The sequence below is a fragment of the Pristiophorus japonicus genome, chromosome 8, assembly GCF_044704955.1.
Source record: "Pristiophorus japonicus isolate sPriJap1 chromosome 8, sPriJap1.hap1, whole genome shotgun sequence".
NCBI lineage: Eukaryota > Metazoa > Chordata > Chondrichthyes > Pristiophoridae > Pristiophorus > Pristiophorus japonicus.
The window spans coordinates 115,590,823-115,735,001 of NC_091984.1; the positions used below are offsets into that span (position 1 = coordinate 115,590,823).

The window sequence follows — 144,179 nt, forward strand, 5'->3', positions numbered from 1 at the left end:
TTTAATTAATCTATCTCGAACCACCCATCTCTACAGTTTTGGTTAAAAATCTTGTTGGAATTGATGATTCTGGAATAGAAACAAGTTCCCTGAATTAACAACATGAATTAAATTGCATGCTCTAATCATTGTTCCCTGTTATTATGTCACCATGTTCCCCATTGTTAAGATTTTCAACAAAAAAAATGTAATTGGTTAGTTAGGCAACACTATGGAACACATGGATGCTATTCTTTTGTACTTGGGATACAATTGACTCCCAGGGGAATGGCAACACTCCAAGACATTCGCAAACAGATGTCCTCCCATTACAAGATTCCTAAAACATCCGATACTTTTGGATTCCAGATAGAATGAACTAAGTAAGCTGGTTCTAAACTGAACACACACCCTTTTTCCTCCTATTTTTTTATTGGTAGTTGTTCCTGTGTTGTAGGATACATTCAACATGGCTCAATAAGTAGCACTCTTGCATCTAAATGAGGAAACTGTATGTTCCCATCCATACCAAGACTTGGGCACATATTCTGCAGGAGCGTCAGTCTAGATCACTGCATTGTCGGCAGTGCGGTTCTTCAGATAAGACACTAAACTGAAGTCCCATCTACCTGTACTCGTGTTTCAAATGGGTACAAAAGATCCATGGCACAATTAAAAGGGCTGAGAGCTTTCTTCGTGCCCTAGCCAACATTACCAGGAACATAGGAGTACGCCAGTCAACCCGTTGTTCTATTAAAAAAAAGATTAATTGCTCATTCCTCTCACTATTGAAGGGAGGTTGCTGGCACAGAATGTCTTGGTCTGTTTCCTACCATTCGCTGCAGTCCAAAAAAGTAATATACAATACACTTTGCAACGTTTTAATCTGATAAATCCCTTGCGACTTGATCGCTCTATTACAATTAAGTTTTTTAAATACAGTTTACACTTTCCTTGGTTTTCATGATCGCTGCCATTTTCGGATTTGAATCACAAGGAGTTAGCAACTCCATCGATATAAAGCCGGAAAATATAAATATTCAGGGAGATCATCTCCACCTTTTTTCTTTTAATTTTTTCTGTTCGGCACCTTGGGACCGCTATATAAAAGCAAGATTCTGTTGATTTTGCATTGTCATTAATTACTTTTTCTTTTGGCGCCAGCACTTGTGCCTTCCCGGGGAGTGTTGCTGCCTTTATATCTGCCGGGCTCTCCCACGTGGTTGAGGTAGCAGCTTCAGACTGCAATTGACACACTGGCATCTCATTGTGATGTCGCGGTGTCGGGGAACCGGGTAGCAGCGTGCACTCGATGTGCAGTGGACCGCCCAGCTGCCCACCTTGCCTGCCTGGGGCGGTGGCATGCTTCCGGTAAAACAAAACAGTTTCAAACTCCATCTCCACATTTACTAGGTTATCTAACTTGTGCTTTAGCCGCTCGTGTTTGGTCTCCTGCGATTGCTATAAAAACACACGGTAAACGTAACACGCTGCTTTCTTTTGACCCTCCCCTTGACGTTCATCTATCAATGTAAACCATTTCTGAACAACAACCTTTCGGCTTGCGTAACTAATCGAACCAGCATTCCCAGTGGTGCAGATCCTGCCTGAAGAGCCCAACTAATCTGACAGAAGTCACCCATAACCAGAAGGGTTGTGAAGGCGTAATCATTAAAAAAAAATCTTTTATGATGTTGGTATTTGTTTAAGTACAGATATTTTTATGCTGTTTGACTTATTCTGTTCCTATTATGCCGGAATAACCTGTTTCATTAGTTCCAGCATACATATCGGAGTACCGCTATGCTTTTTCCTTTTGCGAGGATGGGGCAGTTATTTACCAAATTACCGGAAGCACACAATGAGGCTGCTTTGCAGTTTATTCGCGTAAGTTGCCTTCACTTCAGGTGTAATGTGATCCCAATGATTTTGTCCTCCGCACTCTCCATTAACTGTTGTTGAACTAGCAACTGCCGATCAGATCTAGGATTCGACCTGCAGCATTTACTCAAATTCAAAATAACCGTAATAGCGGCACTTCATTTGAAAAGTGTTTGGCGAATTGTTTCTTTTTGAGACAGTTGTGTGCTCTTTTCATTGGAGCCACTGGTGACGTGATGACGCTGCTCTTTTAACACATTTTAGAAAGGTTTCTTTAACACCGTACGGAATCGAACACTCCCCGAACGTGATAGCCCTTTCAAAGACCTGCCGTGTCATTTTCCATTTGAACTATAAAGCAATTACATGATTCTGATTTTCAAGTCACATTAGCACATGACCACGAAGAGGTATAGCAAATCAACAAGTTGCATTTTATGTAGTGCTTTTGACGCAGATAATGTTTGTGTTCCGACGAAACATCATGGATCTGAAACGTCAACTCTGTTTCTCTCTCCACAGATGCTGCCTGACCTGCTGAGTATTTCCAGCATTTTCTGTTTTTATGTCTTAGGACTGCTCACACATAAATTTAACTAAAAATGGATGCCAAGCCTGAAAGGGAGAATATTAGGACTCGTGACCAAGAGCTTGATCGAATAAATGGGTTTTGATGGCTCTTTTTTAAAGGGAGAGGGAAATGAAAAGACCGAGGGATTAGAGAGACAATGTCAGAGAGTTGGTTTTAGATGGCTGAAGGCAATGTTTTGAGGGTCAGGGAGGAAGGGATGTCCAAAAGGCTGGAGTCTGCGGAATAGCATGTTTGGGGTGGGGTGGGGCTATAAGGCTGGAGATGCTTGCAGAGATATGTGATTCGGATTTTTAATTTAATGCACTGCAGGAAAGAAACCGATCTAGGTTAATGGGGACAGGGATGATGAGCATCCCAAATTTTGGTTCTGCACTAACTATTCTCTTGGGTTCACCGTCCCTGGGATTTCCTATAAGTGGGTCTCACATGTTCTACGATAAGTTTATAACCTCTGTCCGAGTCATATAATGGTGTGACTTGGGGATTGTAACAATGAAATAAATAATTACATGTACTGTATACTGTAATCTTGATAGGTTCTCCTATCTTCTGGAAGGCAGACTGATAACCAATCCAATGAGATAACAATCATAAAACAACATGCTGCTTTATCTTACATGTAATATATAAACGATCAGAATATGGTTTTTATTGCATATTGCAACACTCATAAGAGAAAATAACAAAGCATGTCACACTACTAATACTAACCCTGTTAACAGTCTATTTGGACCTTATCAAATGCGGTAGAGAGGTTGAAGGAGGAGATGAAGCACAATCACAGGAGCAAAAATTCACAATAAATTCTGAAATAAATGACAGTGATAATTCATAGCATAAAACAATAGTAGAAGTATTCTATAAAGAATAATCAATACCTCACCTGCTTCACTATCACCTGAACCTCGAAACTCCGAACTAGAACACTGTCTTGAATGGTTCTATTGTATATGCTATTTGTTTATATGTTATACCCTGTATACTGTTTTAATTTTCTGTGAGGGCTTTAATTTTATGACCATTTTTACACAACGTCAGCTTTCACTGCAGATTGCAAGTGCCTATACACTTCATATTACTGAGATACGCATCCAACAGGACTACTGAATGATGGGTTATTACTTTGTACTTATCAAGAAATGACTCGCAGTTCTGTACTGAGGTCTAGCCAGAATGAGGAACTGCAAGAAATTAGTATTAGTTTTTTTTAAAGTACTGGAGAAATTAATGGGATTGAAAGCTGATAAATCCCCTGAACCTGATGGCCTGCATCCTAAGGTTTTGAAAGAGGTGGCTATAGAGATAGTGGATGCATCGGTTGTCTTCTTCCAAAATTCCATGGATTCTAGAATGGTTCCCATGGATTGGAAGGTATCAAATATAACCCCACTATTTAAGATGGGAGGGAGAGAGAAAACTGGGAACTACGGACCAGTTAGCCTGAGATCAGTAGTAGGGAAAATGCTAGAAGCTATTATTAAGGACGTGGTAACAGGGCACTTAGAAAATAATAATAGGATTGAGCAGAGTTAACATGGATTTATGAAAGGGAAATCATGTTTAACAAATCTGTTAGGGTTTTTTGAGGTTGTAACTAGCAGAATAGATAAGGGGGGGAACCAGTAGATGTGGTGTATTTGGATTTTCAGAAGGCATTCGATAAGGTGCCACATAAGAGGTTATTAAACAAAATTAGGGCTCAGGGGATTGGGGGTAATATACTGTCATGGATTGAGGATTGGTTAACGGACAGAGAATAGGAATAAATGGGTAATTTTTAACTTGGCAGGCTAACTGGAGGGGTACCGCAAGGATCGGTATTTGGGCTCAGCTATTCACAATCTGTATCAATGATTTGGATGATGGGACCAAATGTAATATATCTAAGTTTGTTGATGATACAAAGCTAGGTGGGAATTAAGTTGTGAGGAGAATGCAAAGAGGCTTCAAGGGGATATAGACAGGCTAAATGTGTGGGCAAGGACATGGCAAATGCAATATAATGTGGACAAATGTGGTTATCCACTTTGTCAGGAAAAATAGAAAAGCAGGGCATTTTTTAAATGGTGAGAGATTAGAACATGTTGGTATTCCTTGCTGGGTGCCTTTGTGCACAAATCACTGAAAGTTAACATGCAGGTACAGCAAGCAATTAAGAAAGCAAATGGTATGTTGGCTTTTATTACAAGAGGATTTGAGTATAAAAGTAAAGATGTCTTACTGCAATTATGTAGTGCCCTGGTGAGACCACACCTGGAGTATTGTTTACAGTTTTGGTCTCCTTGCCTAAGGAAGGATATACTTGCCATAGAGGGAGTGCAGCGAATGTTCACCAAACTTATTCCTGGGATGGGGAGCTGGGGGGATTGTCCTCTGAGGAGAGATTGCGTAGACTAGGCCTCATTAAAACCTACACATTTCTTACAGGGCTTGACACGGTAGATGCAGAGAGGATGTTTCCCATGGCTAGGGTGTTTAGAACCAGGTGTCACAGTCTCATAATAAGGGTTTGGCCACTTAGGACTGAGGTGAGGAGAAATTACTTGACCCAGTGTGGAGCATCTTTGGAATGCTGTACCCTGGAGGGCTGTGGATGCTCAGTCATTGAGTACATTCAAGACAGAGATCGTTTGATTTTTGGATACTAAGGGATATGGGGATAGTGCAGGAAAGTGGAGTTGAGGTAGAAGATCAGCCATGACCTTACTGAGCAGGCTTGAGGGGCCGAATGGCCTACTGCTCCTATTTCTTATTTTCTAGTGTTTTTAAGTAGCTGATTTTTGATGGATGCTTCAATTGGCCTCAATATCCCTGGGTGAGGGAAGGACAAAACTCTTTCAGCTTTTCCAACACCTGATCATTGTTCAGTGATCTCTGCTGAATAGTCCTCAAGTATGGACATCAGGCGAGAACAGGACAGGGCTTAGCTGTGATAGCACCCACAGTCAAGTACCAGGCAACATTCATTTTATCGTCTTAGATATAAAGAATGGCTATTTGGTTGAGGTACCAATGGACTTATTGCTGTCTACAAAACAATACCTCAGCATGAATTAGTACTTTGAAAGGAGGAGAAAATGAAAAATTGCAGTTGCTGACTTAGAATATGTTAAGACCAATAAATGTAGCATATAGCAGTAAACAAGAAGTTACTTGCCTGACTGTTTTTCCATTAGTTACATTTTCTTATATTGTTTCATCCAAGTATGTGAATTCACTCATACAACCTTAGTATCTCAGGGCTTTATTTTCTATCCTCTCTTGCGTTGTTCTTCAAAAGACATGAGCCTAAAATATTCCAATGCAGTGTTATCTGTTCCTTATCAATCTAATCAATGGAAAATGCTGCCATGGTTGCCTACAAAACCACAGTACATAAACGTAAAAAAAAGTAATTCATTGGCTGTGAAGCACATATTAGGGCTTCCTGATGATGTGAAAGGTGCTACTTAAATGCAGGTTCTTAAAAGTAATTGCAACAATGGTTTTGGGAAAAAATGGCCTGGACTTAAAAAAATCACATCATGAAATAGGAGATGAACAAAATTAAGTAGTTATTTAGTTGTAATTTTCTTTTTCAGAACCAAGTTGTACAAAACTGTGTAGTTATATTTTCCAAAACCTACTGCCCTTACTGTAGTAAAGCAAAGAACCTTTTCGAAGAACTAGGAGTCAATTTTGTGGCGATTGAGCTGGATAAGCGCAAGGATGGCAACTACATACAAAAAGTTCTTCATGAATTGACTGGCGTTAATACAGTAAGTTACCAATGTTTGTACTTTCTCCACCTTCCCAAGTTAAATGAGGTCCCAATTTATGGTTCTCCAGGGAATCAAAAATAAGATACAAGGATCAAGGTAAACAAATCCTCACTGGAAAACACATTTCAATGTATTTCTTTTTTATTAGTTCATGGGATATGGGCATCGCTGGCAAGGCCAGCATTTATTGACCATCCCTAATTGCCCTTCAGAAGATGGTGGTGAGCTGCCATTTTGAACCTCTGCAGTCCATGTGGTGAAGGTATTCCCACAGTGCTGTTGGGGAGGGAGTTCCAGGATTTAGACCCAGCAATGATGAAGGAACGGTGATATACCTCCAAGTCAGGATGGTGTGTGACTTGGAGGGGAACGTGGAGGTGGTGATGTTCCCATGCACCTGCTGCCCTTGTCCTTCTAGCTGGTAGAGGTTACAGGTTTGGGAGGTGCTGCCAAAGAATCCGTGGCAAATTGCTGCAGTGCATCTTGTAAATGGTACACACTGCAGCCACAGTATGACGGTGGTGGAGGGAGTCAATGTTTAAGGTGGTGGATCGGGTGCCAATTAAGCGGGCTGCTCTGTCCTGGATGGTGTTAAGCTTCTCGAGTGTTGTTAGAGCTGCACTCATCCAGGCAAGTGGAGAGTATTCCATCACACTCCTGACTTGTGCCTTGTAGATGGTGGAAAGGCTTTGGGGAATCAGGAGGTGAGACAGTCGCTGCAGAATACTCAGCCTTTGACCTGCTCTTGTTGCTACAATATTTATGTAGCTGGTCCAGTTAAGTCTCTGGTCAATGGTGCGCCCCCCCCCCCCCCCAACCACAGGATGTTGATGGTGGGGGATTCGGCAATGGTAATGCCGTTGAATGTCAAGGGGTGGTGGTTAGACTCTCACTTGTTGGCATGAATGTTACTTGCCACTTATTAGCCCAAGCCTGAATGTCGTCCAGGTCTTGCTGCCAGCGGGCATGGACTGTTCCATTATCTGAGGAGTTGCGAATTGCACTGAACACTGTGCAGTCATCAGCGAACATGCCCACTTCTGACCTCGTGATGGAGGGAAGGTGTTGATGAAGCAGTTGAAGATGGTTGGGCCTATGATACTGCCCTGAGGAACTCCTGCAGCGATGTCTTGGGGCTGTGATGATTGACCTCCAACCACCACAACCATCTTCCTTTGTGCTAGGTATGACTCTAGCCTGTGGTGAGTTTTCCCCCGATTCCCATTGACTTCAGTTTTACTAGGGCTCCTTGATGCCACACTCTGTTAAATGCTGCCTTGATGTCACAACCTCTTTTGCCCATGTTTGGACCAAGGCTGTAATGAGGTCTGGAGCCGAGTGATCCTGGTGGAACCAAAACTGTGCATCGGTAAGCAGGTTATTGATGCGTAAGTACCGCTTGATAGCATTGTCATTTTGCTGATGATTGACAGTGCACTGATTGGCTGGTTTGGAATTGACCTTTTTGTGGACAGAACATACCTGGGCAGTTTTCCACATTGTCGGATAGATGCCAGTGTTATAGCTGTACTGGACCAGCTTGACTAGAGGCATGGCTAGTTCTGGAGCACAAGTCTTCAGCATGACAGCCGAGATGTTGTCGGGGTTCATAGCCTTTGCTGTATCCAGTGCACTCAGCCATTTCTTGATATCACGTAGAGTGAATCGAATTGGCTGAAGACTGGCTTCTGTGATGGTGGGGACTTCAGAAGGATGCCGATAAGGATCATCCACTCAGCTCTTCTGGCTGAAGATGGTTGCAAACACTTTAACTTTGTCTTCTGCACTCAGGTGCTGGGCTCCGCCATCATTGAGGTTCCTCTTCCCGTTAGTTGTTTAATGGTCCACCACCATTCACGACTGGATGTGGCAGGACTGCAGAGCTTTGATCTGATCCATTGATTGTGGGATTGCTTATCACTGTCTATGGCATGCTGCTTCCACTTTTTAAGCATGCGTGTGGTCCTGTGTTGCAGCTTCCTCAGATTGGCATCTCATTTTTAGGTACACCTGGTGCTGATCCTGGCATACTCTTCTAGACTCCTTATTGAAACAGGGTTGGTCCCCTACTTGATGGTAATGGTGGAGTGAGGGATATGCCGGGCCAAGAGGTTACAGATTGTGGTGCAATGCAATTCTGCTGCTGCTAGATCTGTTCTGAAGCTATCCTATTTAGCACAGTGGTAGTGCCACACAACACGATGGAGCGTGTCCTCAGTGCGAAGACGGGACTTCGTCTCCCTAATGACTGTAGTAGTCACTGCTACCAATGCTGTCATGCATCTTCGACAGGTAGATTGGTGAGGACAAGGTGTAGTAGGTCTTTCCCTCATGTTGGTTTTCTCACCAGCTGCCGCAGGCCCAGTCTGGCAACTGTCCTTCAGGACTCGGCCAGCTCAGTCAGCAGTGGTGCTACCAAGCCACCCTTGTTGATGGACATGAAAGTTCCTCACCCAGAGTACATTCTGTGCCCTTGCTACTCTCAGTGCTTCTTCCAGACTTTAGGGCACTGTATTAAAACATATATCCACAATAGAGTTAAATAGAAAAAAAAGTTAACTGAGCTCAGCCAGGATAAGGAGTGGGTGCTACAGTTGGCATTAACACCTCTGGGTTAAAAGAGGGGAATTGGCTTGGAGCTCCCCTTCCTGTTTGCTGTCTGGTGACCCATTTGGACATGAATGGATGTTGGATGTAGTTAGGTCTGGCTCAGCAATAATGTGTCACCCAATCTAATGGCTTACTGGCATTCATTAGCAAATCTCACATATTAAGTCACGTGTAGCCATTTGGTGGAGGTATTGGAAGACAACCAAAGTTGTACCCCATTAGGGACTCCGGTTCTGGAAAGCAAGGGAAGGAGAGAAAGTTTGTAGGAAAAAAAAAATTAGAACGGATGAGTCATCAGGGGACAAAACTTTCATGGAAGGCCTTTGGGTGATGTGAAGAAGTATATTGAAAAAGTATGAAAACTTAGGATGTACTACATCAAGTGTTTATTGCTATTTTGTAAATATCAGAACCCTGCAAATACTCTAGTATGCTAATACAGGTAGTAAAATATTAGAGGTAACAGGGGAAACCAAATTGAACTTATAAGAGCTTTCTGTTTCTTTATTTTGCACAGGTTCCAAGAGTATATGTGAATGGAAAATGCATTGGTGGTGCTGCAGACACATACAAGCTCCACTCAAATGGTAAACTACTGCCTTTAGTGTTACGGTGTTCTCCACCTTGCGAATTGGACGAAAGCCATTACTGTCGTCCTTCTGAGTAATATTGAATGCATGCATTCTTTTAACTGCCTGTTACTTTTGAAATAAATCATGTAGTTTCAGTGTTTGAGTTGTGCAGGATTTCATGTTCAACTTCATTCCTTTCCTATATTTAATACGTTGTTTTTGCACAGTGTTCATTCCACTTAGCCATCTCCTGTATCATGTGAACCTCTCTCCAACAGAGCAGTTGGACAGACAACTTGGTTTGGCCTTAGTCAGCACCATCTCCTGTATCATGTACATCTATCTCCAACAGAGCAGTTGGATAGACAACTTGGTCAGGCCTTTGTCAGTACCATCTTGAACTGGCCATTGGGAATGTGCACAAGAACAACTGGGGTTGACTCTTTCCATACTTTGGGGAGACTCCTTATCCTACTCAGTCTGGCTGTGGTTAGGAAACCACCATCTTGTTAATCATATCAAAGAACTCCTGCTCTGCAGCACCATGCTGCAGTGTGTTAATGAATCAAAGTACTGTATAACAGAGATGGACATTATTTTAATTCTACAGTCTCTGACTTGTCTAGCTGTTTGACCGACATCCAGTCCTGAATGAGCAGAAGTTTCCTCCAACTAAATATTGGGAAGAGCAAAGCCATTGTCTTCAATCCTCGCCACAAACCCTGTTCCCTAGCCACCGACTCCAACCCTCTCCCTGGTCACTGTCTGAGGCTGAACCAGACTGTTTGCAACCTTGGCATCCTATGACCCTGAGATAAGCTTCCAACCACGTATCTGCTCAATCACCAAGATTGCCTAGTACTACCATCTCCATAACATGACCCGTCTCCGTCCTTGCCTCAGCTCATCTGCTGCTGAAATCCTCATCCATGCCTTTGTTACTTCTAGACTTGACTATTCCAATGCTCTCTTGGCCAGTCTCCCATCTCCCACCTTCCATCTTCCATAAACGTGAACGCATCCAAAATCCTGCTGCCCATCTCTTACCTCGCACGAAGTCCCATTCACCCATCACCATTATGCTCACTGACCTACATTGACTTCCGGTGCAGCAACGCTTCTATTTTAAAATTCTCGGCCTTGTTTTCAAATCCCTCCATGTCCTCACCCCTCCCTCTTTTTTTAACCTCCTTCAGCCCTACAACACTTTGAGATGTCCGCCTCTTGCGCATCCCCAATTTGAATTGCTCTACCATTGGTGGCTGTGCATTCAGCTGCATGGGCCCTAAGCTCTGGAATTTCCTTCCTAAACCTCTGCACCTTGCTACCTCTCTCTCCTTTAAGACTCTTCTTAAACCCTACCTCTTTGACCAAGTTTTCGGTCACCTGTCCTAATATCCTTATGTGGCTCGATACGCCTTGGGATGTTTTACGAAGTTAAAGCTGCCATGTAAATTTAGGAGCAGAATGAAAAGGTCAAATACTAATACGGTTACTGCTGCAGATCAAGCTCAGTTTTTTCTATTACCCTGCTCTGATTATTCTTATCTTACCTCTCCTCTTTGGAATAATATGCCCCAAACACTAAGAGGTGTATTGGAAAGCAAATACTGCGGTGCTAATCCATGTTACACATGCCACAGGAATGAAGCCACAATTCACCTATTGTGTCCATCCCATCCATAGAGTGCATGGGCAAAGCAATTCTCTTCAGGTCTGTATCCCTCTACAAATAAACCTTAGTGCTTGTTTTTTTTTAATGACCTTATTAACCTGTATCATTACTTTTAGTGACTTGTGTATTTGTTCTCTGAGATCCCTTTGCTCCTCGACACGATTTAGATTCTATGGAAATTGCCCCTCCCCTTAAGGCCTATTACCCCCGCAAATCGGCGGCCACACTATGGAGTGGACTGGCCACTGACTTTTCGTGGAATGGCCGCTGCTAGCTCAATTGCCCTCCTGAGTTTTCCCAATGGTGTCCTGATCCGATTTAACCCCCACCGCTCCACTGCTGCCGATCCATGGTAAGCATGTCATCACCATATGCACCGCCGACCTAAGCCCCCCGACGGCAACAATCCCCTCTGAAAATCTTTGGTCTGCCTGGTGGTACAAAAACAAGTTTTCACCCAGTGGTCCAGTGAGGCTATGGCATTCTACAGCAGCGGTGTAGCTTCCGTTAAAGGGGAGGACGCACTGCCGCCGCCACCATGTTTTGTCGGCCAACTGCCAGGTCGGCTCGACAATTATGCCCCCGGGTTCGGCCAGGCAACCTGGCACCCCCTCTTGGGTGCCAGGCCACTGGCCCAGCCAAAACCCTCCCTGGTGTCCTAGTGGGCCGAAGTTTAAAAATCGCGGAGGCTCTCCCCTTTTAAGTGAAGGAGAGAGCCGTGGTGACGTGGCATCGCGATGACATCTTTGCGGCGGTTACTCAGCAGCGCCCCCAACTTCCGCCCTTCAGTTCTGTCACCGCCGTGTTTTTGCCCCTCAGGTGTTGTCACCGCTCCCATTATGACCGACTTCCGGATCAAACCAAAAATAACAAAGAACCGAATGTCGTGTAAGAGGCGACCTGGTAGCTGTGGTAGGAAACATCGAAACTGGGTGCGTGCGCCCCGTTTCGGGCGGGGGGCAATTTCAACCCTTTAATTTCCAAGTACCACCCCAAGTGGAGATGCTTCATATGTGAATTATACAGTGATTGTTGATAAGCTGTTCAATCAGCCATCATAGCCAATTGTAGTCCTCCGCATACCCAGTGTCCATGTGCAATTTCAGCAGGGGCTGCTGGACAGCAACAAGGATCAGGAAGTCTGGTTGATAGTTCTTCCCTGACCCTCCTTATTCTGGAGACATTAAATTAACTTAATGACTTGGATAAAGGGACAGAGTGTCAAATTGTAGCCAAGTTTGCTGACGATACAAAGATAGGTGGGAAAGCAAGTTGTGAGGTCACAAAGGGCTAGACTTTTGGCACATCATTGCCCATTTAGCACCCATATAAGAGCTGAGATGCAGGCTATCGTCCATATTTGATAAAAAGTGGAAACTAGCGCCCAATTATAGCCCATTTATCACCGTGCCATGCAAGGCTGAGAATAGTGCTTATAATGGAAACTTGCGCCCGATTATGGCCCAGATTATTGCCGAGGGCTACTTTCGGCATTTCTCCCACAATTCGTCCAAATGATCGCCGGCCCAAAAATATGCTGAAGAAAAGCTGCAGTAACTCGGCACTACGGTGAAGGTCTGAAGTAAAAGGCTGTCAGGAGAATTAATCTGTGAGTGATGTTAAGGGCATTTTTGACTCTTTCCAATCATCTAATCATTTTGTGTTTGTTGAGGACAAATTAAGGGCATTCATAGTGATTTATAATGATGGAAGGGCCTGTAATTTCTCAATCAGTATTGATCACTAATCACATGCTGCAGAATAGAGATGGGAGAATAAAATGAGAAAAGTTACATACAAGTGCATTGTTGTAATGTCAGGGTTAATATTAATCATGGATTTTTTTTCTCCCTCTGGTCCACAGTACAAGTAAAAGCAGAACTAGGGTATGTCATCCCATGAGGAAGGAAATGGAGTTCAACTCAGCTGCCTGATAGATTTTATTTTATGAAGCAACAGGGACTAGAATAAAAGAAAGGTTCTATTATGTTATTGATGGGGACCAGGTCCCCTGTTCTCTCTGTCAACCTCCGTGGGACAAGTTCTTTGGCTGGAAAAAAAAATGCGCAAGCGCAGAATGACCGTTGCTATGGATGCCAGCCTTGCATGACTGAATACATCGCTAGGCCCATTTCACATCGCTAAGGCTATCGCCCAAATTAAAAAGGCGAAACTAGCGGTTTTTAAAATGGGCGATATTCCAGTGATCCTGAAAAATAAAAAATACATTAAGGCCAGAAATATTGCCCATTTTTGGGCGATAGTGACCATAGTGGAAGTCGAGCCAAAGTCTGCAAAGGGATACAGATAGGTTAAGTGAGTGGGAAAAAATTTGGCAGGTGGAGTATAATGTGGAAAAATGTGAGGTTTTGGTAGGAAAAATAATAAAACAAAATATTTAAATGGAGAGAGACTACAGAATGCTGCGGTACAGAGGGCTCTGGGTGTCCTCGTACATGAAACACAAAATGTTAGCATGCAGGTACAGCAAGTAATGAGGAAGGCAAATGGAATGTTGACGTTTATTGCAAGGGTGATGGAGTATAAAAGAAGGGAAGTCTTACTACAACTATACAGGGTGTTGGTGAGATCACACCTAGCGTACTGCGTACATCTTGGTCTCCTTATTTAAGGAGGGATATACTTGCATAGGAGGCAGTTCAGAGAAGGTTCACTAGGTTGATTCCTGGGATGGAGGGGTTGTCTTATGAGGAAAGATTGAGCAGGTTGGGTCTGTACTCATTGGAGTTTAGAAGCATGGGAGGTGATCTTATTGAAACATAAGATTCTGAGAGGGCTTGACAGGGTAGATGCAGAGAGGATGATTCCTCTCATGGGGGAATCTAGAACTAGGGGGTATAGTTTCAGAATAAGGGGTCGCCCATTTAAGACCGAGATGAAGAGGAATTTCTTCTTTGAGGGTCATGAATCTTTGGAGTTCTCTAGCCCAGAGAGCTGTGGAAGCTGAATCATGGAATGTATTCAAGGCTGAGATAGACTGATTCTTGAACTATAGGGGAGTCAAGGGTTATGGGGAACAGGCAGGGAAGTGGAGTTGAAGACAAGATCTGATCGGCCATGATCTTATTGAATGGTGGAGCAGGCTTGAAGGGCTGTGTGGCCTACTCCTGCTCCTATTTCTTATGTTCTTATTAACTTGTACTGGCCCTACTCATGTGATTGGCCAGCTTGACACAGCAGGAATTAAACTGGAAATGTTTGGATTTTACAAGGTTACACCCTGCAGTGCAGTGCATTAACCCATGAGGGGAGGGGGAATGATCAAATACAGGTCTCTTAAATCAAATTACAACTTGCATGGTAAAATGATTGTGTTACATTTGTGAAGTAATACTGTGCAAGGACTTTCACTTTTGCCATTTTATCATTTTAACAATACAACCATGCTGAGAAAAGGCTGAGTACTTGATAAGAAGTGGTCACCTGGTCCTCCCAGTCCACTCATCATATGCATTCTAATCATGACACTAAAGTCCATGTCATCCCTTGACATAAAAGAGCTTGTAAATAGACCTGTAAGGTATTTGCCTTTATAAGCCTGGTTTCACAATATTTGATAGCTACATAGCTCCAAAACTTGTAATCAGAATTATTGAAAGATTTGTGCACTATCATTTACATCTGGAAAAATATTTTAAATAAACAGATGAGAAAAAAATTAGAATGCCTTTAACATCCATCGCAGTTTAAGGTGACATGTATGCATGAGACTGAGATGTGTAGATAATCTTTCATAGATTACATTGGTGACAAGTTAACACACTGCCACTTTGTACAATTATATATTGTTTGTATTAAGTATATGAAGGCTTTAATTTCATGCTTTTGTGTTTGCCAAATAAACAAGACTGGCACATCTTGAGCAATGGGAACCAGATCACTATCTGAGAATGTCACGTAGGCTCAGGAATTTTGAAGATCAAAGGGGGAGAAATTCGGTTGAATAGCGCCTCGGCGTCCTGGAGGAGCAGTAATGCGTCTCGAATTGCTTGAGCGCCCCGCCAGGAAATTTGCTTCCGGTTTACGGGCGGCGCAAATCGCTACCGCCTTGCCGCTTACTTTCAGTCAGAGCATGACAACAGTCCTCGTGCAACAACTTGCTAGCGCCCCGCTCACAAAATTAAGTGTGGCCGCCTCATTTAGCGTCCGCCAGTACCATGCCGGAGAAACCAGGTGGTTCCACCTGCACTCGATAAATGCAGGTTATTTAAAGGGAGGGGGAAGAACATCGCAGGTCACATTGAGTGCAAGGTTTTGACAGGATGGTGCATGAACCTCTTGGCTTTGGAGCGGCAGATTTATCTGACATTACAGGATCGTTTCAACTTGAGTTGAACAATTTAATGGGTGGATTACTAGCTCACCAGCGTCGCCTTCCAAATGTTCTTGTTCGGCAGAAGGGCTGCTGGCCACGAATGAGGAGAGCCTGTAGATGTACGGGTAGGAGACCTTACCCCCACCCCCATGGGTTTACCGGCAGCAACACTCATACCTCAACCTGTCGGAGGCAGTGTGACAGAAGGCTGCGCTTCCGAAAGGAGGTGCTGACAGAGATATGCCATCTCCTATAGGCAGACCTGCAGCCTCGGCACCAAGACTGCGCTGCCCATCGCACTGGCCTTCTATGCCTCCGGCTCCTTCCAGGCTACATCAGGGGACACATACAGCGTCTCTCAATTTGCTGCTCATCGCTACATCCTTGACGTCACCCAGGCTCTCTACACCTGCTGAATGGACTTCATAATGTTCCCAATGAGCAGGGAGAAACAAAGTGAGCGGGCCTGTGGCTTTGCCAGGTTTGTGGGCTTCCCGAGTGTTCAACGAGCCATTGACTGCACACACGTGGCATTGCGAACATCATTCGAGAACGCCAAGGTATTCAGAAACCAAAAGGGATACCATTCCCTGAATGTGCAGCTGGTGTTCGACCACACACAGCACATCCTCGCAGTGAATGTCCGCTATCCTGGGAGCACAGATGATGCGTTCATCCTGCATGAGAGCACTGTGCAAGGATTGTTTCAGCCACCAGGGGAAGGGTGTGGCTGGCTGCTTGGGGCAAAGGATATGGCCTAGCCACTCCCTCGACAACCCCACCTGCAACATCATCGAGCACACAATAGGGGTGTTGAAGCAGCATTTCCAATGCCTGGACCATTCTGGAGGTAGCCTTCAATACTCCCCTCACCAGGTGTCGCTATTCATTATGGCGTGCTGCATACTGCACAACTTGGCCATAATGAGGGCCCAGGCATTGCCAGTGGGATTGCAGCCCCATCTCAGAAGGAGTAGTAAGTGGAGCAAGAGCCTGCTGAGGCGCGGAATGGGCAGCCAGACGAGGAGAGGAGCAGCATGCACGGAGAAGGCAGCACGGCAATGCTGTTGGTGCAAGGGCTACATCGCTTCTCTTGAATGGAGGAAGCTGAGGGATGCAGCTAATAATGACGGCACTATGTGCTATGAGACTGACACATCTCCATGCAATAGTGGAAGGCCGAGTAAACAAAGGCAAGAAACAAAAAGGGCCACACGACATCATAATTCTAAAAGGACAAAGGGTGTTAAAAAAAAAGCAAGCCTGAAGGCTTTGTGTCTTAATGCAAGCAGTATCCGTAATAAAGTGGATGAATTAACTGTGCAAATAGATGTTAACGGATATGATGTGATTGGGATTACAGAGACGTGGCTCCAGGATGATCAGGGCTGGGAACTCAACATCCATGGGTATTCAACATTCAGGAAGGATAGAATAAAAGGAAAAGGAGGTGGGGTAGCATTGCTGGTTAAAGAGGAGATTAATGCAATCGTTAGGAAGGACATTAGCTTGGATGATGTGGAATCTATATGGGTAGAGCTGCAGAACACCAAAGGGCAAAAAACGTTAGTGGGAGTTGTGTACAGACCTCCAAACAGTAGTAGTGATGTTGGGGAGGGCATCAAACAGGAAATTAGGGGTGCATGCAATAAAGGTGCAGCAGTTATCATGGGTGACTTTAATATGCATATAGATTGGGCTAACCAAACTGGAAGCAATACGGTGGAGGAGGATTTCCTGGAGTGCATAAGGGATGGTTTTCGAGACCAATATGTCGAGGAACCAACTAGGGGGAGGACATCTTTGACTGGGTGTTGTGTAATGAGAGAGGATTAATTAGCAATCTCGTTGTGCGAGGCCCTTTGGGGAAGAGTGACCATAATATGGTGGAATTCTACATTAGGATGGAGAATGAAACAGTTAATTCAGAGACCATGGTCCAGAACTTAAAGAAGTGTAACTTTGAAGGTATGAGGCGTGAATTGGCTAGGATAGATTGGCAAATGATACTTAAGGGGTTGACTGTGGCTAGGCAATGGCAGACATTTAGAGACCGCATGGGTGAACTACAACAATTGTACATCCCTGTCTGGCGTAAAAATAAAAAAGGGAAGGTGGCTCAACCATGGCTATCAAGGGAAATCAGGGATAGTATTAAAGCCAAGGAAGTGGCATACAAATTGGCCAGAAATAGCAGTGAACCTGGGGACTGGGAGAAATTTAGAACTCAGCAGAGGAGGACAAAGGGTTTGATTAGGGCAGGGAAAATAGAGTACGAGAGGAAGCTTGCAGGGAACATTAAGACGGACTGCAAAAGTTTCTATAGATATGTAAAGAGAAAAAGGTTAGTAAAGACAAACATAGGTCCCCTGCTGTCAGAATCAGGGGAAGTCATAACGGGGAACAAAGAAATGGCAGACCAATTGAACAAGTACTTTGGTTCAGTATTCACTAAGGAGGACACAAACAACCTTCCGGATATAAAAGGGGTCAGAGGGTCTAGTAAGAAGGAGGAACTGAGGAAAATCCTTAATAGTCGGTAAATTGTGTTGGGGAAATTGATGGGATTGAAGGCCGATAAATGCCCAGGGCCTGATGGACTGCATTCCAGAGTACTTAAGGAGGTGGCCTTGGAAATAGCGGATGAATTGACAGTCATTTTCCAACATTCCATTGACTCTGGATCAGTTCCTATCGAGTGGAGGGTAGCCAGTGCAACCCCACTTTTTAAAAAAGGAGGAAGAGAGAAAACAGGAAATTATAGACTGGTCAGCCTGACATCAGTAGTGGGTAAAATTATGGAATCAATTATTAAGGATGTCATAGCAGCGCATTTGGAAAGAGGTGACATGATCAGTCCAAGTCAGCATGGATTTGTGAAAGGGAAGTCATGCTTGACAAATCTTCTGGAATTTTTTGAGGATGTTTCCAGTAGAGTGGACAAGGGAGAACCAGTTAATGTGGTATATTTGGACTTTCAGAAGGCTTTCGACAAGGTCCCACACAAGAGATTAATGTGCAAAGTTAAAGCACATGGGATTGGGGGTAGTGTGCTGACATGGATTGAGAACTAGTTGTCAGACAGGAAGCAAAGAGTAGGAGTAAATGGGTACTTTTCAGAATGGCAGGCAGTGACTAGTGGGGTACCGCAAGGTTCTGTGCTGGGGCCCCAGCTGTTTACATTGTACATTAACGATTTAGACGAGGGGATTAAATGTAGTATCTCCAAATTTGCGGATGACACTAAGTTGGGTGGCAGTGTGAGCTGTGAGGAGGATGCTATGAGGCTGCAGAGTGACTTGGATAGGTTAGGTGAGTGGGCAAATGCATAGCAGATGAAGTGGATAAATGTGAGGTTATCCACTTTGGTGATAAAAAGAGAGACAGACTATTATCTGAATGGTGACAGATTAGGAAAAGGGGAGGTGCAATGAGACCTGGGTGTCGTGGTACATCAGTCATTGAAGGTAGGCATGCAGGTACAGCAGGCGGTTAAGAAAGCAAATGGCATGTTGGCCTTCATAGCGAGGGGATTTGAGTACAGGGGCAGGGAGGTGTTGCTACAGTTGTACAGGGCCTTGGTGAGGCCACACCTGGAGTATTGTGTACAGTTTTGGTCTCCTAACTTGAGGAAGGACATTCTTGCTATTGAGGGAGTGCAGCGAAGGTTCACCAGACTGATTCCCGGGATGGCGGGACTGACATATCAAGAAAGACTGGATCAACTGGGCTTGTATTCACTGGAGTTCAGAAGAATGAGAGGGGATCTCATAGAAACGTTTAAAATTCTGACGGGTTTCGACAGGTTAGATGCAGGAAGAATGTTTCCAATGTTGGGGAAGTCCAGAACCAGGGGTCACAGTCTAAGGCTAAGGGGTAAGCCATTTAGGACCGAGATGAGGAGAAACTTCTTCACCCAGAGAGTGGTGAACCTGTGGAATTCTCTACCACAGAAAGTTGTTGAGGCCAATTCACTAAGTATATTCAAAAAGGAGTTAGATGTAGTCCTTACTACTCGGGGGATCAAGGGGTATGGCGAGAAAGCAGGAATGGGGTACTGAAGTTGCATGTTCAGCCATGAACTCATTGAATGGCGGTGCAGGCTCGAAGGGCTGAATGGCCTACTCCTGCGCCTATTTTCTATGTTTCTACACATTAATACACAAGACGGGAATGCAACCAGGTTAAATGAACATTTTATTAACTGCATCAAAAGTCTCGCATCAAACATCACACCAACAAATCCTCACCAGCAATGAATAAAAAATGTAACAAATGCCGCTTGAAACAGCATAACATACAATCAACTTCAGTAATTTGGGTAAAACGCCCCGGCCATTTGTAATTCCACACCATGTGCCATATTAGGACCAGACCCATCCACCAATAGCAGGCGTCAACCAACAGCAACGAGATATTTACAGGATGAGGACACCTGCCCATGGTGGGCAAAGTCTTTTATTCAGACTTGGTCTCGGATTTGCCACCCTTTTATCCCCCCTCCCACTTCTACTGCTCCTCAATGTGGGCTCAGTGCCTGTAGCAAGGCTGCTTGAGGGCTGCTGTATGAGTAAGTGAGACAGTAGAGACAGCCTAGCAGGACGCCCTGGATCAGCTCTGGGCTTGGAAGGCCCGGCTGCAGATTGCATCACCTCAGCATCGGCGACAGCAGTCTCGGATGGCTGATGTGTAGACCACGGCAGTTGCGAAGGTGGGGTAACAGTGGTGAGAGCTGGAATATTGTCATCTTGAGCAAGGACAACGCCTTCCATTTCCAGCGGCCCGCTGACACTCACCTGGGACAGAGCCTCAGCATCCGGAGCAATCTGTGGGAGCACAGATTGCTGGCCTGCTTCGGCACCGTCACTTCCCTTTGGACAGTGGGGAACATTGAGAGGATGGCAGCAGTCAGTGTTTGCATTGGCAGCGTGAGCCTGAAACGCAGCAGTCTGAGACTTGATGCTAGCAACTATTGACAGCATCATATCACGAAGTCCTTGCATGGCTTGGGCCTATGCTGTGATAGCTGCTGCCATGTCAAACATGGCACACGCCATCACCTCTGGCACTCCACAGTTGCTGGTTGAGTCCATCTCCCTCTGTAAGAGGGCAAGGATGGGCTCGTTCGATTGCTGAGAGGCACAGGCAATGCTTGAGGCAGCCTCTCCCCAACCTCAGAACAAGTGCATCCATGCTCTGCGGGACCTTCTCCAATGCACCCATATGCTCGCGGTATATTTGCATGGACTCTCTGAACAGAGCCTCCAAGTCCAGGTCCACATCTGACTATCTCTGAGCAGGACTCATGGGCCAACACCCTCCAGGGAGATGACCGCTGAGCTTCAACTCACGCTGGGCGTTGCTGCAGGCCACTGGGGTCAGGAGCTTCAGGCTTTTCAAAACCCAGGAATGTTGACTCTTCCACCGAGGTGGTGTCCCCACTTGGTGCAACTGATGGAGCGTCCCGCTCCATCACCACACTTTCATCACCTTCTTCACCATCTCTCTCATCGGTCGAAGTGCACAGCTCATGGGCAGGCTGCCGTGCTTCTGGCTCCTCATCAGTAAGCACAAAGCAACAGAAGTGTGGTTAGCAGCAGGGGAGGGGGCATGAAGGGAAGAAGAAGGTGGCATTGGACATTAATATGTAAAGGGGGTGCGGCATTTGCTATCAAGGGTCAAAGATACCTCACAAATCCCAAAGGGCATTTACATACCGTCACTGTCCACAGGGGGCTCTGCTTCACCGGCCACTACTGCACCAACTGGTGTGCCCATGAATGGGTGCACGCCACCTCAGTGAGGTCTTGTATGTCAGGCTCCCCTCCTCCGGTGCGCAGCTGCTCTCTCCTCTTGTGAGCCAGTTTCGACTACAAAAGGAAACACTAGGTGTGAAAGAGTGTCCAGCTCATCGTGTGCCACATGCACCTTCCATAGTTGAATAGTTGCTAGTGCCGGACACTGTGCAGATGTCCATATTAATCTGTGTGGCTGTGCAGAGTGGTTGTGTGAATGGTGAGATTAGATGATAACCACCTAAGACTAGTGATGAGGCTGAAGTAATGGGGCTAAAATTCAGGTCGGAGGCTTCCTTCGGACGAACGCCTCCGACCCAAAAAATTTTTGTGAAAGTACCTGGTGGTCCCTGAGGCGCCCTCAGTTGTGGTCAGAGGCCTTCATTCCATGCGTAGCGTACAAGGAGAGGACTTCCCCGTATGTACGGAAAAGCTGGAGTCACGTGGGCCTGGACCACCAATCACTCTGCAGTATTCACATTGATAATAATGAGAACTCCGTTTTTACGAATTCCCATTATTATCAATGAGAATAACCCCCTAAAACAAGAAACACAACATAATAAATAAATAAAACACCTCACATATTTAAAATTAATTGAAATTAAAGTTAATTAAATGTTTTAGAAAAAATATATTTTTTGATTTTTTTTTAAATGTGTTTTAATACAGTTTAAGATAAGCTTACCTTAATGGACGGAGTTTTTAATATAAAAATGTGTTTTTAAATTTAATTTTTATATGTTTTAAAACTCTTACACTGGTAAAAGTAGGCTATGCGCTGCTTTCACCAGGCGTAAGAGTTTGAAGGACATTTGCTGGGCATAAGTTGGGCAAATAGCCCAATCTCACCCGCACAAATGTCCTTCTCCAGGGGAAGCGGAGGATCTGTCAAAACAAATCTTGACAGATCGGAAAAGCCGGTTTTCGGCGCATGTGCATTGCGCCCCAAAATCCGGCTTTTGCGAGGCCCCGCTAGGTCCGTCCACACTTCGTACGCACCCAGCGAGGCAAGAAGTTTAGCCCCATTATGAACACATCAATGGTGAAACGGTAGTGTGAGGAGGGGTGAGGCTGAGTAGGGAACAAGACGGTGAGCAATGCTTGGATGGGCATGGCATGGCTGGTCAACTGAGCCTGAACTCTTATGGTGGCTTCACCAACGAAGACCATGGCCTGGTACACATAGAGAAGGAGCAGGTACTGGAAATACTTTACATTGTGTGAGACAGTGAGGTTTGCATTATGGCATTGCAACGTTAAGGGAAAGGGCACTCACCCTGACGATCCTAATGAGGTCATTGAACTTCTTGCGACATTGTGTCACTATTCTGACCACCGTGTTCCTCGCAGAAACATGCTGGGCCACCTCCCTCCAAAGCCTTCGGAACACTTATGGAACGGGCCTTCTTTTACATGGAGGCTGCAGCACAGTCCACCTCCTCTCAATTGCCTCTATTAAGGTGTCAACGGCCGTGGCTGAGAAGCGATGGGCATGCTGGCACCCTTTCTGCTCCTCCATTTTCCCGCTCTACTAAGAGTGAATAGTTGAAACTGCGCATGCGCATATTTATCTGACCACACCTTTAAGAATCGGCTTTCCCCAGGATATATAGCAGAGTTCAGAGCATGCGCAACTCTTCTTCAAATTTAGCGCTGCGATTTTCGGTTCCACCACCAAAGGAGAAGTGTGGAATGTCTGAGTTGGCACTCCCTTTCCCTCTTGCTGCATTTCAACCTAATTTCCCAGTAGGCGGTGCAAACTTTTTGTGGGCACTATAGTTACCACCCCGGCAGGATTACTGCCTCAAAATCAGCGTTACCGAATTTCCAGACCAAAGTGTTTAAAGACAACAGCAATGTACAATTATTATAGTGCATTTAACATGGAAAACAAAATGTTATCCCAAAATGTAATCACAAACATGACACCAATCTAAAGAAGGAGATTTTAGGAGGGATGACCAAAAGCTTTGTCAAAGAAATCTGTTTTAAAAATGGTCTTCAAGGAGTTTAGGGAGGGAATTCCAGAGCCTGAGGCCTAAACAGCTGAAGGTAAGGTAATGGCAATGGCCAATGATAGGGAAAGAGGAAGGAGAGGAATGGACAGGAGCCCAGAGTCAGCAGAACGGAGAGGTCAGGGGAGGAAGTTATACAACTGGAGGAAATTATCGAGATAGGGTTGGGAGAGGGTAGGGTGCATGAAAGGATTTAAACATAAGACGAGAATTTTAAATTGAGGAGTTGGGGAAGCAGGACCCAATGTGGATCAGTGAGGACAGAAACAATGGGTGAGCAGGACTTGGTGAAAGATAGAACATGGGCACCAGAGCTAAAAAGTTTAGAGGGTGAAGATGACAAACATTTAATATTTACAATTAAATTTGAAGGACCTTATACTGGTGTTTGATCCATGTGCACTGAGCATTCATTGTGGGGTTTTCATGCTGTGCATATTCTGGAGTCCACTGGTGCATTTTTGTGTTTTCTTGTAAAACAAATCTTGATCCATTATTTAATGTCTAATATATGGAAAATCTGTCCTGAGTAAAATATGTTAATGTTGTGATATTCTGCATGACAGTTCGTAAGGCATTACTTTAAGGGTACATTTACACAAGTTTAGTGATTTCAGCTTCACACCAACGCTAAAATTGTGGAGTGTATATCAGATATTAAAGCCTGATTTGACTCCAGGGTAAAGTGGATTGACACTGCCGTCTCCAGAATTGCAAGTCAGGCCCCAACTCTAGCTTCAGACATTTATTCTATAACAGCACTGCTGGTGTAGAATAAAACCACTCCTCACCAATGCTATAATTATAGTCCAAGTTCAAATCTGGTGGAGTAGAATAACCATTTGTAGCATTACGGAAAAGTTAGTACAAATAAACCTGTTTTTATTTTACTTGGGGCTAAACTTTGTTCTGTGAGTCAAGCTTAAAGAAAGACGTTCACTGAATGGGAGAAGAATATTTCTTTAACTTTACACATAGAGGAAAGTATTCTGGATCGCTGAAAATTCATGAAAATGAAACAAAGTTATGGTAATCTATAAAACTAAACAAAATTACTCAGACGATGTATAAACCATCCATAATTCTAATCATGAAAATCTGCTGCTTGGAACTGAACAGTCCACATTTACTTCATAATGTCTTTGTAGTTGCCATCAATGACCAGCTGCACAGGAATGTGTGAAGAAACTGAATCAGTTTTCCTGATTGGTGTTGTTGTTACATCTTAATAATAGCAGCACAAGAACTGTTCTGTTAATTCAGTACACCTATTTTAATAAAAGTACGTTTCCATTTCATGTGTTTTTCTTTTACTTATACAAACCTTAATAAAATAAACTAAAAATAATACGCTAAAATAGTGCTTGAAAATCATAGAATCATTGAAATTTACAGCATGGAAGGAGGCCATTTCAGCCCACCGTGTCTGTGTCAGCCGAACAAGAGCTATCCAGCCTAATCCCACTTTCCAGCTCTTGGTCCGTAGCCCTGTAGGTTACGGCACTTTAAGTGCACATCCAAGTATTTTTTAAATGTGGTGAAGTTTTCTGCCTCTACCACTCTTTCAGGCAGTGAGTTCCAGACACCCACCACCCTCTCGGTAAAGAAATTTCCCCTCATATCTCCTCTATACCTAAATCATTATCATCATCATAGGCAGTCCCTCGAAATTGAGGAAGACTTGCTTCCACTCCAAAAATGAGTTCTCAGGCAACTGTACAGTCCCATACGGGAATTACAGTCTCTGTCACAGGTGGAACAAACAGTCATTGAAGGAAAGGCTGGTTGGGGGGTCTGGTTTGCCACATGCTCCTTCCGCTCTCTGCGCTTGGTTTCTGCATGCTCTCGGCAACGAGACTCGTGGTGCTCTACGCCCTCCCGGATGCTCTTCCTCCAATTAGGGTAGTCTTGGGCCAGGGACTCGCAGGTGCCAATGGGGATGTTGCACTTTATCAAGGAGGGTGTGTTTGAAACGTTTCCTCTGCCCACCTGGGACTCACCTGCCGTGTAGGAGTTCTGAATAGAGCTCTTGCTTTGGGAGTCTCGTGTCGGGCATATGGACAGAGTTGGTTGAGTGTGGTCAGTGCTTCGAAGCTGGGGATGTTGGCCTAATCGAGAACACTGACGTTGGTGCGTCTGTCCTCCCAGTGGATTTGCAGGATCTTGCGGAAGCAGCGCTGGTAGTATTTCTTCAGCGCTTTGAGGTGTCTGCTGTATATGGTCCATATCTCAGCCATATAGGAGGGCGGGTATCACTACAGCCATGTAGACCATAAGCTTGGTGCCAGATTTGAGCTCCTGGTCTTCGAGCACTCTCTTCCTCAGGCGAATGTTAACTATGACAACACTAAGAAGCAGAAAGTGTTGACCTTGAAATGAGCTTTCGACCACATATCCACAGCATATCTAAGACTGCTTATTTCCACCTCCGTAACATTGCCCGTCTCCAGCCTTGCCTCAGCTCATCCGCTGCTGAAGCCCTCATCCATGCCTTTATTACCTCTAGACTTGACTATTCCAACACACTCCTGGCTGGCCTCCCACATTCTACCCTATGAAAACTAGAAGTGATCCAAAACTCGGCTGCCCATGTCCTAACTCGTACCAAGTCCCGGTCACCCATCACCCCTGTGCTCGCTGACCGACATTGGCTTCCGGTTAAGCAACGCCTTGATTTCAAAATTCTCAACCTTATTTTCAAATCTCTCCATGGCCTCACCCCTCCCTATCTCTGTAATCTCCTCCAGCCCCACAACCCCCCCAAGATGTCTGCATTCATCTAATTCTGCCCTCTTGAGCATCCCTGATTATAATCGCTCAACCATTGGTGGCCGTGCCTTCTGTTGCCTCGGCCCCAAGCTCTGGAATTCCCTGCCTAAACCTCTCCATCTCTCTACCTCTCTTGCCTCCTTCAAGACACTCCTTAAAACATACCTCTTTGTCCAAGCTTTTGGTCACCTGCGCTAATTTCTACTTATGCGGCTTGGTGTTAAATTTTTTATCATGATACTCCTGTGAAGCGCCTTGGGACGTTCCACTATGTTACAGGCACTATATAAATACAAGTTGTTGTTATTGTTTTAATGACCTTTCACATTTGAAGGCATTTGAATATATCTAACGACTGTTAAGGCAGCTAATAGTTCTGTTCATATTTGTACAGTATTATTGTTGCATTTAGTTTGAAAAGTAATGTTAGCGACTAATTGCCTTGTTGAGATACAACATCCAACTTGCATAGAAAAAGCAGCTTTAGAAATTAACCTTTGTTTTAAATTGCTAGGAATCCACCATTGGATAGTCAAATACAAATCCAAAACATTATATGTGAAACACCTTTGTATTACCTTTGGGTTTCGTCAAATGTGTAAAATTGAAGAAAAGCAATGTTTGACTTTGTTCAGCATTTTACAAGAGCCAGTATTTGTCAGCGTGCATGCAATGGCCTTTAATATTAGATCCGAAATGCAGTCAGTTTTGTTGTCAGCATGAGCTATGTATTAAAAAAATTATTATATTTAAAATGTTTTGAAAATAATGAATACCTAGAGATGTAGGGCCCAATGCAATTTTTCTGGTGCTGAAGCTTAGTTTAAATATTCCACAATGTTGGGGCACCGGTGTCGACTACCAGCGCCAGAATGTTTGGCGCCATACATTCTGGTGCTGGTGTATGTTGAAAAGTACCATATGCACCATTTCGGGACATAAGGCCAAGTTTCCTCATTAGCGATATTTTTGAAATCGGCACACAGATACTAGAAACACAGTAAGAAAAAACCTTACCTGCAGTTAAAGAAAGCCGCACTGGCCTGCTCCTATCCCTGGCCGAAGGGACTCCCTGGCTATTTTGGATAAACTTTATGGAACTTTAAAAATAAAACAGCAACTTTATGAACTTTAAAAATAAAACAGATAAAAGAAAACTTACCATTAATGCTACTCCTTTCGATGATAGAACTGTAAACATTCAAATAAAAAATAAATTTTCACCACCTTTTCCATTGATGTCCAAGTGACCCAAAATGTTTTAAGAAGTTCCTGAAGTCCTGGGAAGCCGTCTAAATCCACACTGCAGGCAAAATCATCAGATAAATAGAAGTCTTCAACCGAAAAACATCAAGGGCAGCCTTCTCCCAATCCTCCACGCAGCCGACTTGACCCGCTGCTATCCCCGGCAGGTTCCTATACGCAAGCAACGCACATGCGCAGTGCTTTTTTTTTTCTTCTGTGCATACGTGTTGCCCATGCGCAATGAGTTGGTCGATTTTTGGGTGGGTTTTTAAGCGCATGCACTGTGCGTTTTAGATGCACACTCTTAAGCACCGCCCCCCCCAAGATCGACTCGGGTAGCGCCGGCACAACAGGGTGCGTATGTTTGCAGAAAACTTGCAATTTTTTTTTTCCAATGCAGACAGTCCACATCTGTCGAAGCATGCATACAAGTCAATGTACACCTTTATTTTTTCTTGGGGAAAATTTGGGCCCTATTCTGTACATTTTATTTTAATCTAATTGAATATAGCATAGGCAAATCAATTAAAAAATATATATTCAGTACTGGACTTGCAAATATTAAAGTCATCATACAATTTCATAGAGCCTTATTTTCTGAGTCAGGAATCAGGTATAATGAAACACAAATTCAAGTTTGCAAGTGGAGTCCTGCCATTTCTTGTTCTTATTTTGCACATTTATTACCATGAATGTACCAAGTAATGTATTTTGCGGAGATTACGTGATTCATTTGCATGGCCAAACATGTTAAAATTGTACAATATCAATTGATATATCTGATTATATGGCTTAAATCTCTAATGACACTATAATAAATGGGATGTGATCAGTTTGGTGCAAGCTGAATGGAGTTATCACTGGAAAATTGTCTCTAATGCATCTTTACAGCTGACAGATAGATGAGCTGAACCACGGGTTAGAAGTATGCAGGTTTGCACCCATGATTTACCAAACAGTAGGTTTCCAGTCTGAGCTGTGCCATCAAGGGGAGAAAATGGGCAGATTAGTCAGCTTGTCATTTCCATTCAGCATCTGAACAGAACATAGGTATATATAGCGCTAAAGAATGTGTTCCAGGCCCTGAACTGTATGTTTTACTGACTGCACAGATTCAACTCAAGGCATTGTACCAACATCAATCCAAAATGTAGCAAAATATATTTAGAGGTTTACATTTTCACACAGGAAAGAAAGACTTGATCAGAGCAAAGGACATACAAAGAATGACATGGGGGAAATGATCTGGTCCACTAAGACTATCCCATCCAAACATGGTGCAGCCTACTTCACCCCTCCCCCACCACACAGTCGCAATCTCCTGGGAGAGGCAGGGGAAAAAACTTGTCCCATTTTTTAAAGAGAATTTCTAAAGGTAGAGAAACAATTGAAACCCCACGACATGAACTCCAGTTCATTGAGAACTTTACGGCTCGCTTCTAATCCCGCACAAAGTCTGCTCACGGATCACCCTTGTCCTCATCACTCATCATTGGCTCACCATCACTCAGTGTATCTACTTCACAGTTTTCATCCTCCTCTGCATAATCTCTTGACAACCTGGCGCCTCCACCGCTCCACCCTCCACTCTTCCAACTCTGCTCCAATGTGTTCGTCCTCATTACCTTCAACCTGCCGTGTCAGAACCTTCAGCCACCTCATCCCAGCCTCTCCAACTCCCTCTAACCTTTAGTAACCTCCCCTAATTCATCTCCTCATGCTTAGATCTCACCCTGAAGCACCTTAGGATGTTTTGCTACTTTAAATGCGATAAATAAATGTAAATTATTAAATATTACTGAAGAATGGTAAATGCACGCATGACTAGAAGTTCATGAAGGAGTTCAGCTGAGGCCATAAATTGTGAGATCGCATCTGAACATTGAGATTAGATTATGATTTTGAAGTCATCCAAAGGCTAATTATTTCCCCCACAATATCTGCTATGAACTTTACAGGTTGGTTTTGTCAAGTGCGGACATTGATTCACTGCATGACTTTAATGACTGCGGAGTTTGCCAAAATAATGTACGGTTTATGACTGGGAAACGTGGTCATTAAAGTGCCAATCAGCTCAGTTTTGATTTATTATTGGGGTAATATTGACTGAGTGGCCACTTTTGATTTTTTTAAATTCACTGTTAAACAGTACTTTACCATCCCCCGCGGGGTGAGCCGTCTGATCCCCACATCACAAAGGCAGAGCTACGTGATGTCAGTGTCCGCGGGTTTACAACACCTTATTGGTATTGGACCGGGATCAAGACGCAACGTTTGAGATCGATCTTCAAGAGTCTGCACCGTCCCTGCGAGCCTGTGATGTTCGCGCTGGAAGAGTCTTTACCCCTGTTCAACGTCTATTCAACAGGTGAGATAACAGTTTACCACTGAAAAACGAGACAAAAAAAACAGCAGTTCTATTTCATGCTCATCATCATAGGCAGTCCTTCGAAATCGAGGAAGACTTGTTTCCACTCTAAAAATGAGTTATTAGGTGGCGGAACAGTCCAATACGGGACTTACAATCTCTGTCACAGGTGGGACAGATAGTCATTGAAGGAAAGGGTGAGTGGGACTGGTTTGCCGCACGCTCCTTCCGTTGCCTGCGCCTGGTTTCTGCATGCTCTCGGCGACAAGACTTGAGGAGCTCAGCGCCCTCCCAGATGCTCTTCCTCCACTTAGGGCACTCTTTGGCCAGGGACTCCCAGGTGTCTGTGGGATGTTGCACTTTATCAAGGAGGCTTTGAGGGTGTCCTTGAAATGTATCCTTGGCCCACCTTGGGTTCACCTGCCGTGTAGGAGTTCCGAGTAGAGCGCTTGCTTTGGGAGTCACGTGTCAGGCATGCGAACAATGTGGCCTGCCCAATGGAGCTGATCAAGTGTGGTCAGTGCTTCAAAGCTGGGGATGTTGGCCTGGTCAAGGATGCTAACATTAGTGCGTCTGTCCTCCCAGGGGATTTGCAGGATCTTGCGGAGACATTGTTGGTATTTCTCCAGTGATTTTGAGGTGTCTGCTATATATGGTCCACGTCTCTGAGCCATACAGGAGGGCGGGTATTAAAACAGCTACATGCTATAAACTTAACGACATTGTAATTGAGATTAATTACATTTTAAAGAGACTTTTGTTTGTTAATTCCAGTACTTAGACAGAACTAACAAGGATGGGGGGTGCATTTTCTGGACCATACACATGCCAGTCATACACTACTGCCACCGCTTTCCAGATAATTCACGTGAGTTCCAGACATTGCAAATGTATTATTATTATGTATGCTTTCTTGCCATCATCAGTAATTTCTCATTTGTGACTAAGGAACGATAAGAGGGAGGAGTGTGCTAATGAAATCAATTCAAACGCCTGAGCCACATTTGTTCCGATGGAATATCCAACCAAATTGTGAAACGCTAATGCTCCCTGTTTACGATCAGTTCTTGAGTTATTACCTGCAAGGTTGTGATAATGTCATCATGGCGGCGCCGATAAATTAAAATGCACCAAGAAAAAAATTGGACAAATGAAATTGCTTGGTATTTAAAACATTTTGTTCTGGGGATATGGTGGCATGGTCACCCGAGTTGCTCTTAGAAGGTGGTGATGAGGCCTTGAATTTTCTGAGTACTTGTGGTAAAGGTGCTCCCACAATAATGTTGACTCAGCAGGAACGGTGATGTATGTCCAAGTAACAACAACAATTTGCATTTATATAGTGCCTCTAAAATAGTGTGATTTTGGCACGCACCTCAAAGAAGCATTGCGAGACATCTTCGTTATGGGAATTGGCCACGAGGGCCTCCTTCACAAGCTATTATCTGCCGACACCACAGTCAACCTGCTGAAGGCTATCAGCATCAGTCAGGCGTTCATGATCTCGACCTGCAGCACCAAGCAAATCATTCATCCTGTGGACTCAAACCCAGCAAGTACTGTACACAGACTGGTGCCTTTCACAGGCAAGACTGTAGAACATGGCTCTGCCCAGGGCAGGGAGCACAAACCTCAGGGTTCCAGAACTCAGAGTCTGCCGAGGAGTACTAATCGAGTAGCACCATGCTGGCGTTGCAGAGGAAACCATAGGGCTCACCAGTATCGGTTTGCTGAGTACGTATGCAAAGCCTGTAACACAAAGGGCCACCTCCAGTGTATGTATAAAAGAAATACGACTCACCGTCTAGCAGAGGAGTTGGTAGATGACTTTGATTCCAGTGGGGAGTATGATGATTTGGCCAGAGAGGCAGCTCAGCCCCAAGAAGAAGTGTATGGGGTGTATAACTGCACCACCGATTGTCCTCCAGTGAAGATGGAAGGCAAGATAAACGGCGTTCCAGTCTTCATGGAAATAGACATGGGAGCAAGCCGGTCAGTGATGAGCCAGGATGCCTTCAAGATGCTATGGAATGAAAAACGACCCGAGCTGGTTCCAGTACAGGAAAAGTTGCGCACCTACACCAAGGAGCCGATCCCAGTACTTGGTAGTGCGGATGTAAGTGTAATCCATAATGGCGTGGTGCACAAGTTATTTATGTGGATTGTTGCAGGTGATGGTCCAAAGCAACTCGGAAGAAGGTGGATGGGGAAGATCCAGTGGAAATGGGAAGAACTCTTCACTCCAGCAATCTATGTCCCCCGTGCTCAGAGGCAGAGCAAAACCTCACCTTCGCTTGGGCCAGGCACCAGAGAACAGACCAGCGCAGCACCTGAGGCACAGTCTGTCCATCACGACTACGTGGCAATTATCCGACTGGAACGACCTAAAAGTACCTTCCCGGCTCCAGTGGCAAGACTCCTGGGGAGGAAGATTGAATTCACAGGCACTCTTCCAGCTTTTGTGGCAGAATCGCGGGAGAGAAGGATCAAGGCAGTCGACCTCGAGGACAGAGGCAAGATGGCACCCCTGCTGCAGCGAGGGGCAACGTGGCTGAAAAAAAAGATGGCCATGGCCATATCACGAGGTGCAACGCTGAGGGACCAACATGTGGTGTCTAACAAAGGATTTGACTGGGGTAAAGCCAGCAGGGTTCTCTTAAAGGAGACCTACAACCAACTGAACTTAAAGAGATATTGTATGTATTGAACTCCGGCAAATTTGTCAAACATGATTTCCCTTTCATAAAACCATGCTGACTCTGCTTGATTGAATCATGCTTTTCCAAATGTCCCGCAACTGCTTCCTCAATAATGGGCTCCAGCATTTTCCCAACGACAGATATTAGGCTACCTGGTTTATAGTTTCCTGCTTTTTTGTTTGCCTCCTTTTTTAAATAGGGGCATTACATTTGCGGTTTTCCAATCCACTGAGACCAATCCCCAGAATCCAGCGAATTTTGGTAGATTACAACCAATGCATTCACTATCTCTGCTGCCACTTCTGTTAAGACCCTAGGATATAAGTCATCAGGTCCTTTAGCAGCGCTGAGCTTGAATAATACCCACAGAGAGTAAACACACATGATCAGTTCCCTGTGTTTACAATACTGAAACCAGCTTCCTTATCCCAATTGCAAAAGTGTCAACCCATGTTTTAGTGGGATCAGGACGGGGAGGCCCAGGTGTTTAGAAGCCATTGAACTCCAATAACATAAAAGTGCCTGTAACATTAACAACAATGCACCTTGCCTGTGGTGTATGTAGCACACAAATCACTGACTCCACACGGTCCGGTGTAAGTCTAACTGCTGTGACCTTCGTCCTTTATTGTTCAGCTCCAGAGTGCCTCCCAGGTCTGGTGGTCACCCTTATATAGTCCTTGTTACAGGTACTACCAGGGTTTCCCACCACAGCGCCCTCTGTGGTGTGGCATAGTACTTACATTACATTTAAGGTACTGGGACGATACACGCATCATTACATAACATCACCTTCCCCCCCCCCCCCCCACCTGGACGCAGGATAACGATACACACATCATTACATAACATCACACTTGTCCAACGGAAGGCAGGTGGGCATAGACAGTGCGTTAGTATGGTACATATTATCTGGTACATTAACTGGTTATTGACTGGTAGCGGAACCTTGATTTCCTTGTTAACCGTTATCATTAATTGTACTTCATCCATTATTTTATACAAATACAGTGGCCATTCAGCATAAAAAAAGTAATTCTTATTATAAATTCACTATCTCACATTAACATAGCTCATTTTAGACTCGCTCTGCCAAACAGAAGTCCTTTGTGGGGACCACCTCTTTGTAAGGCCCTTTTAAGACTCCCGGGTGCATTTCCTCTTTAAGGCGCCATCTTTGATGCAGGAGGATTCCACGAGGCTTCTCCTTGGGCGCCGCCATCTTTGATGCTCTGCAGCTCCGACACGATGCCGCCGCCATCTTCTTCTCCGCCACTCCGAATGCCCTCCGCCGTCGCAGCCTCTGCTCCCCTCCGCTGCCACCTGACTTGCCGCCTCTCCTGCGGCCGTCATGGCCTCTCCAGCGGCCGCACTTGCCGTGTCCCCCGCGGCCTCCGTAGCGGCCTCCCCTGCGGCTGCCATGGCCGGCGACCGATGCTACCAGCTCCTCTGCGGGGTCCGCCCAACGGCCTCTTCCTCTGTGAGGCCCTTCCGAACCGCCGGCTCCTGGATCCCTCAGCACCCCTCCCGCAGCGCCCTGCCAGCTCAACCCCCACCCCCCCTTGGGCCCCTCTGTGCAGGGCTGCTTGCCTGTGGGGGCTGGGGCTGCAGGGTCTCTGTGTGAGGTCAGGGCCTGGGACTTGCCTGTGGGGGCTGGGGCTGCAGGGTCTCTGTGTGAGGTCAGGGCCTGGGACTTGCCTGTGAGGGCTGGGGCTGCAGGGTCTCTGTGTGAGATCCGGGCCTGGGACTTGCCTGTGGGGGCTGGGGCTGCAGGATTTCTGTGTGAGATCCGGGCCTGGGGCTTGCCTGTGGGGATTAAGGCTGCAGGGTCTCTGTGTGAGGTCCGGGGCTGGGACTTGCCTGTGGGTGGATTGAGGCTGCAGCTCCAGCTCGGTCGGCGCTGCTCTCTGGGGACCCGGGGCACGGCAGCACCCCGGGGAGCAGCAGCCTGTGGTGTGATGAAGTCTGCCCAGCTCCCACGGACCTTCCCCATCCACCTCCGGCCGAGGAGTGTCGGCCCATCGCCTGCAACGACCCACAAAGGTAAAGCGTGCGTCTCGTCCCGGTGGGATACCTGCACCATCGCTCTGCCGAGAACAGGTATTAGTTCCCTGGTGTAGGTACGCAGCTTCGCCGTGACCGGGACCAGCTTGGGTCGTGCAGCTGGGTTAATCCACAGTTTATCAAAAGTTCTCCGACTCATCAATGACGGACCTGAGCCCGTGTCCACTTCCATACTCACTGGGACTCCGTTGATTTTTACTTCCCTTATCACTGGGGGCGAATCGTCGGTGCACGTATACAGTCCAAGCACCTCATCTTCTTCTACCTGCTCCTCGTTGAACAGTGGATCATCCCCCATCTCCTCAGCCACATGGTGAGTCTGATTTCTTTTACACATACGCTGAAGGTGGCCTTTAACGTGGCAGGTATTGCACGTATACTCAGCAAACCTGCACCGGTGAGCCCCATGGCTTCCTCCACAGCGCCAGCATGGTGCTGCTTGATTGGTCCCCCTCGGTGGACTCTGAGCTCCAGGATCCCGAGGTCCGTGCTCTCTGCCCCGGGCAGAGCCACGTTCTGCAGTTTTGTCCGTGGTGGGCACTATCCTGTGAACAGTGCCTGCTGGGTTCGAGATGTGTGGATTATTTGCTTGGTGCTGCAAGTCGAGGTCATATATGCCCGGCTGATGGTGATGGCCTTTGTCAGAGTGACTGTGGGTTCCGTGGCCGACAGCTTGTGAAGGAGGCCCTCGTGGCCAATCCCCATAACGAAAACGTCCCGCAAAGCCTCGTCAAGGTGTGCCCGAAAATCACACGGCGCCGCGAGTCTCCTGAGGTCTGCAGCATATTGGTGACATCCTGGCCCTCGGGTCTGCAGTGATGGTAAAATTTGTATCTGGCCGTGAGGATGCTCTCCCTCGGTTTCAACTGGTCACGAATGAGTTCAGTCAGCTCCTCGTATGACTTGTCCCTGGCGCTCCCAGGTGCCAGCAAATCCCTGACGAGACAGTAAACCTCATCTCCACAACTGGAGAGCAATATCGCCTTACGCTTCTCTCTCATTGCGTATGTGTCCTCCGTCAGGTCATTTGCTGTGAAGTAGTACTCGAGCCTTTCCGTAAAGGCCTCCCAATCATTGCCCACGGTAAAATCCTTTAGCGAGCCCAGAGTAGCCATGGTTGCGTGGAGTTCGTCCGCTTCCTCATTGCCAAGGTGGTGTATGTAGTACACAAATCACTGACTCCACACGGTCTGGTGTAAATCTAACTGCTGTGACCTTCATCCTTTATTGTTCAGCTCCAGAGTGCCTCCCAGGTCTGGTGGTCACCCTTATATAGTCCTTGTTACAGGTACTACCAGGGTTTCCCACCGCAGCGCCCTCTGTGGTGTAGCATAGTACTTATATTACATTTAAGGTACTGGGACGATACACGCATCATTACATAACATTTCTCAGCTGTTTCCTCCCCCAAAATGTGATTAATTCACACATCTCTAGCACCATTACATGCCTTGGAAATGTGAGGCAGACATTTCACAAACAAAGTAGTGAGCCCCTAAGTCCTGCTGATTGGGTGGGTTTACCAATTTCCTATATTCAACTCATGACCATATGCAGAGTCCCAGCGGTCATTTTCATCTTCATCAATGAGCAGATCATCCATGGTTCTCGAACCTGCCCAATTTTCATTCCCTTTGAAATCAGTGGGAATGGAACCCGGTTGAGTTGTACAATGGACGTTTGATCCATCCCACCAGCTCACCACCCAAGTGGTGAAGGTGAAAATGACCTCCCCTGTAATTATGGTATTTCTTTAAGACATGTTTTTAACAATTTTTATTTTAAATCACAGTAAATTTTGTGTTCTGATGATTTGAATGACAAAAATACGAAATAAAAAACAGCATTAAAGGATGCGTGAAGTCAGTACAAATCCTAAAATATAACACATTCATAGTCTAATGACTGAAAGCACATCAAAGCATTCTAAATGGATCTTATACTGAGACCTCCATTATCACCTCCTTTTGCCTTGCACTATGATCACTTGTCATTTAATCACTCCGGCCTTCTCCTTTGATCTTTTCATGCCAACTTCCCCTGCTTGATCAGGTATCTACCACAGATGCTGCCAGCTCTGCTGAGTAGTTCCAGAAGTTTTTGTTTTATACCCCTTTTCCCTGGCATTGTACTTGCTTAAAAGCTGTTTAACATGTTTTTATGAAAGGGAAATCATGTTTATTCGAGTTTTTTGAGGATGTAAATAGCAGGGTAGATAAAGGGGATCCAGAGGATGTAGTAATATTTGGATTTCCAAAAGGCATTCGATAAGGTGCCACATAAAAGATTATTATACCAGATAAGGGCTCATGAGATTGGAGGAAATTAGCATGGATAGGGAACATAAGAACATAAGAAATAGGAGCAGGAGTAAGCTGTTAGGCCCCTCGAACCTGCTCCGCCATTTAATAAGATCATGGCTGATCGGTTCATGGATTAGTTCCACATCCCTGCCCGCTCCCCATAACCCTTTATTCCCTTATCACTCAAAAATCTATCTACGCCTTAAATATATTCAATGACCCAGCCGCCATAGCTCTCTGGGCCCAAGTTTCCCAAATAAAGAATAATGGCGCTCACTTACCTGGACGCCCGTTTTTATTTGGCCCCTCGGCGCTGAAAATAAAAAAACAAAGTTTTTGTCCCACCATGCACACCTTCTGCCGCTGGCGCTACCCGAGCTGCACTCGCAGGGCGCGGCTTCCAGTTTGCGCCAGAACCGCACAGCGCATGTGCTCCAGAAAAAACAAAACGGGCAAGTAATTGCGCATTCGCATAGAATTTTAAAAAAACGCACTGTGCATGGGGCTAGCAGCGACTGCAGTCAAAGAGGAGAAACGGCAGAAGGCTGCCCTTGCTGGTCACAGAAGAAAACTTCATTTTTCCAGCTTCTTTGAAAAACCTGGTGGATTATCTTTGAAGATGTTTTAAAGATTTTGGATGATTTTGGGACCCAGAAACATTGATGGAAAAAGTTTTTCAAAAAAATTTATTTTATGGCCTGAATGCAGTTTAACATCGCAGGAGCAGCATTATTGGTAAGTTTTCATTTCATACTTTTATTTTTATACTTACTTACAGGTAATGTAGTATTTTTAATTGTGCTAAAAGTTAAAGTATTAGCGAGGGAGCCCATTTAGCTGGGGATAGGAGCGGGCCAGCACGGATTTCTCCAACTGAAGGTAAGGCTTTTTCCTACAGTGATTCTAGAGTCTGTGCAGCGGTTTAAAAATTTTTGCTCAGGAGGAAACTTGGCCTTCAGCCCAGAAATGGCACAGGAACCTTTTTTACAGGTTCACCAGCGCCAGAATGTATGGCGCCAAACATTCTGGCACTGGAGTAGACGCGGCATCCCAACACTGGGGAATCTTTGAACTGGGCTATGGTGCCAAAAAACTCACTGAATGGCGCCCAGTGCTGGGGAGAATTTGGGCCTATGTCCCCTAATTTTAGTTTCCCCTATGAGTGGAAATATCCTCTCAGCATCCACCTTGTCGAGCACCCTCATTATCTTTTACGTTTCTATAAGATCACCTCATTCTTCTGAATTCCAATGAGTATAGGCCCAACCTACTCAACCTATCTTCATAAGTCAACCCCCTCATCTCCGGAATCAACCTAGAGAACTTTCTTTGAACAGCCTCCAATGCAAATATATCCCTCCTTAAATAGAGGATTGGTTAACGGACAGAAAACAGAGAGTAGGGATAAACAGGTCTTTTTCAGGTTGGCAGGCTGTAACTAGTGGGGTGCCGCAAGGATCAGTGCTGGGGCCTCAGCTATTTACAATCTATATTAATGACCTAGATGAAGGGACCGAGTGTAATGTAACCACGTTTGCTGATGATACAAAGCTAGGTGGGACATAAGTTGTGAGGAGAACACAAAGAGTTTGCAAAGGAATATAGATAGATGAAGTGATTGGGCAGTAAGGCGGCAGACGGAGTATAATATAGGGAAATGTGAGGTTATTCACTGAGGAAGAATAGAAAAACAGAGTATTTTTCAAATGTGAGAAACTTTTAAATGTTGGTGTTCAGAGAGATTTGCATGTCCTTGTGCAAAAAACACAGAAAGCTAGCATGCAGGTACAGCAAGCAATGGGGAAGGTAAATGGCATGTTGTCTGTTGCAAGAGGGTTGGAGTATAAGAGTAAGGAAGTCTTGCTACAATTGTACAGGGTCTTGGTGAAATCACACCTAGAGTACTGTGCACAGTTTTGTTCTCCTTATCTAAGGAAGGATATACTTGCCTTGGAGGCAGTGCAATAAAGGTTCACTAGATTGATTCCTGGGGTGAGAGGGCTGTCTTATGATGAGTGATTGTGCAGAATGGGCCTATATTCTGGAGTTTAGAAGAATGAGAGGTGATCTCATTGAAACATACAAGATTCTGAAGGGGATTGAGAGGGTAGATACTGAGAGTTTACCCTGGTTGGAGTGTCTAGAACTAGGAGCACCGTGTCAGGATAAGGGGTAGGCCATTTAAGACAGAGATGAAGAGGAATTTCTTCACTCAGAGCATTGTGAATCTTTTAAATTCTCTGCCCCAGAGGGCTGTGGATGCTGAGTCTCTGAAAATATTCAAGGCTGAGATTTTGAGAGTCTAGGGGAATCAAGGGATATGGAGATCAGGCGATGATCAGCCATGATCTTATTGAATGGTGGAGCAGGCTTGAGGGGCCATATGGCCTACTCCTGCTCCTATTTCTTATGTTCTTATGTTCTTAAAAATGTCATATAAAATTTATGGCGTGTTCAGGAGAACTTTCTTGATCAATACATTTCCGGCCCAACTAGGAAGGAGGCATTGTTGGATCTGGTTCTGGGGAATGAGGTGGGTCAAGTGGAGCAAGTGTCAGTAGGGGAACATTTAAGGAACAATGATCATAATATCATAAGGTTTAGATTAGCTATGCAGAAGGACAGGGAGCAATCTAGAGTAAAAATAGTTAATTGGATGAAGGCCAAATTTCAGAGGATTGAGAACGGATCTGGCCCTAGTAAATTGGAATCAAAGAATGCAGCCAAAGTTGTAATTGAACAATGGGCTGCCATTAAAGAAGAGATGGTTCGGGTACAGTTGAGGTACATTCCAACAAGGGAAAAATGTAGGACAACTAAAGCTAGAGCTCCCTGGATGATGCAAGAGATAGGGAGTAAGATGAAGTGGAAAAAGAGCGTGTATGACAGATATAAAGTTGAGAATACAAGTGACAATGAGGCTGAATATAGAAAGTTCAGAGGGGCAAAGAGAGAGCATGAGAATAAATTGGTAGTTAACATAAAATGGAATTCAAAAGTCTTCCATCGGCATATAAATTTTAACAGGTAGTAAGAGGAGGGGTGGGCCGATTTGGGATTAAAAAGGAGACCTACATATGGAGGCAGAGGGTATGGCTGAGGTACTAAATGAGTACTTTGCATCTGTCATTACCAAGGAAGAAAATGCTGCCAAAGTTATAGTGAAAGAGGAGGTAGTAGAGACACTGGATGAAATAAAAATAGATAAAGAGAAGGTACTAGAAAGGCTGTCTGTACTTAAAGGTGATAAGTCACCAGGACCTGATGGGATGTATCCTAGGATACTGAAGGAAGTGAAGGAGGAAATGGTGGAGATATTGGCCATAATCTTCCAAACCTCCTTAGATATGGAGGTGGTGCCAGAGGACTGGAGAATTGCAAATGTTTCACCCTTGTTGAAAAAAGGGTATAAGGATAAACCCAGCAACTATAGGCCAGTCAGTTTACCCTCAGTAATGGGGAAACTTTTAGAAATGATAATCATGGACCAAGTTAACAGTCACTTGGATAAGTGTGGATTAATTAAGGAAATCCAGCATGGATTTGTTAAAGTCAAATCATGTTTAACCGATCAAGTTTTTTGATGAGGTAACTGTAATGTATGTATGTCTGGGTTTACCTGCCACCAGGGGGAGCGACCGTTGGAGGTCATTGGGCCACAGACACACACGTGCAGCCCTTGTATATAAAGAAAGCCTTCATGTTTAATCCTCACTTTGAGAGCTAATAAAGTAGAGTTAGGTCGCACCTGATTGAGTTCACGGTACTAAGCCTATTGAGTTATTGCATACGCAACATTTGGCAATGAGGCACAATATGAACTTTCACACACACACACATTCACACACACAAAAAAAATGAGCAGCGTTGGAATCCTGGAGCGATTCATGGAGGGGAAAAACTGGGAGGATTTTACAGATCGCCTCGACCAGTACTTCGTGGCCAACAAGATGGATGAAGACGCTGACGCAATTAGACGCAGGGTGGTTTTCCTCACAGTTGTGGTCCAAAAATTTATGGCCTCATAAAGAATCTGCTCTCACCTACACGTCCAACGGAAAAGACCTATGAGGAATTGTGTGCTCTGATTCGGGATCATCTCAAATCTAAAGTAGACATCATTATCTCGAGATATCGCTTTTACAAGCATGTTCGTTCTGAGGGCCAGGACGGGGCGGAATTTGTTGTCGACCTGAGACGTCTCGCTGTGCTGTGTAAGTTTGGAACCGTGTTGGAGGACAAGCTGCGTGACGTCTTTGTAATAGGTATAAACCACGAGGTGATCCTGCTGAAGCTGCTGGCTGCGGAGACGCTGGATCTGAGCAGGGCCACCACGATCGCTCAGGCTTGCTTGACCACAGTCGATAGTACAAAGCAGATATCCTCGCAGAGTCGGAACTCCACGGCAAGTACTGTGCACCCGATTGTGTCGTCGGTTGGCAGGGCCTACCCGACTGTGTTTGCGGAACCTGTAGCTGCTCGAAGTCCGCCATTGGGCACGAATCCGATTTCACCCTGTTGGCATTGTGGGGGCAGTCATCGGCCTCATCAGTGCCGTCTCAGACAGTATATTTGTAGAGGCTGTGCGAAAATGGGGCACCTTCAGTGGATGTGTCCGCAGCTCAGCAAGTATGTTGCGACACACAACACGTGGATGATGATGACCGATCCGGAGCAGATCCGGCAATGCAACTCGAGATACCCGAGGAGGAAGTGTATAGTGTACATTCGTTCCTGACAGAGTCAACCGATAATGATTGAAGTAAAATTGAACAGCGTGCCGGTATCTATGGAATTAGACACGGGTGTGAGTCAATTATGAGCCAGAGAACTTTCAAAAAGCTGTGGGACACCAAGGCCGTGAAACCCAAGCTGAGTCCAGTAAATGCAAAATTGTGTACCTACACCAAAGAGCTCATACCAGTGATTGGCAGTGCAGCAGTCACGGTGTCGTACAATGGGGCGGTTCATGATCTATTGATGTGGATCGTTCCAGGCAATGGTCTAACGCTGTTCAGCAGGAGTTGGCTCGAAAAAATAAAGTGGAACTGGAACGATACTAAAGCTTTGTCAACGGTGGATGACGCTTTGTGTGCTCAGTAAGTGCTGAGCAAATTTCCCTCGCTGTTTGAACCGGGCATCGGCAACTTCAGGGGAGCCAAGATGCAGATCCACCTGGACTCGGATGCAAGACCAGTCCATCACAAAGCCCGGGCGGTCCCGTACATGATGAGGGAGAAGATCGAAAGCGAACTGGACAGACTCCAACGTGAAGGGGTCATTTCACCAGTCGAATTTAACGAATGGGCTGGTCCCATTGTTCCTGTGCTGAAGAGTGATGGCACTGTCAGGATTTGTGGAGACTACAGGGTTACGATCAACCGAGTTTCAAAACAGGATCAGTACCCGTTACCAAAGGCTGATGACCTGTTTGCAACACTAGCTGGGGGAAAGTCGTTCACCAAATTGGACCTGACGTCAGCCTATATGACACAGGAGCTTGTCGAATCGTCGAATAAACTTACGCGCATCAATACGCATAAAGGGCTGTTCATTTACAATGGGTGTCCTTTCGGAATATGCTCGTATTTCAGAGAAACATGGAGAGTTTACTGAAGTCTGTCCCTAGAACCATGGTGTTCCAAGACGACATTCTGTCCATGGACCGTGACACTGCCGAACACCTGCATAACCTGGAAGAGATTCTACGTCGTCTGGGCAAAGTGGGGCTCAGGCTGAAACATTCAAAGTGCGTCTTTATGGCACTGGAAGTCAAATTCCTGGGAAGGAAGATTGCTGCAGATGGCATCAGGCCTACGGACTCGAAAAGAGAGGCCATCAAAAATACACCCAAACCCCAGAATATGATGGAGCTGCGTTCATTCCTTGGTCTTCTCAACTACTTCGGTAATTTCTTATCTCAATGCAGCACATTATTAGAGCCACTGCACATGCTGCTCAGAAAAGGTGACAACTAGGTTTGGGGTGTATCTCAAGAGAAGGCTAGAAATCTGCTTTGTTCCAACAAATTGCTGGTACATTATGACCCGTGCAAGCATTTAGTATTGGCCTGTGATGCTTCATCACATGGGGTTAGTTGCGTGCTCCAACAATCCAATGAGTCGGGCAAACTACAACCCATTGCTTATGCATCGAGAAGCATGTCGAAAGCAGAAAGAGCCTATGGCATGGTAGAGAAAGAGGCTTTAGCCTGCGTATATGGGGTTAAAAAGATGCACCAGTATCTGTTTTGGCTTCATTTCGAGCTTGAAACCGATCACCAGCCGCTCATATCTTTGTTTTCAGAACATAGAGGTATCAATATCAACGTGTCGTCCCGCATCCAGAGGTGGGTGCTGACATTATCTGCCTATGATTATGTAATTCGCCTGGCACTGAGAATTGTGGGAAGGTGGAAACGCCACAATACGCAGATCTACTATTGGTCATGGATGCCTTTGAGAGTGAAGGATCGCCTATCACTGCTCAACAAGTTAGGACCTGGACCAGTCAAGATCCGATCTTATCGGTTGTAAAACGGTGTGTCCTTATGGTGATTGGTCGGCCATTCCCAGGGAAGTGTGTGATGAGACCAAACGTTACAACCGTCGCAAAGACGAACTATCCATTCAATCTAATTGTTTGCTATGAGGTAATTGTGTTGTTATGTCCAAGAAAGGCAAGGAGAGATTTGTACGGGATTTACACAGTACCCATCCCGGTATTGTGATGATGAAGGCCAATGCCTGGGCTCACGTTTGGTGGCCTGGCATTGACTCTGATTTGGAGTCATGTGTGCATCAGTGCAACACTTGCATGCAGTTAAGCAATGCACCGCTAAGTCTCTGATCGTGGCCATCCAAACCATGGTCGAGGATCCACATCGATTATGCGGGTCCTTTCCTGGGTAAAATGTTTTTGGTGGTGGTGGATGCGTATTCCAAATGGATAGAATGTGTAATCATGTCATCCAGCACATCCACAGCCACCATTGAGCGTCTTCGTGCCATGTTCGCCGCTCATGGTCTGCCCGACATCGTTGTGAGTGGCAACGGATCGTGCTTCACGAGTTTGGAGTTTCAAGAGTTTATGAGATTCAATAGTATCAAGCACATAAGGTCAGCACCATTCAAACCCATGTCCAATGGTCAAGCGGAGCGGGCCATCCAAACCATCAAGCAGAGCCTGAAACGCATAACTCATGGTTCTTTGCAGACTCGCTTGTCACGCATACTGCTTCGCTACAGGCCAAGACCCCACACGCTTACCGAGGTCCCCCCTGCTGAAGTATTGATGAAGAGAGATCTCAAGACTAGGCTCTTGCTTGTCCACCCTGATCTTAACGATCATGTCGAAAACAGGCATCAACATCAGCAGAGGTACCATGATCGCACTGTCGCGTCACGCGACACCTCTATTAATGATCCTGTATATGTGCTAAATTATGGTCAAGGCCCCAAGTGGGTCACTGGCACTGTATGGCCAAGGAGGATAACAAGGTGCTTATTGTCAGGCTCACTAATGGGCAAACATGCAGGAGGCACATTGATCAGACGAAATTGCGACACACAGACGAACCGGAACAGCTTGAAGAAGACACCATCAATGACCAACCGATTCATATTCAGCCATCAGAAGACCCTGCTGTTGTCAATGAATCTGGACCTTCAATCCCCGACATGGACACTGCCACTCCCATTAGATCGGCTACCGAGCCTCGGGTCATGAATGACTCGGAGAGCTCACTCAGGTCTGGAATTGAACTGAGACGATCAACTAGGGAGCGGAAAGCCCCGGACCGTCTCAATTTGTAAATTGGACTGATACCAAGATCTTGGGGGGGAATGATGTAATATATGCCTGGGTTTACCTGCCACCAGGGAGAGCGACTGTTGGAGGTCATTGGGCCACAGACACACACGTGCAGCCCTTGTATATAAAGAAAACCTCCATGTTTAATCCTCACTTTGAGGGCTAATAAAGTAGTCAGATCGCACCTGATTAAGTTCACGGTACTAAGCCTATTGAGTTATTGCATACGCAACAGTAACAGAAAGGGTTGATGAGGGTAATGCTGTTGACGTGGTGTACATGGACTTCCAAAAGGCATTTGATAAAGTGCCACCTAATTGGCTTGCTCGCAAAGTTGAAACACATGGAATAATAGGGACAGTGGTAGCATGGATATGAAATTGGCTAAGTGACAGGAAACAGAGTAGAGGTGAATGGTTATTTTTTGGACGGGAGGAAGGCACACAGTGGTGTTCCCCAGGGGTCAGTATATATTAATGACTTAAATGCAAGTCAGTTTTTCTTTACGCATATTTTATACAGAATATCTCCTACCTTATCTTTTAAAAGAATCAGTCCCGTATATTCTTACCAACATGCTGAACCTTTCAATTGCACCTCAGAACAGTTGTATCTTTGCTCATTACTACCTTCCCCTAAGGCCTCGCCGAATTATTTTCTTCAGACCAGGGCAACAGCTATGGATTCCCATGGTATCTCTCTAAAATATAATGAGCCCAGTTCCTACAGACTTGCCCAGATCACACAGCAACACAGCATCAGATACACTTGGGTGAGTTTTAACCTAAAAAAAATGGCTGGGTTTGAAGCGTGGGGCTAGTTAAATTGTTAAAAATGGTACTCCCGATCTGATCCCGCATCCAACCCACCCATTTCCGGATTTAACGGAGGCAGGATGGCGGGGGTGGGGGGGGTAATGGCGGGCAGGACAGGGGCGGGGGGGTGATCAACCCACTCCCAAGAGGCAGGACGTCAATTTAAATATTATAATGTGGCTGGAATCCTCTATTTTAATCGCCTTTTTGTTTAACTGCATGTGGATGGGTTTCACACAATTTGTGAAACCCAGCTGTTACAGCAAGGCGGGGATTGCTGGATCCAGGAAGTATGTGCCTTTACACCCTACCTCTTGCCTAGCCTATCCCCACAATCAGAGATCACCTCATGTGGTCTCCCATCAACCCCCAGTCAGTTCCCCCCCCACCACCCCCCTCCCCCAGAGATGATGCTGAGGCTGGCCATGATTCTCCTGTGGCCGGCCACAATCTTCTTTTCACCTCCCCCCACCCCCATCATCAGGCCCGATCCTGTCTCCCCAATCGGCCACCCCGATCCTCTCTCCCCCACCTCCCACCCCCGATCCTCTGTCCCCCAACGCCACTCCCTGATCCTCTCTCTCTCCCCCCCCGATCCAGTTATCGGCCCGGTCCAATCTCTGATCCTCTAACCCCCCCTTCACGATCTATTTAATGGCCCAGCCAGACCCCTAATCCTTCCCCACTGCCCCACCCCTCACTGATTCATTTAATAGCCCAGCTCTCACACGAGTCATTCCTACCTCCACTGTGCGGCTGCAGGCCTATCCGCCCACAGCCAGCCAGCCTCTCAATCTGGCTGGCTGCGGGTGGACAGTTTCCTGACCGCCTCGAAGACCACCGACCTCAACCCGCCTTCCTCCTTAAGATTCCAGACACAATGCCTCCTGCTACACATGCTGAATTGCTCAGTGTATAGTTTAACCCTTTTTATAATGCAATGGTTGGGAACAAAAACTTGCATTTGTGTTTTGGAGTTTGGATGAGTGCAAGTTTAAGTAGGGTGGAAACCAGATTGGAGGGATTCAAACATGGAATTGCGGGAAATTGGGCACAGATTTAGGAGGCGACAACACGTTCAAGGAAAGGGAGGTTGGAGATAGGGCGATAGTTTGAAGGAGGACAGTACCTGAGGAGAGAGGGAATCATCAACATCAGCTATCTTGGGAAGTAGTCAAAACTTGTGATATCATGGAGGAAATATTTAGAATTTACTCCTGGCTTCTTCCTAAAACATTCCTTAATTTGGGGAGTCTCCCTTTTTGCTCAATATCCAACATATTTGATAATTATTTTTAGGCCTCCTGAAGTCTTAGAAAAGATGACTTTCCTGAGGAACAGCATTGGCAGTGATTATAGAGCAGGCTGTAGTCCAGGCTGCCTTATTCTTTCCTCCTGGCTGAAGAATGTTGTGAGTTTCATTTTAAGTATTGGGAATTTCCTTCAGAGTGCCAAAACTTATCACAGACCAGGGGCGGAATGTACAGGTGCAGATTGCACAATGTGCTGATTTAACAAGCAATAACACCTTATTGAAATTAATAGGAAAGACCAATTTTCTGGGATAGAATAACAATCATCTACAGCAATGGTTAGCAATCAAATAAGGGATGAATAGAGGAAAAAAATCGTTTTCTTTTTAAGAAATTGAAAACAAAACTCTTGAATTCATTTCTTTCAGGACATTATTACACAAAACCGTGTTGTGATCTTTTCCAAAACGATATGTCCCTACTGTGATATTGTAAAGGGCATATTTACAGAACTGGGTATTCCATTCAAAGCGGTGGAATTAGATCTCCGGAATGATGGTGTGCATCTCCAGTATATTCTTACTGAAATGACCGGTATAAGGACAGTAAGTCTATTAGATTTCTACATCCAGTAAATCATTTGTCTCATCTTTTTAAAGGTTCAAATATATGGTTACCCAGCACTATAATCATTTATAAATGAGGAGCAAGTTAAACAGTCCAATAATTCCCTGGCTAACTCAAGGGTAGATGCGCTGGCCAGTATGGAATTGAGTTATATAGACCAGAAAGGTTCCACATTAGATCCCTAGCAGACCTTAGCCATTGCTTGGCCTTAGTCCTGTTAGGCTAGGGATGGTGGGGGGGGGGGGGGGGGGGGGGAATAAAACAATGAAGGTTGTATCTCTAAAACATTATCCAGCGAATCGTACTAGCAAGTATATGTCAGTTGAGGACTGGATCAGACTTGGTTATGACATGCTCCCATTCCCACACACAAACAGTCAAATATCCTGCCAATCTTCACTTTCCAGACACACACATGTATATTAGCCAGTTCGGTGGCCGGTACCTGTGGAATCGTACTCCAACTTGAGTGAACATATTCAGTGGAGGAGGAAAGAATATTGGACAAGGAAAGAAAACATTAACAAATGCTAGAACATCACATACACATGCTGGAGCTGACCGAGCAGTGTCACTGAGTACAAGGATGGGAAAGACTTGTATTCCTCAGCACTAACTTCCTTTCACCGAAAAGGCATAATAGTGATTTCAGTTGATTTATGAAAAAATGCTTTAAAACAAAAAATGTCATTATTTTCAGCCACCCTTCAGGATCTTTCGTCTTTCTCTCTGCAATGCATCAGTCCAGAGGAAGACCACCAGCTCATGACCTGGGTTGCTGTTTAACTCATGGCTGACAGCCTCAAGTGCGACTCAATTCCTTAACTTCCTCTTTGAGAGGGTTCTTTGTCTAAACTCAGCATCTCCCTTAGATTATTGACTAAGATCAAAAATTCAACATGTAGGAAGATTCATAGGAAAGAGTCAGTGCTCGCCATGGTGCAGGATGCCATTACTATTGGCCCACCATTTATGGAGGAACATATATTACATATCTATGGGTATCTAAAAGCAACTTGGCGGCACAGGTCTGAGCTGTACTCTGCTGAGTTCGCAATGTCAGCTTGTAATGTCCTTACACAGTACTATAAATTCACACGAGGCACATTCTGCAGACAAGATCACTCTGACTCGAACCTTTATTCATAGGACCAAGAAGTGATGACCCTGCGTGGGACCTCCCTTTATATACCTGGATGACCAGGTGAGGAGTGTCTCCCACAAGTTCACCCCCTGTGGTCAAGGTGTGCATTTCTTAGGTGTATACAGTATGCAGTGTTGTTACATGAAGGTTGCAGTTACATGAAAGTTACATACATGACATAATTTCCCTCCCCAACGTCTTATGGGGTCAAAGATTAAGTCTTTCAGGCAGTCGCCGCTGTCTCGTGGAGCGCCGCAGTTGAGGCTCTGGTTGTTGAGCCTTGGCATGCGTCTCTGTCACCTGTGGTGATTCTGGCTTGTCCGGGCTGGCCGCAGGGACTGTGCATGCTGCTGAATGTTCTTGTTACTCTTGTCACTGGCGGTGGTGTGGGCAACATCTCATGATCTTCCTCAGGTTCCTCAGTGTCCATGCTGAACCTTTTTTTTTACTTGGTCCAGATGCTTGCGGTATATCTGTCCATTGTTAAGTCTGACCACTATAACCCTATTCCCCTCTTTGCCAATTACAGTACCCTCAAGCCACTTGGGCCCCAAAGTGTGATTAAGCGGGTCATCGATTTCTATACATCTCCCCTTTGAGTTACGGTCATGGCACTCATTTTGGGACTGGCGCTTGCCCTCAACAATGTCTGACAGGGGTGGATGAATGAGGGACAGCCGAGTTTCAAGTGTACGTTTCATGAGTAGTTCCGCTGGCGGGACTCCCGTAAGCGAATGCGGTCGGGACCTATAGGCCAGCAGGAGGCGCGATAGGCGGCATTGAAGGGAGGGTCCTTGAATCCGGAGCATGCCCTGTTTTATGATTTGGACCGCACGTTCTGCCTGGCCATTGGAAGCCGGCTTGTATGATGCCGTCCTGACATGTTTGATGCCATTACCCGACATGAATTCCCGGAATTCATAGTTAGTGAAACATGGGCCGTTGTCGCTAACCAGGATGTCCGGCAAGCCGTGGGTCGCAAAGACTGTGGTGGATGTCGTGCAAGAATTCAAAATGATGCACTCGATCCATTTCGACTATGCATCAACAACAATGAGGAACATTTTTCCCATGAACGGGCCCGTGTAGTCTACGTGAATACGTGACCATGGCCTGGTGGGCCAGGGCCACGGGATGAGTGAGGCCCCCCTGGGGGCATTGCCCAGCTGGGCACACGTTGTGCACCTGCGAACACAGTGTTCCAGGTCTGAGTCAATTCCTGGCCACCATACATGTGACCGGGCAATGGCCTTCATTAGCATGATGCCTAGGTGCTCTCTGTAGAGTTCCCTGATGAATACTTCCCTTCCCTTCTGGGGCATGACTACTACCCCATAGTATGCAGTCGGCTTGGATGGAGAACTCATCCATCCGTCTGTGAAACAGTCTGACCTCCTCGGGGCATGCTCCGTGTGCGGGCGCCCAATCCCCAGTCAGAACACATTTCTTAATCAAGGATAGGAGGGGATCTCTGTTGGTCCAGATTTTGATCTGGCGGGCTGTGATGGGGGAGCCTGCACTGTCAAAGGCATCAACGGCCATGACCATCTCGGCGCTTTGCTCCGCTGCCCCCTCAGTGGTGGCCAGTGGAAGCCTGCTGAGCGCATCAGCGCAATTTTCGGCGCCTGGCTGGTGCCAGATGGTGTAGTCATACGCAGCCAGTGTGAGAGCCCATCGCTGTATACGAGCTGACGCATTGGCATTTGCAGCTTTGCTGTCTGACAACAGGGATGTTAACGGCTTGTAGTCCGTTTCTAACTCGAACCTTCTGCCAAAAAGGTACTGGTGCATCTTTTTCACCCCATAGACACATGCGCGTGCTTCTTTTTCAACCATCCCATGTCCCTGTTCTGCTTGGGAGAGCGACCTGGAGGCATAAGCCACAGGTTGGGGCTGGCCCTCATCATTACCCTGCTGCAACACGCACCCAGCCCCATAGGATGATGCATCACATGTCAAAACCAATTTCTTACAGGGATTGTACAGGGTCAACAGCTTATTAGAACAAAACAGGTTCCGCGCCCGATTGAAAGCCCGTTCCTGACAGTCCCCCCAAAACCAATTGCAACCCTTACGCAGGAGCATGTGTAGCGGCTCCAACAATGTGCTTAAGTTCAGCAGAAAGTTCCCAAAATAGTTCAATAGTCCCAGAAATGAACGCAACTCTGATGTGTTGCCGGACCTGGGCGCACGACGAATCGCCTCCGTTTTGGATTCAGTAGGCCGGATCCCGTCTGCTGCAACCCTCCTGCCCAAAAACTCGACCTCTGGGGCCAAAAACACATACTTGGACTTCTTGAGTCGCAGGCCTACCCAGTCCAGTTGGCGTAGCACCTCCTCCAGGTTGTGGAGGTGTTTCTCGGTGTCTCGACCCGTGATAAGGATGTCGTCCTGAAATACGATTGTTCCAGGGATGGATTTGAGCAGGCTTTGCATGTTTCTTTGAAAGATAGCGGCCGCTGATTGAATGCCAAATGGACACCTGTTGTAGCCAAAGAGCCCCTTGTGTGTGGTGATGGTGGTCAGTAGCTTGGATTCTTCGGCCAGTTCCTGGATCATGTAGGCCGAAGTGAGGTCCAACTTGGTGAACAGTTTGCCGCCTGCCAGCCGAGCCATCCGTTTTTAGGACAGGGACGATGGGGCTTGCCCAGTCGCTGAATTCAACGGGCGAAATTATGCCCTCTCTTAGCAACCTGTCCAACTTACACTCAATTTTCTCCCGCATCACATACGGCACAGCTCTGGCTTTGTGGTGCACTGGTCTGGCGTCCGGGGTGATGCATATCATTACTTTGGTACCTTTTGAAAGTCTCGACACCAGGTTGAAATAGTGATTCAAATTTCTGTAGGACCTGTGAGCATGAACTTTGCTCCACAGATGAAATGGCGTGCACATCCCCCCATTTCCAGTTCATCTCGGCTAGCCAGCTCCTCCCCAAAAGCACGGGACCATTTCCCGGGACAATCCAGAGTGGCAGCTGGTTCTCTGATCCATTATGTGTGACCACCTACATTGCACTGCCTAACACTGGGATGATCTCTTTGGTGTACGTCTGTAATTGCGTGTCAATGCGTTCTAGTTTGGGTCTGCTAGCTCTGAGTGGCCATAGTTTCTTGAATTGTTGGACACTCAGAAGTGACTGGCTGGCCTCTGTGTCCAGCTCCATGCGTACCGGGATGCTGTTTAATAGGACTTTCATCATCATAGGTGGCATTTTGGTATATGATCTGTGGTTGTTTGCCACCTGAACCCGCTGAACTTCAGCGTCCATTGCTTTGTCCCAAGCATCAACCTGCCTTGCAGACCCCTCTTCTGGTTCATCTGCCTCGTAAATTAGCCTCGCTGTGGGCTTCCTGCACATTCTGGCTAAATGTCCACTAAAGTTACAATTTCTACAGATAAATTGTTGAAACTTACAGGTTTTTGCAGCATGTCTGCCCCCGCACCTCCAGCATGAGCTGAGATTGTTGTGAACAAAAGGGCTGTTACCAGGCATTCCTCCCTGATTGTCTCTTTGATTACTCTTGAGCACTCTGTTAGTGGGTGTCAATGGCCTCATCCCGGGACGCATTGTCCACCGAGATGGCGTAAATGTCCATTCAACCTGCCATTGTCTCTGTTGAGGATCCACTCTAGAGTCTGTTGCTGCCTGGGTGGTGTCGAATTGCCCTTGCCTGCGGAGTTCTGAGTCACGTTTACAATGTTAACTCCCTGCTCCATCGCTACGTTGGGAGCAGAGTTGCGCACGTATTTTATCTTGGTTTCCTCCTCCCCTGCCCTGAAGGTCTGAGCCATCAACGCCGCCGCTTCCAAGGTCAAGTTCTTGGTCTCAATTAGCTTTCTGAAAATCCCGGCATGACCAATGCCCTCAATAAAGAAATCCCTTAACATCTCCCCCCTGCAGGCATCTGTGAACTTAGAGGGGCTGGCCAAGTGCTGAAGGTCCGCAACGAAGTCCGATATGCTCTGTCCTTCCTGACGTCGGTGTGTATAGAATCGGTGTCGGGCCTTGTGTATACTGCTCGCTGGTTTGAGGTGCTCACCGATCAGTTTGCTGAGCTCTTCAAAGGTTTTGTCCGCCGGTTTCTCGGGCGCGTACGTCTGAGGTCCACAGCTGGTCAGTAGATGCGCCCTTCGGTTGTCAGCTGCTGCATCTTCCAGCCAGTACTTCGTGACAAAGCTCTGCTGGAGCTTCTCAACGAAATCGGCCCAGTCCTCACCAACACAGTACCATTCCTCTGTGCTACCGGTGGCCATTCTCGTGAGTCATTGATTCCTGTTTTTTGTCGCCAAATGTAATGTACTTACACACTACTATAAATTCACACGAGGCACATTCTGCAGACAAGGTCACTCTGTGACCCGAACCTTTATTCACAGGACCAAGAAGTGATGACCCTGCGTGGGACCTCTCTTTATATACCGGATGACCAGGTGAGGAGTGTCTCCCACAAGTTCACCCCCTGTGGTCAAGGTGTGCATTTCTTAGGTGTATACAGTATGCAGTGTTGTTACATGAAGGTTACATACATGACACAGCTGAAGAACTTTAGGAAGGTGAACAGTTAGTCATTTCCAAGCTGCTCTTGCAAGCCGATGAGTCTGAGAGGCGGTTAGCTGTCGATCTTCATGATTACAAGTGGCCTAGAGATCTAGGGAAGAACCGAGAGAAATAATTTAGAAGGTAAATACCCACAAAGAAAATCAATAGCCATCTTAATCTTGTACGTTCAATTCTTTCCTTTAACCAGGATTCTGTTATTGAAAATATTTAGAATTCACTTTACTCAACTTAGAATGTGTCCTTTCTTTACAGATCTATACTAATTACACAGGGCCCTGTATCATTGTGTGATGTTCTGTATAACATTTGGATCCACTTTAGTCTCAGATATCAAAAGAAGTGGCTGCCCTCAATGGAACCATATCGATATTACAGGATATAATCCAAACAGCAGCTGATCCCAACAATTTAGTTACCACCTTCTAATCCACTGCTAGACTCGCAGTATCCTCTGTGCATTTCACAAATGTTTGAACATAACTCCTCCCTTCCAATTTTTCCATTCTCTTGTTCTCACTGACTTATGTTGTGGTAATGCTCCTCCGAAGAAGGTAACTCTCAGTCACCTAATCCAAGACGCTGTTAAAAAGAGCTGAACCAGTATCAGCAGAATAATTACACTTGGGTAGTTCATCACCACAAGCCAACTCCTGTCTTCACCCAGTATCCAAACTGATAAACACAGCCAGTCTTCAAGATGAGGTACCATGGTTAATTCCCACCAGGCTCAGGGATGCTGACAATGTAATGGCTCCGTCCAGTGGTTCAGCGAACAGCATAGACCAAGGATCAAGCTTGAGTACTTTTTGGTCTTTATGCTGCACTTATCCATCATGTTTTATTCACTTCATGTGTTCATTCACTATAAGATGCATTACTTTCAGAACTTAAGATAAGGAAAGGTTATTGGGTGATTCGGAGCTCACCACTCCGATACCCTAAGGGGGAGAAATTCATATTGTTTGCGCCTCCCTAGGGGGTGATAACGGGGTGCAAATGATTTCTCGCCCGGAGCACGGGGCTGCTACTGTCTCCTGTGAAATTGCGCGGGAGTTAGCGAAGGCGCAAACCTGCAGCTATCTGCTCCTGCCGATAGCGCCTCGGGCCGCTGTGCCGGCGATGATGATGTCATCGCTGTGCATGGGGACCTATTTTTGCCCCGGAGCAAAACTTTGGTCGTGCCCCGTGAGGCCGCCATGGGCGATGTCCACACCAGCCCTTGCTGGTCACAAACCAGGCTGCACTCCCCTCGCGGAGCGAAAATGAAAGGGGAGGTCAATGGATCAATTTTCTTTCTCTGGCCGACTTACCGGTCGCGGCCTTGCCTTGTGGAATTTGCAGGAGCTGTGCCGCTATGCTGCAGCCTGGCACTTTGCTTCTGTGCTGGGCTGCTGCCACGCCACCCTGCCCCCTTCTCCCTATTGCAGATGGAAGGGGAGGGTCCTGTGCTCCCACCAGCGCTAAGTGGCGCTCCACGCAATACTGGTAAATTCCCGCAGTTAGCGCCCCAGTGAGGAAGTGGCGTGCGCAACATTGCACTTCACTTCCTCTCGAATGCGGTAACCCCAATTTCGCTGCCGGGGCAGGACTTCTACGCCAGAAGTCCCGCCTTGCCTCGGTTACCGCCCCCAAACGGGGTGCTACCGAATTTCAGTCCCTAACTCTCCCATTCTAACATCAAGGTGTATTTTGACCATTTCTAATGTTCTTACCTATACTACCAGAAAAGTTATTCTAAACATTCATCACTGAGGATAGAAATTCCATTTAAGATCAATTCTAAATCTATTTTTCATACTAATTTAAATTGACATCCTCTAGTCCCATTTTCCTGGCTTAAATTAAAGTAATATTCAGTTTTCCATGTCTATACCATTTTATGCAACTTGATGCGGTTCCTCCTTAATTGCCTTCTTTCTAGATGGTGAAACTTAAAGTTTTCTAATATTTCCTCATTGTGCATCCCTTTATGCTTGGGAATGGTTGTGTTACTCTTGCTGTGTCCTCTGTTCCCTATATATTTGCCTTGATCCTTACTGGTGCTGATTGTATGAGATAATCTTAAATGCAATCATGTGATAATTTACCATCTCTCCTCCCAACTAAGGCTGTGTTCTGCTGGTTATTCTGATCAGTCAAAAATTAGGACTTGGCACCTTGAGCTTTTGCCAGATACACAAGTTCTGATTCTGTTCCTTCATTTCCAGGAGGGCATTACCAATTTAAAGCAGGCTGAATGAAATTGGCCATTTTTTACAACATTGTCTTTACATATCCTTATTTCATACAATATTCAATCACAAACTTATCCGAAAACATGGCTCCACAACTCCTCCTTCTCAAGCAGCATAATGCACCCAGCCATCTGAACATCACGTACTCTTGGTACACCCTCTCCCACATACATTGGTGTCAGCTGTGGCTCAGCGGCTCTGTCATCGAACTACAGTACACGGACAATGCTTGCGTCTGTGCACATTCAGAGGCTGAACTCCAAGCCATCGTCAACATCTTCACCCAGGCGTACAAAAGCATGGACCTTACACTAAACATCTGTTTCACAAAGGTCCTCCAGCAACCTGACCCTACCACACAGCACTGCCCCCAGTCATCAAAATCCACAGCGCGGCCTTGGACAACGTGGACCATTTTCCATACTTCAGGAGCCTACTATCAGCAAGGGCAGACATTGACGATGAGGTCCAACACTGCCTCCAGTGTGCCAGCGCAGCCTTCGGTCGCCTGAGGAAGAGAGTGTTTGAAGACCAGGACCTTAAATCTGGCACCAAGCTTATGGTCTACAGGGCAGTAGTGATACCTGCCCTTCCAAATGTATCAGAGATGTGGACCATATACAGTAGACACGTCAAAGTGCTGGAGAAGTACCAGCAGCGCTGCCTCCGCAGGATCCTGCAAATCCACTGGGAGGTTAGACGCACCAACGTCAATGTTCTCGATCAGGCCAACATCCCCAGCATCGAAGCACTGACCACACTCGACCAGCTCCATTGGTCAGGCCACATTGTCCGCATGCCCAACACGAGACTTCCAAAGCAAGTGCTCTACTCGGAACTCCTACACGGCAAGCGAGCAGAGGAAACGTTTCAAGGACACCCTCAAAGTCTCCTTGATTAAGTGCAACATCCCCACTGACACCTGGGAATCCCTGGCCCAAGACCGCCCGAAGTGGAGGAAGAGCATCCGGGAGGGTGCTGAGCACCTCGAGTCTCGTCGCCAAGAGCATGCAGAAACCAAGCACAGACAACGGAAGCAGCATGCGGCAAACCAGACTCCCCACCCACACTTTTTTTCAACCACTGTCTGCCCCACCTGTGACAGAAACTGTCATTCCCGTATTGGACTGGAGTCACCTGAAAACTCACTTTTAGATTAGAAGAAAGTCTTCCTCGATTTCGAGGGACTGCCTATGATAATGATGATGGTAGCACTCTGACCTCTAGGTCAGAAGGTTGTGGGTTCAAGTCCTACTCCAGAGATTTGAGCACAAAAAACTCCAGGCTGACAAGAGGGAGCACTGCACTGTTGGAGGTGCCTTTTTTTTTTGATGAGACTTTAAACTGAGGCCCCATTTGACCCCTCAGGTGGATGTAAAAGATCCCATGGCATTATTTCAAAGAAGAGCAGGGGAGTTATCCCCGGTGTCCTGGCCAATATTTATCCCTCAATTAACATAACAAAAACAGATTATCTGGTCATCATCACATTGCTGTTTTTGGGAGCTTGCTTGTGCACAAATTGGCTGCCGCGTTTCCCACATGACAACAGTGATTACATCCCAAAAGTACTTCATTGTGCTTTGAGATGTCCGGTGATTGTGAAAGGCACTATATAAATGCAAGGTTTTCTTTCTTAAGCTGGGGCAAATTCAATACAAATTTTGACAATGTCTCCAAGACTACAAATCTTGCTTTCTTTAGCAGAAGGTGGTGTAGGAGCCACCGCCCACCCATTCCCCTTGCGTTGATCTGCCTTCGCGGAAGGAATGTGTGAGAAATGGAATGTGGGACTGTTCTGAGAGAAAGAGAGTTCCAATTCTAGAAGCAGAACTACAGAATAGCAGAGGAATTCTACACCAAGTTCATTCATATTTGCACGGAGGGGGAATGGGAAAACAAGTGTTGTGCTGAGGACCTGGCTTAAGCATACAAAAAGAGGCTAAATCAAGTACTTAAGAGTTAACTTTTATGAAGCCATGGATGATTACACATTAGCAATTCAAAACAAAGAAGATTTTGAAGTTCCATATTTATAATCGAGGACTGACCCGATTTAGAATAGGATTTTTTGGCCAGGCATGCGTCTTGAACAGACACTAATTGATTAAAAAAAAAGAAAGTAGAGGATGTTAGAAATGCAGCAGCTAGACTATAAACATTGGTTCTGCATGTGTGAGTACGATTTTTAAAAGTAAGCAATGTCAAAAGTGTATTCCTGAATAAGCTTTAGTGTAAGTTTAATGGTAGTGAAGGCATGGCTCAGAGATTGCATAGATTTATGGGGCCAATTTTCCACATTGCCGACTTTTGGCGCAGTTGTAGAGGTACGTCCGATTTTTTAAGAGGCCGACTGCGGCAAAAAAAAGTTGCAAGTTTCGCCGTAATAAATTTTGAATGTGGTGCGGCGCAGATTGTCCTTAAGCTTGGTGGGTGCAGCTTAAGGTCTGCGCCAAAAACGGAGGTTGCCAGGGTAACGAGGGATACACTGAAGGGCCGAGGCTGGAAAGTGAAACATACGGCACTCCTATCCCGGGCCAAAAGGACACCCATCCCCGGTGCCGCTCCTATCCAGGGTGGAATTCCCCCCGCCCCCTGTACCGCTGCTATTCCGGGCCAAATGGCCCCCTGCCCTCGGTGATACCCCTATCCTGGGCCAAATGGCCCCCTGCCTCCGGTACCGCTGCTATTCCGGGCCAAATGGCCCCCTGCCCTCGGTGATACTCCTATCCTGGGCCAAATGGCCCCCTGCCTCCGGTGCCGGTGCTACCCCGGGCCATAAGACCCCCCCGCACCCGGTGCCACTCCTATCCCAGGCCAAAAAGCCCCCTGCCCTCAGTGCCGTGTCTTCTTCCCTCCCTCCAAAACCTAACTCAGCTGCGCTAAAACAATGGCGCCTTCTCTGCACCGATTTTCTTAAGTTTAGGTAAGGTTTTTCAGAGCGGCGCACTGCGCCGTTTTTGAAAAAATCCTAGTTGGCCAAACTTGCTTAAATGGCCAGAAATGGCGCTGCCGGCAGCTGGCACCCCCAGTGATGTCAAAAAATCGGAACTAAAAAAACTGGAGCAGAAACTTTAGTCTGCTCTAAAAAAAACGGGCGCCAAAAGTCGGCGCAGAATGGTGGCGAAAATTCAGCCCATATATAATGTGTGTTATGAAATTTATATTGTAAACTTTGACTAAATGTGGCCTAAAACTGGTCATCTTTATCACTGATTTTATGCTGCTACTTGTGGATTGAAGCAAAACTGTTTCTACTTCAAATCAGGGAAAAGGGTGAGGTAAAACTTGGGAGTCAAATCAGCACTTTATCTTCTGCATCCAGGCTGGAATATGAATCCAACCTGGGTGAAGATCAGGACACCATAGAGTCATGCTGCAAAATGGAGTTATGCTGCCAGGTGCACCCTGACTGTGTTGTCACGTCCAAAGCTCATGTTTAACATTGGTTTGAGGATTGTTACATCCAAAAAAGGAATAAAGAAGGCCATCAGGAAAGGTGAAGAAAGCAGATCTTTCCTTGTTTGGTCATTAATTATGAACCCAGGCAGCATTTTGCAGCTTTAAAAAAAAAAGCAAGTTTAAATAAGACTCCTGTTTCTCTTTAGCTCTCCATCCTTCTGTTTTCCATTAAGCCTCGAATCCCTGTAACTGTAATACATTATGCTCTAAAAAGAGCAAGGGAGTTATCCCCAATCAACATACCATAAACTGATTACCTGGTCATTATCACATTGCTGTTTGTCGGAGTTTGCTTATGCACAAGTTGGCTGCCGCGTTTCTCACATTACAACAGTGACTACACTCCAAAAGTACTCCATTGGCTGTAAAGTACTTTGAGACGCCCCGTGGTCGTGAAAGGCACAAAATAAATGCAAATCTTTCTCTTTCATTCTGACCGCCACATACATTACAATTCCCAGAAGCATCTTGCAATAGCACTACTGAGGCCCACTCCCTCCTGCTGTCTTTCTATATTTTTTAAGCATGCCCCCCCCCACCCAAAGCCCCTCATTGGAGCAAATAGTGTGGGGGGGGGGGGGGGGGGGAAGTGTTGTAGCAACAGTCAGGAGAAAAGGGTAATAAAAAGGAAAGTGAAAATAAACGAAGAGAAAAAAAACAATATGCAAATGTCCAGGAGCCAGTCTCTGATTTGAGGAACTACAACTTCAGCAGTGCTGTAGCCTGGGAAGAGGCGAGAGGGACACACAGAGAGAACAAAGCAAAACACTTGCTTACAGGGAAAGGTGAAGAGCTTCTTTTCACACATGCTAATCAACAGCATTCACACAGGCCTTTTGTCCCTTTAGATAAAGTACGTGATGCAATTCAGATTGGAGGAGAAAACAAAGATTTAAAAATGCTCAGCATTTTCAGCAACCCAAATTACCAACACTTTTTATTTTCCTATACAGGTTCCAAAAGTGTTTATAAACGGGACGTGCATTGGTGGTGGTTCAGATACTGTTCTACTCCATTCCAAGGGTAGACTACCGGACTTGGTGAATAGGTGCGATTCAAATTCCGTCATGGAAGGAGTCTGCGTTTTTCTTTGATACCAAACAGAAGCATCATTCCAAGCTCACTATTACTTGTGGAATAAACTTAACAAATTAAAATGCATCCAGTTGGACTGATTAGCAAGATTTGTTCTAAAATCAAGTAAATTTATCAAAGCATTTGAATTATGAAAGCAAATTAAACTTCCTATTTTTCAGCCCTCAGTATGGAGGTCGGTCACTTTGTCCATGAGGAATGAAGAACCTATACCCCTCCAAAGTCACATTGAGCACTTTCATGAACTTTCTAGGTTGCAGAGAAGTAATAATAAAAGCCTAGAAGCTGGCGACCTGCCTCTGCAGCCATTCAAGAAGTGTTGTGTGATGGGAGAGAAAAAAAACAACCAGAAAGACATTAAATGTCACAGCACTAAATGTTTTTCTTAACACTTTATTTCAACTGGATTAAAGAATAGAAAAACAATTGAATGTGTATAGTTAATGTAAAGGCAGTTAACAGTAACCTTCATATTTGTGCATCATCATCACATTTAGTTTGACAAGTGGTGTTTTCAAGTGGCAATATCCAACTTCAATGGAAAGAGCAACTCTAGAAATGAAACAGCAGTGACCTGTTTTAAACTGCCAATGCTACCTGGTAGATTCTACCATTAGGTACATAAAGACAGATAAAAATTCAAAGTTCTGTGAGACGTATATTTGCAATAACAAGAATAGGTTGAACTTTAGCAAGTTTTAGCTCAATATGCATAGAGTTTTGTTGAGCGAATCTTGCCAGTGGCAATATCTGTTTTAATCAATCTACATGGTACAGATTTTTTGAAGTGACAAAACTAAATCTATACAAAATCCATTTTTCCTCCAGCATTATTTAATACAGTAATTGTATGACTTAATCAGTCATATTTAAATTGATCTTCATTTTAAATCAGCTAGAAAGACAAAAAAGTTACTTTGCTTGCAAACACATGAAACTGATTTGATCAAACTACACAATCTCACAAAGTGTTACGTTTTCTACACAAGACAGTATAAAAGATGAGGTATAATTAACACGCTTGTTTATCAAAATAGGTGAAAGTGATGGACGTGTCAAAGTGATGGACAAACTTGTACTCTATTTTACGTACAGGATAATAAATCTCCAGCGAATGGCAATTTTATATTATGTTACTCAAAAATGGTAACCAGAAATGAAGAATCTTAATCCTTTACTTGCTTCTTTGGTCAGATTCAAAATATTGCAAATGTGCAGGATGGCATTTATATTTTATCTGTCATTCTTAAAACAGAGACTCTCCTCTGCAGTGAAATTTTGCTCAGCAGAAATTAGGCAGCCAACAAAAGAGATATGGAGTGGAAAAGCTGTAAAACTGTAAACTGAAGTGGTGCATGGGGATCCCTGCAAACAAAAGCCAACTGCAAGACAAATAAAAGCTCGGAATGTCCAGGTACAATCTGTTGAAAGTGAATGCAAATAAATATGAAATACAAAGGGAAGAATACATTTGAAAAGCTATTGTGTGTATCTGTACAAATCAAATAGAACATTGCCAAGTGCCATAAAGATGATAGAGCAGTCAATAAAAACAAACCATTAAACCCCAGTGATTTGTATCAAGTGTAAAAGTGAACTGTAGGACAGGTGGACAGAGTTCAAGACCAGCTTGTGCCACAAATTCAATTTTACAATGCAAGAAATTACATGCAGCTTCTGTTATTCTGAGAATGCTCCTGTGAAGCGTATTGCGACTTTCTTGCTACGTTAAAGGTGCTATATAAATGCAGGTAGTTGTTTATGGACGAATCAAAATTCAAACACGGACTGTAACATTGTCTTGGGCGCAGCCAAATCCCCAAATCTCAACATTTTAATTTTGGCAGATGAATGTAAAGATCTTGACTAAATGGTCATAGGCTTTAAACATACAAGTACCTGATTATTTGCACAGAACATAACATATACTTTTATGTCAGAGTCCATAATAATTTGATCAAGATCTTTTGGTTCAGCTGAAAAGCTACAAAAAGCAATGCATTCACAAGCAGACTTTTCATATTGTTAATGGCTGCCCTTCTCTGCTGCTGCCCACTCCCATTTTTCTTGTTTTTAATTATTTAAAAAAAATCCTTAGTTGGTCCTTCAGTTTGGAGGTGAAATCTGAGCAATAACTTATTAAATTGCCATAGCTCAAGACCAAAAAACAACACTGTAAAATCTTAGCAAACTAAATTTGTGACTAGGTTCAGCCGCATGACCCAAATTGTTGATTCATAAAGTTGTCCACTCTTGTGTTGCTGCAGCTATAACTGACACAATATGGACTCGTGACTGGTGTTGATTTTCAGCTAATCTTCTGAAACCCTCCAGTTTAGACTGCTGTTCAACTTGTGTGGAAATACTTCTATATGTTCCTCCCTAATTCTTTACCCTAAAACAGATTTTAACCTGATTAATGACGACTGCTAATGTTTTCTATCTAATTAATTCTACCTAGAATCAGAGTTGTTACAGCACGGAGGGCGGCCATTCGGCCCATCGAGCCCTTGTCGACTCTCTGCTAGTCCCACTCCCCTGCTCTTTCCCCATAGTCCTGCAAAAAAATTTCCTTCAGGTACTTATCCAACTCCCTTTTGAAAGATAAGATTGAGTCTGCTTCCACCACCCTTTCAGGCAGTGCATTCCAGAACCCAACCTAATGGTGCAACAAAATCCAATTGAGGCTTCACTTGCCTGACAGACCAAGTACTATCGTAGTATTTCAATACCTTGCAAGGCCCCAATTGTAGAGCTCTTTATTCCAACTTTCACTCATTAAATTTCCATCTTTCCTAGCCATCATTTTCACTAGATCTTCATGGTTCTACCTGCTGCATTACATCTTATTGGACCCAATTTGTTAAATTACATTTAAATATGCTGCTGCTGTCATTTTTCCATGGAGGAATGTACATTGGGCAGATTACATCAGATACGGACAGCATAAAAAGTGTAGAAATATGCAGGCAATGGCAACAGAAGATGGGAAGATCAGAGAGTAAGGTGCCTTGAACATAGAAATGAATTACCAATTGAAACTGAAGTTTAGTCAATCCTTCCTTAGCATAGCCAGTAACAATTAGAAACATAGAAAATAGGTGCAGGAGTAGGCCATTCGGCCCTGCACCGCCATTCAATGAGTTCATGGCTGAACATGCAAATTCAGTACCCCATTCCTGCTTTCTCGCCATACCCCTTGATCCCCCTAGTAGGAAAGACGACATCTAACTCCTTTTTGAATATATTTAGTGAATTGGCCTCATCAACTTTCTGTGGTAGAGAATTCCACAGGTTCACCACTCTCTGGGTGAAGAAGTTTCTCCTCATCTCGGTCCTAAATGGCTTGCCCCTTATCCTTAGACTGTGACCCCTGGTTCTGGACTTCCCCAACATTGCGAACATTCTTCCTGCATCTAACCTGTCTAACCCCGTCAGAATTTTAAACGTTTCTATGAGATCCCCTCTCATTCTTCTGAACTCCAGTGAATACAAGCCCAGTTGATCCAGTCTTTCTTGATAGGTCAGTCCCGCCATCCCGGGAATCAGTCTGGTGAACCTTCGCTGCACTCCCTCAATAGCAAGAATGTTCTTCCTCAAGTTAGGAGACCAAAACCATTCACAATACTCCAAGTGTGGCCTCACCAAGGCCCTGTACAACTGTAGCAACACCTCCCTGCCCCTGTACTCAAATCCCCTCGCTATGAAGGCCAACATGCCATTTGCTTTCTTAACCGCCTGCTGTACCTGCATGCCAACCTTCAATGACTGATGTACCATGACACCCAGGTCTCGTTGCACCTCCCCTTTTCCTAATCTGTCACCATTCAGATAATAGTCTGTCTCTCTGTTTTTACCACCAAAGTGGATAACCTCACATTTATCCACATTATACTTCATCTGCCATGCATTTTCCCACTCACCTAACCTATCTAAGTCACTCTGCAGCCTCATAGCATCCTCCTCGCAGCTCACACTGCCACCCAACTTAGTGTCATCCGCAAATTTGGAGATACTACATTTAATCCCCTCGTCTAAATCATTAATGTACAATGTAAACAGCTGGGGCCCCAGCACAGAACCTTGCGGTACCCCACTAGTTACTGCCTGCCATTCTGAAAAGCACCCATTTACTCCTACTCTTTGCTTCCTGTCTGACAACCAGTTCTCAATCCATGTCAGCACACTACCCCCAATCCCATGTGCTTTAACTTTGCACATTAATCTCTAGTGTGGGACCTTGTCGAAAGCCTTCTGAAAGTCCAAATATACCACATCAACTGGTTCTCCCTTGTCCACTCTACTGGAAACATCCTCAAAACATTCCAGATGATTTGTCAAGCATGATTTCCCTTTCACAAATCTATGCTGACTTGGACCTATCATGTCACCTCTTTCCAAATGCGCTGCTATTTCATCCTTAATAATTGATTCCATCATTTTACCCACTACTGAGGTCAGGCTGACCGGTCTATAATTCCCTGTTTTCTCTCTCCCTCCTTTTTTAAAAAGTGGGGTTACATTGGCTACCCTCCACTCGATAGGAACTGATCCAGAGTCTATGGAATGTTGGAAAATGACTGTCAATGCATCCGCTATTTCCAAGGCCACCTCCTTAAGTACTCTGGGATGCAGTCCATCAGGCCCTGGGGATTTATCGGCCTTCAATCCCATCAATTTCCCCAACACAATTTCCCGACTAATAAAGATTTCCCTCAGTTCCTCCTTCTTACTAGACCCTCTGACCCCTTTTATATCCGGAAGGTTGTTTATGTCCTCCTTAGTGAATACCGAACCAAAGTACTTGTTCAATTGGTCTGCCATTTCTTTGTTCCCCGTTATGACTTCCCATGATTCTGACTGCAGGGGACCTACATTTGTCTTTACTAACCTTTTTCTCTTTACATATCTATAGAAACTTTTGCAGTCCGTCTTAATGTTCCCTGCAAGCTTCCTCTCGTACTCTATTTTCCCTGCCCTAATCAAACCCTTTGTCCTCCTCTGCTGAGTTCTAAATTTCCATCAGTCCCCAGGTTCACTGCTATTTCTGGCCATTTGTATGCCACTTCCTTGGCTTTAATACTATCCCTGATTTCCCTTGATAGCCACGGTTGAGCCACCTTCCCTTTTTTATTTTTACGCCAGACAGGGATGTACAATTGTTGTAGTTCATCCATGCGGTCTCTAAATGTCTGCCATTGCCCATCCACAGTCAACCCCTTAAGTATCATTCGCCAGTCTATCCTTGCCAATTCACGCCTCACACCTTCAAAGTTACCCTTCTTTAAGTTCTGGACCATGGTCTCTGAATTAACTGTTTCATTCTCCATCCTAATGTAGAATTCCACCATATTATGGTCACTCTTCCCCAAGGGGCCTCGCACGAGATTGCTAATTAGTCCTCTCTCATTACACAACACCCAGTCTAAGATGGCCTCCCCCATAGTTGGTTCCTCAACATATTGGTCTAGAAAACCATCCCTCATGCATTCCAGGAAATCCTCCTCCACCGTATTGCTTCCAGTTTGGTTAGCCCAATCTATATGCATATTAAAGTCACCCATGATAACTGCTGCACCTTTATTGCATGCACCCCTAATTTCCTGTTTGATGCCCTCCCCAACATCACTACTACTGTTTGGAGGTCTGTACACAACTCCCACTAACGTTTTTTGCCCTTTGGTGTTCTGCAGCTCTACCCATATAGATTCCACATCATCCAAGCTAATGTCCTTCCTAACTATTGCATTAATCTCCTCTTTAACCAGCAATGCTACCCCACCTCCTTTTCCTTTTATTCTATCCTTCCTGAATGTTGAATACCCATGGATGTTGAGTTCCCAGCCCTGATTATCCTGGAGCCACGTCTCTGTAATCCCAATCACATCATATCCGTTAACATCTATTTGCACAGTTAATTCATTCACCTTATTACGGATACTCCTTGCATTAAGACACAAAGCCTTCAGGCTTGTTTTTTTAACACCCTTTGTCCTTTTAGAATTATGATGTAGTGTGGCCCTTTTTGTTTCTTGCCTTTGTTTACTCGGCCTTCCACTATTGCTTTTTACCTTTCTACCATCCGTTTCTGACTCTATATTACTTCGCCCTATCTCGCTGCATAGGTTCCAATCCCATTATAAACTAATCATGTAAAATAAAGTTTAAAATAAACTAATCATCAGGGCAGACGAATGTGTAATCAAAGAGATGGGACAGACTATAGAATAGTATAAACCAGGAGGGGAAACCCCACCTAGGCAGCGACAACCTAGGACCCACCCTTGAGAGAAGCTGGACCTTAAGCTGGGAGCTTAAAGCAGGACATGAGAGAAGCCGGACCTTAAGCTAGGAGCTTAAAGCCGAACACCAGTGGCGGAGACTGATCATCTCTGTTAACAGGTAATACGAGCACAAGTAGTGAGGCTTATGTGCTATTTTATACATTGTACTTTAATTCTACTTTGGGAAATAAAGTTTATTTAGCTTAAACGTAACGTTTGTCGACTACTTTCTTTCAATACTCGAAGTCCCACCAAATTGTTGCGACTGTAGTGACTAAATACCCACCGAGTAAACTGTCCACAAACCTACAGTGAGTTTTGGGCAACAGATGGGACTGTGAATTTAAAGAGTATTGAAAGAAAGAAAGTAAAAATTTGAACTGGTCAGCGACCAGGACTAAGGAAAGTCAGTATTTGAACTGGTCAGGGACCAGGACTAAGGATAGTCAATACGACAACTAAAAGGACGTTCAAGGTTTAGAACAATAATTATGGACAGGGTTAATACTCTGTTGTTGATGCCAGTTCGTTAGATATATTCAAGAGGGAGTTAGATATGGCCCTTATGGCTAAAGGGATCAAGGGGTATAGAGAGAAAGCAGGAAAGGGGTACTGAGGTGAATGATCAGCCATGATCTTTTTGAATGGTGGTGCAGGTTCGAAGGGCCAAATGGCCTGCTCCTGCACCTATTTTCTATGTTTCTATGTCCCACCAAACTGTTGCGACTGTAGTGACTAAATACCCACCGAGTAAGCTGTCTACAAACCTAGTGAGTTTTGGGCAACTCCCCGACTGTCCATCTCCCCATTTCTGTACACACATCACACAAAGGACAATATCACTCATTCTGATGGATCTGAATCAACAAGTTAGATGGGCAGGTTATCATGCTTTTCACAACATGGTTTCACAGCAACCGTGCATCATGCAAAAAGCATTGAGTCTACAAATACAGGATGCTCCAAACTGTCTTTCAGCCATCAGCAACCACCAACTAGTTCATTAACTATGGGCAATCAATCCTACCAGCTTAATAAGTGGCTTACTAAGAGACTGACGCCACAGTTCCGGTCACCATATTATAAAAAGGATATAGAGGCACTGGAGAGAGTGCATAGAAGATTTACAAGGATGATACCAGAAATGTGAGGGTATACATAACAGGAAAGGATGAACAGGCTGGGTCTCTTTTCTCTTGAAAAAAGGTGGCTCAAGGGTGATCTAATGGAGGTCTTTAAAATTATGAAAGGTTTTGATAGAGTAGACACATTTCATAACAGTGGTTGCAATTCTTGGGCATTTCGAGAGACTAGGTGAAATTTATATTGTCTTGGGCAAAATAAAAAATAAAAAAAATCTAGTAAAATACCACCAACAGTTTAAAAACTACTTGTGCATTCACTAAAGTAGGCTGCACCAATGCCACCGCGAGTTTCATACTGACCAGGAAGATCCTTGGCTTGGTCTATGGTCTTGCTCCGTTAGCTGGGGTGACTGCAAGTGCGCCAGTCAGTAAACGTTGCAAGAATGATGCAAGTGTAGACATCAGATCAGATCAGATCAGGACTGTATACATAATTTAGCTGCAAATATCAATTCTGAATAAACATTTGGGTTTCACAACATCTTGATTTTGATTTAGTGAGATTGGGCATTGCTGCCTGGAATGTGTTTGATCTAAGTGTATAAATAATTGATCATTGCAGTGAAACCTTGTACTGACCCAAATCAAGAGTGTTTGCAAGCTGCAGCTTCTTAAACTGGCTCGCTGGGATTAGTTTGGTGAGCTGCATGGAAATAAATGGGTCTGTTTATGCAAGTGGAAGTTAAACAGTGGGTAACTTATTGCAGCATTGGCTGTTAAGGTGATTTAGCATAAGATCCAAAGGTTATACAGATATAAGGAAAACCTTTTTTTTTAAATGTAGGGCGTGGTTGGAATATGGAATGCACTGCCTGAAAAGGTGGCGGAGGCTGACTCGATCGTGGCTTTCAAAATGGAATTGGATAAGTACCTAAATGAAAAAAAATGCAGGGCTATGGGAAAAGGGCGGGGGAGTGGGACTAGCTGGCTCGACAGGCTGAATGGCCTTCTTCCGTGATGTAACCATTCTATTCTATGGACTGGATCAAGCTTACCTCTAATGCTGTTGCCCAAACATCCAGACAACACACATTGTTCAGATTTACACGATTTGCGAGCTACTGGAGGGGGTGGGAGAACCATGCCAGAGGAACTGATTTTCGAAGGGGAGCAGAGAAAAATATATATTTATAGAGAGTTCATAAAATGGAATGGTGCTAATGACATAACTTATAATCGTACAAGAATCTAATTTCATGTTTAAAAATAAACTTTTTTTTTAAAGCAATATTTTCACGTGCTGATAGATTCAAGTTATCCAAAGCTTATACTGGTTAATTCATCTTATTCTTCCCCACCCCCATTTTTAATATATGGAAATTTCAGCATCTCTCTACAAGCCCCTCTGCCACTGATTTACATACCCAACATTGCAATACAGTATCTTGTTCTTCCAATAAATACACTGTAGTGATTTTTGGAATCCCCACTCTCTGCCAAACAACATGCCCACAACAGCTTACACTTTCTTATAACACCAAGATAATTTCTCCTGACAAAAACTGGATTGTTCACCACCAAAAGTTTTTATTTTTGAAGTGTCATCATGGGGATAATTCTCAACTGTTCTTTTATATATTCTTTTCAGATAGAATCATGTTGGAATCATAATTTTTGAGAAGTTGGTCAGATCAGCAATGTGGCACCTATGGCTTGCCTCATATACAGGCTGGCATACATGTTTGGTCTGGATTCCACACTTAAAACTATATCGATTGGCTATCAATACATGAGGCAGTTTACTTTAATAACTGATTGCTACTTTCAATTAGCAAAGCCAACACTGCAGTAACTCCTGCAAAACAAGATTTGTAATGTTGGAAAGTGTGAGGTCATGCACTTTAGCAGAAAAAAATCAAAGAGCAAGTTATTATTTAAATGGAGAAAGATTGCAAAGTGCCACATTACAGCGGGACCTGGGGGTACTTGTGCATGAAACACAAAAGGATTGTATGCAGGTACAGCAAGTGATCAGGAAGGTCAATGGTATCTTGGCCTTTATTGCAAAGGGGATGGAGTATAAAAGCAGGGAAGTCTTGCTACAGCTATACAAGGTTTTGGTGAGGCAACACCTGGAATACTGTGCAGTTTTGGTTTCCATATTTACGAAAGGATATACTTGCTTTGGAGGCAGTTCAGAGAAGGTTCACTAAGTTGATTCCGGAGATGAGGGGGTTGACTTATGAGCCTCTACTCATTGGAGTTCAGAAGAATGAGAGGTGATCTTAGCGAAACGTATAAGGTTATGAGGAGGCTTGACAAGGTGGATGCAGAGAGGATGTTTCCACTGATGGGGGAGACTAGAACTAGAGGGCATAATCTTAGAATAAGGGGCCGCCCATTTAAAACAGAGATGAGAAATTTCAGAGGGTTGCAAATCTGTGGAATTCGCTGCCTCAAAGAGCTGTGGAAGCTGGAACATTGAATAAATTTAAGACAGAAAGACAGTTTCTTAAACGATAAGGGGTTATGGGGAGCAGGCGGGGATGGAACGAAGTCCATGATCAGATCAGCTATGATCTTATTGAATGGCGGAGTAGGCTCGAGGGGCCGTATGGCCTACTCCTGTTCCTATTTCTTATGTTCTTATTTAATTGGTAACCTAATCTCATTGAGTTACATTAATCTTCTACATAGTTCCACCCTCTCATTGACAGTATCTACAAAAATCTAAGACCTGTAACAAAAGATAATTTGGATTTTTTTTGTAGGATGTGCCAGACTCTCGAGTCTGACAAGCTGAATAGTTCGATGCAAACCTACTCACAAATGTGCCTTTAAAAATTTACTTTATTCAGCACAATCCACCGATAATAAACTCCAGCTAACTATATTCCCACTCTTGCTTTAATGCCCACTTCAGCCTTTTCATGAAATTGCTATCAAAAGTGTTACAAGAGTACAATGTGTTTGAAATATTTCTTATCTTAGACCTAAGCCTCCTTGAAAACTTAATCCACTTCCACAATTGAAACATCTTAATTCTCATCAGCCTGTTCACAACAAAAAATTACAATTAAACAGTGTTCTCCACTATTACATTTAACCTATTTACTGTCAATGTGGTCTCATGTAGACCAACTGTAAAAAAAAAGAGCACAACTTTGGTTATACCATCACCCTACTTAGATGTTTCTAGTTAAGGTTACAAATGTCTTGACAGCGGAAATCCAAAAGCACACTATAATTAAAATAATTTGCTGTGGCAGAACAGTCTTAGAATCCAATTACAGTCATACCATTTACAGTCTCTCCTTAAATCAAACAGACACTCTACCAAGAAACTAACAATTCATAATGTGAGTCTTCCATTCAAGCAGTCCTAGAAACCTGATGAGTAATTAATCTTTAACTAAACAATTCAGTGTTTCCTTTCAATATTTAAATCAAGTCTAATGCAAAGTTCCGGATGACTTCCAAAGCCCCAGTGTCAAAGCCACAGATATCCAGCATGCCTTTGTCATCCGGGTCAGCAATGGTGAAACCATTAGAAGCTAATCCACAGACAATCAATTTGGCTGGAATGCCCATTTTCTGCAACAATAGAAATAGAAGAGTAAGATAACAAACTCCTGGCAGTAGAAGATTACATAGTTAATTACATAGGATATACAGCACAGAAACAGGCCATTCGGCCCAACCAGTCCATGCCGGTGTTTATGCTCCACTCAAATCTCTTCCCATCTTTCCTCATCTAAATCTATCTGCATAACCCTCTATTCCCTTCTTCCTCATATGTTTATCTAATCGCCCTTTGAATGTGTCTATACTATTCGCTTCAACCACTCCCTGTGGTAGCGAGTTCCATATTCTCACCACTCTCTGGGTGAAGAAGTTCCTTCTGAATTCCCCATTTGATTTCTTGGCGGCTATCTTATATTGATGGCCTCTAGTTTTACTCTTCCCCACAGTGGAGACATTCTCTCTGTATCTACTCTATCAAAACTTTTCATGATTTCAAGACATCTATAAGGTCACCCCTCAGCCTTCTCTTTTCAACAGCTCGTTCCTCCTTACCAGATATGTGTACCCTCGCATTTCTGGTATCATCCTTGTAAATCATCTCGGCACCCTCTCCAGTGCTTCTATATCTTTTTTGTAATATGGCAACCAGAATTGTACGCAGTACTGCAAGTGTGGTCGAACCAAGGTTCGATACAAGTTTAGCATAACTTCACTACTTTTCAATTTAATCGCTCTAGAAATAAACCCTCGTGTTTGGTTTGCTATTTTACGATCTTGTTAACCTGCATTGATACATTTAGTGACTTGCGTATTCTTAAGGGGTTATGGGGAGCGGGCAGGGAAGGGGAGTGGGCAGGCAAGTGGACCTGAGTCCATGATTGGATCAGCCATGACCCTGTGTTTGTCATTATAGGCAGTCCCTCAAATCAAGGATGACTTGCTTCCACATCAAAAAGTTCACAGGTGTTTCAATGAAGGACCTAATATTCCAGGTCCCGAACTAAATCTTGAAGGATGGAAGATGCCTGTGCGTGGATTTTTTTAATGTGTGGTGATCGTTGCACATCAGCCACCACACGGGTTTGACAGAGCTAGGTCTTGGTCCAGTAGCAAAGATTAACCAAGACAACTGGAGACCAGCTCTACTGCACGGGCCTAGTGCGCACACATATCGCAGTGTGGGTTGGCCCGTGATGCCCCTGGGCCCACGCCTCTTCTGGGCCCCAAACTCACCACTCTCCTGGGCCCCGATCATGTCCCTCTACAATCTTTCGCCGCTCCTTCGCCCTGACCTCGCCGCTCCTGCTGTATCTGCCCGCACTCCAATCACCGACCTGGATCTTGGTGATGCCCCTTTTCACTGCCGTTACTCCCCTGCTCCAGCACATGCTGCTCCCTGGAGTGGTATGCCATCACGGATCAGCCATGATGGTATTAAATGGCGGAGCAGGCTCAAGGGGCCAAATGGCCTACTCCTGCTCCTATTTCTTATGTTTAGTCTGAGATTCCTTTCCTACCCCATCTAGATTCTTATTTTCCAAGTAATGTGAGTTCCCTATTTTTCTTACCAAAATGTAACACTTCACATTTATCTATGTTGAATTTCATTTGCCAATTATATGCTCATTCTGCAAGTTTATTACTATCTTCTTGTAATTTATTGCAATCCTCCTCAGTACAGTATTGACAATCGCCCCAATTTGGTGTCATCCGCAAATTTAGAAATTGTGTTTTTGATTCCAAAGTCTAAATCATTAATATAAACCGTGAACAACAGTGGTCCCAGCATTGAACCTTGTGGAACACCACTACCCACCTTCTGCCACTCTGAATAGCTACCCATTACCCCTACTTTCTGCTTTCTGTTTACCCATTAAAAATGTCAATATAGTATTAACTGCTTCAACCTGGAGTCTGTTCCACAAATCTATGCAATAGGGTGGGGGTCTGTGGCAACACAATCTCTCTCTAACTTCAGCCTTGCTCAAAACTTGTGCGCTGCCCTCTACTTCTGCATACACAAATTAATTATCCATTCTTGGTATTGTAAAGACCTGGATTGTTTCTCCTCCCAATAGCTTTCTCTCTAATGTAAACAAGTTCAGGTCTGGCTCCCTTCAAACCGCTTGTGGCAATTTCCTTGGTACTAAACCGTATAAAAATAGTAAGACAGAACTCACTTTGTGTATAAATATAAATCGATACATTGTGCTCTGTTTAAATGTAAAGCTAAGGCTGAAGTAGGTTCAAGATGACCACCCAGCATCAATGTATCCGACTTCTGGGAAAAAGCTTTCATTTTCAATTTCTAAACAGCTAAAATGTGTTAATTAGGCTGGGAAGACTACACCTGGATGATGTGAACATCGATTCTGAAATGGAAACATCAATCAGTGGAAATATTAACCATGAACATGCACTCCAGTTAGGTCAAGGCTAATGGGATATTTAAGCCACTAGCCTGCGATAAAGACCTTGAAAGCTTTGGAACCACAGTGGCCGTGGGTGAAAAGTAATTAAAGAAAGTGAGCTCTGGATGATCTGAATTGACCAAGACATAGCTATTATTTATACTCTCTCAGCAGTGTTTATATCATGGAACCATTTGGGAAACCTTTATCTAATGTAGCTATGGACCTTTCCAAAAGCCAATTGCTGGATGGCACATGTAAAGAAACACGATATGGGGCTGCTGGATAAAAGGCAGGTAACATTGCACAGATAGATTTTTGAAGTCCAAGGGAATCGAGAGATATAGAGATTGAGCGGGAAAGTGAGTTGAGGCCGATGATCAGCCATGATCTTATTGAATGGCGGAGCAGGCTCGAGGGGCCATATGGCCTACTCCTGCTTCTATTTCCTACGTTCTTATGTAGCATAAGGCTGCTACTGATACTATGGAACTGCCCTCTCTGCAATCACAGTACCGATACAACAAGAAACTCTGCATATGCAGTTGTTTGGTCACAATTTCTCTAACGATTGGACTTCCTGGATGGTTGGGGAAGTTTTGTTCAGATGACTTATCAGAAACTTGCTCACTCTTGAAGGCCAGAAAGGCTGTTGCCCTGTGCCTCTAGAAGTAACATTTATACTGCTGTTGGAGTGTCCCTGCAGGTGCCAGTGAAAACAAACACTTTTGTTGGTTATTGGAGTGTTCAGAGACACAAATACTGCCTCATTGACCATACAGCTATGCCATCAAAGTCGGGGCTGATGCTGGTGGAGGTCTGCAAGGTGAATGCAGCATTTACTTCTAGTTCATATATCTTTGGCTCAGAGGTAATCTTAGTACAATGACTTACATCAACTGGGTTGGAATCACAATTAAGAGGCAGCCTTAATTAGGACCTGGGCATTGCACTCTGAAAATTCCATGCCATTTACACCAGCAATTGATGGTAAACAGCTGCAAAATCCAGGAAACCAGAGGAATAGTTGAAGCATTCTTTTCAATACACAGTTTATATAGTCTCTTATCACCCTCTCCCCTCTTCTCAAGACAGTGATTTGTCCTAATCACAAATACTGTCAGCACTATTCTAATACACCCAAGTAGCCAGGGAATCAGAAGACAATTGTAGCATCCCAATCTTTGCCCACACCAAGATCTTAGCATGGAGATCCTCCTGGTCAAGGTGGCTCAGTAGCACACTGGTTGGTATATTTCCCACTGAGCCATCATGCTAGCTCATTTTTAGTGACCTTCTAAATGTCAAATTGTTACATATTAAATGTTATGTCAATATTTATTCTTGGATAAACAGGAAATTACAAAAAGTTTTCAATATAGGGCAATTCCCCATCCCCACTTCTGAAGCTTTTAACTCCCATACTGGGATACAGTTTTTCAACCCCTAAGCACATAAGGTGCCTCATCCAAGTGGCTATTATTCATGTTGAGCTTGATGGTGTGTCGGCAGGTGAACCAGTTGTGGGATTAGAGTGAAGCTCAATCCCGTCTTATCCCAGTATCCAACTCCTGTGCTCCCAGCAGAAGTTGCCATTTACTGATTAAGGACAGGAACCCTGGCCAATTTGTCTTTCCTGAATCGAGTAGTGCTGTAACCAATCAGCACCCTCAGACTGCAAGCTCTGGCCAAGATCAGCCAACTCAGCTCAGACTGGGGATTGACGCTGGTACCTTCCTATTCCTAGAAATGTGCCGTAGCTCCTCTCTAACAATCCTGTAGGCAACATACATTTGAGATTGTTTTTTAATTCCCCAAATCTAACCTTATCTACCTTGTAAAAATTGCCGTAGTATAGGAACATTTTGAATTCTCTCACCTTTCTGTATTCTCGTAGGGCTTCTACAGGATGGATATTTCCATAATATGTCTCATTATCGGTAAAGACAATGAACACATCTGCAACAGTTTTTGTCTTAATAGCCCACAACATGGGGAGAGCACAGTCAGTGGCACCAAACGGGACCTGTTGAAAGAATTCAAAATAGTCTGTACTGTTTAAAAAAAAAGTTAAAAACTTTCATTTCTGTCCACTTTTATTACCATTTTTCATGTGGGAAAAAGAGGTACGATTAGTTGAGGAATTCTGAAGAGACAAAGATTCCAATTAAGTGAAGGCAAAAATTATAAATTAGTGGGAGCAAAACACTACCCTTTATTCAAAGTTTAAAAAGCTTTTTCGAGGAACTTTGTGCAGTAACGTGGATACTCGGACCAACATGTGTGCAATATTTGCTAGACTGGGTGCAAAAATATATCTCTTCACTTAGCCTTTGGCACCCAGCACCCTTCATCACCACAAGTAATAAGCACCAGAGGCTGTTGAGAACTGAGTTCAGTGAAGAAAAATAAGGTTGGGATACTCATAATTACATTAATTAATTTGCTGGAAATTCATGATTAGTTTGCTGATGCCAATATAAATTTTATGCAACAAGCTAATGCTGAACAGCTTCATATTTAAGAAAGGCTTATGGTTGACGATGCACCCTCCTTAAATGAATTCTGAAATCATTTTTTATCCATGCAAGTTACTATTAATTCATTTACAAAAATTAAGGAACAAAATTACCAAAGGGAGAAAAATAAATTTTTGTATATAAACTAGTGATCTCTACATTACTGCTAATAAGGGAAAAAGTTAGGAGGCTCTCTGAAAATTGGTGTTGTAAAAATTTTACATTACCGCATGCATGGCAGTAAATACTTCATCCAGTGCCATTTCTGAAGTGATGCGTAATGGAACCATTTCATCAGAAAAAGCAACTATTGTAGAATTGGTTTCAGTGCGTGCAACTACCTAAAAAAAAGAACACTCATGATGGTCACTTCTCTTAGACAGGATTCAAATATTCATAAAATGAGTCTTTGGCTTTGTGGTAGCATTCCCACCTCGGAGTCAGAAGGTACAGGGTTTGAACCCAATAGCGCAGTTGAGTGGAGAGCAGAGCTCCAGCACGGAATTCTGGGTTGGCATCTAGTGGCTACATGAGGCCCCCTCCCCCCACTCGTTGTATGGGTTATGGGAGCCCATAAAACCCTCCCACCGTATAAGACTAGTTACCATCTTGGCTGGTACAAAGATAGTTACAGCCCTGGAAGGAGTATTTGCATCCTAGCCTGTCAGACTGTTAATCAACCTGCGAACCCTTCCACTATTTCCCACTATTCTCCAAGGTGCAAAGATACAAAAAAAACATAGAAGTTATATTGATATATGATTTAACAGCTGCAAGCATGTCAAACGTTCCCAGCGTCTCGCTATAAATGTAAGTAAACAAAATAATAATGTTATATTTTAATTTGCTTGCTCCAGATATATCGAATACAGTTATTTACAATTTCCATAATTAGGAATTAGTGTTATAGCACTCTGCTCTTACAAAAGTTTAATAGCACAGATTTACTTATGTTGTTGAATTGTGCATCAGTAGACCCTGACATAGGGTGTCCAATATCTCCTGAATGCAATGGGGAGATATCACAAGTCTTTGGATGTCAAGAGTTATTGCTATCCATTAATATCACTCGATACATGATGAGCTATAAAATCACAGTCAAATAAGATATCTAGATTGCTATGAATTAAAACTTAAGTAAAGAATCAAAGAATTAAAGACAGGCAGATATTTAAATAGCTTACATTGATTACTACAGACATAGCAACTACAGAACAATATTTATGCTTGGTACAAATCCGAGGTTTGCAGTTTGCAACTATCCTTACAAGAAAAAAATAGTAACAGGGATATTTTCATACAAAGCATTTACTCCCCCAACCATAGAAAATTAAAGAACAAGCTATCTAAAGAGATAGTTTAATTGCATATTTTGACTGCCAATGGAGCCACTTTAAGTCTCTGCTACCACATTAAGCTGCTCCTTTCACATATAAAGGCGACAGCCTGTAGTTCCATATAAACTCCCCAACTCATATAGCAAGGTTAAGGGGATGGCAGTGAATATCACATGGTCTCTCTACTCCCATCGTGTTAATCACAGATAAGGCCATCTCTAATCACTTCCTTATATCCCACTCCACTCACATCCCTCTCCCAACCCCACTTCCTTCTGTGTCCGCCCTGGAAAAACTATCCCCCAAGTCACTTACAAAGGCACTTTCAAATTCCCAACTGTCTAGCATTTGGCCCTCCAGTCACCATGACATTTCTGCAACTAGCAATTTGCTCAAACACACCCTCACCTTCAATGCCCTTGTCCCCACTAAAACCATTACTCTCTGTGATACAGCTCTCATCTCCGCTCCCTTAAGTCCAATGTCAACTAACATGGGGGCTAGGAGAGAAGTTGGGTGGTCAGCAGTTTGGTGGGAATTTGGTTGAGGGAGCTTGGTTGAGGGAGCAGGAGGTGGGTCTCATGGACATGATGAGTTTGGAGAGGGAATGTGGGTTGGATAGGAAAGAAACTAGAGAAAGATGAGAGCTCGAGGCTAGGGCAGGGGGAACCTCGGGGAAAGTTTTGTTTGGTGGGCGAGAGGAATGGAGTAAGGCAGCTGAATGGATGGTCTTGATCTTAGTGACAAAGAGATCCATGAGCTCCTCGCACTTGTTGGCGGCGAGGTGACTTGAACGTTTAAGGCAGACAATTGGTTTAGCCATTCACCGTCGGATCTGATTAGGCCACATAAAGCATTCTTGGGTCCTGCTCTCGTCTGCCAAAACTGCTCACTATTCCAGGACTATACTGAAATGCAAAGATAATGCCTGACTTCTTTTCTCCACTCCAAACCGCCTTCTGAAACCCACCTGCCCTGCCTCCTGCATCTTCACCTCCAACAAGTGCGAGGAGCTCAAGGACTCCTTTGTCACCAAGTTCAAGTCCATCCATTTAGCTGAAAATCACCTGCAATGGCTTCTCGCACCGTTATCTCTGGAGTCCCCCAAGGATCTATTCTTGGCCCCCTCCTATTTCTCATCTACATCTGTGCCTTGGCGACATCATCCGAAAACACCCAGCTTTACCTCACCACCAATACTCCCGCTAAAGAAAGACTTGCATTTATATAGCGCCTTTCACGACTACCGGATGTCCCAAGGTGCTTTACAACCAATGAAATACTTTTTGAAGTGTAGTCATCGTTATAATATTGGAAACACGGCAGCCAATTTGCGCACAGCAAGCTCCCACAAACAGCAATGTGATAATGACCAGATAATCTGTTTCTGTTATGTTGATTAAAGTGCCACCAAGTCCATCCTTCTCCCTGGTTACTGTCTGAGCTGAACCTCGGCATCCCTCTCCGCCTCCTTAAAACCTACCTTTTTGACCAAGTTTTCGGTCAGCTGTCCTAGCTTCACCTTACGTGTCTTGGTGTCAAATTTTGTTTGATAACTGTGAAGCGCCTTGGGACATTTTACTACGTTAAAGATGTTATATAAATGCAAGTTTTTGTTGTTGTAGTTTCATTAGAATCAGACTAGCCTGGGGCCAAATAGTGAGGAGATGGGCAAAGTTGAATACCAGCTGGGGACTACTGCATACTTCCTGGAAACAACTGCTAATATACTGTGCCATGGAGTGGCAGATTCAGCGATTCTCGATGAGTAATTAAACACTTTAGTGCTCAACTAGATTTTATGGGTTGGAATCAATGTGCTTCGCAACAAAAGAAAAAAAAGGGGGAGGACAAGAGAGGAATCAAGAGAAACCAATGATTTAACAAGGCCAACTTTCAAGTGCCACCTGGTGGCTGGTTATACAACAGCAGAAGCTTGAGAAAGATAACGACCTGTCCATGCTAAATCCACCATGTAACAGGCAAGAAGAAAATAGAAATAAAGTGGGGAAGAGAAAGAAAACAGAAACTGTATTTTCCAGTCAAAAGGCAAATATCAAACAATGATTAATTTGGGAATCATGCAAACATCGCCATTTATTATACTAGTTTTAAAATTACTTTTTTAAATTAAGATTCAACATAAAATTGTTAGTTTTAATGCAAATGTGTTTGCAGAAAAACAACATAAGATAATATCAATATAAGCAACAAAAAATAGCCAGTGGCTTGTGAAAGTATCTTACCATTGCCATAGCTGCAGCAACACTGTAAGCATAAAGTGCTTTGCATCCTAGCACCTGGCTACACATGGAAGAGCTAATATCCAAGGCCAATACAAAGTGCTTCCCGGTTGGTTCCACATTCTGTAAAAATTAACCAAAAATAATAATTTATATTCCAGATATCATGGATCTTATGAGGTTGGAAAATAACATAATTTAACATTACCTTGAAAGTTTTATAAAATGCCTGATCAAGTGCTACTAAAATGTCTGGATCAGGGATCCACTTTAGCTTTCCTCGGTTTCCTTTTCCTGCTTTGTATGTTTCTAGAGCCACCAAAATGTGAAATGGATGGATTCGAGCCTAGAAGTGGAACATTAATGCATTATTGACAAAGTATGATATACTCTATACATGGTTCAAAATTGTGGCAGTGCATGTTTTCCTTGCTCAATATTCTTCTCTCATCCCTCTTTGCCTGAAGGTGGTCACTTGTATTGAAGTACTGAGTCAGAATATTTCACCCAACATGTATCCTTCAACAGTGAGAATCAATGGACTATTTGATTATGAGGACCATCACAAATAAGCTCCACCCTGATCCTGATCCCATCTTCATGTAGTATCACATCGACAATTCTTGGGAATATTCATTCTAAGCTAAGTTTCACAGGATGCAAAACCTAGCTCACGATGAATACATAGAAAGAGGAGCAGGAAAGTTGCAGGGGCGGGGCGGGGGGGCGGGTTGTGGTTGAAGAAAGGGTGGTGATTCAATAAGGACTACTATGCATTTCCAAGTGGCTGGTTATATAGCAGAAACCTGACAACAGGCAGTCCGATCAATGAATGGTCTTTGTAGGCAACAAAAAGGAAAACAAAACAATAAAATGGAAGAATAGGAGTAGCTGGATAGTAACCAGGAGCAGGAACTTTAGCCAACTTTGCTTTGTCTAGCCAAGAGACATTGAAGCCAACAGTAATACTCCACTACTGTCCCAGATGAGGTTGGCTGAGTATAGACCAAGCATCAAACTTAGAATCATCACCTGTATGGCTTGTACTGCATCATTTATTTAATAAGCCAATAAGAACCTAACAACAATGCATAACTATGCTATCAACCAAATAAAAAAACTCTTTACATCAAAAAACTGGCAGTATACAACTATTCTATATTGAGATTATTTTGCAAATAAATTCAGTTATTTTTAAATTGTACACAAATGTTTAAGGAATAGTGGGCTCCCCTGATGGCTCAGTGGGCAAAATCACCACCTGGCATGGTACAGAGTTGTACGGACCAGGGAGTTCCAAGGATAGTTCCATCTCTGGTTGATGCCGAGTCATGTAGTGTCCTGATTGCTGCGGGCAGTTGTGAACATATGTGTCATGTATGTAACCTCTATGTAACACCACTGCAATACTGTATATACTTAAGCAATGCACACCTTTACCACAGGGGGTGAACTTGTGTGAGACACTCCTTACCTGGTTATCCAGGTATATAAAGGAGGTTCCACGCAGGGTCATCACTTCTTGGTCCTGTAAAAAAAAGCTCAGGTCATAGAGTGACCTTGTCCATAGAATGTGCCTCGTGTGGGTTTTGTGCCATTGAGTAAGGACTTTATATTGGCGACGAGAAACAGGAATCAACGACCCACGAGAATGGCCACCGGTAGCACAGAGGAATGGTACTGTGTTGGTGAAGACTGGGACGATTTCATTGAGAGGCTCCAGCAAAGCTTTGTCATGAAAGAATGGCTGGGAGATGCAGCGGCCGACAAGCGAAGGGCCCATCTGCTGACCAGCTGCAGACCTAGGACTTACGTGCTCATGAAGGACCTAATAGCACCTGAAAAGCCGGCGGACTAAACCTTTGAAGAGCTCAGCAAACTAATCGGTGAGTACCTCAAACAGACGAGCAGCATACACATGGCCCGACACAGATTCTATACCCACCGACATAGTGAAGGACAGAGCATACCGGACTTCGTTGCGGACCTCCGACGTTTGGCCAGCCTCTATAAGTTCATAGACGCCTGCAGGGGAGAGATGTTAAGGGACTTCTTTATTGAGGGTCATGCGGGGATTTTCCGAAAGTTAATTGAGACTAAGGACTTGACTTTGGACGTGGCGGCATTGATGGCTCAGACTTTCATGGTGGGGGAGGAGGAAACCAAAATAATATACGCGCGCAATTCTGCCTCCGTGGCGGGGGATCAGGGAGTCAATATCATAAACACGACTCAGAGCCCTGCAGGCAGGCAAGGGCAGTTCGACACACCCTAGGCAGCAACAGACCCCAGAGTAGGTTTTCAAGAGAGACAATGGCAGGCTGAACGGACATTTACGCTATCACAGTGGATAATGTGGTCCGGGATGGGGCCATTGACACCCTCTAACAGGGTACTCAAGAGCAGTCAAAGGGACAATCAACAAGGAATGCCGGGTCATAGCTCCTTTGTTCACAACAATGGGAATCTCAGCTCATGCTGGAGGTGTGGGGCAAACACTCTGCCAGGATTGCAGGTTTCAACAGTTCGTCTGCAGAAATTGAAACCTCAGTGGCCATTTAGCTCGAATGTGCAGGAAGCCTGTAACCAGGCTAATTTACGAGGCGGATGGACCAGAAGAGGGGTCTGTGAGGCAGGATGACTCTTGGGGCAAATCAATGGACGCTGAAGTTCAGCGGGTTCATGTGGCAAACATTCACAGCTCATATACCAAAACGCCACCAATGATGATGAAGATTTTATTAAACAGCATCCCTGTACGCATGGAGCTGGACACGGGGGCCAGCCAGTCGCTCATGAGCGTTCAACAATTCGAAAAGCCATGGCCACTCAAAGGCAGTAGACCCAAACTAGAACGCATTGAGACACAACTACGGACGTATACCAAAGAAATCATTCCAGTACTAGGCAGTGCAATGTTGGTGGTCACACACAATGGATCAGTGAACCGGCTGCTGCTCTGGATTGTCCCGGGCAATGGTCCTGCACTGTTGGGGAGGAGCTGGTTAGCTGAGATGAACTGGAAATGGGGGGGATGTGCACGCAATGTCATCTGTGTAGCGAAGTTCGTGCTCACAAGTCCTACAACAATTTGAGTCACTATTCCAACCTGGTGTCGGGACGTTCAAAGGTACCAAAGTAGTGATACGCATCAACCCGGACGCCAGCCCAGTGCACCACAAAGCCAGAGGGGTGCCATATGTGATGCGGGAGAAAATCGAGAGCGAATTGGGCCGTTTGCTGAGAGAGGGCATCATCTCGCCCGTTGAATTCAGCGACTGGGCGAGCCCCATCGTTCCCGTCCTAAAAGAGGATGGTTCTGTCAGGATCTGTGTAGACTACAAGGCCACTATCAGTCGGGTGTCCCTACAAGACCAATACCTGCTCCCGAGAGCGGAGGATCTTTTCGCCACGCTGGCAGGCGGCAAGCCGTTTACCAAGTTGGATCTCACTTCAGCCTACATGACCCAAGAACTGACCGACATAGTTGAGGGCAAGCGCCAGTCCCAAAACGAGTACCATGACTGAAATTCAAGGGGGAGATGTATAGAAATAAATGACCCCGTATTTGTCCTCAATCACGCCGTGGGGCCCAAATGGCTTGAGGGTACTGTAATAGACAAAGAGGGGAACAGGGTCATCGTGGTTAAACTTAACAATGGGCAGATATGCCGTAAGCATCTGGACCAAGTAAAAAAAAAGGTTCAGCATGGACACTGAGGAACCCAAGGAAGATCATGAGATGGTGCTCACACCACCGCCAGTGAACAAGCAACAAGAACATTCAGCCGCATGCACAGTCCTTGCGGTCAGCCCGGAATCACCACAGGTGACAGACACTCACGCCAAGGCTCAACAACCAGAGCCCCAACTGCGGCGCTCCACAAGGGAGCGTAGACCACCTGAAAGACTTAACCTATGATCCCAATAAGACTTTAGTGGGGGGGGGGGGGGGGGAAGGGCGGAGGTGATGTCATGTATGTAACCTCTATGTAACACCACTGCAATACTGTATATACTTAAGCAATGCACACCTTGACCACAGGGGGTGAACTTGTGGGAGACACTCCTTACCTGGTCATCCAGGTATATAAAGGGAGGTCCCACGCAGGGTCATCACTTCTTGGTCCTGTGAATAAAGGTTCAGGTCATAGAGTGACCTTGTCCATAGAATGTGCCTCGTGTGGGTTTTGTGCCATTGAGTAAGGACTTTACAATATAGATGCCAGGGAGAGAAGAGGATCGAACACAGCTGTAATGCCTACCATGGCCATACCAGACCAGCCTGCTGACATTCACTGTGCTCATGCAGGAAGACCCGCCATTTAAGTGAGGTATTAGAGGGTTGGCAATACCTTATGAAGCCTTATGAAGAAAGGTTGAGCAGGTTGGGCCTGTACTCATTGGAGTTTAGAAGAATGAGAGGTGATCTTATTGAAATGTATAAGATTCTGAGGGGGCTTAACAAGGTAGATGCAGAGAGGATGTTTCCCCTTGTGGGGAATCTAGAACTCGGGGGCATAGTTTCAGAATAAGGGGTCGCCCATTTAAGGAGGCATTTCTTCTCAGAGGGTTTGTGAATCGTTATAATTCTCTACCCCAGAGAGCTGTGGAGGCTGAGTCATTGAATATATTTATTGGGTCATCGAGGTGGAGATAGACAGATTTTTGAGCAATAAGTGAGTCAAGGGTTATGGGGAGCGGGCAGGGAAGTGGAGCTGAGTCCATGATCAGATTAGCCATGATTTTATTGAATGGCGGAGCAGGCTCAAGGTGCCAAATGGTGTACTCCTGCTCCTATTTCTTATGTTCTAATGTTTAGAACCACATCCTGGCAGGAGTCACTGCCTGCAGGAAAAGATGGTAGGAAGGGAGAAAATTGGGAAAATTCTCGAATCTTTACAATAGTAGAAAACTGTGAAATTTAGAAAGGATTTGCCCCATGAAGCAAACATTGATACATGTAATATCAAATTTAACATCCTTGCAATGGGGCGCACTGCAATGGACTACCCCATCCTCAGGCTAGGGAATGTAAATAAAAATAAATACATTCACCCACAGTTCACATTCGAGTTCCCCACGATGTGATCCCTGCTGATAGTGATAAGATCATCTGTACAATATTATTTATTGTACAAATAAATTTACTGTAGTAAAGCATCCAAAGGTGCTTCACAGGAGCTTTAACAAACAAAATTTGACGCCGAATCACAAAAGGATATATCTGCGCGATGACCAAAAGCTTGATCAAAGAGGTAGGTTTTAAGGAGCGTCTTAAAAGGAGGAAAGAGAGGTGGAGAGGTTTAGGGAGGGAATGCCAGTAACTTAGGGCCTAATCAGCTGAAGGCAAGGCTGCCAATGGTGGAGCGATTAAAATGCTCAATGGTCAGAATTGGAAGAGCGCAGATATGTCAGAGGGTTGTAGGGCTGGAGGCGATTACAGAGGTAAGGAGGGGCGAGGCCAAGGAAGGATTTGAAAACAAGAACGAGATTTTAAAAATCGACGCGTTGCTTAACCGGGAGCCAAATTTATGTTAGCAAGCACAGGGGTGATGGGTGAACAGGACTTGGTGCGTGTTAGGACACCTCAAGTTTGCAGAGAGTAGAACGTGGGAGGCCAGCTAAGAGTGCAGAGGTAACAGAGGCACGGATGAGGGTTTCAGCAGTAGATGAATTGAGACGGGTGGAGTCGGGTGATGTTACGGAGGTGGAAATAAGCAGTCTTAGTGATGGCGCGGTTATGTGGTTGGAAGCTCATCTCGGCGTCTGAACACGTTCATAGACTATGGAGAGGAAAGGGAGGTTGGACACAAAAGCAAAATACCAAGGATGTTGGAATATGAAATAAAAACAAAAAATGCTGGAAATCTCAGCGGGTCAGGCAGCATCTGTGGAGAGAAAAACAGAGCCAAAGTTTCCGATTGATGGGGCGGTAGTTTGCAAGGACGGAGCAGTCAAGGGTTAGTGTTTGAATTGTTTACCAACAGTGTCTAGACTTACCTATGAAGAATGGCTATTTGCTGGAATAATAGATTTTTAGTTATTTAATTTTTTTTAAATTCTTCAGCAATTAAATTCTGAAGTAATGAGACTCCACACTTGTAAAACTAAATTTGCAGTGCCAGAGTGGTAGTTTGGCAGTAATTAAGAATAATTACGCCATTAAAAATTCACTTACTCTTCTGCTTTTTCTGCTGCATATGTGAGTAACTAGTGGGCAAGTACAGCAATTGCACACGCTGACATGAATTTCAATGCTGAGTCTGTCGCTGAAGTACCGCTGGAGCCCAGCTGGAGGTGCAACAAAATCGAACAGAAACTTCCGGATTTCCGCATTTAATAGCACACATGTGGATTCTGGCAGTTGCCATCTGATTTACTCAATAATAACGGTGAGTGCTGATAGTCTCACCATTATTCTTAACGCAAAATCCGGGCCAATGACCAGATAATCTATTTGAGTTATGTTGGTTGAGGGATAAATATTGGTCAGAACTTTGAATAATGCCGTGGAATCTTTTACGTTTACCTGAGAGACTAGATGGGGCCTTGGTTTAACATGTCAACCAAAATTACCAATCCCGTTACATTTCGGCTGTGATTTTCAGAATTATAAAACTGCTTGTGTGCAACATTTAAGTGCACACCTGCAAGAGTAGATGAAATTCAGAGTGATAAGATTATTATATAAATCACATGAAATAAGCACATTGCAAGTGTTGAGCACATGAACTGTAAAATACAGAAATGCATACATTTCCATACAAGGTATGTTATTCAGGAGAAAGTTACCATGTTCCAATTTGTTTTGATTAGATACTAGTTATTAGCAGGTGTTTTTTTATTAGTTCCTGGGATGTGGCCAGCATTTATTGCCCATCCCTAATTGCCCTCGAGAAGGTGATGGTGAGCTGCCTTCTTGAACCACTGCAGTCCATGTGGTGAAGATATTCCCATAGTGCTGTTAGGGAGAGAGCTCCAGAATGTTGACCCAACGACGATGAAGGAATAGTGATATATTTCCAAATCAGGATGGTGTGTAACTTGGATGGGGAACTTACAGGTGATGGTGTTCCCATGCGCCTGCTGCCCTTGGCCTTCTAGCTGGTAGAGGTTGTGGGTTTGGGAGGCGCTGTGAAGAAGCCTTGGAGAGTTGCTGCAGTGCATCTTGTAGATGATTCACACTGCAGCCACAGTGCGCCAGTGGTGGAGGGAGTGAATGTTTAAGGTGATGGATGGCGTGTAAATCAAGTGGGCTGTTTTGTCCTGGATGGTGTTGAGCTTCTTGAATATTGTTGGAGCTGCACTCATCCAAGCAAGTGGAGAGTATTCCATCACATTCCTGACTTGTGCTTTGTAGATGGTGGAAAGGCTTTGGGGACTCAGGAGACACACTCGTCGCAGAATACCCAGCCTCGGACCTGCTCTTGTGGCCACAGTATTTATGTGGCTGGTTCAGTTAAGTTTCTGGTCAAGGGTGAACCCCAGGATGTTTATGGTAGAGGATTCGGTGATGGTAATGCCGTTGAATGTCAAGGGACGGTGGTTAGACTCTCGCTTGTTGGAGATAGTCATTGCCTGGCACTTCTGTGGCGCGAATGTTACTTGCCACTTCTTAGTCCAAGCCTGAATGTTGTTCAGGTTTTGCTGCATGCGGGCATGGACTGCTTCATTATCTGAGGAGTTGTGAATGGAACTGAACACTCTGCAATCATCAGCGAACACTCCCACTACTGACCTTATGATGGAGGGAAGGTCATGGATGAAGCAGCTGAAGATGGTTGGGCCGAGGACACTGCCCTCAGGAACTGCTACAGCGATGTCCTGGGGCTGAGATGATTGACCTCTAGCAACCACAACCATCTTCCTTTGTGCTAGATATAACTACAGCCAGAGGAGAGTTTCACCCCCTGATTCCCATTTACTTCAATTTTACAAGGGCTCCTTGATGTGACACTCAGTCAAATGCTCCCTTGATGTCAAGGCAGTCACTCTCACCTCACCTCTGGAATTCAGCTCTTTTGTCCATGTTTGGACTAATGCTTTAATAAGCTCGAGAGCTGAGTGGTCCTGGCGGAACCCAAACTGGGCACCTGTGAGCAGGTTATTGGCGAGTAAGTGCCGCTTGATAGCACTGTCGACAACACCTTCCATCACTTTGCTGATAAGAGTAGACTAATGGGCAGGGTGATAGTTGGCCAGATTCGATTTACATAAGAAATAGGAGCAGGAGTAGGCCATTTGGCCCCTCGAGCCTGCTCCGCCATTCAATAGGATCATGGCTGATCTGATTATGGACTCAGCTCCACTTCCCTGCCCGCTCCCCATAACCCTTTACTCCTTTATCGCTCAAATATCTGTCTATCTCCACCTTATTCAATGACCCAGCCTCTACAGCTCTCTGGGACAGAGAAATCCATAGATTTACAATCCCCAGAAGAAATTTCTTCTCACCTCAGTTTTAAATGGGTGGCCCCTTATTCTGAGGCCATATCCCCTAGTTTTAGTTTCCCGTGAGTGGAAATATCCTCTCTGCATCCACCTTGTCGAGCCCCCTCATTATCTTACAAATTTCAGTAAGATCATCTCTCATTCTTCTGAACTCCAATGTGTATAGGCCCAACCTACTCATAAGTTAAACCACTCATCGCTGGAATCAACCTAGTGAACCTTCTCTAAACAGCCTCCAATGCATGTATACCTTTCCTTAAATATGGAGACCAAAACTGTACACAGTACTCTCGGTGTGGCCTCACCAATACAGTTGTAGCAGGACTTCTCTGCTTTTATACTCTATCCCCCTTGGAATAAAGGCCAACATTCCATTTGCCTTCCTGATTACTTGCTGTACCTGCATACTAACATTTTGTGTTTCATACACAAGGACCCCCAGGTCTCTTTGTACTGCAGCACTTTGCAATTTTTCTCCATTTAAATTATAATTTGTTTTTCTATTATTTCTGCCAAAGTGGATAACCTCACATTTTCCCACATTATACTCCATCTGCCAAATTTTTGCCCACTCACTTAGCCTGTCTATATCCCTTTGCAGATTTTTTTCTACATTGTTGGAGAGATGCCAGTGTTGTAGCTGTACTGGAATAGCTTGGCTAGAGGCGCGGCTAGTTCTGGAGCACAAATCTTCAGCACGAGAGCCAGGATGTTGTTGCGGCCCATAGCCGTTGATGTATCCAGTGCACTCAGCCACTTCTTGATATCATGTGGAGTGAATCGAATCGGCTGAAGACTGGCTTCTGTGATGCTGGGGACCTCAGGAGGAGGCCGAGATAAATCACCCACTCGGCACTTCTGGCTGATGATGGTTGCAAATGCCTTGTCTTTTGCACTGAGTGTGGTTGAAAGCAAGTTACACTGCCTTGACCAACTGCATTTCAAAGATTACATATATTCAGATTAAAAAAAACATACCTTCTTTAAGACAGTCTCATTTTTCAATCTTTCACACACCGTGGCAACCTCTTCACTTCCTGGTTTAAGAATGGAATCTGTAGTCATTTTCCCTACATTTTTGAGCACTGCAATAACAGGCATATCCTTCAGTAACGCTTTCCACACCTAATAAAATAAAGCAAATGTTTTATTCTGCCAAAAACAAAGATCTGCATATTAAAACAATACATAGCTATTTCAACTTGTACAATAGGTCTTCAAGGTGCAATACAGTGAATGAATGGATTACATTCAGTGCTATCAGTAGGGGAGTGGCGAGAGAATGAGAAGGGGAGAAAGAGAGAGAGAGAGAGAGAGAGAGAGAGAGGGGGAAATTCTCAAATAGGTGCACTAGTTCAGTAAAGTTTAATGTTATTCTTCATCATACTACGTCCACTTGAATTATGAAAATCACAGCCAGCTATACAATTGTAGATTTTGTCTGGACTGGGAGCAGCTTGACATTAAGTTGAAGAACTGGTGGTTACAAGTCTGTCACTGGTGCTGGAAGCAATTTGAGACGATGAATTAACAGTGCCACAACAATCATATTGCACAACTCTGAAGAAAATTAGTTTTATGTATGACTTTTCCGACAAGAAATGGTTGTCAACATAGTATGTACTAAATAAGCTTAGCAATAACACGCATGTCACTTTATCTATATAACAAGTACATATAACAACCATGTACAGTAGACACCTCAAGTTGCTGAAGAAATATCACCAACCATGTCTCCGCAAGATCCTACAAATCCCCTGGGAGGACAGGCACACCAACATCAGAGTCCTCATTCAGGCTAACATCCCCAGCACTGACCACACTCGATCAGCTCCGCTGGGCAGGCCACATAGTCCGCATGCCAGACACAAGACTCCCAAAGCAAATGATCTACTCTGAGCTCCTTCACGGCAAACGAGCCAAAGGGTGGGCAGCGGAAACGCTACAAGGACACCTTCAAAGCCTCCCTGATAAAGTGCAACATCCCCACTGACACCTGGGAGTCCCTGGCCCAAGACCGCTCTAAGTAGAGGAAGTGCATCCGAGAGGATGCTGAGCACCTCGAGTCTCACCGGCGAGAGCATGCAGAAATCAAGCGCAGGCAGTGGAAAGAGCGTGCGGCAAACCAGTCCCACCCACCCCCTTCCCTTAACGACTATCTGTCCCACCTGTGACAGAGACTGTGGCTCTCGTATTGGACTGTTCAGCCACCAAAGAACTCACTTCAGGAGTGGAGCAAGTCTTCCTCGATTCCAAGGGACTGCCTATGATGATGATGATAAAAAGTACTTGAGGTACCTGAGCAAGTCACTTTGAAAATCCATTTAATAAGTAAATGTCAAAATGCACATTTCAATAATGCATTATTTTTCAGGTAACACATATACCCTCCAAATTTGTTCTGATAACATCTTCCCAGCAGCAGCCCAGAGTAACATTTGGAGTATAATGTGGGAAAATGTGAGGTTATCCACTTTGGCAGAAGAAAATAGAAAAGCAAATTATAATTTAAATGGAGAAAAATTGCAAAGTGCTGCAGTACAGAGAGACCTGGGGGTCCTTGTGCATGAAAGGCAAAATGTTAGTATGTAGGTACAGCAAATAATCAGGAAGGCAAATGGAATGTTGGCCTTTATTGCAAGGGAGATATAGTATAAAAGCAGAGAAGTCCTGCTACAACTGTACAGAGTACTGTTGAGACCACACCGAGAGTACTGCGTACAGTTTTTGTCTCCATATTTAAGGAAGGATATACTTTCATTGGAGGCTGTTCAAAGAAGGTTCACTAGGTTGATTCGGAGATGAGGGGGTTAACTTATGAAGAGAGGCCCAACCTACTCAACCTATACACATTGGAGTTCAGAAGAATTAGAGGTGATCTCAACAAGGTGGATGCAGAGAGGATATTTCCACTCATAGGGGAAACTAAAACTAGGGACATGGTCTCAGAATAAGGGGCCATCCATTTAAAACTGAGATGAGGAGGAATTTCTTCTCTCAAAGGGTTATAAATCTGTGGAATTCTCTGCCCTAGAGAGCTGAGGAGGAAGGGTCATTGAATATATTTAAGGTGGAGATAGACAGATTTTTGTGCGATAAGGGAATAAAGGGTTATGGGGAACGGGCAGGGAAGTGGAGCTGAGTCGATGATCAGATCAGCCATGATCTTATTAAATGGCAGAGCAGGCTCGAGGGGCCAGGTGGTCTAATCCTGCTCCTATTTCTTATGTTCCTATGTGTCAAAGTAATCACAATTAAACAAAATTTAAGAACTATTTTTGACTGATGGTCAAAGTCTGCTTTTAATAATTGGTGAGCGTTAACAATTCTGCTATAGTGAAATAAGGGAAAGAAAGGGCCAAATAAAAATCACCAGGTGTGTTTTTCTGGGATGTTATCATACATGTTAGCAACCAACTCAACAGCAGCATAGTGGGCTGCTTTTTGGCAATTAGAAAATAACATTTGGCGGAAAAGAAATAAAATGATTTTTTCTTAATTGGATTCACAACTATTCTACAAATACTAATCACAGATACTGCATAAATAGCAGCTGTTGATAAATCAGATGTAGGGGTTGTTAGTTTTATTCACTGATGTAGTGGCCAAGGAACAAAGCATTTACTTCACTCACCTCCTGTGACTTCAGGTGATTGGTCAGTAGGTGCTCCCTGACCAACCTGTACTCCTCAATAAGTTGAGCAACCTCCTGTTCATCTCGGGTCATTTTTACTCTCTCCAGAGCTTCAAAGTACTTCAACAGCCGCTGAATTCCATCTGAGTTTTCTTTACCCTTGTAGGCTTCTTCAACCTCCTTCCAACCTTTCATAATATACTTGGTGACCAAAGTGAGATCTGGAAAAGACAGAACAAATTGGCTGAAAATACCATTCTTCACCCGTGCTGTGGGACAATATTTTTGGATTCACTTAATATGCACTGGTGTATTCTGAAAGGAAACAACTGCCTATTCACATTAATTTCTAGTCACATTTTCTTCAGGTCAAAACTTCCCCAACAGTCAAGAAAAATAAAGAAAACCCCAAATGGTTTTAATTTGCCAGCATTATGTTGACATATCTAGCTAGATTTTGATTACTGCATCACTAAGGTGGCCAACTTAGCAAACTACATTGTAAATTTAAATATGGTATTTTGGTTACCTTTTTGAAATGTGCATAGAGTAGGGCACTGATTAATTAACCAAAATTGTGAAGTACAGCTCTTGCAATTATAGATCTTTATTGGCAGGCAATTACAATTGAAATGAAATTACTTATCAGTTAATCCTCAGACACATGGATACATATTGCAATTCCTCTCTTTCCTCTGCCAACATCTCCTCATCCTTCTTAGTCAGCCGGACGAGATGATCCAGCCTCGAGAACAGCATCAAGGCACTCGAGCAATTCAGTATAGGATTTGTCCCCATGCCCTTTCTTTTTGCACCAACCATCCCTTACACTCAAATAACTGGTCCAAACTCATCCTTGCACAGCAAAGCGGAGTGTGAAAGCCAGACTGGAATACAATTTAAACTTAAGTCTTCTAGTCAGGAGGCAAAAGCCAGAAGGCTGTATGACAAACATTATGAGGCCAAGTTTCGGCCTGAGTTGCTCCTGTTTTAGAATGGAGTATCTTAGAAATTTGAATTCTCGGCATTTAGTTTGTTCCAGTTCTAGTCAGTTAGAACAGTTTCACTTTGGAACAGAATTTTTTTTCAAAAGGGGGCGTGTCCGGCCACTTACGCCTGTTTTCAAAGTTTAGGCAGTGAAAACTTACTCCAAACTAACTTAGAATGGAGTAAGTGAAGATTTTTGTACGTTCGAAAAAACCTTGTCTACACTTTAGAAAATCAGGCGTAGGTTACAAATTAGGCGTAGGGAATGGGGGGGGGGGGGGGAGGGTTTAAAGGGAAGTTTACAAACATTAAACACTTCAGTTTTACAAATAAAGAGCCATCATCAATAATAAATGATAAATACATCAATAAATCAACCAATAAATCAATCAAAAAAAATTAATAAAAAATTTTAAAAAAAAATCATAAATAAAACATTTTCTACTTACCGACTGCAGCACCGGGAGTCCTCCAACAGCGTGCTGGGACGGCCCCCCCAGTGTGTCTCTATCTCTCTGTCTGTGTGTGTGTGTGTCTCTCACTCTCTGACTGTCAGTGTCTGTGTTTCTGACAGCGAGGGGAGGGGGAGATGGGAGGAGGGGGGGGGGGGAAGAAGAGAGGAGGGAAGGAGGGAGGGAAGGAGAGAAGAGGGAAGGAGGGAGAGAGGAGGGAAGGAGGGAGAGAGGAGGGAAGGAGGGAGGGAAGGAGAGAGGAGGGAGGGAAGGAGAGAGGAGGGAGGGAAGGAAGGAGGGAAGGAGAAAAGGAAGCTGAACGGCCGGGCCCAATTTATAGGTAGGTGGCGCGGGTCTCCGGGGGGGGGGTGGCGGGGGGAAGAGAGAGAGAGTCGCGGAGGTCCGGGGGGGGGAGCGGGGGGAGGGGAGGGTCAGGTCCGGTTGGGTGGGAGGAGCCTTATCCACGCAGCCCCAGTGAGGCCATTCGGCCAGGGCTAGGGGCTGCGTGCTTCAGGCCCTTCCCATAGTTTTGGGCGCCTGGAGTTACTGCACATGCGCGCCCACTGTAGCGCGCATGTGCAGAGGTCCCGGCACTGTTTTCAGCGCAGGGACCTGGCTCCGCCCCCTACAGCTCGTGCTGCACCGTGCCCAGCTCCAGAGGGCCTTCAGGGAGCCGGAGAATAAGTAAGTTTTTTTTAGGCGCACTTTCTGGCGCGAAAAACGGGCGTCCAGGTCCGGTGTGGCCCGAAACTTGGGCCTTATATAAATGATACTTAAGTTTAAAAGTACATAACCTTGACATATCCTAGATGATGAATTGGCGTGATCTTGACTAGTTCAAGCACAAAAGTGAGAAGGACAAAAAGAAAATGCAGACCATGAATCTTACTTTAGCAATCCCTACTGACTCGCCTTAGAGTCGGGCACTGATTCATTAATCAAAATCGATCATTAATTAATCAAAAGCCACACAACAGTATTAGCTGAAGTTGCAAATAGTCTACAGTTGCTTGCCCACTGACCCTTTTAAATCAGTCAGAGTTGCATGGTCCAAAGGAATATTAGAGGCAAAGTACAGTAATCAACAAATTTTATTTAAAAACAGGTTAACGTTTCTCACATGGTTACTTATTGGTGGCACTACTGCTGTATACAGTCAGGAATTTATTAGAAAGGCGTATTCGAGTCACAGAAACAAGCTCTTATTGTTAGTTCAATTGCTTTTTGAATTTTATACTTACTACCCATCTTTCCACACTTTACTGCTTTTGGATATATAATCTAATTGCCATATAAAATGCATCCATTCTTAAAAAGAAAAATGTAGGAAACGTCAGTTAGTAAACAGAGATGCAAGATTCAAGTAGGCAGAGTTTGTGCCACCCTCCACCATATATTGATTATTGCTTGCTGGGTAAGAATACATTCATTCAACTCTGATATCAATGAATGGTAAGACCCATTACGATTCCCAAATCCATGATTTGCTGGTCTGGGGCACAATCGCAAGAGGGAAGAAAGTTTAAATTATCAGTTACATTAGGCTACTTATGACAGGCTCCAGAGGCACACTCTTAAAAACTTAAGGACATATTGTTTCGATATGTTCAACCAGCAAATGGCTGGAACACATAGATTAAAAGATTAATAAAAAAGGGAGGGAAAGTGAACATTAAACTTATATTTATGAATGGAGTGGAAACTGTTGCTTAATGAAAGGGAGGGAAAAGTCACAGAAAGGATTGTAGAACATGGACTGGAAAATATCAGAAAAAAAAAGGAAAGGAAACAGCACTCGAGATGTTTACAGAAATTAATTTTTTTTTAAATTGCATTTTGGAAAATAGCAGAAAAGGCATAAAACAGATCACAGGGCAAGTCATTTTTAAAATGCCTGCCATAGACACAGAGTGAGGATAAGGTCAGTCAATCGTAGGGAGTCCCTCGGAATCGAGGAAGACTTGCTTCCACTCCTGAAGTGAGCTCTTTGGTGGCTGAACAGTCCAATATATGAGAGCCACAGACTCTGTCACAGGTGGGACAGATAGTCGTTGAGGGAAGGGGTGGGTGGGACTGGTTTGCCGCACGCTCCTTCCGCTGACTGCGCTTGACCTCTGCAAACTCTCGGCGGTGAGACTCGAGGTGCACTTTCTTCACTTAGGGTGGTCTTTGGCCAGGGATGCCCTGGTGTCACTGGTAATGTCGCACTTTATCAGGGAGGCTTTGAGGGTTTCCTTGTATCGTTTCCGCTGCCCACCTTTGGCTCGTTTGCCGTAAAGGAGCTCCGCATAGAGCACTTGCTTTGGGAGTCACGTGTCTGGCATGCGAACTATGTGGCCTGCCCAGCGAAGCTGATTGAATGTGGTCAGCGCTTCAATGCTGGGGATGTTAGCCTGGACGAGGACACTGATGTTGGTGCGCCTGTCCTCCCAGGGGATTTGCAGGATCTTGCAGAGACATCGTTGGTGATATATCTCCAGCGACTTGAGCTGTCTTCTGTACATCGTCCATGCCTCTGAGCCACACAGGAGGGCAGGTATTACTACAGCCATGTAGACCGTGACCGTGGTAGGTTTGAGGGCCGAGTATTCGAACAGTCTTTTCCTCAGGCGGCCGAAGGCTGCACTGGCGCACTGGAGGTGGTGTTGAATCTCCGCATCAATGTCTGCTTTTGTTGACAAGAGTCTCCCGAGGTATGAGAAATGGTCCACGTTGTCGAGGGCCGCGCCGTAGATCTTGATGACTGGGGGGGCAATGCTGTGCGGCGATGACAGGCTGGTGGAGGACCTTTGTCTTACGGATGTTCAGCGCAAGGCCTATGCTTTTATATGCCTCAGTAAATACATCGACTATACCCTGGAGTTCAGCCTCAGAATGTGCGCAGATGCAGGCGTCGTCCGCGTACTGCAGTTCAACGACAGAGGTTGGGGTGATCTTGGACCTGGCCTGGAAGCGGCGTAGGTTAAACAGCTTCCCACTGGTTCTGTAGTTTAGTTCCACTCCAGTGGGGAGCTTGTTGACTGTGGTGGAGCATGGCAGCGAGGAAGATTGAGAAGAGGATTGGAGCGATGAAGCAGCCCTGTTTGACGCAGGTCCGGACGTGGATTGGGTCTGTAATGGGTCCGTTGGTAAGGATCACGACCAGCATGTCGTCGTGGAACAGGCGAAGGATGTTGACAAACTTTTGAGGGCATCCGAAACAGGAGGATACTCCATAGACCCTCGCGGTTGACAGTGTCAAAGGCATTTGTAAGGTCGAAGAAGGCCATGTATAAGGACTGGCGCTGCTCCCTGCATTTTTCCTGCAGGTGTCACGCTGCAAAGATCATGTCCATTGTGCCCCGTAGGGAACGGAATCCGCACTGTGACTCCGGGAGGAGCTTCCCGTCCACAGGGAGAAGACGGTTGAGGAGAACTCGAGAGACAACTTTCCCAGTGGCTGATAGCAGGGAGATTCCCCTGCAGTTGCCGCAGTCGGACTTGTCCCCTTTTTAAAAAATGGTCACAATCACTGCATCTCCGAGATCTCCCGGCATGCTCTCCTCCCTCCAGATGGGAGAGAGGAGGTCATGTATCCGCGCCAACATCGTCTCTCCGCCATACTTTAACGTTTCAGCAGGGATTCCATCCGCTCCCGTAGCCTTGTTGTTCTTGAGCTGTTTTATGGCTTTGCCTACCTCGTGCAACGTTGGAGTTTCACTGAAGTGATGGCGGGTCGCATGCTGCAGGATGGAGTCGAGAACACTCGAGTCAAAGGCAGAGTCTCGATTGGGGAGATCTTCGAAGTGCTCCTTCCAGCAGGCCCTGACAGTCTCGGTGTCCTTGATGAATGTTTCCCTGTTCTTGGCCAGCAGTGGGGTGGGGCCTTGGGAGTTTGGACCGTAGGTGGCCTTGACTGCGATGAATAATCCTCGCATAACATGGCTGTCGGCCAGTTGTTGTATCTCCTGTGCTTTCTCCATCCACCACCTGTTCTTTAGGTCCCGGGTTCTTAGTTGGACCTCAGCCTTGAGCCGCCTGTAATGTTGCTTTGCTGCTCCAGAGTTGGATTGTTGCTTGAGCCTCAGAAATGCTCTGCGCTTGCAATCTATTAGTTCTTGGATCTCCTATCATTTTCATTAAACCAGTCCTGGTGTTTTCTGGTTGAGTGACCAAGTGCCTCTTCACAGGCACTGGTTATGGAGGCCTGGAGGGCAGACCAAGCGCTGTGGGCATTCAGCATCCCAGGATTATCAAGGCACGCCAGATTAGCTGTGAGGCGCTAGCTGTATAGGGCTCTCTTAGCTGGGTCTTTAAGTGCCCCGGCATTGATTTTTTTGTGGCACTGCTTCTGCTGTCCCCTCTGCTTTGGGGTTATGTTGATGTCGATGAGGGATTGGATTAGGCAATGTCCGTCCAGCAGTCGTCAGCTCCTGTCATGGCGCGGGTGATGCGCACATCCTTGCAATCCCTGGCTTGGACGATGATATAGTTGAGCAGGTGCCAGTGTTTGGAGCGAGGGTGTTGCCACGATGCCTTTTATTTGTCCCTTTAGCGGAACAGGGTGTTGGTGATGAGAAGTTCATGTTCTAGGCATTTTGTCAGGAGTAGGGTACCGCTGGAGTTGGCTTTCCCTACCCCCTCTCTGCCAATCACGCCTCCCCAGAGGGCTGTGTCTTTGCCAAACCTGGCGTTGAAGTCGCCTAGGAGGATCAATTTGTTGCCTGCGGGGCCGTGGGACAGGGATGTTTCGAGGTTGGAATAAAAACCTTCTTTGGTCTCATCCATTACATCGAATGTTGGGGCGTACGCACTAATGACTATGGCGCATTGGTTCCAGGATAGGGTGAGTCGGACAGTCATGAGGCGTTCGTTAACCCTGCAGGGGGTGTCTTTGAGGCAGCTCATTTTTGATGGCAAAGCCGACTCCGTGAAGGCGGCGTTCTTCCTCTGGTTTCCCTTTCCAGAAAAAAGTGTAACCTCCACCCTGTTCCTTGAGTTGGCCTTCCCCTGCCCGCCGGGTCTCGCTTAGGGCGGCAATGTCGATGTCAAAGTGTTTAAGTTCCCAGGCGACTATTTGGTTCGGCCTGTCGCTGTTGGAGTTGTACATGAGGGTCCTGACGTTCCAGGTCCCAAACTTCATGTTAATGAAGCGGAAGATGCCTGTGCGTGAGTTCTTTTAATGTGGGGTGGCCGCTGCACACCGGCAACAACACGGGCTTGACAGAGCTAGGTCTTGGCCCAGTGGCAAGGGGGTCCAAGACGACTGGAGACCTGGCACTGCTGTATGAGCCTAATTGCCTTCGTCGAGATGTTGGCCGCAAGCCTGGTGCCGAGTAGCGCCCTTGATGGTAGGTGGCCCGAGGCTTGGTTCGGAGCAGGCATTAGGAATATCAGTTGTCCGCTGGAGTTCTGAGGGAAGTTTTAAAAGTTTCTTCCAAAGTTTTCCAAAGTTATTTAAAAGTTTCTCCGGAAGTTTCAAAAGAAAAGTTCTCCAAGTTGTTTAAAAGTTTAAAAATGTTCCCAAATTGTTTAAAAAGTTTCTCAAGTTGATTAAAAGTTTTCTTTGAAACTGATGCTGACTATTCAAACCACAGGTATCGTGAGTGGCCTGTGCGGTACCTTGCAGTGCAGAGAGGCAGCTGGTAGCTGGCAGAAGAGCTCATCGGCCAGCCAGCCCGGCCCAACGACACACTCCAGATCCCTTCGACCAGCCAGCCCGGCCCAACGACACACTCCAGATCCCTTCGGCCAGCCGGCCTGGCCCAACGACGCACTCCAGGTCCCTTCGGTCAGAGGGCCTGACCCAACGACGCACTCCAGGTCCCTTCGGCCAGAGGGCCTGACCCAACGACGCACTCCAGGTCCCTTCGGCCAGCCGGCCCGGCCCAACGATGCACTGCAGATCCCTTCGTCTGGAGGGCCTGACCAACGACGCATTCCAGGTCCCTTCGACCAGCCGGTCTGACCCAGCCTCGCACTCCGGGTCTCTTCAGCCAGCCAGCCAGCCGGCCCGGCCCAACGATGGGCTGTACCTGCCCTAGGTCATTAGTGGAGGACACTGACTGGGCTGTAGACTACTGACTTTGATTAAAAGTCTAAAATGTGTGAGGATAAACTGAACAATATCTGATGCTACGTTAAGACAATTAAGCCTACAGGAAATGGCCAGGTCCCAACTGGCAAGCTTGCACTGTTTCAATAAGTTGAAACTTAATATTATGGCATGCAGTCGGTTGTTAAGGCCACTAAAATAGCAACCAACTATTGTGTTGCTTTTGCCAGACCTTTTATCCCAAAATTCAGGTCAATCTGCAATATCTTAACAGAAATAAATTATTTTGGTGAAAACCTCAATCGTATTCACTCCAACTTCCCGTTGACCTAGAGAGTGATGGTATTGTCAAGTGCAGCACTGAGAAAGTCCCAAATTCAATTCACATCCTGTACCAAATTAACTGGTCTCAGCTAGGGCAGTAATTTGGCATTGCAATTGTCCCTATGTATCTCCAGAAAGTGCATTAGGTGGGAATAAGACTGGCTTCCAGTTTACAACTTGCTGGCACCCATGGAACTGTACCCCAAGTAAGAACCTGCAGCTTCTAGAAAGGTGAGAAAATTAGAAGAAAAAAATCAGTATTGTTACTGACCTTCAGTCGCTGGCTTCAGATGTGACAACCGAAGCAAATCTTTGTGTGACCATCCTGCCCTCCGCTTGTATTTTGTAACTGCCATAGCAATAGCCATCCCATCTTTACTGTTGTACCAGTTTGCCACTGCTTTCCTCAGGGCTCTTCCCCATATTCCACATTTCATCCCTCCACTGAGATCCTTTCTGAACTGAATATATGTGAATAGATGGGTTGGAATGCGACAGATTTCAGCCAGAGCTTTGTATGCAGCTTGTTTCGTGGAAGCGTCTGAGCACTGTGTGCAAAGAGCCAAGGCGAATAAAGTAGGGTCTTGTGTGGCTGCTCTTCCTTCAATACCGAATGTCTTTATTTCCTGGACAACCTCAGCCCCTTTACCTTCTTCTATCAGTCTCAATATGGCCTGAGCATTTTCTTTCCCAAGCTTTTCCTCATTGGTATAATATGTCCCACCCTCAGAACCAAAACAGAGAAACCGGCGTAGGCGGGTCATGTCGGTCACTTGCCATACATAGCCACCTTCAGAGTTTAGTACTTGCTGGTCATTCAATGGCTCCATCTGGTGCACTTCCGATTCGGATTGCATTCTGACTGCTTTGAGTCCATCTGTGATGCACTGTTGAATGGAAAAAAATATATATATTTTATAAATACCTAGGCTAATCCTTACAAAAAAGGTGACGATATTTCTTTTTTATTGCCCTACTAAGTAACATCGAATTTACAGGACAGAAACAGGCCATTCAGCTCAACTGGTCTATGCCAGTGTTATGCACCTCTTCCCACCCGACCATTTAATCCTACCAGCATATTATTCTGTTCATTCCTCCCTCATGTACTTACCTAGCTTCCCCTATAATGCACATGCTATTCGCCTCAACTACAGAGTACAAGATTTTATGTACTATTTGGTTTTCTGATCTTCTAGGAGTTTACATTTGAGCACCAATAATACAGTGCTAAGGAACCAAAATAATCCACACTGAAATCACTTAAAAAAAAAACCCACGTCACTAGATCCCTGAAGAACTGTGACAAATTCTAAGAAAATAAACAGGGGTTTCTCCAGGATTAAGAGATTAACATGGGATTTCACTTCTTTCTTTCATTTTATTTAAAAATGATTACTAAAGGTGATGAGTAACATTTTATAGACTGGCACAAAATTCAAAGTATGATCCTGAATTATGGAGGAACCCCAGGGAAATCAAGCTGCAGCTATATTGCAACTACCAGTCTCAAATCACATCCATAGAATGCTATGGACGTTTAGCAAACCAAAATTACAAAGCCAACTGCACTTACCTAACATCACACAATGGTCAAGCACAAAGGAGCTCTACCCACTGAGCAGGGTTTTTTTTAATGCTGGGTAGATCTGCTTTCTCATAATATTAAAAAGCGTCCCATGCACAGTTTTCAGAGTTTCCAGGAGGTCCAACAAGAGTATGCTGCATCCAGTGCAAATTCAGACCAGTGAGAACAGAGCTCTGGGTGTTACCTCAAACTGCTTGAGATTGACGCACTTGGGGTTCAGATTAGAACCCAACTCCAGAGTTACTTTTCTACTTTTATGATGATGGACACCCAAAACCGATGCAAAAGTAGCAGTATAAATGATACAATTTATTGTCCTGAGATTCAGAAATATAATTTTTAAGATCATTTAGCTTTTCTACTACACAATATAATTTCCCAAGAGCTTCAACTAAGAAAAGGATGGTTTATTACACTAATTAACAATACTTGCAGTGTCAACCTGAGTTTGCAACAATCTCATCTGAGTCATAAGACTGTGGTTTCAAGTTACACCCCACTGCATATTCTGAACTTGCAGTGCAATGCAAGGGATTGCTGGATCAAGCATTCCATTCTCCAGAAAAGTAGTTAAACCAACCCTAATGGCACGTTCTGGTGCTTCAGGTGCACACTAAAAGAACAGGGATTTCTCCTCGGGCTATGGTCAATATTTCTACCTCAAACAATATGTTGTCACTGTGTCATTATGTGAAATATCTATGTGAATATCAAAGAAAAACAAAAGGACTCATCATACAGATGGCAGATGGTTCCCACACAAGACAAAAAAATGTTAAACAATTATGCTTACGGGGATTCCCTGCTAATAAGAATTGGGCAACTTTATAACACACTTTTCTTTACAGCTAGTATTAACTCATTTTCAAGCCCACAGCTATTATTAGTCACTAGCAGTGTTTCTGTATTTCAGCCAATATTACCAGCTCTTTATTTCATGTCAGCTCCATTTTAATGGCTGGATTTACAGAAGGTTCATAGACTAACTGGAAGCACTTTTTCCCCACAAGGACACTTTCTATTGCACTTTAAAAAAATAGATTTGCACTAAGACATGAATGATTTAATGTTCAGAATGATCTGTATATACTTTGCATATACACAAACAGTTGCAGCATGATAAAAGGCTTACAGTACCATCATAACAAATCACACACAGAGAACATTTTCTAAACTGTGGTGTAAAATTACTTGGACAACTCAACTGGTCAACTGCAGTGTGTTCATGTTAATAGGGTTATAAAAATTACAATATACAATTGTATTAAAAAGGGGAAAAGAATTGAAATCAGGCCTCCTGGTTTCAACATTTTCTTTCCCAAGATTTTAAAAACAAAATCATTTTGTCCCCACCAGGAAACCTTGCAATTCAGTTTAGGTATTACCAACACACATACTAATCTATCAGCAGCTTTAGTGAAATAACTGTAAATAAGTATCCTGCTCACTCTTGGATGCCAAGCAAGAGCTGTGAATCATTTCTAACTCAGCAGCAGTGAGTATATGGTGCTCCAAAAGCAAAAGTATTTCTGCAGGCTAGGAATGGCATTAAAATAGAGCGGACATTCAATATTCTGATTTCAATGCAATATATAGAATCATAGAATGGTTATAGCACAGAAGGAGGCCATTGTCAAGCCTGTGCCAGCTCTCTAAGAACACTTCAGCTCTAAGAGCTTCTCTAAGAGCAGAAGGTTGTGGGTTCAAGTCCCACCCCAGGAACTTGATAACATAAATCTAGACTGACACTCCAGTGCTGTGCTGAGGGAGTGCTGCACTGTCGGAGGTGCCGTCTTTTGGATGAAACGTTAAACCAAGGCCCCATCTGCCCTCTCAGGTGGACGTAAAAGATCCCATGGCACTATTTAGAAGAAAAGGAGAGTCATCCCCGGCATCCTGGCCAATATTTATCCCTCAAACAAAAAAATCCCCAGATTATCTGGTAATTTTCACATTGCTGTTTGTGGGATTTTCGATGCGCAACTTGGCTGCCGTGGTTCCCACATTCCAACAGTGACTACACTCCAAAAGTATTTCATTGGCTGTAAAGTGCTTTGAGACATCTGGTGGTCATAAAAGGTGCTATATAAATGCAAGTCTTTCTTTCTTATCAGCCAGTCCCACTCCCCCCGCCCTTCCCCCATAGCCCTGGAAATGTTTTTCCTTCAGGTACTTATCGAATTCCTTTTTGAAAGCCATGATGTTGGTAGATTCAACCACCCTTTCAGGCAGAGCATGCCACAGATCCTACACACTCACTGGGTAAAAAGGTTTTTCCTCATGTCGCCTTTGGTTCTAATGCCAATCACCTTAAATCTGTGACCTTGACCCTACTGCCAATGGGAACAATTTCTCTCGATCTACTCTGTCTAGATTCCTAGACATAGAATGAGTACAAAAATAATCTGTAATGTACCGCAAGACTTCAGAAGGTGACAGCACATCAATTGCACCATGATTCGACATATGGCAAGTTCCTACTCTTGGCCAACTATTCTCACTTAAAATTACTGGACTTTATAGTTTAAGGACACCGTTATATTATTGGTATTATCAAGTTAACTGTTCAAGATCTGTAATCCAATCAACATTGTGCCTTTAGTATTTGGAACTTTTCAGTCCTTTTAGGGTTTGAATTTCAACGGCATTGCGCGAATGGAAATGAAAACACTACTAGATAACATTGTTAGTGTGTATTTAAAGCCGGCTTTGTACAGCAATGTGGAAATCGTGTGGTAAATGATCCAATTTTCTGATCGCTATTGCCAGAAAACAAAGATTTATGCCTCTGAAAGCCAGGGAGCGCTTCCTGGATTCCTTACCGTAACAAAAGTTTTAAGTATCAAATCACACCATTAACGTTTGCGATGAATACATGATTATAATGCGATGCACCTATAAAGGAAAATGTAAACAGCATTCAGCCGCAAGACCGCGGCAGGCCTGCCTCCCTGCTCCCAGTCATCAGCAAATGAATCACGCCTGCCGCTCTCGGTCCGCTGGTTCTGGGGGAGGGGGACAGTTAAACCCCGGCTAAACGGACCAATTCTCCACGGCCACACCGGAAAACGCTATCCAGACATTACCTCCATGTCGCGATCTCGATTGTTGGTGAGGTCTCCGTTAAATGTGCACTGAGCGCCCCGGGGGGGCCGCTGCTCGCTCACAGAGCCAGACCCTGAACCCCCGCCGCCGCCGTTCGTTACCACAGCAACATCCGGGCTTCCCCACTCGCCCTGATGTCATCGCCAACCAATCGCCTTCTCCGCGCTCCCGACTCCGCAGCGCCACCCGCGGCCACACGGGGAATGGTCGCAGGCTTGAGCGCCCAGTCGTGCGGGAACATCCTTGCCCCACAGCTCACACATCTCCCAGGAGTCACAGGATAGATACAGATGAAGGTGCCATTGGGCTCGTCTTTGTTTACCCACCCAGAAAGACTTTAGTGCAATAATAAGTGAGCATTGGCAAGGAGGTTGTTGCTGACTATTGTCATGTATCTTACATGGCCACTGTTGGTACTATATCAAGGTGTGCCACCAGAGGGCACAGCAGTGGGAGACTTGTAGGTTACCTGTACAGGTGTGCCTGGCCTAGTATAAAAGGCAGGCCACCAGGTGTGATCCTCACTCTGGAGTTAACTTATAAAGGATTAAGGTCACTACAGGTCAAGTACAGCACACTGCCTCGTGGAGTCATTGTTGGAGCATCTAAGGACACAACAACTATGGGCTAGACTTTCCACTAGGTGGCTAAGGCCCCAAAAAATGGGCCTTGTTCCAGCGATATGGGACGTCTTAGCCTTTCTGATCACCGGCACAAGACCCTTTTTTTTTGCGATTTTCCACTCGGCCTTACTCCGGCGATGTCAAATGGGTGCTGTGTTTTTTTTCAACGATCTCACGATCGTCCAGCGAAAATGGAAGTAAAAAAAAAGATTCCCTAGCAATGCTATTCTGCGCATGTGTGGGATTTTTTTTTGGTTGAGTTTCTTTGCCGCGTTTTGAGAGGTCAACGGTCATCACACGTGCTCAGAAGGCATAGAGAGGGTCAGAGAGCGAGAGAGAGAGTGCAGACAAAGTGAGTGAAGGAAGGCAGAGAGGCAGAGGAGATTTGTTGGGCTGGTTGGATTGTAGTGAGAGTAAAAATAGTTCTTTTGAGTAATAAAAAATTTATATTGTTTTACTTCAGTGTTTAAGTGCATTGAAAGTTCAGAAATTATTTGTAAAATATAATAGTATACTATATATATTTAAACTTTAAAATGGAGGGTGAAACGGAGAGAAAAAGGGTGAAACCATTCAGCGAGGAGCCCAATGAGGCTCTTGATAGCATTGTACAAGGCAGGTGGGATGACTTGACACGGGGTGGGCACGGGAAACCTCCACCCCGTGTGTACCGCAAAATCTGGCAGGAGATTGCCAATGTCGTGACATCGGCATCAAATGAGATAAGGACACCTGACTAGTGCTGGAAAAGGTGGAACAGCTTGTTGGCAGCAGCCAGAGTAAGTTGCATGTTATATTTTAAACGTTACATATGTAATATTTTAATGATGCATGCAAATTTTAATTGGAAGCTTGAATTTCATTTCTTTCTTGTATTAATTAATTAAATTATGAATTAATTTATGCATCCTAACAGTAAGTTGAATTTTATATTATGAAATATTGTTCATATGCAATGCAAATTTCTAATCGAACATTGCATCTCTGGCATTGAATTTAAGTCTGTCATTCTTAAATGTTTATTACCAAGTCCATTAGCTTATGCCATGCCATGTTCTCTTCTGATTTTTAGAAGAATATATCTATCAGCCGCTCCGAGCAGAGGAGGATGGGTGGTGGCTCTGCACAGATGCAGCTGCTGTCGGAATATGAGGAGCTTGCGGTCGCTTTAGTGGGATATGACAGCCGTTCGGTCATGACCCGTAGTGTGGCCGAACCCACCCTTGAGTTTCGTGAGTAATGGGAACTGTGCAATGTGTCAAACATTATTAAAGACATTTTAAAAATCTATCTTAGTTACGCGTGTAATGTCCTGTAATTATAAATGCAATATACTTTTGATGTACTCTTGATGTCATGGCAGCCCTGGTGAACCCTTGTGAGGTATTGAAAACTAATGTTATGGGTTATTGAAAAATATTGATATGTAATGTTTACTATTAATGATCACCGTTAATGTCATTCGTCTTTTTAAGGTAAACCGGATAAGATTGTCTCAGTGGAGACATCCACTCCTCCTGCACCATCAGCAGCATCAACCACATCGGAGGAGGAAGAGGAGGAACATGAGGCAATAATTAGTGTTGAGGAAGAGGAGGAGGAAGCTAACGGGGAGGGAAGAACCTGCGGTCATCTCTATTGAGATGGACGAGGCACCAGGACCAAGCGGTGAGCAGGTGGTGACGCCAAGGCATGACATTTTGCACACGCCGACCCCACGGAGGTCAGGTCAGCGAGGTGAGCAATTGCCTACCTCGGAGGGGCAGAACGAGTGCTTGATATTCCTGTGCAGGGAGACGGTCGCGACCTTATCCAGGGGTTCGAGGGTTTCTCCGCAAACTGGAGCCAGTTCCCAACAACCTGGAGCCAGTACAGCACAAACTTCTCCAACTGGTCTTCCGTGCAAACCGAGATAGCATGGGAGATGTTGGAGACGATACATGAACAGACCACTGCAACCAATGCCCTTCGGCATGCATTGCTGGCTGGACACGGCACTGCACCCCAAGGTGTCGTGTCGGCTCGCAGCGAGACCCCTAGCACGCAAGCGAGTATGGAGGACACAGTTCCTCCTGACTCGGAAGTGGAGCCTCAGGCTTCTGCTTCCACTCCTTCACCATCACCACGACAGGAAGTCTTGCCATCCCACGCTGTACACCGCGTTTGTGTCGGTCTACGTAGACCAAAACGGGCGGGTGGGGTAAGAACACCGGGTGGGAAAGGACCTGGAGAGAAACGTGGGGGCAGGGAGGGAGGGGGGTGTGTTTTCAGTTTCATTGTTAAATTGTGTTTTGTTCATGGTTGTTTGGGGTTTGGGGGAAGGGTGGGTGTGGGTTGGGGGGGGCGGGGGGAAGGAGGGTGTTAACGAATGAATTAAAAAAAATGAGTTGTGTTAATAAAAAAAATGTATTTAATTCAACAATTGTTGTGCCTTCTCTTAGTTACATTAAGGATAACATTTACAGTTGTTCAGTCTTTTATTATAGCTGTACTTTACTTAAACTAAGCATTAATGCAGATGCCAGACCAGTGCAGGCAAGACAAAAATGAAACCCCACATAAATGAAACTTTTGATTATCCCTAACTGTAAATGAAAATTTGAATATCCACAATGAAAGTTCATGCAAAGTGCTCATGAATGAGCTGCTGATGCAAAAGCTTAGCTGCCGTGTAACTGCCACTGGGTACTTGTCTTTGGGAGGAAGGGTGGTGGTACCGGTGCTCGATCGCCAGGCTGATTGCGCTCCCCTAGGTCCTCGCCAACCTCCTCTTCCGCCTCTTCCTCCTCGCCGGCTGGCTCTTCCGTCTCCCCTCCTTCTGGAGGTGGATCTGCAGCCCAATCTGGCATTACTTGTCCTCTCCTTATAGCTAGATTATGCAACACACCACAATAAACTCAGCGACCTGGTCAGGGTGGTACTGTAGGCTGCCACCAGAATGATCCAGGCATCTGAAGCGCTGCTTTAGGACTCCAATTGTCTTTTCAACGATGTTGCGTGTCGCTATGTGACTTTCATTGTAACGCTTCTCTGTTTCAGTGACGGGATTACGCAGAGGGGTCATGAGCCACTGGCAAGGCCATATCCTTTATCACCCAGCATCCAACAGTGACCTTCTGGCTGATTGACAAACAGATCAGGGATAGTACTCTCATGTAGGAGAGTGCTATCCCTGACCTGTTTGTCAGCAGAGGAGGACAAGGGGTCTAATTAGGAGGGGGGAAATAAAGTATGAGAGGAAGCTTGCATGGAACATAAAAACTGACTGCAAAAGCTTCTATAGATATGTGAAGAGAAAAAGATTAATGAAGACCAACGTTGGTCCTTTGCAGACAGAATCAGGTGCATTTATAATGGGGAACAAAGAAATGGCAGACCAATTAAATAAATACTTTGGATCTGTCTTCACTAAGGAAGACACAAAGAACCTTCCGGAAATACTAGGGGTTCAAAGGTCTAGCGAAAAGAAGGAACTGAAGGAAATATTTATTAGTCAGGAAAGTGTGTTAGGGAAATTGATGGGATTGAAGGCCAATAAATCCCCAGGGCCTCATAGGCTGCATCCCAGAGTACTTAAGGAAGTGGCCTTAGAAATAGTGGATGCATCATTTTCCAACATTCTATTGACTCTGGATCAGTTCCTATGGACTGGAGGGTAGCTAATGTAACACCACTTTTTTAAAAAGCAGGGAGAGAGAAAACGGGCAATTATAGACCAGTTAGCCTGACATCGGTGGTGGGGAAAATGTTGGATCAATTATTAAAGATGAAATAACAACGCATTTGGAAAGCAGTGACAGGATTGGTCCAAGTTAGCATGGATTTATGAACGGGAAATCATGCTTGACAAATCTTCTCGAATTTTTTGAGGATGTAACTAGTAGAGTGGATAATGGAGAACCAGTGGATGTGGTTATTTGGACTTTCAAAAGGCTTTTGACAAGGTCCCACACAAGAGATTCGTGTGCAAAATTAAAGCACATGGTATTGCGGGTAATATATTGACGTGGATAGAAAACTGGTTGGCAGACAGGAAGCAGAGAGTCAGAATAAATGGATCCTTTTCAGAATGGCAGGCAGTGACCAGTGGGGTGCCGCAGGATTCAGTGCTGGGACCTCAGCTATTTACAATATACATTAATTATTTGGATGAAGGATTTGAATGTAATATCTCCAAGTTTGCAGATGACACTAAGCTGGGTGGCAGTGTGAGCTGTGAGGAGGATGCTAAGAGACTGCAGGGTGACTTGGACAGGTTAGGTGAGTGGGCAAATGCATGGCAGATGCAGTATAATGTGGATAAATGTGAGGTTATCCACTTTGGTGGCAAAAACAGGAAGACCGAATATTATCTGAATGGTGACAGATTAGGAAAAGGAGAGGTGCAACGAGACTTGAGTGTCATGGTACATCAGATATTGAAGTTTGGCATGCAGGTACAGCAGGCGGTGAAGAAGGCAAATGGCATGTTGACCTTCATAGCTAAAGGATTTGAGTACAGGAGCAGGGAGGTCTTATTGCAGTTGTACAGAGCCTTGGTGAGGCCACACCTGGAATACTGTGTTCCTTTTTGGTCCCCTAATCTGAGGAAGGACATTCTTGCTATTGAGGGAGTACAGCGAATGTTCACCAGATTGATTCCTGGGATGGCAGGACTGACATATGAGGAGAGACTGGATCAACTGGGCTTATATCCACTGGAGTTAAGATGAATGAGAGGGGATCTCATAGAAACATAAAATTCTGATGGGATTGGACAGGTTAGAGGCAGGAAGAATGGTCCCATTGCTGGGGAGTTCCAGAACCAAGGGTCACAGTCTAAGAATAAGGGGTAAACCATTTAGGACCGAGATGAGGAGAAACTTCTTCACTCAGAGTGGATAACCTGTGGAATTCTCTACCGCAGAGAGTTGTTGAGGCCAGTTTGTTAGATATATTCAAAAGAGAATCATATATGGCCTTTAAGTCCAAAGGGATCAAGGGGTATGGAGAGAAAGCAGGAAAGGGGTACTGAGGTTGAATGATCAGCCATGATCTTATTGAATGGCGGTGCAGGCTCGAAGGGCCGAATGGCCTGCTCCTGCACCTAACTTCTATGTTTCTACGTTTCTAGGATGTGCGCATCATGGATGCTGCCAGGAAATGTAGCATTTACTGTCATGGTTATTTGGTTGTGGTCGACAACAAGCTGCACATTTAGGGAGTGGAACCCCTCTGAAACACCTCTGCGTTCTTTAAGGGGGCTTTCAGGGCAATGTGCATGCAGCCTATTGCTCCCTGTACCTTGGGGAAGTGTGATATCCTGTAGAAACCCAAAGCCCTCTCGGTCTATTCCTCCCTGGTCATTGGGAAGCATATGAAGTCCACCCTGCGAGTGTAAAAGACTTCCATCACTTGTCAAATGCAGCAGTGCATGGCGTGCTGAGAGATGTGGTAGATGTCGCCAGCTGAAGCCTGAAAAGATCCCGATGCGTAGAAGGCTAGGGCAGCAGTTATCTGCACCTCAACGGACAGTGCGGTTCTGATGGTGCTGGAAGGCTTCAGATCACCCTTGACGAGTCGATGAACTCCTTCCGAAATCGCAGCCTCCCAAGAAAGCGTTTTCAGACAAGTTCAGGCAAGATTGCTTTTCCAAGTACCTTTGTTGGCTTTCTCTGTCTACGCATTATTCTGCCACCTCTTCGATTGATCTTCTCAGTAGCCAGCGTGTGAGCAGTTACAACTAATGGCAGAGAAAGCATAGGCCCCATCGCTATCAATAATTACTTTCACTAAATTAAACTAATCTCTCTACTCTCTAATCACTATACTCTCTACACTGTATACCAGTCAGTCTAATAGGCCCCAACAATATCAGTAATTATTTTCACTATCTATAAAAAGCACTTTACCAAAAAAATGCCTATACAATACCGAATGGCAATATATATACATCCTAATCTAATATTCTGAGTTGATCTATCGATAAATAACTCACAACTATTTAGCTCCTTTTCTGTTGCCTCCACCTTTCCTCCGATCTTTAAAATGGCGTTCGTAGTGCCCATTTCCTTCCAGGAAAAGCAACTATTTCTCAGCGATCTTTTCGGCCTTGCATCAGCCCAGCGAAGTGCATGCTAGGTGCCGAAACTTGGGATCAGTTCGGCAAAGTGAGCCAAAACTTGGGTACCTGTTTTTCCAGCGATGTTTTGGGCCTAGTTTCCACCTTTTTCTCAAAATGGGTGATAGAGGTCCGTTTTAGGCAATAGCTGGGCGATGTGAAGTGGAAAGTCTAGCCCTAAATGTTGCGTTATGGCACTATTGACTTCCATCATTATGCTGGAGGCTGATTAGGCAGTAATTGGTACATAGAATCATGGACTAATATAGCTCAGAACATGGTCATTCGGCCCATTGTGCTTGTGCCAGCTGTTTGGTAGAGCTATCCAACTAAGGTTAGACTTGTTTTGGCTTTTATGAATAAGAAATACCTGGGGAATTTCATAGAAACATAGAAAATAGGAGCAGTAGTAGGCCATTCGGCCTTGCGAGTCTGCACTGCCATTCAATATGATCATGGCTGATCCTCTGCAAAACAACATTACAGACGGCTCAAGGCTCGGGTCCAACAAAAAACTCAGGACCTAAAGAACAGGGGGTGGATGGAGAAAGCACAGGAGATACAACAACTGGTCGACCGCCACGATATGCGAGGATTCTTCGCTGTAGTCAAGGCCGCCTACAGTCCAAACTCCCAAGGCCCCACCCCACTCCTGGCCAAGAACAGAGAAACACTCATCAAGTACGCAGAGGCTGTCAGGGCCCGATGGCAGGAGCACTTCGAAGATCTCTTCAATCGAGACTTTGCCTTTGACGCGAGTGTTTGATTCCATCTCGCAGCATGCGACCCGTCACCAGCTCAGTGAAACTCCAACGTTGCACGAGGTAGGCAAAGCCATAAAACAGCTTAAGAACAACAAGGCTATGGGTGCTGATGGAATCCCTGCTGGAATCCCTGCTCTCCCTGGCAGAGAGGCGTTGTTGGCGCGGATACATGACCTCCTCTCTCATCTGGAGGGAGGAAAGCATGCTGGGAGATCTCAGAGATGCAATGATTGTGACTATTTTTAAAAAGGGGGACAAGTCCAACTGCGGCAACTACAGGGGATTCTCTCTGCTTTCAGCCACTGAGAAAGTTGTCGCTTAAGTTCTCCTCAATCGTTTTCTCCCTGTGACCAAGGAGCTCCTCCCGGAATCACAATGCGGATTTCGTCTCCTACGGGGCACAACAGACATGATCTTTGCAACGCGCCAGTTGCAGGAAAAATGCAGAGAGCAGCACCAGCACTTATACGTGGCCTTTTTCGATCTTACAAAGGCCTTTGACACTGTCAACTGTGAGGGTCTATGGAGCGTCCTCCTCCGTTTCGGACGCCCCAAATCTACCACCAAACTCATGGTCTACAGGGCTGTAGTAATACCAGCTCTCCTGTATCGATCTGAGACATGGACGATGTATAGAAGGCACCTCAAGTCGTTGGAGATATAGCACCAATGATGTCTCTGCAAGATCCTGCAAATCCCCTGGAGGACAGGCACACCAACATCAGTGTCCTCGACCAGGCTAACATCCCCAGTATTGAAGCACTGACCACACTAGATCAGTTTCGCTGGGCAGGCCACATAGTACGCATGCCAGATATGAGACTCCCTAAGCAAATGCTTTATGCAGAGCTACTTCATGGTAAACGAGCCAAAGGAGGACAGCGGAAACGTTATAAGGACATCCTCAAAGTATCCCTGGTAAAGTGAGACATCACCACTGACACCTGGGAGGCCCTGGCTGCAGACCGCCCGAGGTGGAGAAAGTCCATCCGGGAGGGAGTTGAGCTCTTTGAGTCTCAACGCAAAGAGCACGAAGAGGCCAAGCGCAGACAGCGGAAGGACCATGCGGCAAACCAGCCCTACCGACCCCGTCCCCCGACGAATGTCTGTCCCACGTGTAACAGGGTCTGTGGCTCTCGTATCGGAATGTTCAGCCATCAAAGAATTCACTTTGTGAGTGGAAGCAAGTCTTCCTCGATTCTGAGGGACTGCCTATGAGAGGCTGATCCTCTATCTCAACACCAAATTCCTGTTTTTTCCTCATAAACCTTGATGCCTTTTGTTTCTAGAAATCTATCTCCCTCTTAAATATATTCAGTGACTTGGCCTCCACAGCCTTCTGTGGTAGAGAATTCCACAGATTCACCACCCTTTCTCCTCATCTCAGTCCTAAATTTCCTACACCATATCCTGAGACTGTGACCCCTTGTTCTAGACTTCCCAGCCAGGGGAAACATCCTTCCTGCATCCAGTCTATCCAACCCAGTCAGAATTTTATACGTTTCAATGAGATGCCCTCTCATCCTTCTCAACTCTAGTGAATACAGGCCTAGTCGACCCAATCTCTCCTCATACGACAGATCTGCCACCCCAGGAATCAATCTGATGAACCTTCAATGCACTCCCTCTATGGCAGGTATATCCTTTCTTGGGTAAGGAGACCAAAACTGCACAATACTCCAGGTACAGTCTCACCAAGGCCTGTATAACTGTAGTAAGACATCCTTGCTCCTGTACTCAAATCCTCTTGCAATGATGGCCAATATACCATTTGCCTTCCTAACTGCTTGCTGCACCTGCATGTTTGCTTTCAATGACTGGTGTACAAGGACACCTGGGTCCCTCTATACATCAATCCCAAGCCATCACCATTTAAATAATACTTTATGTTTTTCCTACCAAACTTCACATTTATCCACATTATACTGCATCTGCCATGTATTTGCCCACTTACTCAATCTATCTAAAATCGCCTTGCAGCTTCTTTGCATCTTCCTCACAACTCACAATCCCACCTAGTTTTGTGTAGTCTAGCAAACTTGGAAATATTACATTTGGTTCCCTCATCCAAATTATTTACATATATTGTGAATAACTGCGGCCCAAGCATTGATCCCTGTGGTACCCCACTAGTCACTGCCCGCCACCCCGAAAAAGACCCGTTTATTCCTACTCTGTTTCCTGTCAGTTAACCAATTTTCAATCCATGCCAATACATTACCCCCAATCCTATGTGCTTTAATTTTGCACACTAACCTCTTATGTGAGACTTTATCAAAGGCCTTCTGAAAATCCAAATACACTACATCCACTGGTTCTCCCTTATCTATCTATCAGTTACATCCTCAAAAAACTCCAGTAGGTTTGTCAAACATGATTTTCCTTTCATAAATCCATGTTGACTTTGTTTAATCCCGTTGATATTATCTAAGTGTGCCGTTATCACATCCTTTATAATAGACTCCAGCATTTTCCCTACTACTGATGTCAGGCTAACTGATCTGTAGATCCCTGTTTTCTCTCTCTCTCTCCTCTTTTAAATAGTGGGGTTACATTTACCATCCTCCAATCAGCAGGAACGGTTCCATAATCTATAGAATTTTGGATGATGACAACCAATGGATCTACCATTTCCATGGCTATGTCTTTTAGTACTCTGGGATGCAGATCATCAGGCCCTGGGGATTTATCTGCTTTCAGTAACATTAGTTTGTCCAGCACTATTTTCTTACTAATCATCATTTCCTTTAATTCCTCTTGCTCACTTGGTTCCCTAGCATTTCTGGAACATTATTTGTGTCCTCTTCCGTGAAGACGGAACTAAAGTATTTATTTAATTGTTCTGCCATTTCCTTGTTCCCCATTACAAATTCTCCTGTTTCTGCCTGTAAAGGACCTACATTTGACTTCACTAATCTTTTTACGTACTTGTAGAAACTTTTGCGGTCGGTTTTTATGTTCCTTGCAAGTTTACTCTCATTCTATTTTTCTCCTCTTAAAATCAATCTCTTGGTCCTTTTTTGCTGAATTCTAAACTGCTTTCAATCCTCAGGCTTGCTACTTTTTTTGGCAACTTTGTATAATTCCTCTTTTGATCTAACGCTGTCCTTAATTTCTTTTGTTAGCCATGGTTGGCCACTTTTCCTTTTGTGTTTTTATGCCAGAAAGAAATGTATAACTGTTGCAATTCATGCATTCGTTCCTTAAATATTAGCCATTGCCTATCCACCATCATGCCTTTTAATGAATCTTCCCAATCTATCATAGCCAATTCATTCCTCACACCTTCGTAGTTTCCTTTGTTTAGATTTAGGACCCTAGTTTCAGATTGGACTACTTCACTTTCCACCTTAAGAAATTCAAATCAGATTATGGTCACTCTTCCCTAAAGGACCCAGCACAACAAGACTGTTAATTAACCTCTTCTCATTACACAATACCCAATCTAGGATAGCCTGTTCCCGAGTAGGCTCCTCAACATACTGGTCTAAAAAACCATCTCATACACACTCCAGGAATTCATCTGCCACACAGTATTATTACTAATTTGGTTTCGCCAGTCTATATGTAGATTAAAGTCACCTACGATTACTGTAATACCCTTGCTGCATGCATCTCTAATTTCCTGTTTGATGCCTTCCCCGATACTACCACTACTGTTTGGAGGCCTATAGACAACTCCCATCAATGTTTTCTGCCCCTTGGTGCTCCTTAGCTCCACCCAGACTAATTCTACATCTTTATTTTCTGAGCCAATATCCTTTCTCACTATTGCTCTGATTTCATCCTTTACAAACAATGCCACACCACCCCCTCTTCATTTTTGTCCTTCCTAAATATCAAATATCCTTGGATATTCAGTTCCCAACCCTGGTCACCCTGCAACCATGTCTCCGTAATTGCAATTATATCATATCCATTTACATCTATTTGCACTGTTAATTCACACAGGTGTGGCTGCCTCCTGGAGCAAAAGGTCCAGGTAATGTTTTCCGTCCCTGATATCTTGCAATGTCTGTAGCTCGGACTCCAGCTCCTCAACTCGGAGCCGAAGTTCGTCGAGCTACAGACACTTACCACAGATGTGATTGTCCTGGACCAAAACGTCCAGAAGCTCCCAAATATTGCAGTAGCAACACATCTCCTGTTTTCCCCATTATATTATTTAATTAATTTAGCATTAAATCAAGAATTTACCCTGTATAGTTTATTAAATTAGTTAAACAAATAAAGGTTAGTTTTTTGTATTTAGTTGTATGCTATATGTTAATTTAAAGAAAAACTTAGCCCACAATCACTACCGATCCCTTACCTGCGATGTCACACAGCCGAGTTCTCCTCACTCGGAGCCGTGTGATCTCCTGGGAGAGGCAAAAAAACAAATAAAAACCCAGGCCAATTGAGGAAGAAATCTGCGAAATTTCCTCTCCGACCCAACCAGGCGATCGAAACTAGTCCAGGAGATCACACTGGCCGTATGCTGTGGTCTGCTGTGGCTTTTATCCCCACTCTCAGGCCTCACTCTGCTCCCGCTCAGGTTTGCCGCCACAACTGCTCTGCGAAAAAAGTTAGGATAAACAAGACAAAGCAACACCTCCCCTGACACTCCCACTTACCAGACTCTTGTTTTCTCATTCTGTGCTGAAGCACTCCGAGCTACCAGCACTAGCTCTAAGTTTTTAAACTGCTTGTATCTCAGATGAGTCACCACTGGTCAGCTGTTCAAAGAACCGATTTTAACTCGTTTTATTTAACTGGCTATTTAGCAAGCCGCTGGAGAACTAGCTAGCTAGTTTGTCTCTACTTCAGCATGAAAGAATCCCAAATATTTAACTGTTAATTTTACTTAGAAGCTACTAGCAATTGCCACTCACCTCCAAATGGTTTAAAAGAGATTAACCCTTAAGACACTCCCACTTACCAAACTCTTGTTTTCTCACTCTGAGCTGAAGCAATCCTTCAACATTTCAACATTGTCGGATAGACAATCGTGTCATATCTGCATTAGAATAGTTCTGCTAGGATGCTGGCCACACCAGGTGCACAGGTCTTTATCACTACCGCCGCAATGTTGTCAAAGTTTATGTTGTGTTCCGAACACAGATGAGACTGCACACAGGGAGGTGACAGTAACAGTGACCTCAGTCTTTATTAAGACACTCCAGAGTGAGTAACAGGCCTTGGGGGCCGGCATATATACAGTGCTCCCAAGGGATGCTGGGATCCCTTGGGCATTCAGGGGATGTGTCCCTGGTGGGGGAACATGGGAGTGCATGCTTTGCAGATACACAACATCACTTTCCCCCCAAAGTCAAAGTGAAAACTATTTACAAGGTGAGGCGGTCGGGAGCCTTTCTTTCCCTGGTTAACCAACTCGGTACAAATGTCTGTTCTGGTGTGTTGGCTGTGCCCTCGCTGGGCTGGCCTGTTGTTGGCCCTGCAGGGCTGCTGGGTGAGCCTGGCCTTGCTGGGCTGTTGGGCATGATGGGTTCGATTTCCTGATCCGGCGTGGTGTTGTTGATCCTTTAGGTGTGTTTTGTGGGCTCGAAAAGGTGGTGTCTGTTGTGGGTTGTTCAGGGCAGTCTGTGAATCGCAGCCTCGTTTGGTCCAGGTGCTTTCTGCAAATTTGTCCATTGTCTAGTTTGACTACAAACACCCTACTGCCTTCTTTAGCTATCACCGTGCCCGCGATCCACTTGGGACCATGCCCATAGTTTCGCACATACACAGGGTCATTCAGATCAATTTCCCGTGACACAGTGGCGCGATCATCGTTTACATTTTGTTGCTGCCGCCTGTTCTCTACCTGATCATGCAGGTTGGGGTGAACCAGCGAGAGTTTGGTTTTAAATGTCCTTTTCATGAGTAGCTCAGCAGGGGGCACCCCTGTGAGCGAGTGGGGTCTCGTGCGGTAGCTGAGCAGTACTCGGGACAGGCGGGTTTGGAGTGAGCCTTCTGTGACTCATTTGAGGCTCTGTTTGATTGTTTGTACTGCCCGCTCTGCCTGCCCATTGGAGGCTGGTTTAAATGGGGCCGAGGTGACCTGTTTGATCCCATTGCGGGTCATGAATTCTTTAAATTCGGCACTGGTGAAACATGGCCCATTGTCACTGACCAGTATGTCAGGCAGGCCGTGGGGGGCAAACATGGCCCTCAGGCTTTCAATGGTGGCGGTGGTGGTGCTTCCCGACATAATTTCACATTCAATCCATTTTGAAAAGGCATCCACCACCACCAGGAACATTTTACCGAGAAACGGGCCCGCATAGTCGACATGGAGCCTCGACCATGGTCTGGAGGGCCAGGACCACAAACTTAGTGATGCTTCTCTGGACGCGTTGCTCAACTGAGCACACACGCTGCATTGCCATACACAGGACTCTAAGTCAGAGTCAATACCGGGCCTGGGCTATCGCTTTCATCATTACTATACCCAGGTGTGTGCTGTGGAGATCCGAGATGAACGTCTCCTTGCCCTTTTTGGGTAGCACTATGCGGTTACCCTACAACAGAAAGTCTGCCTGAATGGACAGCTCATCCTTTCGCCGCTGGAACGGCTTGATTAGCTCTTGCATTTCAACGGGGATGCTGGCCTAGCTCCCATCCAGTACACAGTTTTTTACTAGGGATAGCAGAGGATCTTGGCTGGTCCAAGTCCTAATCTGGTGAGCCGTGACAGGTGATTTATCATTTTCAAACGCTTCCAGGACCATCAACAAGTCTGCGGGCTGCGCCACCATCAACAAATTTGCAGGCTGCGCCATTTCCATGCCTGTGGTGGGCAATGGTCGCCGACTGAGAGCATCCGCACAGTTCTCGGTGCCTGGCCTATGGCGGATGGTATAGTTATACGCTGATAGTGCGAGTGCCCACCTTTGTATGCGGGCTGAGGCATTAGTATTTATCCCCTTGTTTTCAGCAAACAGGGATGTGAGGGGCTTGTGATCGGTTTCCAGCTCAAATGTGAGGCCAAACAGGTACTGATGCATTTTCTTTACCCCGAACACACACGCTAATGCCTCTTTCTCAATCATGCTGTAGGCCCTCTCGTCCTTAGACAAGCTCCTGGAGGCATAGGCGACAGGTTGCAACTTCCCCGCAACATTAGCTTGTTGTAATACACACCTGACTCCGTATGACAATGCATCACATGCTAGCACGAGTCTTTTATACGGGTTATACAATACAAGCAGCTTGTTGGAGCATAAAATGTTTCTGGCTTTCTCAAAAGCAATTACTTGTTTTTTTCCCCCATACCCAGTTCTCACCTTTACGCAATAACACATGTCGGGGCTCTAAGAGGGTGCTTAACCCCGATAGGAAGTTACCAAAATAGTTGAGGAGTCCCAGGAACGACCGCAGCTCCGTGACGTTCCTCTGTCTTGGCGTCTGTGGGCCGAAAGCCGTCTGCCGTGATCTTTCTCCCCAAAAACTCCACTTCTGTTGCCATGAAGACGCATTTCGACCTCTTCAGCTGCAACCCTACGCAATCCAGTCGCTGGAGGACCTCCTCCAGGTTTTGTAGGTGCTCGACGGTCTCCCGACCCGTGACCAATATGTCATCCTGAAAAACAACCGTGCGTGGTACCGACTTGAGTAGGTTTCTCTGGAAGATCGCTGCAGCCGACCGAATTCCAAACTGGCATCTGTCCCTTGCACGTGTTGATGCAGGTGAGGCCCTTCGAAGACTCCTCCAGCTCCTGCATCATGTAGGCCGAAGTCAGGTCGAGCTTGGTGAACGTCTTGCCTCCTGCCAACGTCGCAAATAGGTCGTCTGCCTTAGGTAGCGCGTATTGGTCCTGTAGCGAGAAACGATTAATAGTTACTTTATAATCGCCGCAAATCCTGACCGTACCATCACTTTTGAGTACTGGAACAATTGGGCTGGCCCACTTGCTGAATTCCACTGGTGAGGTGATGCCCTCGCGTTGCAGCCTGTCCAGCTCGATTTCCACTCTCTTCCCTCATTATGTGAGGTACCGCTCACCCCTTGTTGTGAATGGGTTGTACCTCTGGGACCAAGTGGATCCACACCTTCGCCCCGGAAAAGTTTCCAATGCCTGGCTCAAAAAGGGAAGGAAATTTGTTAAGAACCTGGGTATATGAGGCCTCATCGACATGTGATAGCACTTGGATGTCATCCCAGTTCCAGTGGACTTTGCCCAGCCAGCTCCTTCCAAGCAGTGTGGGGCCATTGCCCAGTACAATCCAAGTGGCAGTTCATGCACCGTGCCCTCGTAGGTGACCTTGACCATGGCGCTGCCCAGGACAGTGATAAGCTCTTCGGTGTACGTTCTCAGTTTCGTGTGGATGGGGCTCAGGGCTGGTCTGAGTGCCTTGTTGCACCACAGTCTCTCAAACATCTTTTTACTCATGATGGATTGGCTAGCGCCAGTGTCCAGTTCCATGGCTACGGGTAAGCCATTCAATTTTACGTTTAGCATTTTAGGTGGACATTTCGTCAAAAATGTGTGCACCCCGTGTTCTTCAGCATCTGCCTCCTCTCTCTGAGGCTCGAAATTGCTTTGGTCCACCATGGACTGATCTTCCTCTGCCACTTGATGGTTAGCAGGTTTTGCAGAGCTTGCAGCTCGTCTGCAAGCTCGTTGGAGGTGCCCCATTGTTCCACAGCTCTTGCAAACATACTCTTTGAAGCGGCATGAATAGGCTGAATTGAAGCCTCCGCAACGCCAACAAGGTGTGAATTGCCTTGCATTCATCCTTTGTTGGGGATTCAGTCATCTGGGTCAGTTGCAGACTCGTGGTTTCTGCCCTGTACATTTCTGCTCGCAAACACAGTTTCAGTTAATTTATGAACATTGCTCGCACTTGTATGCTGAGAGATTTGTTTGGTGTTATCACTGGTGGACATAAATGCCTATGCTATCACAATGGCCTTACTGAGCGTCGGTGTCTCTACAGTCCAGAGTTTTTGTACTATGGTCTCGTGCCAATGCCCAGCACCAAAAGGTCTGTGAGCATTTGCTCCAGGTAGCCATCAAACTCACATTGTCCTGCAAATCGCCTTAGCTTGGCGACGTAGCTCGCCACTTCCTGACCTTCAGATCGCTGGTACGTATAGAACTGATACCTCGCTATCAGCACGCTGTCCCTCAGGTTAAGATGCTCCCGAACCAGTGTACACAGTTCCTCATATGACTTATCTGTGGGTTTCACCGGAGCCAGAAGATTCTTCATGAGGCTGTTGGTCGGTGCCCCGCAGACCGTGAGGAGGACCGCTCTCCTTTTTGCAGCGCTTCCTTCTCCGTCCAGCTCATTGGCTACAAAATACTGGTCTAACCGTTCGACATAGGTTTCCCAGTCCTCACCCTCCGAGAATTTCTCCAGGATGCCCACAGTTTGCTTTGGATTTGTGTACTCGTCACCAGTTGTTGTGTTCCTAACACAGATGAGACTGCACACAGGGAGGTTAAAGTAACCATGACCTCAGTCTTTATTAAGACACTCCAGAGTGAGTAACAGGCCTTGGGGGCCGGCTTATATACATTGCTCCCAAGAGATGCTGGGATCCCTTGGGACTTCAGGGGATGTGCTCCCTGGTGGCGGAACATGGGAGTGCATGCTTTACAGATACACAACAGTTTAGCCTCCACTATGCCCAGTATAGCCAACTGCTTCTTAATTTCACATGGAGTGAACCAAATTGGCTGGGCATTGGCATCTATGATGGAGATATGTATGTGTGATTGTGAACCTGGAATGGGGCAGAGAAACGGACAGAGAGTGGAGGGGTTGTGTGTGCACCTCGCGCCTCGTCCGACCTCAAAATAAATCCTAGATCTGAATGCTCCAGGCCTGCCTATCTTTCCCCTACAATGCCATCTCTGAAAAATGCATGCTTGTCTTGTTTCCCTAAAACCAAATCTGAATCCACCATCCCCAGTGCTGGCTCTGTGTTCTGCAGGTTTATCTCAACTGTCTGACACTGATTCCAGCTGCTCCAGGCTAGCTTCTCCCCTTTGATGCAGACTCCAAATGTTCCAGGTTTGCCTCGCCTCCCTGATGCCAGCTCTGAATGCTCTAAGGCCATCCCCACACCCCTTCTCATGATGGCAAGGCGTCAAATTAGCAAAGCTTTGTTGTACTCTATCCTATATGTCAAGATGTTCTGCCGTATTAAATGAGAGTTAAAGCAATTGGAGAATTCAGAATCAAGAAAGAAAACTACAAAGACATTTTAATCTATACCAGATATTTTTAAATTCTACTTTTCTCTTCCTGCATAAACATGATTTAAGGCAAACATATTATTTGCAAAGGCATTGTCAACTCAGTAGGGACTTTAAGCTTCACAATTTACTTGAATTTTATTCTTATTATCTGAATATCTGTTAATTCACGTCTTTATTGGGCATGCCCTGCCCTTGACCTTTGTTTTTCCTGGTGAGTTAATGCATACATAGTTCTTCCTTTCCATCACTTCGGGTAGTCTTAGAGCCTCTGGTTCCTCTCCCCCTTGTGCAAAGTGAGGAAATGTTCACATTCTTGGTGTCAATTTACAAGCTTGGCCCGACACCTGCCTGGACCCACTGCTCTCCACATCACTGATGGAACCTGTTGTCTCCATCTTCGGACTCCGCTCTTATGTGATGCTGGCCTATCTTTCCTGGTCCTACCTTCCCATGATGTTGGCTTCTTCATCTAGTCCTTGCTCTGGGCAATTGGCTCATTAGGTGAACATACAGAGCAACAGTTATGATCAGATTTGCTTTGTTCAGTCAGTAAAACTTCTCATGTAATGATATAAAAATAGCAAACTCACTATGCTACCGCACTTCTGTGAGTCACCTTACTTAACTTAAAGAGAATAGCTCCTCTGGATTCTGTCCTGCAGCCCAGGGCACAACCTCCTCTTCCGACAAACTCCAGACTTTTTCTACAAAGCCAATCTCTGGTGTCAGCTTTTAGTCAAAAATTCCCCATCTCCCTCCAAGAAAAATCCACCAGTCTAACTTGGCATTGACTCCTGCTGGGTTCAAATGAATAAGGTTATCACAGCAGCCATGGGTCTGAGCAATGGCTAAAATGTCAAATTATCTTTCATTGTTTTCAGAGGCTGGTTCAGATGCACTCATCCGAAATCCAATCTGTAGCTGTCCTGTGAATTTAGTCCCTTGAAATCTACTTTTAGCTCAATATTAGAATTTTTAACATGGATTACACCAGGGTCCCCCTGTGGTGGCATTGTCTGAAATCCTGAAATATGACAGTGGGTTAGGGTTAGGGTTAGGTAAATGAACACTGGGGAGGTTCTGACAGACTAGAAACCGGCAAAGAGCAACACAGCCCCACCTTCAACAACAGAGAGGTAGATTTTGCTTGATCAAACTCATACTTTTTTTTCCTTTTTCTTGGGATGTGGCAACACTTGCAACATAGCGGTTATTATTCATCCATAGTTGCTGTAAAGGCATTTAGAGTCAATCACATAGTGTGGGACTGGAATCATATGTAAGGAAGACCAGATAGGGGTGGCAGGTTACCTTCACTGCAGAAAATTAGTGTTGGGTAGTTACGAAAATTTGGCAGCTTTCAATCATTTTGAATACATTTTTACAGTGGCAGAATTTGAATTCACAACATCTGAGGTGCTAGCGCAATACCATAACCACACTGCGATATATGTGCGTGCTCGGTCTATGCAGCAGAGCTGGTCTCAAGTTAGTCTTGGGTAATCCTTGCCACTGTACCAAGACCTAACTTTGTTAAGCCTGTGTGGTGGCTGGTGTGCAATGGCCACCACACGTTAAAAAAATCCAAGCACAGGCATCTTCCACCCCTCACGATGTAGTTCTGGATCTGGACTATTAGGTCTTTCATTGAAACACCTGTGAACTCATCCCTTTTTGGCGTGGAAGCAAGTCATCCTCGCTTCAAGGGACTGCCTATGATGATGATGATAACCATTAGTCTCTGTTGCTACTCCACATCCATAACCACTCTGGCTACCATACCCATTGCTAATATGCTGAGATTTGCAATTATAAGCAGAAATTCCAAAAACCTTCCTGAGAGCAGGGAAATCAATGCAAATGCAGACAAATGGATAGATTAGAGTATTTACCTATCAGTGAGATATATCAAAACTGGTTGCAAGGCATGTACAAATTGACAGGTCGGGATTGTTATGTCTTGAATAAAGAATAAGACTAGATACTGCAAGCTCAAAGTAGGGTGTGACCATAGTCCTTTATTACAGATCTCAGAGTGCTTCTCCAGCCTGTGAGGCCTCCTTATATACAGGTGCTCCCAAGGGATTGTGGGATCCCTTGGGACACCAAGGGATAAGCCCTCTGGTGGTTAGACATGGTATTTACAGGTTTACATACATAACAACACTCCTCCCCCCCAAAGTCAATAGTGTAACTATTTACAATGTGAGTTGATCTGTTGATCTGGGGCCTTCCTTTCCCTGGTTGATCGTCTCGATGCAAATGCTGGTGTTGGTGAGTCGTTTGTTGGGCCTTCGCTGGGCTGCTGCGCAGCTGGCCTTGCTGGGCTGCTCGGGGTGGTGAGTCTTGATGGGCTGCTGCGGGTGATGGGTTCTGCTTCGTGGTCAACCGCTGGGTCGGTTGCCACTTGTGTGTGTATTGGAGGGTCGAAAAAGGTAGAGTCTATTGTGGGTTGTTCTGGATAGTCCGTAAATCTGAGTTTGGTTTGGTCCAAGTGTTTCCTGCAGGTGAGTCCATTTGTGAGTTTGACCACAAACACCCTACTCCCCTCTTTGGTCAAAACAGTGCCAGCAAGCCACTTGGGACCTTGTCCATAGTTCAACAACCAAATACAGGATCATTTATTTCAATTTCGCGTGACACATTTGCGCGGTCATGATATGTATTCTGTTGAAGCCGCCTGCTCTCTACCTGTTCGTGTCATCATCATCATCATAGGCAGTCCCTCAGAATCGAGGAAGACTTGCTTCCACGCCCAAAGTGAGTTCTTTGATGGCTGAACAGTCGGATACGAGAGCCACAGACCCTGTTACAGGTGGGACAGACATTCGTCAAGGGAAGGGGTGGGTGGGGCAGGTTTGCTGCATGCTCCTTCCACTGCCTGCGCTTGACCTCTTCACGCGCTTTGCGTTGAGACTCAAAGAGCTCAACGCCCTCCCGGATGCACTTTCTCCACCTCGGGCGGTCTTTGGCCAGGGTCTCCCAGGTGTCAGTGGTGATGTCGCACTTTACCAGGGAGGCTTTGAGGGTGTCCTTATAACGTTTCCGATGCCCACCTTTGGCTCGTTTACCATGAAGGAGCTCCGCATAAAGCATTTGCTTAGGGAGTCTCGTATCTGGCATGCAAACTATGTGGCCTGCCCAGCAAAGCTGATCAAGTGTGGTCAGTGCTTTAATACTGGGGATGTTAGCCTGGACAAGGACACTGATGTTGGTGCGTCTGTCCTCCCAGGGGATTTGTAGGATCTTGCGTAGACATCGTTGGTGATATATCTCCAGCGACTTGAGGTGCCTTCTGTACATCTTCCATGCCTCAGATCCATATAGGAGGGCAGGTATTACTACAGCCTTGTAGACCATGAGCTTGGTGATAGATTTGAAGGCCTGGTCTTCAAACACTCTTTTCCTCAGACGGCCGAAGGCTGTACTGGTGCACTGGAGGTGATGTTGAATCTCCGCATCAATGTCTGCCTTTGTTGATAAGAGGCTCCCGAGATATGTGAAATGGTCCACGTTGTCGAGGGCCACGCCGTGAATCTTGATGATTGGAGGGCAGTGCTGTGCGGCGGGCACAGGCTGGTGGAGGACTTTTGTCTTACGGATGTTAAGCGTAAGGCCCATGCTTTCATATGCCTCAGCGGAGCATGATGGCGAGGAAGATTGAGAAGAGGGTTGGCGCGATGATGCAGCCCTGTTTGACCCCGGTCCGGACGTGAATTGGGTCTGTAATGGATCCGTTGGTAAGGATCACGGCCTGCACGTTGTTGTGAAGCAGGCGAAGGATGTTGACAAACTTTTGGGGGTATCCGAAATGGAGGAGGACGCTCCATAAACCCTCATGGCTGACAGTGTCAAAGGCCTTTGTATGATCGAAAAAGGCCATGTATAAGGGCTGGCGCTGCACCCTACATTTTTCCTGCAGCTGTCACGCTGCAAAGATCATGTCCGTTGTGCCCCGTAGGGGCCGAAATCGGCATTGTGATTCCGGGTGGAAATCCTCGGCCACAGGGAGAAGACGATTGAGCAGAACTCTAGCGACAACTTTCCCAGTGGCTGATAGCAGGGAGATTCCCCTGTAGTTACCGCAGTCGGACTTGTCCCCTTTTAAAAAAAATGGTCACAATCACTGCATCTCTGAGATCTCCCGGCATGCTCTCTTCCCTCCAGATGAAAGAGATGAGGTCATGTATCCGCGCGAACAGCGCCTCTCCGCCATACTTTAGCGCCTCAGCAGGGATTCCATCCGCACCTGTAGCCTTGTTATTCTTGAGCTGTTTTATGGCTTTGCCTACCTCGTGCAACGTTGGAGTTTCACTGAGTTGGTGGCGGGTCGCATGCTGCGGGATGGAGTTGAGAACACTCGAGTTAAAGACAGAGTCTCGATTGAGGAGATCTTCAAAGTGCTCCTTCCACCGGGCCCTGACAACCTCAGTGTCCTTGATGAGTGTTTCCCCGTTCTTGGCCAGGAGTGGGGTGGTGCCTTGGGAGCTTGGACCGTAGGTGGCCTTGACTGCAGTGAAGAATCCTCGCATATTGTGGCTGTCGGCTAGTTATTGTATCTCCTGTGCTTTCGCCATCCACCACCTGTTCTTTAGGTCCCGGGTTTTTTGTTGGACCTGAGCCTTGAGCTGTCTGTAATGTTGTTTTGCAGTTCCCAAGTTGGGCTGTTGCTTGAGGTTCAGAAATGCTTGCGCTTGCGATCTATTAGTTCTTGGATCTTCTGATCATTTTCATCAAACCAGTCCTGATGTTTTCTGGTTGAGTGACCAAGTGTCTCTTCACAGGCACTGGTTATAGAGACCTGGAAGGCAGACCAAGCGCTGCGGGCATTCAGCATCTCAGGATCATCAAGGCATGCCAGGTTAGCTGTGAGGCGCTGGCTGTCTTGGGCTCTCTTAACTGGGTCTTTAAGTGCCCCAGCATTAACATTTTTGCGGAACTGCTTCTGCTATCCCCTCTGCTTTGGGGAAATATTAATGTTGATGATGGATCGGATTAGACGGTGGTCCGTCCAGCAATCATCGGCTCCTGTCATGGTGCGGGTGATGCGCACATCCTTGCGGTCCCTAGCTCGGACGATAACATAGTCAAGCAGGTGCCAGTGTTTGGAGCGAGGGTGTTGCCACCATGTCTTGTATTTGTCCCTCTGACGGAACAGGGTGTTGGTGATGAGTTCATGTTCTGGACATTTTGTCAGGAGTCGGGTACCGCTGGAGTTGGCTTTCCCTACCCCCTCTCTGCCAATCACGTCTCCCCAGAGGGCTGTGTCTTTGCCAACCCTGGCATTAAAGTCACCCAGGAGGATCAATTTATCGCCTGTGGGAACGTGGGAGAAGGATGTCTCAAGGTTGGAATAAAAACCCTCTTTAGCTTCATCCATTGCATCGAGTGTTGGGGCGTATGCACTGATGACTGTGGCACATTGGTTCCGAGATAGGGTAAGACGAAGTGTCATGAGGTGTTCATTAACCCCACAGGGGCAGTCTTTGAGGTGGTCAACCAGCTCATTCTTGACAGCAAAGCTGACTTCATGAAGGCGACGTTCTGCCTCTGGTTTCCCTTTCCAGACGAAGGTGTAACCTCCACCATGTTCCTTCAACTGGCCTTCCCCTGCCCGCCGGGTTTCGCTGCGGGCGGCGATGTCAATGTCAAAACATCTGAGTTCCAGGCCATCTATGGCGTTGCAGCGTTCCGGCCTGTTGCTGTTGGAATTGTCCATGAGGGTCCTGACGTTCCAGGTCCCGAACTTCATACTGACGAAGTGGAAGATGCCTGTGCATGAGTTCTTTTAACGTGGGATGGCCGCTGCACACCGGCAAGCACATGGGCTTCGCTGAGCAAGGTATTGGTCCAGTGGCAAGGGGGTCCAAGACAACTGGAGACCAGGTACAGCTCTATAAGCCTAATTGCCTACGGTGAAGTGTTGACCGCAAGCTCGGCGCCGATTAGCACCATTGATGGTAGATGTCCCGAGGCTTGGTTTGGGGCAGGCATTAGGAAGGTCGCTTCCAAAGTTATTTTAAAAGTTAAAAGTTGATGAAGATTCTCAATTTGTTTAAAAAGTTTCTGAGTTGTTAAAAGTCTAAGATGTAGATCAATAATAGGTTAGAAAAGTTTCCCCAATTGTTTAAAAGTTAAGATTGATTAAAAAAATTTTTTTAGAAGAAGAATTAAGATTCGATTTAAAAAGTTTAAGGTGCAGGGGTCCCTCCGGGTCGACGCAGGAACGGACCGGTACAGGGGTCCCTTTGATAAAAATTAACAATTTATTAAAAAAATTTCTAAAGGTTGTTAAAAAGTCAAAGATGTAGATCAATAATAGGTGTTTAAAATATTTCGATTAAAAGTTTAAAATGTTCGTGTCGATCAGGGTGGACTAACGAGAGCCTTGACTTGAGTGCCCTTTTCATGAGCAGTTCAGCGGGAGGAACCCCCAGTGAGCGAGTGGGGTCTTGTGCGGTAACTAAGCAGGACTCGGGATAAGCGAGTCTGCAGTGGGACTTTAGTTACCCTTTTCAAGCTCTGCTTGATTGTTTGAACTGCTCGTTCTGCCTGACCGTTGGACGCTGGTTTAAATGGGCAGACGTGACATGTTTGATCCCATTGAGGGTCATGAACTTCTTGAATTCGGCACTGGTAATGCACGGCCCATTGTCACTTACAAGGACATCAGGCCGGCCGTGTGTGGCAAACGTAGCCCGTAGGCTTTCAATCCATTTGGAGTAAGCATCTACAACCACTAAAAATATTTTTCCCAAGAATGGGACTGCATAGTCGACATGAACCCTAGACCACGGTTTGGAGGGCCAGGACCATAAACTTAGTGGCGCCTCCCTGGGTGAATTGCTTAAATGGCAATATGTATTACATTTGTGCACACAGAACTCTAAGTCTGCATCAATACCGGGCCACCACACGTGAGATCTGGCTATCGCTTTCATCATTACGATGCCTGGGTGGGTGCTGTGGAGATCACTAATGAAAGTGTCCCTGCCCTTTTTTGGTACAACTACCCGATTACCCCATAGGAAGCAGTCTGCCTGTATAGACATTTAACCTTTGCGCCACTGGTATGGCTTTATTTCAGCCTGCATCTCTAACGGGACACTAGATCAACTCCCGTGGAGCACACAGTTTTTTTACTAAGGACAGCAAGGGGCCCTGGCTCATCCAGGTTCTAATCTGTCGGGCGGTAACGGGTGATTGCCCACTCTCGAATGCTTCCATTGCCATAACTAAATCTGTGGGCTGTGCCATCTCCACCCCTGTGGTGGGCATGGCAGCCTACTGAGAGCATCGGCACAGTTTTCTGTGCCTGGCCTGTGGCGGATGTTGTATGCGGACAGTGTGAGCGCCCATCTCTGGATGCGGGCCGATGCATTCGTATTTATCCCCTTACTTTCAGAAAAGAGGGATATCAGTGGCTTATGATCGGTTTCCAATTCAAATTTGAGCCCGAACAGATATTGATGCATTTTCTTTACCCCATAAACACATGCTAACACTGCTTTTTCGATCATGCTGTAGGCCCTCTCGGTCTTAGACAGACTTCTGGATGCATAAGCAATCGGTTGCAATTTCCCAAATTCATTAGCTTGTTGCAATACACACCCAACCCCGTACAACGACACATCACATGCTAGTACCAACACTTACATGGATCGTACAACACAAGCAATTTGTTTGAACATAACGGCTTCCTAGCTTTCTCAAAGGCATTTTCCTGGCTTTTACCCCATAGCCATTCATCTCCTTTTACGCAGTAAAGAGTGCAGGGGTTCTAACAATGTGCTAAGACCCGGTAAGAAGTTACCAAAATATTTCAGGAGTCCTAGAAACGACCGCAGCTCCATCACGTTCTGTGGTCTTGGTGCGTTCTTGATTGTCTTCGAATCGGTGGGCCTGATGCCGTCCGCCGTGATTCTTTTCCCCAGGAACTCCACTTCAGGCGCCAGGAAAACGCACTTTGAGCATTTTAGCCTGAGCCCTACATGATTAAGCCGATTAAGAACCTCCTCCAGGTTCTGCAGGTGCTCGACAGTGTCCCGCCTTGTAACCAAGAGGTCGTCCTGGAAGACCACGGTGCGCGGGACCAACTTTAGCAAGCTTTCCATGTTCCTCTGGAATATCGCCGCGGCCGATTGAATCCCAAACGGGCATCTGTTGTAAATGAAGAGACTTTGTGCGTGTTGATGCAGGTGAGGCCTTTCGATGATTCCTCCAGTTCCTGTGTCATGTAGGCCGAGGTCAAGTCCAGCTTTGTGAACGTTTTCCCTCCCGTCAGCGTTGCAAATAGGTCATCTGCCTTTGGTAGCGGGTATTGATCCTGCAGTGAGAAACGATTGATCGTTACCGATTGATCACCACAGATTTTGACCGTCTCTCTTAAGGACTGGAACAATCAGACTGGCCCACTCATTGAATTTGATCAGCGAAATGGTGCCCTCTCATTGCAGCCTGTCCAGCTCGATCTCCACCCTCTCTCATCATGTAAGGTACCGCTCTCGCCTTGTGAAGGATGGGTCGCGCCCCCGGAATCAATTGGATCTGCACTTTTGCTCGTTGGAACTTCCCGATGCCTGGTTCGAACAGCGAGGGGAACTTGGTTAGGAACTGGGCACATGAGGTGTCGTCGACGGACGAAAGCACTCAGATGTTGTACCAGTTCCAGCATATCTTTCCCAGCCAGCACCTGCTGAACAGCGTGGGGCCATCGCCTGGTACCACCCAGAGTGGTAACTCGTGCACCGCTCCATCGTAGGAGACCTTTACGGTAGCACTGTTAATTACGGGAATCAGTTCCTTTGTGTACGTTCTAAGTTTAGTACGAATGGGAGTCAGGACTGGCCTTGAGGCCTTGCTGCACTACAATTTATCGAAAGTCTTTTTGCTCATTATGACTGGCTTGCGCCCATGTCCAGCTCCATGGACGCCGGGAGTCCATTTAATTCAACCTTCAGCATTATTAGGGGACACTTTGTGGTAAATTTGTGCACCCCATATACCTCTGCCACCTTGGTCTGAGGCTCTGGTTCGTTGTGATCCACTGTGGATCTGTCCTCCTCTGCAACATGGTGGTTTTCAGGATTAGCAGGGTTTGCAGCTTGCCTGCACATGCGTTGGAGGTGTCCCATTGTTCCACAGCCCTTGCAAACATATCCTTTGAAGCGACATGAATGGAACCGATGATCACCCCCGAAGCGCCAACAAGGTGTTAATGGCCTTGTATTCACCACCCTTGGTGGTGGACTCTGAGTCATCTGCGGATGTGCAGCTGGAGGCGTGTAAGTCCTGCCATGTACATTTCGATTCGAAAACAACGTTACTTTGTTCACAGTACTTGCGGCAGCACTAGTGTGCTGAGAGATTTGTTTGGTATTGTCACTGGTGGCGATAAACGCCTGGGCTATCTCTATGGCTTTACTCAAGGTTGGGGTCTCTACAGTCAAAAGTTTGCGAAGTATTACTTCATGGCCAATGCCAAGTACAAAGAAGCTCCAAGTGTCCTTCAAATTCGCAATGTCCTGCAAGGCACCTTAGCTCGGTGACATAGCTCACCACTTCCTGGCCTTCAGACCTCTTGTACGTGTAGAACCGATACCTCACCATCAGAACGCTTTCCTTTGGGTTTAGATGCTCCCGGACCAGTGTGCACAACTCATCGTGCGACTTGTCTGTGGGTTTCGCTGGAGCGAGCAGGTTTATCATGAGGCCATACGTTGATGCCCCACAAACGGTGAGGAGGATCGCCCTTCATTTGGCAGCGTTCGCTTCTCCTTCCAGCTCATTGGCCACGAAGTATTGGTCAAGTCGCTCCACGAAGGTTTCCCAATCATCTCCCTCCGAAAATTTCTCCAGGATGCCCACAGTTCTCTGCATTATTGCGGTGGGGTTCATCATCTGTATCTCATCGCCAGTTGTTATGTCTTGAATAAAATGTCATACTAGATACTGCAAGCTCAAAGTAAGGTGTGACTGTAGTCCTTTATTACAGATCTCAGAGTGCCTCTCCAGCCTGTGGGGCTTCCTTATATACAGATGCTCCCAAGGGATTGTGGGATCCCTTGGGACTCCAGGCAATAACCCCTATGGTGGTTAGACATGGTATTACAAGTTTACATACATATCAGGGTTTATATTGGTTACCAACTCTGGTTGGACGTATTCCTGGAGAGGTTGCAACAACAATTTGTATTTATATAGCGCCTATAATGTAATGAAAGCTCTCAAGACACAAGAGTATTATGAGACAAAAAAATTTGACACCTTGCCACATAAGGAGAAATTAGGACAGGTGACCAAAAACTTGGTCAAAGAGGTAGCGTCTTGAAGTAGGAAAGTGAGGTAGAGAGGCAGAGAAGTTTAGGCAAGGAATTCCAGGGCTTAGGGCCTAGGCAACAGAAGGCACGGCTGTCAATGGTTGAGCGATTATAACTAGGGAAGCTTAAGAGGGCAGAATTAGAGGAGCGCAGACATCTCCGGGGGTTGTGGGGCTGAAGCAGATTACAGAAATAGGGAGGGGCAATGGATATGGCCATGGAGAGATTTGAAAACAAGGACGAGAATTTTGAAATCAAGGCGTTGCTTAATCGGGAGCCAATGTAGGTTAGCGAGCACAGGGGCGATGGGTGAGCGGGATTTGGTGCGAGTTAGGACAGGGGCAGCCGAGTTTTGGATCACCTCTAGTTTACATAGGGTAGAATGTGGGTTGCCAGCCAGGACTGCGTTGGAATAGTCAAGTCTAGAGATAACAAAGGCATGGATGAGGGTTCCAGCAGCAGATGAGCTGAGGCAAGGGCAGAGACGGGCGGTGTTATGGAGGTGGAAATAGACGGTCTTAGTTATGCTGAGCGAAAACAATGGCTTCGGTCTTCCCAATATTTAATTGCAGAACATTTCTGCTCATCCAGAACTGGATGTCGGTCAAGTAGTCTGACAGTCTGGAGACCATGGAAGGGCCGAGAGAAGTGGTCGTGAGGTAGAACTGGGTGTCATCAGCGTACATGTGGAAACTGATGCCGTGTCTTCGGACGATGTCGCCAAGGAGCAACATGCAGATGAGAAATAGGAGGGGGCCAAGGATAGATCCTTGGGGGAAACCAGAGGTAACCATGCAGGGGCGTGACGAGAAGCCGTTGCAGGTGATTCTCTGGCTACGATTAGATAGCTAAGAATGGAACCAGACGATTGTAGTCCCACCCAGCTGGTGATGGTGGAGAGGCGTTGGAGAAAGATAGAGTGGTGAACTGTGTCAAAGGCTGCAGCCAAGTCAAGAAGTATGAGAAGGGATAGTTTGCCTTTTTCACTGGCGCAAAGGATGTCATTTGTGACTTTGCTGAAAGCCGTTTTAATATTGTCAGGCGCTGAAACTGGATTAGAAAGATTCAAACATAGAATTGCGGGAAAGATGGGCATGGATTGGGAGGCGACAACATGTTCAAGGACTTTAGAGAGGAAAGGGAGGTTAGAGATGGGGCAGTAATTTGCAAGGATGGAGGGATTGAGGGTTGGTTTTTTGAGAAGGGTGATAACCGCAGATTTGCAAGAGAGGGGAACAGTACCTGAGGAGAGAGAACCATTAACAATGTCAGCTACCATGGGAGCCAGAAAAGGAAGTTGGGTCGTCAGCAGTTTGGTGGGTGTAATGTATTTGCTTCATGGGTTCTTTGCTTAAGCATTCATAGCAACACATTGCTATGAAGAACTAGTTGGTTTATTAACAAAGGCTTAACAGTCACTCTACACATTACCAGTTCATCCACTAGATTCACAACTGCATGCCTCATCGTGGATCCCCTAAACCCAACTGGCTGGGGTTTTATTGAGCCTTGTGTACATCACGTGACTGGCTAAGCCACTCACAATTCAACAGCTCTATAAGTATTTTAAATTATAACTTTAAGCCAAGTGCCCCCTTTGGTAAGGGCACTAGAAACCACAACTTCAAAAATGAACTTTAAGGGAACCTTAACAAATCAAATTAAAATTCTGTTCCCTGCTGTAATGATGCACTTCAGTCCCTCCGGTGTCCACCTCTTGCGGAAGGCCACCAGCGTACTGGTAGACACAGCATGCTCCATCTCCAGGAACACCCTGGCACGAATGTAGTCTCGGAAGAGAGGCAGGCAGTCGGGCTGAATGATCCCCTCGACCGCCCGCTGCCTGGACCTGTTAATGACATTGTTGGCCAGGCCCAGGAGAAACCCTATGAGGAGGCCCTCCTGTTATATATGTAAACTTGTATTTACTCTGTACAGCCACCAGCGGGCTCATCCTCTGGAGTACCAAGGGATCCCATAATCCCTTGGGAGCACAGGTATTTAAGGAGGCTTCACAGGTTGGAGAAGCACTCTGGAGACCTGCAATAAAAGACTAAGGTCACACTTTACTTTGAGCTCACAGTGTTCAGTCTGACTCTTTCTCCATACACAACACCTCCGCCAACAGTTCTATAACTATTTTAGTAAAATGTAAATTCAAGCGCCCCCTTTTGGCAAGGGCACTAGAACCCACAAATTTCAAATTAAAATCAAATTAATGCTGGGGGTGATGATGCACTCCAGTCCTTCCGGTGCCCACCTCTCGCGGAAGTCCGCGTGGGTACCGGTGGACACCACGTGCTCCATCTCCAGAAACACCCTGGTGCAAACATAACCGTGGAAGAGAGGCAGGAAGTCGGGCTGAATGACCCCCTCGATCGCCCGTTGCCTAGATCTATTAAAGGCCACCTTGGCCAAGCCCAGAAGCAGTCCTATGAGGAGGCCCGCCGACCTGCCTGTTCCTCTCCGCCAACAGCTCTATAACCCTGTGAGCATATTCACAGGTGTATACATTACAGTGGGAATAGGGTCAAGGGAGCACTAAGTGGGTCTCATGGACAGGATGAACTCGGAGAGGTCATGAAGGGAGATCGGAGAGAAACTGTGAGGTGAGGGCTTGGCAGGGGGGATCCATGGAGGAAGTTTGGCCCAGTGGGCTAGGGGAAGGAAAGGAAGAGGCAGAGGCTGCCGAACGGATGGTCTCAATCTTAGAGACAGAGAAGTTTCATTTTGTAACCTCCTGCTTCTCACCATCCCATTCAGTCACAACAGCCTTTCTTCCCATCTCCAATACTTTTATGACTATTAAATGATGGTGTTCAAAGAAAATTAAAACAACATTTTTTTAATGTCTATGATTTCCTGGGTGGCTCTCAACAATGTCCAAATCCTGGTGACCCTAGGATAATCCTAGAGGGTTGGTAACGATAGGATTACATAGGATACTATTTATTTATTAGGTCTCCAGCCCCTTGTCCTCCAGATACTTGAGCACAATTATCTAGGCTGACACTCCAGTACAGTACTGAGAGAGTGCTACACTGTCGGACGTGCCGTCATCCAGATGAGATGTTAAACTGAGGGCCCGTTTGCCCTCTCAGGTGCAGACGTAAAAAATCCTATGGCACTATTTCTAAGAAGAGCAGGGGAGTTATTCCCGGTGTCCTGGCCAAAATTTATCCCTCGATCAACATCACTAAAAAAAGATGATCTGGTCATTCATTATCACATTGCTGTCTGCAAATTGGCTGCTGTGTTTCCTACATTACAACAGTAACTGCACTTCAAAAATAAGTACTCCATAGACTGTAAAGCACTTTGGGACGTCCTGAGGTCACGAAAGGTGCTATATAAATGCAGGTCTTTCTTTCCCTCCAGCCCTCTAATCTCCTCCAGCCTCACAACCAACCGCCCCCCCCCCCCCCCTGCGCGCCATCCCACCCCGAGATGTCTGGGCTCCTCAAACATTGGTGGCCATGCCTTCTGTTACCTGGGCCCCAAGCTCTTGAACTCCTTGCCTAAACCTTTCTACCTCTCAACCCTCCTTCAAGACACTCCTTAAAACATAGCTCTTTGACCAAGCCTTTGGTCACCTGCGCTAATTTCTACACTTATGCGGCTCGGTGTCGTGTCAATTTTTTTAATCGTTCCTTGGGACGTTTTACTACGTTAAAGGGGCTATATAAATACACGTTGTTGTTGTTGTTGTTGTCACCTCTCTCCCAGCCTTGCTGTCCGCCGGTTGCCCTGGAGACGACGTGATCGGACGTACGTCCGCACGCGCACGCGGGCGGGCCGCGGGGCCTGCCGGGAAGGCTGTGAGGTCCTCCCGCACTCCCGGAGCCTGCGCCCTGCTTCAAGGGATTAACGAGCGCAGGGGGACGGCGCACGCTGCAGAAATGGCGGGGAGCGCCGGGGAATGGTGCCTCATGGAAAGTGATCCCGGAGTTTTCACGGAGCTGATCAAGGGCTTCGGTACGGCTAAACCTTTCACACACCCTCCTTTTCGCGTTGTTTGAGCTGCAGCGGGCGGTCACACGGAGTGAGAGCGATGCCGCCTGTGGCCTGTGTGCTGCAGCCCTGAGCCTGGGGCGAGTTGCAGCCCTGAGCCTGGGGCGAGCTGCAGGGCCACTCATGTTAGTCTCCATTGCAACCTGTCAAAGGGAAAGGAGACATGACCGCCTCTTGAACATCAAATTTAGCAGCAGCACCATCCTGATTTAATATTTCTTCCTAGGCATTTTGTTTCTTTTTGGCTGTAGTAGTTTACCCAGGCCTAACTAGTCCTCGTTACATTTGCTGCTAGCATTGGAACATGTCAATTTAGGCCGAATATTTAAGCTTTCTTTCATCTGGGAACCAGAACTTTTAATCTTGTAAATATTTATCTCTCACACCGATTTCAAGGCCACAGTAAGAAAAAGTTTGATCAGTGTTGTGCCTCATTTATTTGTAAGTGTATATTTTAAATGAAAACTCAAAACAAGTTTAAACTGCTATCCAGATGAATTGACTGACTGACTAAAACGTTTAATTGACAGAACATTGAGTAACCAGTTGATTTATCTTTAAGCCAACACTTTTGAACAAGTACTGTACTATTTCCACCTACATGGTGTCTAATCATGTTGAAATGTCTGCTTCACAATGAATTACTTTCTGCAATCGTGACTGTTATATAGACAAATTATATTTGTATTCTGTGTAACAAGATCAAGAACACTATTAGTGAAGTAAATGTTTTTTATTTTCACTGGCTTATTAACAATGTTTATTTTGCTTAGTGAATTATGCAACATTATTTGCTACTATAAGTATGATTATAAATGCTCACAAGTTACACAATGACCTTCACAAGTGCCAATATAAATAGTATTTCTCGGTTGTTTGGAAATTTTGATATGCCATTTAAACTTACAATGTAGCATTAGAAACACATTATAGAGTGTGTGGGTAAGTGAAATGTTAAAGATAGGCAATTGTCTTTAAGATCATTTGAACATTGCACCAAGCTTATGATCTACAGGGCAGGGAGAAGTACCACCAGCACTGCATCTGCAAGATCCTGCAAATCCACTGGGAGGATAGATGCGCCAGCATCCCCAGCATCAAAGCACTGACCACATTCGACCAGCTCCGTTGGGCGGGCCACATTGTCCGCATACCCAACATGAGACTCCCAAAGCAAGCGCTCTACTCGAAAGCCCTACACGGCAAGCGAGCCCCAGGTGGGCAGAGGAAATGTTTCAAGGACACCCTCAAAGCCTCCTTGATAAAGTGCAATATCCCCACTGTCACCTGGGAATCCCTGGCCCAAGACCACCCTAAGTGAGGAAGAGCATCCGGGAGGGCGCTGAGCACCTCGAGTCTCGTCGCCGAGTGCATGCAAAAACCAAACGCAGACAGTGGAAGGAGCGTGCGGCAAACCAGACTCCCCAGCCACCCTTTCCTTCAACCACTGTCCCACCTGTGACCGAGACTGTAATTCCCGTATTGGACGACACAGTCACCTGAGAATTCACTTTGAGTGGAAGCAAGTCTTCCTCGATTTCGAGGGACTGCCTATGATGATGTTGAATTGGAACATCAAAGCAGTGGTGCACCTTTGTTTTGATGTCCTAATTGCCTCATTTATATAAAGACAAGCAAGTGGAAGAACTCTGTTATGTTAGTGTGGGAAAGGGCTAAATGGAGGTGATGCTTCTCTGTGTAGAAGTAGGAAGAGAAGTCATCTCTGGGCTATTCTCAAAGAAAGAAAGACTTGCTTTTATATGTACATTTATATAGCACCTTTCACGACTACCGGATGTCTCCAAGCACTTTACAGCCAATTAAGTACTTTTTGTAGTGTAGGCACTGCTGTAATGTGGAAAACGCGGCAGCCAAGAAATGGCCCACGAGACACGTCACAAATTGAAGAAAAAAGAAAGACTTGAATTTATATAGCGCCCTTCATGACCACCGGACATCCCAAAGTGCTTTACAGCCAATGAAGTACTTAAAAAAAAAAGTCACTTTTGTAATGTGGCACTTAATTTGCACACAGCAAGCTCTCTCAAACAGCAATGTGATAATGACAAGATAAACTGTTTTTGTTATGTTGATTGAGGGATATATATTGGCCAGGACATCAGGGATAACTCCCCTGCTCTTCTTTGAAAAAGTGCCATGGGATCTTTTACATCCACCTGAACAGGCAGGTTTAACGTCTCATCCGAAAGATAGCATCTCCGACAGTGCAGCATTCCCTCAGCACTGCACTGGAGTGTCATCCTAGGTTTATGTGCTCACGTCTCTGGAGTGGGACTTGAACCCACAACCTTCTGACTCAGAGGTGAGTGTGCTACCCACTGAGCCACAACTGACAGTAAAGTACTTAGCAGCTGGTTGAGTGTGGAATTGATGGAAGCCTGATGGGAATTACAGAGTTGAATATGAATTGGCATCTGTTATACATTTTGGGTCTGCATTCGATATTCTGTCAGGTTCAGTATCGCATGACTCACATCAGGAGCTCTGTGTCCTTTGATGATCACTAATTTCTATTTACTGCTGACCAATTAGATCATATGATAGCATGGCTAGGGGGGCAAGCACCTTATTTTTTTGAACTGGATGTCATTTTGCAATATATCACCAGTTGTGTTTCTCCTTCTAAAAGGCGGCCTGATGAACATTTTAGTGAGGGACCAATTAGAAATTCACAATTTTATGTGAATTAACAGGAATAAATACAGTGGACTTAAACACTTTGAGTAACAACATTACACAACATATCTTTGGTCTCTTAACAGGCTAAATACAACTTTTCTCACTCTTTCTTGTGCTCTCTTTATCTCCTAATCTCTCCCGCTAGGGGAATGGGACAAGCAATGGCAAATGCCATTTAACCTAGATAAATGCAGTGTCATGCATGTAGGTCGGACTCACACAGAATACACTTATCCTTTGCAGGGAATGATACTGAAAGTGGTTGAGGGAGAAAAGGATCGAAGTGTTATTGAGCACAGATCACTGAAGGTTCACAACCAATGCAGAGAAGTCGTAGCCAAAGGAAACAGGGTATTGGGTGTATTAATAAAACCAAAGAACACCATTCTGTCATTATACAGGTCTTTGGTTAGATGTTATATGGAGTACAGCACCCAGTTTTGGTCCCCTCACATGGTAGGTGATATAGTGACCTTGGAAAAGGTTCAAAGGAGAGCTAAAGGGATCATTCCTAGAAAGAACCTTTGGTTACTCAGATACATAGGATTACATAGAATATACGGCACAGAAACAGGTCATTCGGCCCAACCAGTCCATGCCGCCATTTATGCTTCACTCAAGCCTCCTCCTGTCTTATCTAAATCTATCTGCATACCCCTCTGTTCCTTTCTCCCTCATATGCTTGTCCAGCCTCCCCATAAATGCATCTATTCTATTTGTTTCAACCTGTGGTAATGCGTTCCACATTCTCACCACTCTTTGAGTAAAGATGTTTCTTCTGAATTCCCGATTGGATTTCTTGATGACTATCCTATATTGATGGCCTCTAGTTATGCACTTCCCCACAAGTGGAAACATTCTCTCTGTAAACACTCTTATCTAAACCTTTCATAATTTTAAAGACCTATTCGGTCACCCTTCAGCCTTACTTTTTTTCAAGAGAAAAAAAAACACAGCCTGTTCATCCTTTCCTGATATGTATACCTTCGCATCGTTGTAAATCTTCCCTGCACCCTCTCCAGTGCCTCCTATATCCTTTTTATAATATGGCGACCAGAACTGTACGCAGTACTCGAGTGTGGTCTAACCAAGGTTCGATAGAGGTTTAGCATAACTTCTCTACTTTTCTCTCTCGAAATAAACCCTAGTGCTTGGCTGAATTTTTTTTTATTGCCTTTCTGACCTGTGTCACAACTTTTAATGATTTGTGTATTTGTACACTCAGACCCCTTTGTTCCTCTACCCCACCTGGACTCTTGCCCTCCAAGTATTAAGTGACCACCCTATTGTTCCTACCAAAATGTAATACCTCACATTTATCTGTGCTGAACTTCATTTGCCAATTATATGCCCATTCTGCAAGTTTATTGGATGTATAAAAGGTTTATAGATAGGCAGATAGAGCTGGGTCTATTTACTTCAGAGCAGCGTAGAATCAGGGGTGACTTGATAGAGGTATATAAAATAAACGAAAGGGCTGGCTTGCGTGTCTATTGATGGATTATTTCAGTTTGACAGATTGGGGAGGACCAAGGGACATGCATTTAAACAATGCAAAAGTAGGAATAGGCTAGATGTTAGTCCTTTTTTCCCAGAGAAAAGTGAGCCTCTGGAATGCATTGCCAGCTGGTGCGGTGTGTGCTGACCCTCTGTATGCTTTCAAGAGGGAGCAGGACCAGTTCTTGCCTGGGGCAGAGGTCACTTTTTATATAGTAGGTAAGTGGATTAATAGCATACATTTGGCCAATGTGATTGCCTGGACTGGTTTTGATAGCCTGAAGGGGTTGGGGAAGAATTTTCAGAGTTCTGTTCTTTTGTACGCCATGGTTTTTCCCCATTTTTGCCTCTCCCAGGAGATTACATGGTTGCGTGGGAATAGGTAGGAAGTGTACAGTCATGATGCCCCAGGCATTGTAATGTGGGGCAGTCTTAATGGACCAGCTGGTCTTTCCTGTCTGTTATGTTGGTATGGAATGAATAAAAGAAAACTCGAGTATTCTTCAACAAAGTGGTGCTCTCTTTTTTTCAGGGTGTAAAGGTGTTCAGGTGGAAGAAATATGGAGCCTGGAACCAGAAAACTTTGACAAGTTAAAGTAAGTAACCAAACCTGAGTAAAATATAACCTGTAAAACTAGTATTCAATTTCAAAGCGTGCTCGTGTTTCAGCTCTGGTTTAGTTTGACATACAACAAAAAATCAACACAGTAGGTTAAGAGATGATCAATATTGGTGCTAAACAGTGAGGAGGATAGTAACAGACTTCAGGAGGACTTGGACAGACTGTTGAAATGGGCAGACACATGGCAAATACAATTCAATGCAGAGAAATGTGAAGTGTTGCATTTTGGTAGGAAGAATGAGGAGAGGCGATATAAACTAAATGGTACCATTTTAAAGGGGGTGCAGGAACACAGAGACCTGGGGGTGTACGTACACAAATCCTTGAAGGTGGTAGGACAAGTAGAGGAGGTTTTTGAAAAGGCATACGGGATCTTTGGCTTTATAAACCGAGGAAGAGTACAAAAGCAAGGAATCTATGCTAAACCCCGATAAGACACGGGTTAGGCACCAGCTGGAGTACTGTGTCCAATTCTGGGCACCACACTTTAGGAAGGATGTCAAGGTCCCTGGGTGCTGAAGAGATTTACTGGAATTATACTGGGATGTGGGACTTCAGTTACATGAAGAGCCTAGAGTAGCTGGGGCTGTTGTTCTTAGAGCAGAAAAAGTTAAGTGGAGATTACCATCGCCGCATCCCCCACCATCAACATCCTGGGGGTCACCATTGACCAGAAACTTAACTGGACCAGCCACATAAATACTGTGGCAATAAGAGCCGGTCAGAGGCTGGGTAATTTGAAGCCTGTGTCTTGCCTCCTGACTCCCCAAAGCCTTTCCACCATCTACAAGGCACAAGTCAGGAGTGTGATGGAATACTCTCCACTTGCCTGGATGAGTGCAGCTCCAACAACACAAGAAGTTCGACACCATCCAGGACAAAGCAGCCCGCTTGATTGGCACCCCATCCACCAGCTTAAACATTCACTCCCTCCACCACCGGTGCATCGTAGCTGCAGTGTGTACCATTTGTAAGATGTACTGCAGCAACTCGCCAAGGCTTCTTCGACAGCACCTCCCAATGCAGCAACTCGCCAAGGCTTCTTCGACAGCACCTCCCAAACCTGCGACCTCTGCCTCCTAGAAGGACAAGCGTAGCAGGTGCATGGGAGCACCATCACCTGCAAGTTCCCCATCCAAGTTACACACCATCCTGACTTGGAAATATATTGCTGTTCCTTTATCGTCGCTGTCTCCAAATCCTGGAACACCCTTCTTAACAGCACTATGGGAGTTCCTTCACAACAAGGACTTCAATGGTTCAAGAAGGCGGCTCACCACCACCTTCTCGAGGGCAACCAGCGATGCCCACGTCGTAGAATGAATTTAAAAAAAAAGATTTAATAGAGGTGGTCAAAATCTCGAAGGGTTTTGAGGGAGTAAATAACTAAAAACTGTTTGCAGTGGCAGAAGGGGTGGTCACCAGCGGACACAGATTTAAAGTAATTGGCAAAAGAACCAAAGGCGAGATGAGAATTTGGTTTAGAAACATAGAAAATAGGTGCAGGAGTAGGCCATTCGGCCCTTCGAGCCTGCACCGCCATTCAATGAGTTCATGGCTGAACATGCAACTTCAGAACCCCATTCCTGCTTTCTCGCCATACCCCTTGATCCCCCGAGTAGTAAGGACTACATCTAACTCCTTTTTGAATATATTTAGTGAATTGGCCTCAACAACTTTCTGTGGTAGGGAATTCCACAGGTTCACCACTCTCTGGGTGAAGAAGTTTCTCCTCATCTCGATCCTAAATGGCTTACCCCTTATCCTTAGACTGTGACCCCTGGTTCTGGACTTCCCCAACATTCATAAGAACATAACATAAGAATTAGGAACAGGAGTAGGCCATCTAGCCCCTCGAGCCTGCTCCGCCATTCAACAAGATCATGGCTGATCTGGCTGTGGACTCAGCTCCACTTACTCGCCCGCTCCCCATAACCCTTAATTTCCTTATTGGTTAAAAATCTATCTATCTGTGATTTGAATATATTCAATGAGCTAGCCTCAACTGCTTCCTTAGGCAGAAAATTCCACAGATTCACAACCCTCTGGGAGAAGAAATTCCTTTTTAACTCGGTTTTAAATTGGCTCCCCCATATTTTGAGGCTGTGTCCCCTAGTTTTAGTCTCCCCGACCAGTGGAAACAACCTCTCTGCCTCTATCCTGTCTATCACTTTCATTATTTTAAATGTTTCTATAAGATCACCCTCATCCTTCTGAACTCCAATGAGTAAAGATCCAGTCTACTCAATCTATCATAAGGTAACCCCCTCATCTCCGGAATCAGCCTAGTGAATCGTCTCTGTACCCCCTCCAAAGCTAGTATATCCTTCCTTAAGAAAGGTGACCAAAACTGCACGCAGTGTACTCTAGGTGCGGCCTCACCAATACCCTGTACAGTTGCAGCAGGACCTCCCTGCTTGAGTACTCCATTCCTTTCGCAATGAAGGCCAACATTTCATTCGCCTTCCTGATTACCTGCTGCAAACTAACTTTTTGGGATTCATGCACAAGGACCCCCAGGTCCCTCTGCACCGCAGCATGTTGTAATTTCTCCCCATTCAAATAATATTCCTTTTTACTGTTTTTATCCAAAGGTGGATGACCTCACATTTTCCGACATTGTATTCCATCTGCCAAACCTTAGCCCATTCGCTTAACCTATCTAAATCTCTCTGCAGCCTCTCTCTGTCCTCTACACAACCCGCTTTACCACTAATCTTTGTGTCATCTGCAAATTTTGTTACACTACACTCTGTTCCCTCCTCCAGGTCATCTATGTATATTGTAAACAGTTGTGGTTCCAGCACCGATCCCTGCGGCACACCACTAACCACCGATTTCCAACCCGAAAAGGACCCATTTATCCCGACTCTCTGCTTTCTGCCAGCCAGCCAATTCTCTATCCATGCTAATACATTTCCTCTGACTCCGCGTACCTTTATCTTCTGCAGTAAACTTTTGTGTAGCACCTTATCGAATGCCTTTTGGAAATCTAAATACACCACATCCATCGGTACACCTCTATCCACCATGCTCGTTATATCCTCAAAAGAATTTCAGTAAATTAGTTACACATGATTTCCCCTTCATGAAATTTACTCAGTGAGTTATGATGATCTGGAATGCACTGCCTGAAAGGGTGGTGGAAGCAGATTCAATATTAACAATCAAAAGGGAATTGGATAAATACTTGAATGGGGAAAAATTTGTGGGGTTACGTGCAGTGTTTCCTCTTTTTTGGGGGCCCGCATGACCCCTTTAATTGGCTACATGGCCCATTCAAAAATCCACGCATGTGAGGATTTTGCATTTAAAAGCCAGTCAGCCGGCTGCGCGGGGGCTCCAGAGCGCTGCACGTAAAGGGAACATTGGCTATGGGGTGGAGAAATTGGATAGCTCTTTCAAAAAGCACGATGAGCCGAATGGCCTCCTTTTATTCTATGATTCTATGATATTACTAGCTACAGGAATAAAATCTTTGGTATACTTTTCAGAACAGAATTCCTGACATTCTGGTCAACAATTTTGCACCTTAACCTTTCTCCAATTTCCTAGTTTTAATAGGTACTGAAGGTTTTGGTGAGAATTCTTGTTTGATTAGTTGTATGTTTGATGGTGAAACTGCTTAATATAATGGCAATGATTTGTCACACTATTGTGAAAAAGGTAATCTGGCTATTTGCCTCAGTCTCAC

General features: G+C 45.2%; 2 protein-coding genes across 7 annotated transcripts in view; one reads left to right on the forward strand and one right to left on the reverse strand.

Annotated features, from left to right (window-relative positions):
- Positions 1 to 52,561: 52,561 nt before the first annotated feature.
- ro60 (Ro60, Y RNA binding protein) lies at positions 52,562 to 103,768 on the reverse strand. Of its 6 annotated transcripts, none has more exons than XM_070887328.1 (9): positions 103,638 to 103,768; positions 99,235 to 99,850; positions 91,167 to 91,387; positions 88,511 to 88,657; positions 79,287 to 79,424; positions 79,082 to 79,201; positions 75,726 to 75,839; positions 74,859 to 75,005; positions 52,562 to 52,971 (listed from the first exon to the last, which is right to left on the reverse strand). In XM_070887328.1, the coding sequence occupies exons 1-9, from the start codon at positions 103,641 to 103,643 to the stop codon at positions 52,933 to 52,935; spliced, it is 1,548 nt and encodes a 515-aa protein (XP_070743429.1). In that variant the 5' UTR covers positions 103,644 to 103,768; the 3' UTR covers positions 52,562 to 52,932. The 6 variants fall into 6 exon arrangements, with proteins under 6 accessions (XP_070743429.1, XP_070743428.1, XP_070743431.1 ...); XM_070887327.1 differs by lacking the exon at positions 52,562 to 52,971 and adding an exon at positions 65,409 to 70,637; XM_070887330.1 differs by lacking the exons at positions 52,562 to 52,971; positions 99,235 to 99,850 and adding an exon at positions 65,409 to 70,637.
- Positions 103,769 to 135,475: 31,707 nt separating this feature from the next.
- uchl5 (ubiquitin carboxyl-terminal hydrolase L5) overlaps positions 135,476 to 144,179 on the forward strand; it is a 36,831-nt gene continuing 28,127 nt past the window's right edge. Inside the window, exons 1-2 of the mRNA XM_070888257.1 lie at positions 135,476 to 135,630; positions 140,396 to 140,459. Of these exons, the coding sequence (XP_070744358.1) occupies positions 135,555 to 135,630; positions 140,396 to 140,459 (140 nt within the window). The 5' untranslated portion in view covers positions 135,476 to 135,554. The remainder of the gene's footprint in view (positions 135,631 to 140,395; positions 140,460 to 144,179) is intronic.

What these genes read in the sequence shown, in the direction of transcription:
- ro60 (XM_070887327.1), bottom strand. An exon ending in ATCACCTGAAGTCACAGGAG is followed by an intron (nt 88,658 to 91,166) that starts GTGAGTGAAGTA and finishes TTATTTTATTAG; the next exon opens with GTGTGGAAAGCGTTACTGAA. An exon ending in ATGAGACTGTCTTAAAGAAG is followed by an intron (nt 79,425 to 88,510) that starts GTATGTTTTTTT and finishes TTCCACTTCTAG; the next exon opens with GCTCGAATCCATCCATTTCA.